At 37.9% G+C, this 141526-nt stretch overlaps 9 protein-coding genes, 3 long non-coding RNA genes and 3 pseudogenes across 15 annotated transcripts; 4 read left to right on the plus strand and 11 right to left on the minus strand.

The window, feature by feature from the left end:
* The first annotated feature begins 3536 nt into the window (after positions 1 to 3536).
* On the plus strand, positions 3537 to 20574 carry LOC149108255 (myb-binding protein 1A-like). Its single transcript, XM_089295722.1, has 14 exons — positions 3537 to 3789; positions 5312 to 5423; positions 8392 to 8508; positions 12723 to 12798; positions 12988 to 13037; positions 13576 to 13659; positions 14186 to 14256; positions 14932 to 14983; positions 15942 to 16010; positions 16103 to 16144; positions 16224 to 16286; positions 17063 to 17170; positions 17715 to 17839; positions 19273 to 20574. Exons 2-14 carry the CDS (start codon positions 5370 to 5372, stop codon positions 19424 to 19426), a joined length of 1065 nt encoding a protein of 354 aa, XP_089151848.1. The 5' UTR covers positions 3537 to 3789; positions 5312 to 5369; the 3' UTR covers positions 19427 to 20574.
* Positions 20575 to 24055: 3481 nt separating this feature from the next.
* On the minus strand, positions 24056 to 57861 carry LOC149108256 (uncharacterized). Of its 4 annotated transcripts, none has more exons than XR_016209047.1 (9): positions 57636 to 57861; positions 57345 to 57399; positions 51637 to 51738; positions 44765 to 44823; positions 44458 to 44510; positions 42545 to 42641; positions 29082 to 29115; positions 28910 to 28956; positions 24056 to 26781 (listed from the first exon to the last, which is right to left on the minus strand). It is a non-coding gene; the product is annotated as an uncharacterized LOC149108256 (long non-coding RNA). The 4 variants fall into 4 exon arrangements; XR_016209045.1 differs by having other exon boundaries at positions 24308 to 26781; positions 42545 to 42725; positions 57636 to 57855; XR_016209044.1 differs by lacking the exons at positions 42545 to 42641; positions 44458 to 44510; positions 44765 to 44823; ... (1 more) ...; positions 57345 to 57399; positions 57636 to 57861 and adding an exon at positions 37286 to 37467 and having other exon boundaries at positions 24308 to 26781.
* Positions 30907 to 34620, minus strand: LOC149108257 (uncharacterized; annotated as a pseudogene).
* Positions 57862 to 58829: 968 nt separating the features above from the next.
* On the plus strand, positions 58830 to 61919 carry LOC149108258 (adenosine receptor A2b-like). The gene has a single exon (XM_089295724.1). It carries the CDS (start codon positions 59301 to 59303, stop codon positions 60198 to 60200), a length of 900 nt encoding a protein of 299 aa, XP_089151850.1. The 5' UTR covers positions 58830 to 59300; the 3' UTR covers positions 60201 to 61919.
* A 1339-nt stretch (positions 61920 to 63258) lies between these two features.
* On the minus strand, positions 63259 to 64613 carry LOC110062298 (beta-2 adrenergic receptor-like). Its single transcript, XM_089295723.1, has one exon. The coding sequence runs from the start codon at positions 64425 to 64427 to the stop codon at positions 63498 to 63500; it is 930 nt and encodes a 309-aa protein (XP_089151849.1). The 5' UTR covers positions 64428 to 64613; the 3' UTR covers positions 63259 to 63497.
* A 4140-nt stretch (positions 64614 to 68753) lies between these two features.
* LOC110062309 (uncharacterized) lies at positions 68754 to 72854 on the plus strand. Its single transcript, XM_020769178.2, has 4 exons — positions 68754 to 68780; positions 70331 to 70434; positions 70924 to 71020; positions 72429 to 72854. The coding sequence occupies exons 1-4, from the start codon at positions 68754 to 68756 to the stop codon at positions 72774 to 72776; spliced, it is 576 nt and encodes a 191-aa protein (XP_020624837.2). The 3' UTR covers positions 72777 to 72854.
* A 4566-nt stretch (positions 72855 to 77420) lies between these two features.
* On the plus strand, positions 77421 to 96377 carry LOC149108259 (uncharacterized). Its single transcript, XR_016209048.1, has 5 exons — positions 77421 to 77927; positions 79430 to 79541; positions 86378 to 86498; positions 86872 to 86933; positions 89728 to 96377. It is a non-coding gene; the product is annotated as an uncharacterized LOC149108259 (long non-coding RNA).
* A 1208-nt stretch (positions 96378 to 97585) lies between these two features.
* Positions 97586 to 104058, minus strand: LOC110062305 (uncharacterized). Its single transcript, XR_002298062.2, has 3 exons — positions 103911 to 104058; positions 103748 to 103828; positions 97586 to 101319 (listed from the first exon to the last, which is right to left on the minus strand). It is a non-coding gene; the product is annotated as an uncharacterized LOC110062305 (long non-coding RNA).
* A 3209-nt stretch (positions 104059 to 107267) lies between these two features.
* Positions 107268 to 109103, minus strand: LOC149108260 (histamine H2 receptor-like). The gene has a single exon (XM_089296369.1). The coding sequence runs from the start codon at positions 108689 to 108691 to the stop codon at positions 107768 to 107770; it is 924 nt and encodes a 307-aa protein (XP_089152495.1). The 5' UTR covers positions 108692 to 109103; the 3' UTR covers positions 107268 to 107767.
* A 4728-nt stretch (positions 109104 to 113831) lies between these two features.
* LOC149108261 (adenosine receptor A2a-like) lies at positions 113832 to 115338 on the minus strand. Its single transcript, XM_089296123.1, has one exon. The coding sequence runs from the start codon at positions 115245 to 115247 to the stop codon at positions 114336 to 114338; it is 912 nt and encodes a 303-aa protein (XP_089152249.1). The 5' UTR covers positions 115248 to 115338; the 3' UTR covers positions 113832 to 114335.
* Positions 115339 to 117769: 2431 nt separating this feature from the next.
* Positions 117770 to 121071, minus strand: LOC149108262 (melanocyte-stimulating hormone receptor-like). The gene has a single exon (XM_089296011.1). It carries the CDS (start codon positions 119630 to 119632, stop codon positions 118682 to 118684), a length of 951 nt encoding a protein of 316 aa, XP_089152137.1. The 5' UTR covers positions 119633 to 121071; the 3' UTR covers positions 117770 to 118681.
* Positions 121072 to 121400: 329 nt separating this feature from the next.
* LOC149108263 (adrenocorticotropic hormone receptor-like) lies at positions 121401 to 125024 on the minus strand (annotated as a pseudogene).
* A 4993-nt stretch (positions 125025 to 130017) lies between these two features.
* LOC149108264 (adenosine receptor A2a-like) lies at positions 130018 to 131376 on the minus strand (annotated as a pseudogene).
* A 2245-nt stretch (positions 131377 to 133621) lies between these two features.
* On the minus strand, positions 133622 to 135721 carry LOC149108265 (melanocyte-stimulating hormone receptor-like). Its single transcript, XM_089296196.1, has one exon. It carries the CDS (start codon positions 135486 to 135488, stop codon positions 134538 to 134540), a length of 951 nt encoding a protein of 316 aa, XP_089152322.1. The 5' UTR covers positions 135489 to 135721; the 3' UTR covers positions 133622 to 134537.
* An 86-nt stretch (positions 135722 to 135807) lies between these two features.
* Positions 135808 to 139195, minus strand: LOC149108266 (high-affinity lysophosphatidic acid receptor-like). Its single transcript, XM_089296197.1, has one exon. The coding sequence runs from the start codon at positions 138920 to 138922 to the stop codon at positions 137999 to 138001; it is 924 nt and encodes a 307-aa protein (XP_089152323.1). The 5' UTR covers positions 138923 to 139195; the 3' UTR covers positions 135808 to 137998.
* Positions 139196 to 141526: the final 2331 nt, after the last annotated feature.

Consider the following 141526-nt stretch of genomic DNA (forward strand, 5'->3'; position numbering starts at 1 on the left):
CTTGGCATAGACGCAGAGCCTGAATTATGAAATTGTGCAAACCAAACCGAATTTCCCTTTAGGCAAACGAGAAGATTTTCATGAACGCAAATCGAATGGGAGCTTTAAAATTTGCTTACGGGCTAGTGTTTAAGCTTGTTCTTTTGTTTACGTTTTGAATTCATGCTGAGTTAACGTCAAAACATTAAATTTTGAAGACCTACTATTTTTGCGAGTCTCTTCACTGGCATGGACTTTGACACTATGATATATCTGTCTGTGTAAAACCTCGGTTGTTCATGAAAAATGTTGATTTTAGCAATAGACAGAGGTTGAAAGTCAGCTAGTTAAATCATTGTGTCGGTGTCGAACGCACTCATGATCTTTGATTACTACTAGTTAGTTATACTTTTATGGGAATATAAGTATATTGTCTGATACTTTGTAATTAATTCACTCAAATGTGACCAATCACTCCACGGCACGATATGATTCTCCTGCAGAAAAACACTCTGTTTCAATGTCCTTTGGTTATTCTTGGAGAGCTTTTTAACGATCGAGGTGAGGAAACAAAATCAGTTCAGCAATCATTTAGTTATTTACACTTAAATGAGATTTTGACTCAAAGTGTTTGTTTTCACTTATAATTATCGTTTATCTAGAAACACAAATCAATCAAGCTGCAAAGGTATAGATTTCCTTATCTTAAACATAGGTATAATTACAAAATCATGAGCGTTTCAGGATAAAACGAATGACGGACTAGCAATTTTAACCTTAACTGCTCTATAACTGATGTTTGGGCGGATTTATGAAAGAACCATTCGCACAAATGTGTCAGTGGGAGTTTCAGAAATTATCGGTATCAATTGCTTATTCAAACGGTTTCTTTTCTATATGATATTCCATTTATAGCAGTCACTTCAGGGGGCCAGAATTCAAACTCTCTCTTTCTGTTGAATTCTAAACTATAGATCTTAACTAAGTAGATTGAAAACCCTGCTTCATTTCTACATCTTTTTTTTTTTACAGCGGAGATATGAAGTTCACTTTCGCTACTATATTTCTGTCCGCCTTCATCTGCAATCCATGCTGAGGGAGGGTTGATCCAAGAAGAGGCGAATAATGATATTTCTCACGTTGAGATTAACAACGCTAGCGTTTGTTAATTAAGCGCAATGCCCCAATTGATTTTAACGTGTGAAACAATGAGTCTGGCAACCTTTGGTTGAGTTTGAAAAGAGATTTTGACGTGCGCAATCAAGACGTTTATCTTCTTCAAGACGATAGCCCGGAGTATTCGCTCTACGACTTGGCACGGCAGGCTCTTCACATGGCGGCCGCCGCTGCTTGCAGAGGAAGTACCCTTACAGGAGGAAGTAGTCCCAATGTGAACACAGTGCTGAGTAGGAACAACCGTGAACCGGAAAGCTGCACACAGCTTTGTGCCAAAACCTACGCTCACAGCTGTGATGCAGAGGTTTCTGTCTACGGAAACCTAGGTAAGGCTACTGAAAATAGGCAGATCGTGGGCTTCTCTTACAACTACATTTGTGACAGTGATGCGCACTGTTGGGGAGAAGGCATGGGATTCACGGAAGGTGCCTTCAGCTTCTGCTGCTGTCGCAGATAAATACTCAGTTCGGTGATAAGTTAATAAAGATGGTGAATTTTAAGCTCGGTAATGAAATGTGAAGGTGAATTAATCAACATGACACGAGCGTGGGACAAAGAAAAATTCTGAGTCCCCGACAGGACTCAGTTCGGTGTTCTCAACGAAAGAGGTTCCTGTAACACATCTTCAGTACAGTGGTATCAGAAAATAAAGATTTTACAACCAAAACATGATTTCTGTGCAATTTTTTGGGCAAAAGTTATGACTACAACCTGAGTTCGGAGTGTTGTCGTTCCAAGGTAGGGTAGTTTACTCATCCCGCAGGTTACCTGAGAGTTTGGTTGTGAGGAAAGTGCTTTTTTATCCAAGAATGCTCTCTGACCCAATCAAAACCCGAAGCTCTTAGATGTCCCATTGGGTTATCACGCTTACAATTCTTTCAATCACACTCACTCAATCGGTTCTTGCCCAGTGGCACACAAGGTCTCATTTCGCTAAAACTGTAATTATTGAATTCATTTGATACCCAAAAATAAAATAAAAGCTTTGAAAATATGACACAAGCGCAAGATAGTATACTATAAATGATTCTGACCTTATGGGTCCACCTTAAGAACAGCCTCCATCTGTATCTGTATCAGTTCATTACCTTTCCAGGATTAAAGCAATCAAAACGTTTTTGAAAACTCAACACCAAACAGAAAATTACCTTGCCAACTGCAGGACCAGGCTGGGAATATTATAAACGAATTGCTCTCACTCTTGAATTTATTGTGAGTGGTTTAATTAAATAATTCATGCAAGATTACATGATGTGTATATCGCATAAAATTCTCACTATGGCACCTCTTATTACTGCCAGACTATCAACGTCATTGAGATACAATTATAAAACTAATTCAAACAATAAGAAGTTTTACAACAAGAAATAACAACCGCTCCCACTTTGGGTTGTGAAAACCTTCGGGGGTTACTCAACCAAACAACTGATTCCACGCCAACTTCTCAAGCGGTTAATCGTGCGTCTCCTCACTCTCCTGTGGTGTAAAACGACACATAGTATCACAATATGCTTCCAGTTTCAGTCGACGCATGAGAGCAGATACACTCTTTCTTTTCTAATAAGAATATCGAGTCTGAAATTTCTAAAATTTTAAGAATATTCTAAGAATAAACCCGAGGCTGAGATTTTGAAAAGAACACAATTTTGTGTGTTAAAAATATGTAGATACAATACAATTATATGTTTTTGACTCTTTCTTTCTCTAAACGGCAAAGCTCTCCGGAAAGCAACAAAAAAGCAGTAGCCATATGTTGGATGCTAATAACATTTCTGCAAGAAGTTATATGCGTGATATCCCGTCAGGCGGCTGTTTTCAAAATCACTTCAACACCGTGATCCAGACACCATATACGTTCGAAAACAGAAATGTCATACGCTATAATCTAAGAATATTGACAAGAATATTTTCGGGTTAGAGAGTTCACGGGCTGAACTAACCTGGTGGTCAAACGACTTGGTTCCTTTTATACGATGGTTTTCAATTTCTTGGTTATTTTTCTTCAGTTATCTTGGGCGTCTGAAGATGCCAACTTACAAAACGGATTTTATTCTAGACTAAAAGGACGAATTTGCCTCAAGCAGGACTCCGTGGATTGTCCTGTCCGAACCCATGCCCTTTTTTTTAGGCTGCGTTACCAGCGTTCCCTAACAAAGAGCTTCATCGAGTTTTTGCTCTCGCTCCAATTTACGCGCGGCCACTAGAATGCGGAAAAGCCCTTCGAACGGGAACGCTTGCTTCGCAAGCGTGCTTCCAATCCGCCTCCGCCCCCACGACTGGGCTAATGCGAGATGCACGAACAACGTGATCCCGTTTGAGTTCCCGCGCAAAGCCGTCTTTTCCGCGAACTTTTCCGTGACGTTCGCTTCAATGGCCAAAAGAAACTGGGTACGAAAGAGAATCCAACATGGCGGTTGAAACGGATTTTGACACCAACAGCAAGGACAAAGACGCCATTTATGATATCGCTTTTCTATTTCTTGAGTTTTGAAACATAATTTACTTCGTCTGGTGGCTCTTGGGTGCAAGGAAAATAGCTTCAGTGGCTGCAAATCACAAATCACCACGTTATCGACTTTTAAAAAACAGTCCGGGAGCCTGCAATTCCCAGCTAATGAAAGACCAACACCAAAGGTAAGGTTAAGCATGAAAGCTGTTGCTTTAGGAAAGGTTTCTTCTTTTATCGGTCTTTCTCACTTGTTATTGCTTAAGTAAGCATTTAACTTGGTTGAAATGATTAAACTCCAAGTGCGTTGCACTAGCTCCGTGCTGGCCCAACCGCGGGAAATTCAAATTGCTTGCCGTTTTGAACAGAAATATTGAAGAGTAATCTTTTTTTAGTTCAAATGCACAAAAGAAAGCTCCAATCCCTTGGAAGATCCTCATAGATAACACTAGGGGTGCTAAAAAATGAAAGAAGGCACAAAAATTTTGATTTATCACAAAGGGACTGCAAGTGATTTGCATATCTTTATTTTTCACGTGCAAGCTTTGAACTTCTGTAGACCTCTTGTTTTTTTCTTTCTGAAATTCAGGGTTCTCATAACATTTTAAGGCAGCTGTTTACCTTAGCTGAGTGGATCCACAGACTACTTTGACACGAAAAAAGTTTACATGAATAGATACAATGGCCACTAAAGTCCTTTGGTTAGCAAACTGAGTGATTTCCCACAGAAAAAACTGCCATTTGAATCCGTAATTGCTCGCTATAAGCTCACATTGCAAATTATTTTACCGTACTGTGGGTCTCCAATTAACCATTGGTTTATAATTATACCTAACTGTGATGAATCTATAGATGTTTTACTTCATGAATAATTCACAATTGTGACATGGGCAAAGTGGCAAGGTTCATGTCAGAGGAGTAGAAGTTTGGGGGCTGAGGTTGGCAATTAAAATGCTGCTGCGAGACTCGTTTATTGGCCCCTTTCCTAAATAATTAGCCCCTAAAAAAGGTCTTCAGGGGCCACTTTGGTCCTTAAGTAAAATTTTCTGGCTGAAACACTGCACCAAGACTTAGGTCATGTGCTATTGGGATCAAACAATTCTGGTTGTTTGGATTTTTCGTGTTCTATTGTGTGATTATTTTGCATGATTGTAGCTCGCTTAAGGACTACATGTATTGCTAGGAATTACTGCATTTCAACTGAGAACAGTTGGAAAAGTGATCTATTGAGAAACATCAACTGTATCAGCCCAAACTGGTTGCAGTTGAAATGGTCAATCCTAATAGAACACAACCTTAAGGTACATTTGGTGTAATGCTGTTGGAGTTACATGTGCAGTTAACATGTATGTTTGGTGGTGTCAAACTTGGCATGACTGCAGCTCAAAGCCTGACCCATTTGGCTGGATAATAATGGTTGTGCACTCAGACTAAAGTTTGATTTGTGTGTGTGTGTGTGTGTGTGTGTGTGTGTGTGTGTGTGTGTGTGTGTGTGTGTGTGTGCGCATTATATTTTTGTCTGCTGTTTTATTGTTTATCCATGGAAAGAACTCTTTCTTTACATGTACTTCAGAGTCCAAAATAGAGTAGAGTTGAATGTGACCAGTCAGTTTTATAGCACTATTTTGTTTCATCAAGCTACATGTACATGTTCCAAACCAGTGAAAAATTTATGCTATAACTGATTTTCAAATGCTTGTTTCATCATAGGTTTTTAAACTGAAGACAGCTGAGAGTATCACAAGACTGGAAGGAAAACACCTCAAGCATGAAAGACCATGATACCTCCTACAGTGGCTGGCTGGAGAGACAAGATGTCAAGGTAATTAATGATATCAGTAAACACCTAAATATACATACATGTAAAGGAAATTGAGTTTGCGCATGACATTTAAAAGTGATTATAATTACAAATGTAACTTACAATAAATAATATTTACATTTATATCATGATTTGGTACACATTGTACACGGCATGCATGTACAATCATGTATCTACTGACAATAATTCTATTATAATAGCAAAAATTTTTTGCAGGGCTTTAATACTGTATTTTGCTCAATACATTTTGTAATATCTTGATTTGCAAATTTCCCACATAAATCTAAATGTAACAAAACAGATTTATTCTCCAAATTAGTACAAAAATTGATCTAAGCCTTTTATTTATTTATTTATTTTTTTGAGCAGATTAAACTAGTTGGGCTTTAATTACACTATACATTGTAGTTCTTATTAACTGAGCTTAGTTGGTCTGTATGAGAGAATCTTGACTGAGATCATAAGTACAGACCGAAAGCAGTGAGATCTGTACACATGACCAAGGTCAGGATTCTCCCATACTGACTAACTAAGCTTGGTTATCTAGATGTTTATTGTATGGCGCAAGCAAGAACAATTTAATTTGTTTAATGTAACTGGTTTGTACTAACTGACATTTTGCTTGCAAACAGTGATAAGCTAAAATTTAATTCTGCCAAAGTTTGCTCATCCTCTTTACTTTTTTTTCTCATCAGGCTTTTGGGCACTTCCATATTGAAATTAAATAAATGTTGTTAGATGAAAATAGTCAATGATTTTGCATTTTAGTTTGCAACTTTTTCAGTGCAAAACATTACCAGTCTAGATGCCAGTCTAGATCAGTGTTGGAAATCAGTGCTCGCCCACTCGCCAATGCGAGTGCAAAAAGGGTTGAGCAAGTACAAATCATTGATCACTTGCCTGTTTGGCGAGTGCAATTTTCATTTTTGGAAAGTTATTTAATAAGCATAAATATTGATAACACTCCTTGTTATTTTCCATTTTGGCAAGATTATCTCTAAACAAGAACTTACCAGTGCTTTTTTAACCTTTTTTTATCTTCCGAGATGCCCAAATAATTTGCCAATAATAGTATTCAAAACTAGACACAAGGAAATACAGCCTTCCTCCAGTGATAATTTACACAACAGTTTCATGTGTATGAAGTGATACTACTGGCGTCTAGTTGAGCTGACAGTAATTAGAGAAGATGGCACACGTTTGCTTACTAAGAAATGAATTCATGTCATGAAAACTTTATTTCCATGCAGATTTTAGTGTAGCATGCAAGTGCTAATATCTCCGAACAAAGAAACTATGAAACAAAAATGCCCTATGCTTTCGAATAAGTCTACGTTACTATGAAATAATCAACAATATTTACAACAAACATTCAGCAAATTTAAAATACGAAGCATTTTGAAATAAAATAAATTGTCTAATTTTTCATGACCTGTAAACATGAGCGTCCGAATCATCTTTTGGACCCCTTTTTAAAGCTACAAGTCAAAGGAAATTTGTTCGTTTGCTCTCAGCTACCTAGCTAGTTTGACATATAAATAACAAAACTGTGTCCGCGAATTTTTTAAGACTTGAAGATAATTTTTTCATTGAAGGAAAAGAAAATTGTCAGTCTTCCACGTGCAAGTTGCTACTCCAAATTGTTTTGATTCTAGGGATATACATGAATTTGGTAGTGTCAGCTATTTGTTTAGCTGTGTTTTAGTGAAAACTACAGAAATCATCAATGCGAAAAATTTCCAAGGCATGTCAAAAGTTGATAATTAATGCCCAAGTCGCTAGTGGAGGGAAGGTGCCTATGCAGCCCAGGGGCTGTAACCACAGTCACATCCCCAAGGCGCTAGAATACTTGAATGGCCAGCCCAACCTGCAACCAAGCCACGAGCCCCCCGCACCAGACCCCCTACAGGCACCCATCACGCTCAAGCCAGATGGCTCAGCGGGGAAAAAAAAATGCTGAAAAGAGGGGGGATATGGAGGGAACACCAAGAACTGCTAAACTACTATAATTCAATCCACAATGCCATACTAGCAGAGCAACGAACACACTGCAAACACATGGGACGACAACGCATATAGTAACCAAGAATACCGCTGGACAATGTCAGCCGCAGGACTCTCACAACCATATGACTGCCGCAAACGTTACAGAACGCAAATGCTTAACAAACGCTAACAGATGGCCAAGACACTATCAAACGCAGACCTACAAAAAACCCTACTGACCAGACTAGCTCCTGGTCATAAACTATGTAATTTCATTGAACTATATCAAACACTACAAAACGCACCAAATGCTAAACAAACGCTAACAGATGGCCAAGACACTAACAACCGCGTACAAAAATGCTACTGACCAGACTAGCTCCTAGTCATTAACTATGTTAAATTTCATTTAACTATATCAAAAACAAGGCTAAAACTGTAAAATCAATCTACGATCCTAAGGAGGTGTCTCATAAATGGACCAGGACAAGAAAGCTCAACACAAAATGGCACTGAAGCTGGACCTTCATGTTTAGAAGATACTGAAAAACGCATGATTTGCGAATCATTGCAAAGATTTTTGGGGAGAGGGTAGGCATTTTTCTGGGCATGTGAAAATTACTCTGGGCTAGTGGATTTTGAGAGAGTGCTGTCAAATTTTAGTTTCCAACACTGTAGATGGGAAAATCTGGACCGTTTTCAATATCAATTTCAGCCAATCAAATTCATGAATTTGGTAGTCCCCGTCCTTGTGAGACAGAGCCATATAATATTTTATCTGTGTTTTTCTTTTCTTTTTTTTTCTTTGTAAAATTATAGTCAATAGAATACATTATTTTCTCCCTCAAAAATTGCTTTATTTTATCCCGAAAGGTTCGTTTTGTAAGAGTTTTACTGTGCAAGAGCTGTTTTAGACGTCCAAGTGTTTAATCTAAGCTGACAAGGCGTAGTTAACGTAATAAATATCTATTTTGTCATGCAGGAACTGATTGATCCATTACTGGATGTGGCGTGGTCTTCTCTAAATTCCAAGGGCTTTCACACGCTGGGTGAACGGGCCCAAGGACTCTTTCAAAGCAAGTTGTGTTCATCGAAAGAGGTGAGTACCTACTTATACATTTTAGGGTAAAAGTAAAGAATCCCAACCCACCAACGCGTCGGCCGACACACTAGCGACACTCAGTCGGGTGACGGTCGGCAGGCTGTCGGCGTCACGACTAAAGCCAAAGTAACCACTCTGACCAATCACAAATTACACAGACAATCAGGCCGTATTTACACCTGCCAACACAGACGACAGTTTGGTTGGCATTGGAACCGTATGATCGTAAGGCATTTTGGAAACGGGGTGGAGGCATGACTTCCGGCAACATTTTGATACAAGTGTCTCCTGGAATGGCTGGAACTGCGTCGAAATGTACTACGCGTTATGAAATGCATCGACGATTCATAAAGATTACGAATGACTCGAACTCTGGGAATCAAAGTTATAGTCCATAAAATATTTTCGTTGGTGCGCGATTGGTCTAAACGCGACACGTGACTGAATATGCCCCAGCTAAAACTGGGGAATATCCGAGTGATATTCCCCGATTTTCAAAAATGTTCGTGTTGCGAAAAACATTTGAAGGATAATAAACACAAGAGCCCCAGATTGACGCGAAAATAATTAATACGCTCGGTTATTTGTCCTTGGACATTATCTGTTCCTCAAAGCTTACAGTTTTCCTCGAGCTACGCTTTCGGAAAACTGTTCGCTCCTCGGAACAGATATTGTCCGCGGACAAATATCCGAGCATATTTTCGCGAAAAATGGATTTCTGTACTAGCTAAACTGTGGTGTGAAACGAATGTTTGCAGGAAGCAGCATGAATGATTTTTTTTTCTTTTTTTCACTTTCAAGTCTACTCCTGTCGCTCCTCCCATGGATTTTCGTAATTTTTACTCCTCCTCAAATTAAAGAAAGGTCAAATCTAAGATTGATTCCAAGAACGATTAAAAAATTACTGTAGAAAACAACAGCTATAGAGCTGCCTGTTTTCTTATGAATTATTTGTTATTACGCAGCTCTAGGCGCGTGGGATCAGGTCCTATTGAATCCTTTGCTACTTACTAATACTTATATTGTGATATTAAACTGATTTTAGAGACCATTGTAGGATTTTGTTTTCCAATCATTTCTTCTGGTAGGAGCTAAGGACTCCTTTCTGGTCTGCTTTTTAATCTGCTGTTTTTTTTAAAAAGCCTTTTTAATAGATGCTTGGGAAGATGAGCACAGATACGTAATTACAGGATTTTCAAATCTACGGGAAAATACCACACACCACGAACCCAACAGACGTGTGATTTTATTATCGACCTGGGAGAATACTACTTACACGTCTCTTTATTTATACTCTCATATGCCTCATTAAGGTCCTCGATGAGGCATTTTCGAGATACCGGATATTTGGGTAGAAAATGAAGGGTATAAAGGATATTTGAGAAAAAAATTAATGGGATATGGGATGCGAAGATCAGATAAAACAGGATGTTGAGTGCAAAAATCGTTAATTTTTGCAACTGGAATTAACGGGATACGGGATGTGTGATACTCAGATCCCCCCCCCCTTCCCCCTCCCCCAATGGGGCCTCCACATTGAAACCAATCAAAACTTATTACAAGAGCTAGCTGTTTATCCATTGCCATTGGCACGTTAAGTTTCAAAGTAATTTAAACTTCAATTCCAAGAGTAGGTAACGTGTTATTTTTCGTTGTAATATCAACATCACTAGAGGCAGATGTATTTCGAGACTTCTAACACATATGCGCAAGAAAGAAGGCAATTTCAGTGCTAATTGATAGGGCATCTCTTTCATTTGATGGTATACGTAAGGAAATTAAAAGCCGCGTTGGTCCATTCCATTTAGGCTTCAATTTCATATTGTCCCTGTTTATTCGAAACATCACATTTTGATTTGTTTATGTGCATCATCAGATCGTCCCATTTAAGGTTAGCTATGATGGACCAGTTAGTTTCAATTAACGCTTACGTTGTAAATACCACTGAGGCCTTTCTGTCGCGACCGACCGGCGTTCCTTGATACCCTACGCATATCAACAATGCTTTCATCGTTCTTTGTGCAATAAATGTGATTACCAGCGTCATCGCCACAGTTACCAACACCGTTGTCATGACGGCCATTTGAAAGACTCCATCACTTCACGAGCCATCTTCAGTGATGTTATTTTTCTTAGCAGTAACAGACTTGTCTGTGGGATTACTTCTCCAACCTTGTTATGTGACTTGCCTTGCTAGTGTACTAGTTAAAGACCTTAACATCTATGACGTGATGTTCCTCGTTAAGAAGCGGTGAAGCTCTTTGCTCTCCGTGATGTCAGTGATGACCGTGGCTGCTGCAAGCATCGAGCGATATCTTGCGTTGGCGCTACACCTTCGATCTGACGCCCTTGTTACTTCTCATCCGTCGCTACATCGTGGCGTGTCTATCGGTGTGGGTGGCTCCCATTACCTTCACCGTTATGTCTTTCTGGAATGCTCAAAAGCCGTGGTTTCGAATCACTGCTAGCTTCGGCGGATTCGTTCTCGCGTTGTCCAGCCTCATTGCTATTCCGACAATCCAGTGCCGAATTTTTGCCGTTCTACGCCGACACCTGCAGCAGATTCAAGACCAGAATAATATAGCGTCACGAATTCACGGACTGCCACGGATTGACATAGTGAAGTGCCGAAAATCTGTGTTTGTCATTCTGTATGTTGTAATCGCTGCCTTCGCGAGTCACGTCCTTTTTGGTGTTTGCTTTGCAATAATATATTTCTACGGTGAGACACAAGAAAATCGTCTTACACTTGAAATCACGTTAACGGTTGTATTTTTGAATTCCTCGCTAAACCCTTTTATTTACTGTTGGAAAATACGAGAAATAAGATGTTACATTCTTTCGACGTTCCGGCAACTCTGCGGTTGGAATGGAACTGCGAATAACACCCCGAGGACGAAGTAAACAGAAGGCGACATGCGTCCGTCTGATCACTTCAACTTTGTCAGCGGTACTGCAAGCGAAGGGAACCTCACCTTTTACAGTTTCCTGGTCAAAGCGCAAACGTGAACTAGCGACGCCATCTTCTAATCTTAAAATTTTTGTCATTTTTTTTCAGTCTATGTCTTAATTGCCAAGATTTCTGATTCATGACATCATCTTAAAGTTAAAGTTGATAACACTCAGAAGAACTCTTTGTTTTTCGTGTCTCCATCCTTGTCAAAATTCTCTGTTATTGTACTGTTGTTGATGGTTACCCCTCATTAATGAACCTTTCAGAACAAGGGGCGATTGAGAACTACTGTTCCGCATGTCCCAGGTTCGAAGGTCAGCAAAAAGGTTCAGTCTTTAGAACATACAACATTTTAATTTCCGAGGAGATAAACGTGTACACTTTTCAACATGGCCGACAACTCGCAACCTGGTGGTCGAACAACAGGTCTTACTGCGCATGTGTGCAAAACTCCTACTAGGAGGGGGACCCCAGGGAATTGCTAATTTACAACAAAGCTTTCTGCGGAACAAATACAATAAGCAATTATTCCTACTGCCGACGTATACATAGCTTGGTTGTAGTTGTTAGAATGCTAAGTACATCTGAACGTTATCCGCTAGTCCTGTAGTGTTCTCTGTTTGTGCCGTCGGTCATCACCGAAGAAGTCCCGTTGGTACTTTTTAACTCGTGAATTGTGATGACAAGTTACGGGTACTAGTGGGTAGTCAGATCATGCAAATGTATCCAATGGAGGGGTCGGTCGATGTTCCGTAAAGTTTTTGTTGAAATCCTGCTGACCAGTACTTAAAGCTCGTGAAATCACTGCATTAGTCAATATTACAGGCGCATATATATCGTTCTACATTTCTAGGTCAACGTTTTACGTGGCTGCAATTGTTGCACTAAAAATGGAAACTTGTGAAATCACTGTATTAGTCAATATATTGCAGCATAGTTAGAAGTCTCCTCTACTAACTATGATTGCAGGCACATAAACAGTTTTACAATCCTGGGACAACCTACTGCGTGATTACGATTTTTGTACTAAAAATGGGAACATGTTTCGTTTGCTCTCTGGTTATAGTTCATTTGCGGACATTTTCGGTGTTAGTGCTAGGAAGGATGGACTCTCGCACTTTCCCTGTTTTGTAAGAAATTCCTTACAATGGTGTTGTTAAGTTTATCCGCAGAGCAATAAACTAATTATTCAACACTTCTTTGAGAATATACTGCGTCCTTTTCAAGTTTATATTCTTCTAATTGATCATTTTTGCAGCTTCCCCCGACCACTCTTATCAAGGCCAAAGACGTTCATGGAAAAATCGATCATTTGATCCGGAAAGCCATGACTGGTAAGATAGCTGCAATCTGCATTGATTTATTATACTCCATAATCATTAACTCGCTTGTGTTTATTTGTTGTTTAATTATTGTTGCTGGTACTGTTGACGGAAGTGTCCCCCAGTTGGCAGACTGTCTATGACGTACTCTTCTTTTTGCTGGTCTCTTGACTTACAAGTTTGTTTGAATGTTTTCCACAGCTCCCTCTATTGTGATTGTGTCGCTAGTCACCCGAGGCTGCCTATATTTGGTAAGATAACCTATAGATTATACAGTCAAGGTCTGGGGTGAGGGGGTGGGGTGGGAGAAAGTAACACCAACGTTGTAATAATGACCACTGAGGCATAATTTAACTGATGCATTTGTTTTTCGTCCGTTTCTTTTTTGACATGATGCAACTTACAACCAACCCTTACGTGAAATGCTACAAATAAGGCCTTTTCTTTCTGAAGGGATGTCTGATGCCAACAAACTCTTAAATAACCTAACTCTCTGTACACATTTTTATTGTCAATTCGTAATGAAGCGCGGCCGTTGGTGTGAAGCATACAAAGATTATGACTTCTGCTTTGTGATTTGTAGTCTATACTTTAGAAGACCTCTACCTTCCTAAGGTCGTGCAATGTATTTGTAGTGCTGTAGGTGGGATTTTTGGTAAAGACATTTTTTTCCTTGTAATTAGTTCGGTAATGCCTTATGGGTCCCAAGGCGCGAGAAGGACTGATAATGACGTTGAAAGTTCCGCCGTTTTTCGATATAATACTGTGAAATGTAAATTGCTTTTTTAGGTACGTGTGCTAAGAGGTTCACAGGCTCAACAATTAACTGGAAAAAGAAAAGGAAAAGTACAGGAAGGCGAGGAAACCCCGAAAGTAAGTGGAGTAAAATGATTACCTAAAAGGACCATTCTACTAGACACTGATCAGTCCCTTATGTAATGTTTCTTGCTTTTGTATACCTTGTTGAGACATATGTTCTTGTTTTAGTTTGAGGAATAATCACTTTTCTTGGTCTGGCACTCCAACACAAGCTTAAAAGGTCACATATGTAAAGCTAAAAAAGTAGAGTGAACACGTAAAATGAATTTCTAGTATCGCCTGTCAATTTTAGTTCCTTCAGTTTGTAATGGGATCTTTTATGCCCCTCACTAGCGTGGCCATTGTAGTGGAAGGTTAGTCTATGATTTACCCATTGAATTGCGATGCTGTTTGTCTTTAGTTTTCTATAGTCTCGGCGATCAAAGACCAACCTAAAGAGTAAAGAGTGCAGGACTTTGAAAAAGAAAAACAATTAATACTTCCCTTTTACTCCAGTGGCGTTTGGTTGTGTTGGGCTTAAATCTCCAATCACTCGTGAGACAACACTTAAGATTTCCTGTATTTTGGTGCATTTTTGTAGGTGTCCCTGCTGAATGCTAAAAGAGTATCAGCGGCGTTCAAGGAGGCGCTTGAGGATTTCATGTTAAAGAGGTGAGAAGTATAAATCCATTACTATCTAAAGAACGAACACTTTTTTCTAGGGAGTTAACTACAGCAGTTATGCTCTGAGATGCTGTTTAGGAACATGACTCTGCCACTGGGGCAGACCTGCCCAAATTTTTGCATGATTTGGATTTGTTGATAGCAATCACGAAGATTTGCTGAAACTGGCCCTTGTTTCCTGATCGTTCAGTAACTATAATGTGGTGTGTTCGTAATTTGCCACATTTCTCGTGGCTTCTCTGCTTGATTCTTCATAACCACCATAACTAGAAGTAGCTCCTAGAAGCGTAACCCTAGTTCTCTTAGATTTTTGAGACACCGTAGCCATTTCGAAACACCTTACGTAAATTTGAAATACCCAATTTTTATCAACAGTGCCGGGCAGTCAAAGAACAGCGCGAGCACTCGAGAGCAGTCCGAAAGCTGCCTCGCTATCATGGCATGATCAGTTGCTTAGCAACTTCGATACGAAAACTGCCAGGGCTCAGTCCTTTCTAGAGGAAGAACTCTCGAGCTGATGAGAACTGATGAAAACTGATGAAAAAAATATCTGCGCGAGCATTGCTAACGTTGTTTCAAAATGGCTTTGGTGTCTCAAACATTTAGGTGAAAAACATATTTCTCGTACCTGATAAACGACTTACTGTCTTGTTGCTATTCCAGGAGCACACATCTTCACCCAGTGCTCTTCACTGAACTAATCGGTCGATTTCCGGTGAGTTGCAAGAGGTGCACGTTGAACTCAAATTGATTTTCAAGGAAATGAATAAATAAGTATGGCAATAATGGATAGACAGATACACTCAAGCGCTATCAAAGTTATTGCCGCAACGACAGTCCATAGGCCTCCCTGCAGGGAAGGCGCAAAATACAAGTAACAACTATTTGAAATTAAGAGACAGTCGCTCTATTTTCGGCTCACCCTTGGTGTAAAGACCTGGGCCCGGTTATTCAAAACTCAATTAAGCTAACCCAGGATTAACAAGAATTTTGATTTCAGTTTTGTAACTTTTCGGCGAGGTTTTCTGTTTATAATGTTTGTCCTTCAGTTTTGAGCTTGACCAAGCTCAAACTACACAAAACGTGAGGAGGAAAAAGCATTTCTATACAAGAAAAATTAATATTTGGGTTAACTTTTAATCCTGGGTTAGCTTTGACCGGCTTTCGAACAACCCGGCCCTGTAACATAATAAACCCTAACCTTAACCAAAGCTATAAAACAAAGAAAAACTTCACAGGTTCTTACACTGAGGTAAACCCCTATTTTCTCATGAAACTTTGTAATGGGCTTTATTACGCTCTCTGAAGACACTCCTTTGCCTCTCACTCGCCACCTCTCCAACTTCTCTGGGAGAACGCAAACAAGGTCACGCAAACATTAATATGTGCTGATTGTTCAATAAGAATCGAAAACTCTTTATGAAATCTCTAAGGATTTACTGAAAACAACGGTCATTTTTCCAAATGTTATTCTTACTATTGCTGGTTTAAAGTTGCTAACAACGCAATTAGTCAAACTGAAGCAATTAGCAATACACATTTCCGAAATGTATTCACTGCTAACTGTTAGAATTTTGCCTATTAGAGTTGCATTGAAGTCAGCCTGTTGTTAGTCTATTGAATGAAAGTCGAATTGTTTTGTCAACTTGTTTCTGTTTGCTTGTTAATTTCAGCATCTTGGCTGGTATTTAGCCCCACACTTGGTGAATTACCTGGAGACTGCAGTAAATAGCTTCAGAAAGGTAAATTGCAGAGAATTCGTGTTAACAATCGTTCCGCTTAGAATTTGTGCACTTCTTTTTTGTATCGCTGTTATCTTCATTTTCCATTTCAGAGCCAGGCATGTTTGATGTTGATGCAGCTGATGTCACAAAAAGTGAGTACAAAGGAAATTCAACAAAGTGGTTCACTCAGGGTACTGGAATAACTTGCTTACTTTCTTCCTTTTTAAATAGACTCCTGATCATTCGACACACATCAAGGTTATTGCGTCTCCTTTACAAGCAACGTTGAACTCGGTAAGAACACTTGGAAATCGAGCCTATAATAACACATGATAAATTAGAATTGATTGTAGCCCTGTTTGAATTAGCTTGGTAGCCTTTGAAACTGTATTATTGTAACCGGCGATAAACTGGCATCCTGTTGAAGGAGTATGGGTAGTCCTAAATATGTAGTCCTGATTTCTTGATGCTGCCAGGGTTAAAAAAATATGCGAACGTTTTCTCCAACCTTCATGAATAAAAGTGGATTTCAAATTGCTAAATGAAAATTTTGTCAGCCAATCATTTACTGTAAATTTTGTTCAGCCAGAATGTTCAAACGCAGAATGTTGAGAACTTAGGATAAACCTACCACCCAGACATTTCTTTCGTGAATCCGCATTGTATCATTGTTATCGTGCGTTGCCAATTGCATCACGGTAGTTCCCGCGTTCTGGGAGTGTAATTTGGCTGTTTATCTTGTGTTTGGAAAAACGAATTAATTGTGTGGAAAAAGTATGGAAAACGTCTTGAATTCTTCACACAAAAATGGGTACGAATCCTGTGGGCGTCAGACATTTGAATAAAATCACTGCCTGTCTGCGCGACTAGGTTTAGTGCCAGACTTCTTTTAGAACATAAAAGATACGGTTATATTCACGTTCAAAGAGTGTTTCAGGGAAGATTCTGTAGAGCAGGGATGTGTGTTAACAGAGGTGGGGTCAATAAACATGGTTTGTTTTTTTGTCTTCAAAAGCTTCGGTATGAATTTACCGTAATCAACGTATTTTTGACGCTATTTTTCTTTGAAGTTGATGACGAAGGGTGCTGAATCTGATTCAGAGATGAAGGTGAAGCATGTTCGAGAAATACTGAAACTCACAACCAAGTTCATCAATGAAGTAAAACATACAGAGGAGGTTAGAATATTTAAAAATAATTTCACGCCCCTTTCTTGGGTTAATTAGTTGCTTAAAGAATAAGATGTGTCACTAACAGAACTAAGTAAGGAAAACAATTTGAATAGCCTTGAATAGCCTCTCTTTTCATCGTTTGGTTTTGCCATGCATGTATTACATGCATCTTTCGTAATGGGTTTTCGTTAAGTCGTTTACTAGGCGCTTTCCATTCAAGCACAAATTTATGAAATTTCAAAACGGGGGCAAAATTGATATGGAACTTTCATGGGAGAGTTTCGGGAAACTCAGAGAATTATCGATTATTAAAAATGCGAACCATTCAACTGAAAATTCCGGAAGTTCCTGGAGCAAAATCAAATGGGAAGGAAATTTCCGAAAAAAAAACCGGAATTTTTAGTCGAATGGAAAAAGCCATGGTTCGGTCTCCTGTGCGCTTTTTGGTTTGTTTGTTTGCTTGTTTGTTAATTGCTAAATTAACGAAGTTTAATTAAATCTGGATTGATTTAGACTAGTGTCTCATTGCCGTCGTTTCATTCTTCTTTAGGTCTCAGCGTTATTACGGACAGATCAACTAAAGGAAGGAGTGACACTAATCCGAGAGAGTGCGTTAGCTAAAAGGTCACCTGACATTAAGAGTGTCTGTAACATAATACTGTCCAATTTGTCAGGGTTAGTAATTATTGCTCTCATGACAAGTGCTTTGAAATGAAAGTTGGTAGACTGTATAATTTGATCTGTCACGATTACATACGTACTTGTACATAATTGTTTATACCATGCCATAGAAAATATAGCCAATCGGAATACAGGAAAGCCGTTGTGTACTCGACGGTACTACATGCAACCTTCCCATCATGCGCTGCGCGTGTATGTCGCATTGACTTGGTTGGCCACTGTAGTTTCTATTGCATGGTATAAAATAAAGGTTTGTGTGTATACCGAGAAAATGCAATTTCTTTTTTTATTTTTAATTAATTTTTACTCGCATCTTTTTACAATTTACAAATACGGTCAACTATCCTACTTAGGACACAATACGGCAACTTACCCCACATATACATATTTATACCTTGTTCACTGAAAAATGACGGCTTTCTACACATATATGTCAGGTTGCAAACATTTTCGGCCAAATAATTGTTTGCGAAAAAGTGTTAAAATGCGAGTACATTGCTTAGTCATTGTTCTTCAAAGAATAATGATGACTTTCGTCTTGTTTTCGTTTAGCAGGATCACACAATAACACAATACGAAACTTAAGTGCAATACAGGCCTATCGATCATCTTTATCCTTAGAACTGCACGTCTAGAACTGAACAAACTTGATGCAACAGCAGTTACTAGTTACAGTAACACTCTATGAGCTCCGAGGCATATCAACTATGAGGCTTTGAAAGCTTTACCTTAATTGGCAATGCATAATAATAATTTTAATAATAATAGCTTTATTGATTTTTGTCTGAGAAGCTCATGGGGAGACACCTACTTAAAATAAGTTACAATTTCAATAATGGAAGCTATGATTAGGTATAACTGATATATTTACAAACTTTCGTTAAAATTCCTAATCCCTAAATAGAAGAATATAACACTAACAGATAACAATATAAAAAAATAATACCTAACTGCAATAAAAATGTTTTCAAGGGAGGGTGTCATTGTTCGGCGCATGTCTGTATTATTTATTCGCCCGTGCACGCTTTTTGACATAGACCCAGTATTTCATTGTTTATGAATCAGTCGTAAGCAAGTTACCTAATTTCGCGAGCAAATAGCCGTAAAATCATCAACCGCAGAATAAATCGTACGGGTCAAAACTAAATTCAACGGTCGGCAGCGTCGGTAAAATCCGTTGAAATCTTCCGAGAATTTTGTCATCCGAAATTCTGCTACGACTTACTATAGCATGCGATTACTAAACTATATCTATTTTGATTTGGAGATATGCGCCGAGCCATGAGACCCTCCCTTTAAAACAGTAAGATCACAAGATTATAAGATCCGGGAGAACAATTACACATATCCAAGAAAATTGTTGTTCATCCTATAACATCCTTACAAAACATGACTACGGGTTTATTTTTTATGTTCATTTCTTTCAGGACTGCTAGCCTAAAGGAACCAAAAAATAAAAACTCTAAAAGAAAACGAGAAACAAATGTACACAAAGAAGACGAAGGAACTCCAACAGAAAATGTCGCAGAATCTAACCAGCCAAATGTTGGAAAAAGCAAGAAACGGAAAAAGAAAAACTGAGAATTGAGAATAACAGATTCTCATTTAAAATTAATTTTTAAAATTATTTCGATATACGATGCACGCACACAACTTCAGGAAATCTCAAATATCACATTTCAAACTAATCAAACCTTTCATCATTTCTGTCAATTACTCACCTTGCTGCATTGTTAGTATCCCTCTTTCTACCACTCCCCTCCCCTCCGTACATCCCGCGGCCAAAATGTCCTTGAGAAAATGTTCTCATTCACCTAGTTTTGGGTTTCTCTGGTTACTAAGCCGCTAATGGGCAGCTTTTTGTTGTCTCGAATCCCCCGACTGAAACTTTAAACAAGAACTGCCCTGTTTAAGGGTTGTTTAAGGGTGCCCAGTAAAAAAAACTGTGTATGAGAAACTTGATTTTACCAAATTACCCTGAAAATATATGATTTCTATATTTATATGGTACCTACTGGAAAATACGTTAGCAATTTCGTTCATAATTTGAAAACGTACTTGCTGTTGGTCTAACAATTAGTGTGTGAGCGTGTGATAACATCTTTGTATAATTATAATGTCTAAATAATAAGACTACGGTTTGAAAGAATGCACACCCTGCTCTCGGTCCTCTAATTTATTTCATGTCCCAATACACAGTAACTGCAACGATTTTCCACATTCAATTTTGTCTTCGTGTTTTCCAAATAAGAACTTGTTTCAATTTTTTGTGCTGAGCAGGTTCTTTTCTGGTTCTCTTCTCTTCATAAAGCAGCTTTTTATTGCATTTCAGTTAACCCTTTGAATACCAACTACGCATATATGCGTAATTAATGGTCGTGCTCTTTGTACCACTTGTGACGTCATCAATTTAAATGTCATCAGATATTCTTGATAAGCAGATAGTAATGCTAGGCTAGCCCTTTCCGCACAATGGTCAGGTTTAGATATCGACGACATTCCGACGTCGCAAATCGAAAAGCAAGGTTATCAGTTTTGCTGCAAAAACGGTGGTAAAATGGTCCACAACGCCTATGATTGATCAAGGTCCATTTCTAGGCTTCGCCCGTAATTAACATCCAACTTTTCACTGCAGCGAGAAAGAACATACAATGCAAAAGGTAGCCAGTGTAAAAGGGCAGAGAAAAACAGAAAGGAAAGGGCCAACAAACGAAATTGAGAACGGTCAATGGCAAAAAAAAAAAAAAAAAAAATTGTACCTAATCCTCGAAAAAGCTCTCCTTTTAGCAAAAGAAAAGCTTTTTTCGCACAACTTAGGCTTATTTAGCGTCATGGCAGCTAAAAAACCTGACTAAACGGTTAAAAACGGTATTTTTTTTGGCAAAAGTTTGGTATTCAAAGGGTTAAGGTTCATTGTGGGCTCAATCGAAATTGTTTACAATAGGGTGGTCGGCGAACGATGACTTGCCATGTGTGCACTTTTATGACTAGAGCTTTTTCAGTTGACCAAGTATCCTTCATTATTTTGATGAATTGCTTTTTCAAAATAGCTACTATTTGACAGACACCCTATAACCTAGTCTGTTGAATACATGTGCATTGTTAGGAAATAAAATCTAAAAATTGCATAATTAACCTATATCTCAATTTTTTCCAAACAGGTTCCTATATGTGATTACGTATTTTTAAGTCTTGTAAAAAAAAAAAAGCCCCAAGGTGAATCTCCTTGACTCCAGCGCTACAAATAGACGATTTCCCGTTGTTAAATAATGCAAAAAATTACATTTTGTGAACCTGAACGTCACAAATCTGACGTCACAACTTGACGTCGCAAATCCATGGGGGCCACCTTTCAAGGAAAACTTTTCACTATAAATTATAAAGAAAATGTTCTCTTCTTAAGAGTCCCTGTCCATAAATATGGAAAATAACTCGGCAAGGGTCGAAAGTTCGATTTCGCTCATATTTTTATGGTAGATAGGCTAGGGCATGACAAAAACTACTGGATAGTTTTCTTGGCAAAATATCCTTTTATTTCAAAGAAATATGCAAATTACCAAATTCCGTTTAAATCGTCACTTGACGCACCATTTTATTAACCAAGTTTGAGAGCCTCACATGCAAAACGACATCATTCTTCCGTCTTTAAAACACTCAAATATTTTTGTGCAATGTTTAAATGTGTACTAGGTTGATTTTGGGGAATGTTGCGTTGTCTTTTTGGGTGCAAAATTTAATTTAAAAATTTCGAAGGCATGTATTTCATTCACTTAAAAGTACTTCGTGAATATAATTAATTTTCACCATGTGCGAAACCTTCAAATGGATTAAGCTTCTGGTGGTTGAATCGCAGAAGGATGGTCTACAGATGCCTGTAAAAATTTCTTTGGGCAAATGATTGTGAGCGACGCGAGAGCTTTTCAAAGTACGTTAAAAATGCAAATATTTGATCATCCGGCGTCAAATTTCAATTTACGGGTTAGACGTATATTTTAGCATGCGCCACATGACTTGACCTATATTAAATTGAAATAGACACAGAGCTGATAATTTCGAAATGTTCTAACCTCATTTGCTGTAAAAGGCAGGTCCAAAGCCGATTTGACGTGATCCTCTCACCATTCGTCGCACATAAAGGAGAAGTTTGCTTTTGTTTACATAACGTCCGATGTACATCGCCAGCTGTCAACATATTTAATGGTCGAATACCATGAATCTGTGACCCTCTTTCGACACATGCATCTAAGTCAAAAACGGCTAGGTCATTTGTAGATAGTTGCTTACTTTGCATTACACCAAAATATTACGTTTGATCACCATGGTTTGATGGCTTAAATCCTTGCTTGCAGCGGTTCCTTGTTTCTTCGTCACGCAATGCTGTCACCCCATTTTAGCGGGTAGGGGTAGGACAATTTCTATCCGTAATACGTAAGGTTCCTAGTCTGAATGTCAGCCGCCTCCGGCTGAAATTCAGACTATAAGGTTCCGAAAGGCTTGGAACCACTGGGAGCACACAATCTTGTTGAGTAGAAAGAGATTAAATTAAGAAATGAAAAGAATGAATAGTTTACCATTGCCCCTGTTGTCATCTTTTACTCGACCACCGCTACCTACATGCCCTGCGTAATACTGTAACGCTAAACTCGTACCTAGGTCTTTTCGCACTGTGCAATTATTTTTGGATTACATATAATAAAGTGGGCTACCCTCAGGGAAATGGGTGGTGACCGCTTAAAAGGGGCTGGCCGCTTAATAGAGGTTGGTGTACCTTGAATAGTTAATTTTTCACTATCGGGTTATAAATTTCTTGGTGAACATAGAGGCTTTCGTTCTCTGATATTTCGGCCGTGAAATTTATTGTTGGGTGGAATGTGTTAGCTTGCTCAATGAAACGATCCACTTCATTTCTTTTACAGTCCCAAAGGGAGAAAACGTCATCAATGTAGCGTTTTCATTCTCTTGGCTTAGTATTGTTTTCTTGAATTAAATTTGTTTCGATCTCCGCCATAAATATATTTGCAAAAGACACTGCTGTCTTTGTGCCCATTGCGACACCATGGGTTTATAGATAATTTTTTCCATTGAACTCAAATGAGCTCTCTGTTAGGATTACACCAAGTATTTCCCTTAGATAGCGTGTGGGGATCGGAGGATCATAGTTGTGGAGCGTCTCGTATTCATGGCGGAGATCGAAACAAATTGAATTTGTTTCAATCTCCACCATGAATATGAGCCGAAATATCAGAGAACGAAATAACTTTTCTTGATACAGTGGTGTTCAAAGGAGAGATTGACAGAAAAGCCATCCTGGACATCAAAACGCACTACAAGCCGACCGAAACCTTTCAATATACCCATTTTACCTCGTGCCACCCTCCGGGGGTAAAAAGAGGTTTTATCAAAGGCAAAGCAATAAGACTGCTTAGAACAAACTCTTCTAAGGGCCTGATTACATGGCGAATTTCAGCCTGGTTAGCCGGGCTGAAATTTCAGCCCGGCTTCTGAAACAAATTCTTATGAAATCAAATTGGCGATTACATGAAGAAGGATTCAGCCCGGGCAAACGGACTGAAAAGTCTGAAAAAATCCCATGTAATCGAAACGGAATTTCAGCCCGGGCTGAAAAGCAGGAAATATGATGGCTGCCGCTACGAAGTAGAAGCGATCTCAGTGGAATAAAGGCAATAAAATAGAGAATCTCTCTAATTTCAGGGAGGCCATGAACTCGGCAAGCTTGAGGACATGTTTTCTTTCTATGCAAGTACGTCTTTCTGGCTAAGAGACAGGTTTTCGTTCAGTTCCATCATCATTGTAGGGTATTACTATCCCAAAAAGTTAAAAATTGAGCGCCAACAAAAGGTCAAACTACGAGAGAAGCAATGCGCCTATTTTCACGATTCGTGTTCTCGGCGCCACACAATTTCATATTTGGCGCCGAGGCTAATATTTCAGCCCGGGCTGAAATTCGTTATGTTATCGCAACAAAATTTCAGCTCCCCTAGCCGGGCTGAAATTCGCCATGTAATCAGGCCCTAAAACAACATTTAAAGAGTGCCTTGCAAACTTCAAACGACGCCTCGAAGCACGCGGGTATCCGAAGAAATATATAGAAAGGTCCCTGTCAGAGGTCATCTTTGACTCAAGACAATCGGCTCTTAAACCGCAAAAACAAATAACAGGCAGTCGAAAACTGCTTGTGGATGCCGGTAGTTTTGTAGGGAGATTGAAGGAATTTATTAAAAAATTGTAAGTGCAAGATTACCTAAAAGAGCAGTACACCTTCGACAGCAGATAGGAGATAATAAATTTATGCAAGAGACAAGTTTTGGCATTATGCCTTTAAGACAAAATGCCCCTGTCCCCCCGCCTCCTCCCCAACAGCATATAGAAGAGATAGGAAAGGTTTTAGAATACAAGTAAATTTTCTGCATGTAGTGGTAAAAGAAGAATAAGGCTACCATGTGCCAAGGAAACAACATTTCTACTGATGAACGTTAACTCAAATAGAGTGGATTGTAATAATTATTGTTCTTAGAATTAACAGGTAAAAAAATCAGTGGGTGAGTTCTTATAAGTTGTTTAAAAGTAACTCAACACTCTACGATATTTAAAATGCACAAAGTGAAACAGTGAGGTAACCTCTGTTAATTTGGAAGGTATCTTGTAACTATGTTGTAACTGACCTGGTATTCAAAACATTAATGTAAGGATGGCATTGGAATTGTATGTTTCTTTAATGTTGCTTTTGGGCGATAATAAAATTACTGTTTCAGTACATTAACACAAGGGGATATCGCCCAAGTACTCATGTTCGCATGAGAGAGAGAAATTAATAGTAAAGGAATACAAATTAACAACAACGGTTAAGTAACAACTGCATACAATATTAATGGAGGGTAGTACTATTAACCCATTTGTGTGGTTTTGTCTGCCATAAATGCTTATCCCTACCCTCCAATATATTTTGTCGAAGTTTCTTAATTGAAGCTGTTTATCGTATTATTAAAGGAACTAAACGTGACAGTGCTTTTGTTTTCTAGGGAATAAATCTTAATATAACTACAAGGAGACTTTCCACGAAATCACTTGAGTTGTTTTGTCTGCTACATTGTATGTTTTCATCCCGTCTGCAACATAACTTTCTTCAAGTGTTCTTATGGCATTTCAGATAACAACTGACAGTGAGTCGGTTGTTTTGAGGAGGCTGCTTATAGTATTATTAAGGGAAGTAAACTTGGGAATGTTTTTATCCTGCATTGATTAATAACAATTTGTACAAATAATATTTTCTTTTTCAAGTACTTAAAAGAGTAGTTATGTTGCAGTTGTTAGAGTTTTCCTTACTGTAAGGGGAGGCAAAGTCTGCATGCGAGCCAAGTGGCCCATCAGGCCGGAGCTTATCCCGGTTTCTGTAGCATGAAGCGACTAGGAGTATTTCTACTCCCCCTGGATGGGATGCTAGTCCATCGCAGGGTTACCCCCAGCATTAAGTTCGCCGGTACCCATTTATACACCTGGGTGGAGAGAGGCACTGTGAGAGTAAAGTGTCTTGCCCAAGAACACAACACAATGTCCCCGGCCAGGGCTCGAACCCAGACCACTCGATCTGGAGACGAGCGCACTAACCATGAGGCTACCGCGCCTCCCTTACTGTAAGGGGAGGAACTGTGAAATTACTTGAGTTGCTTTGTCTGCTATAATTTTCCTATCCCCTGCTTGCAACATGATTTTTCTCAAGTCTTCTAGTGGGATATCAGATAAGGACATCCGACAATCTGTTGTTTTGAAGAAGCTGATAATGGCATCGTTAAAGCTAGTAAACTTGAGCATCTTTTTGTCCTTCATGGATTGAATGACAATTTGAGCAACTAATTTCGTATTACATATGCTTGAAAGAGTAGTTATGTCGCAATTGTTACAAGTTATAGTTTCCTCTTCAAGTTGTGCTTCACTGATGGTCATGTTGCATACTATGCAAGAGGCTGTTGTAAATAAGTTAGGGACTGGAGCTGGTTTGACCTGCGCGGTCTGAGTCGAGTCTCGTAATTGACACTTGAAAAACGTGTGCAAAAAAGGAATCGGAGAGAATGGAAAGGAGTCTAGCGTGGACATTGATCTATCTCTGTATTACGGAAAATATCTATCGGAACACGGAATTAACTCTTAGAACAACATTGTAATATCTCGGAATCTATCAAAGGATCAAAAGAAAGAGTATGGATCGATACAACAGAGGCCGTACGTTTGATGTGCACACCAATGCAGTGGCCTTCAATTGTGTTGTCTTGTATTTCTGGTGTGGTCAGATTGATATTGTGTAAATCTTCAATTTCTTGAGGGTCAGTGAGTTCACTTGTATTTAAGTACTTTATGTCGTCAAAGATACCAACTTTCAAATTCTTGAAAAGATACGTTTTCCCTGCTTGAATTTTGTCAATTACGCTTTCCCAGAGGACTAGTTTAACTGAGTTAGTTTCATCTGCTATTAATAGACAATCAGTTTTGTATTTTGCTTTTTCGCCGTCTTTTACAATAGCTTGCTTATTTTCCTGTTTTTAAGGTCTTTTGCTTTGACTTCTAATGTTTCATATACATCTTTTTCCAGTGCTTCGGTAATGGTGCATAACTGGTTGCTGAAGTGTTCATTAAAGGTATAGGGCAGTGAAGTTGGAGTTACCTTTGCATGTTTTGCAATTGTGAATTCTTGTTCTTGTTTGTGAAATCTTTTTGATGCTGTTTGCTTCACTCCTGTGATTTTTACTGGTGATTTATTAAGGAACGCTTGTTTTAAATTCTGCGCTTTTGAGGTAAATAACAGACAGTACGGACTGCTTCGTCCTGTCCTGTTTGAATGCGACAGTTGAAGTAGTTGGTTGTGGAATTCCTTGCAGTTTGTACTTCTGTTAATAAGTGCACATATCCTTCAATGGATTCGTCTAGGAAAAAATTTAGAAGAACAGTTTAGTAATTTGTATTTATCGTCAGTCAATTTTGTAGAATCGAAGAATGTCTATTTAATGGTGACCCATTAGGCAGCCACTTCATATTAAGCAGCCAAAAGTATTGTCAGGATTTTAATATTATTTTTTTTAATTAATTGCTACTTACACTGCTTACAATACAATATTAATGTAGTTACTTACACTACTTACAAAAAACTTATTAATTACGCCACTTACGATACTAACACTTACTCTATATAATACGCATACTCACACTACTAACAATACTAATACTTACACTGCTTACAATACAACATAATTAGATTACTTGCCCTACTTACAATTCTAGCACGGTAAGATCATACCAGTTTACTCCTGTCACTAATGTACATTCCGAGTTGCAAATTACAGAAAATATGCATGGTATATATGCGCCTTGTTTCTTTTCCTTTCATTTTTATTTTCGTTTTCAGGGGACTAGAGTCAAGTTGTCAAGAGATTACAAAAGAGGCAACAGAGGCTCCCACTTTTTTAAAACGATTGTAGTTGTATTTTTTTCCATTTCATAGATATGTTTTAAATACAGTAAGAAATCATTTAGTTTTGGAGAACATTTTTTCTGTCTACATAGCCAAATGTAATATTTAGCATTTAAGCAGCAGAAGTTAATTTGGAGTTTATGTTTAGAGCTATCCGGCCTTAGGTCCAGTGCTGTATCAGGCTCTAAGGGTGTCTCTTTGGCAATAACTTGGCAAGACTGTAGCCATACTTCAAAATTCGTCCAAAAATATTGAGTTTTTGGGCAAGCCCAAAATAAATGTGCAAGTTTCTCTGTTTCTCTTTCGCAGAAAGTGCATTTCTCGCTATCGACGAGACCAATTTTTTTCAAGAAGTTGTTCGTTGATATTCGTCTATGAAGAAATTTAAAATTGAAAGTTATAAGTTTTGTGCTCTTTGTACATTGAAAAGCCATTTGGTAAACCTCTTTCCAGTTGAGCTCTTGTTTTGTTGTGAGAGTGACGTCTTCCTGCCACTTTTGTTGACTTTGGTTGGGTGGTTCACTTTTTCCTGATACAAGTTTCTTATATACTAGTCTACTAGGTTTTTTGCTTTTTAAAAATTTTGACAAGAAACTTTCGTGTTTAATAGAGGTTCTGATGTTATGGGGTATATATCTTTGAAGAAGTTTTATTGAAGAAATGATTCCAAGAAAGGTTAAAGGTCGGGCTGTCAGGTCATGTATAGTTTGGAAAGCAGTGAGCGAGAGAAACTTTCCGGAGTCATCCATTAAATGTTCTACTTTTGTTATTCCTTTGAGGAACCATTCTTTAAAAAACACTGGTCTATTCCCAACTCTTATTAGTGAATTATACCATAAGGGCGATGACCGAAAGTGATAATCTGATACAATCTTTTCTTCATAATTGGCTTCTGACCAGATTTCAAGAATTTCTTTGAAAAAAGGATCTGATACTTTAATAATGTTACGACTGTCTTTTATGTTTAGATTTCCAGTTAGTGATTTTAATAATAACTGTAAATAGAACTGCTATAAAGCAGCCACTGCCACCATTTGAATGTTCTACTGTTTTTACTCCCATTGAGTAATCAGCATATCAGGGTCACAACCAGACTTTTGACATAGATGCGGCAAGTTCTGTGATTGCCAAAGGCATGAGCTGCTAGGGGGGGTCTGTGGGCATGCCCCCCAGAAATTTTCGAAATCTAGAGTCTCTCAAATTCTATTTTCAGTATTTTTTTAAAGAAATTTCATTTGAAAATGCAATCTCATTCAACTGGGGATTATTTTGCCACCTAACTGTATTTTGTTTTTAATTTTGGGTTAAAATCTAGATGAGGCAAGTACCTTCCATGTCTCTTTGTAGTTACAGCCCTGAGCAAGAGTGTAATATAAGAACAATGAACTTGGATATATAGAGAAGAGGTAGAGTCGAAAGTGACAATTGATAAAATCATTCAAACACAAGTTTGGTGCAGTCTTTATGAGATTTCAAGATGAACTGCTAATGAGTAGCCAATATACCTATTAGGTGGCTAGTTGTCAGTTCTCCAAGGGTTGTTTCTAACAGGGGTTGTATAGTGTATACAAGCTTTTTTTTACCTGACTCTTTACTTTTGGTACTGATCTTTGTTGTTGATGTATTTTTACTGAAAGAAAAGAAAATAGATTATTAGATTTGCATTAAGTTAATGTACATGCAATTGCATTCACTTGCCTATAATGACTATTGGTTAATGTATTTAAAGGGTCTTATTAGGATACAAAAACTTACCTTGAGTTTGATTCCATGTTTGGAATGTCAGTAACTGTGAAATAAAAGTAACAATATTGACTGAGATAATTTCTATATTTGTACTAAAATGAACTACTTTGTAATGTGGTTCCTTTAGTACTTGTATATGTGCAATGTAAATGATCATGTAATGTAAATGACCATGTGACATGCAGTTAAGCGAAGGAAAGCCTGTTTTGTTAACTTAACAGTTAAACACACTTAAAGAGTTTTGGCTGCTGAGGAAAAATTAATTTTTTTTTTTTTTTAATCACCAGTTCAACTTCATTTTGCTTGTGAAAATCGTTGTTTTATTTAAATGCCTTCGAACTTTCAAGTTAACGATGAATCATAGACGTTTGAAACCCTGCCTTACATTATCAAATCTCTTTCCCTATTGTTTTGGAAAAGACTTTGATATTTAAGCTAAATCACTAAAGCAATCAACAAGTGCACAAACTGATTTGTGATCTGTAAAATATGTTTCAAGTATTTGTACTTTAATATTTGATATTGGTATGATCTATACAAGTCTTGTTATCAGTGGTGTAACATGACACAAGCTGTTTATATCCATGATCTCTAACAAATAAGTTATAAAGTGATGTTCTTTCTGTGGTTTTTAGCCAGTCAATATTGAAGTCGCCAATAAAAGCATTGAGTAGCAAGGCCTGTAAAGAAAGGACATTTGAAAGAGCAGAACACATTTGCACTATAGGTACACTTGGTGAGCGATATATGCCAAATATATGTATGTGTGGAGCAGTCATTAGTCTGATAGCAGTTATTTCAATTCCATGAGAATTACGGGAGTATGGATAACCAGGATAGTAATCAATACGACTATAAACTGCTGTACCTCCATATGGTCGGAGATTATTAGTTGTTATTCTACCAACATTTCTGAAGAAGTATAGTTATCAATAACATATAAACTGTTGTCATCAGAATGGCTGAATCTGGTCTCTGAAAAAATATTTACATCAGTACTCGAGTAGTTCAAGTCAGTGCACACATCTTCAATGTGTCTATGTAAAGACCTTGCGTTTAAATAACAAAGTTTTAATGGCACTTCGCTTGCATTGTAAATGGGATTTATACACAAATGTAATTTAGCTTCAGTTCTTAACCTTCGCATTTCTTTCTGCACATCGGTATTTACAGCTATTTCCTCTTCACAAAGGTTTATTATGTTAAGCCTTCCATTGTTGTTACTCTGCTTAAACCTACATAATGAATATGAGGTATTGTTTTTTTAGTATCAAAGTTGACAACTATTTTAGGAACCGTATCACCTAATGGGACCTGTGAATGGTTTTTGCAGCAGCAGGACGCAGTGGGAATTGTTTTCTTATGACCTGTACTGTTCTATTTTTACCTACTGCGAACTGTGATGTAACTGGTTTGATGGGTGTCCATAAAGGTTCAATGCCTTGCACATAGAGATGTCTATTATCATGTCTTGTTTTCTCACCAATATCTACACAATCAAATTGTACCCATATAATACCTGAAGGTTTGCCAGTTTGTTGTAGTTGAATAAGTTTGACTATATTAGCAGCACCATTTGTCAATTAAGCCACCATCAACTCTTATATTAAGAGAGATATCTGTCCTTTCACCTACTGCTAGGTTCAACACTGTATGCAATTGACTTGTTTTATTTGGTTGATCAAGTGGAATTTGTTTTAGTATTTTTTTCCCTGAGTGTCTGAGATTGAGCTCCAATGACAGTGTCATGTGCTTTGATTGGGTACTTAGGACCAGACATAGCATTGTGAGCTCTGTCGTTGAAATTGTTTACTTTAGCATTCTGTATGAATAAGTGAGGTATATCAAGATATTCGTTGCTGTTGGAATCTATTAACCTCTCTTTAAACTTCATAATACCTTGACAGGTATGTTTACCTTCTCTCAATCTGTTATCATCATGTGAATGTGAGGTGAACCTCTTTGTTGGTATTCAACTCTATAAAACCAGTCAGAAATTTTTCCTAATGGTTCAGCATTGCTTAGCAGAAAATGCCTTAGGAAAGTATTCACTTGATAGTCAAAATGTCTAGCACATGTGACAGGATCACTTTGGATCAATCTACACTTTTCCTCCCAGTTTAAATTCACTAGTTCATCGTTAGTAAATTGCTTGTGATCAACCAGTTGACCAAGAATTCTAAGAAGGTGAATCCACTGTGTTTCTGCTGATGAGAAACTAGAAAACAAAGTAGCTGTGCCAAGTTGTCTTATCATAGCAAATAGATCTCTTTTAGCTTGTTCAAAATATGAAGGGGATCCCCTTGAAGCTTTCAGGAATTTGTATCCCTCGTCATGATGTACTAGCTTTTCCAATCCTCCATCTTTCTTTAAATCCCCAGCTTTTAAAGACTTATTATTTCTATGGCATTTTCTTAAAGCAACTTGTGATTTTCCTACTAGAATTTTCATCTGCAATTTTTTTGTTTTATAAAAATGTTTTCCACATTCATTGCAGCTCTAGGGTCTGACCTTCTCAGTTCTGACTTACAGATGTCACTATAAAGAACTTTGACTAACCGATCTTTGTGACCAGGTCTTTTTTGTCCAAGAAATATTCCCAGATATGCTAATTCTTCAGAATATTCATCTCTGAATATACTCAACGGCACATTACCCTCTGCTGGTGCTAAATTAAGAATGCGCTGCTGTTCATTATGATCGACATAATCTGGTGGTGTTAGCAAAGTATCGGTCACACCTGCACAAATTTCGGCTTCATCTTCACTCCATTCGTCTTCGTCATTTTGTGACAATTCTTCATTGTTTTTTTATTTTCAATCAAGACTTCATTCTCATCATCATTGCTTTCAATGTCTCCAGCCAATGCTTCATTGTAGTTGTTTAACCAGTTTTCATTCAGTGCAATACCTTCCTCTTTATACAGAACTGTTGTTCAAAAGCCAAATTAGCCGTGGCAACATACCAACAGTACTGCTCACATCAGCTGGTACATTAACAATTTTAACATGTATTTTCAGTTACTTTCCTCTTGGTGCCTGCATAAGTTTTTGAAAAGCAATTCTGGGTGCAATTAATCTACACTCTAGTTCATTTAGATCAAAGAATGGTGGTTTGTGTGGAAATTGCATTCTGTTTACTAAAGCACATGGTGGAACTTTGTTTTTACTCAAATAGTTAGAACATGTTTTACAAACCCATTCAATATTTTTTGACACTTTTCTTACCACTAAGGTATTTATGAATATCAGGATTCTTTTGTTTTAGATTACTAGTATGAATGACACTATGTTTGTAAAACAGCTGATCGCAACAAGTGCAAATATACAATGGCCCTTGAGAGACCATGTCATGAAACTTTGAAATACAATACTGGATGTTTTGTTTCTGTGCTCTATAATTCTTCATGTATTGATTATTTTTTTCTCTTTCCTCCTTAGAAATGCCCTTTTCTGCTTTTCTTTTTTTTTCTATATTCTTTCATGTAGACGCTATTGTGTGCTTTGCGGTCATGGTTTATTTGAAAGTCACAAGGTGCACGATTTCACAAAACTTTTCAGTCCCAGGTTGAGTTGAATTAATTCTGAATTCAGCTTGTAAAGTTGACACGTAATGCATTTCACCAATGTGACCTAAATATATAGACCTTATATTTCCTGTCTCAGTATTCATAGGTTCAACCAGGGTCAAATCTGAAAAATTTGCATTCTTAAGTTCAGTGAATCTGCAACAGCTTGTATAACAATGTGATCAGCCCATGTTCCCTGCATAGACATACAAGATAAATATCTTAACCACGATCCATCCACATTGCTTTCTATAAATCGCTCAGGATTATTTCTCAAATACTGGACAGCCATTGCTCTAATTTCTAAGTGACAGTTTGAGTCACCACATAACTGGTGTGATACTGATTTAAAAAAGCAGTCATCTCCCCCACCAACATCAAGTGGTCTTAATCCATGTCTTAGTAGCCTTGAGCTCAATAGCAATTCAGGTGTGGTTTTGCATACTAATGTTGATGAACTAATTCTGCCAACTGCAACTGGACCTGGATTTAATTCAACACCTCCGGAGAGTAAAATATTTCTTTTTGAAACATTAAATGCAAACGACCATGTTATACACTTTTTAAATCAAAAAAAATAATTACTGAAGAAACTAGTTTGCCTTTCAATGTGTCTGATTTTCCACCATTTATAATTCGTAGCAATGTTGTGACAAACAGATGAAGCATGAACTGATTTTTTAACCACATGTTTTACTTTCAATCTCAATTTTCGAAATTTCAAAGAATGACTTACTTTTCGCAATGAAATTCCAGATGGTTCTCTATCTCGAGATTTAAGCTTACGTGATTTTACTGCTAACTGCTTGAACGGTGAACGTGATCTAAAATGCACATCGTTTTTCACACTTCTGACAGTTTTAAATACGTTGTTATGTACTTTTGTATCAGAATCAACAGCTGCATTGTACTGTACAGAACCAGGCACAGCTTTCATGAAACCTGCAACACGGGAGAATTTCGCATTCACATTGCTTTGAACAACAGACCTATCCACAGAACGATTTCTGCAAAATATTTTGTTATAAACGAAATTACGTGTTGTTGTCGTTGTCTCCCGAAGGAGGTTCATTGTCTCCCGAAGGAGGTTCGTTGTCTCCCGAAGGAGATTCATTGTCTCCCAAAGGAGGTTGAATCATTGTCTCCCGAAAGAGACTTTGTGTGTCCCAAAAGATAGTGACAATTTTCAAATCGGAATTAGTGCAGAGCACTCCTTCCAAGTGCTTTTCAGTGGCAACACGGTCAGCACTTTGACAGATGTGATAATCGGCACGTCGTGCACAGTCACTTCCAAACAAAGACCATAAATTAAGATCATTTGTGCTTAAGAGTGCCTGCCTGTAAAAATCAGACAAATTCTTAATTTCACAGCAAGGGTCGAAAATTCGATTTTGCTCATATTCTTATGGTAGATAGGCTAGGGCATGACAAAAACTACTGGATAGTTTTTTTGGCAAAATATCCTTTTATTTCAAAGAAATATGCAAATTACCAAATTCCGTTTAAATCGTCATTTGACGCACCATTTTATCAAGCAAGTTTGATAGCCTTGCATGCAAAACCACATCATTCTTCCGTCTTTAAAACACTCAAATATGTTTGTGCAATGTTTAAATGTGTACTGGGTTGATTTTAGGGAATGTTGCGTTGTCCTTTTGGGTGCAAAATAATTAAATTTCGAAGACATGTATTTCATTCACTTAAAAGTACTTCGTGAATATAATTAATTTTCACCATGTGCGAAACCTTCAAATGGATTAAGCTTCTGGTGGTTGAATTGCAGAAGGATGGTCTAGTCAGATTCCTGTAAAAATTTCTTTGGGCAAATGATTGTGAGCGACGCGAGAGCTTTTTAAAGTACGTCAAAAATGCAAATATTTGACCATGCGGCGTCAAATTTCAATTTACGGGTTAGACGTATATTTTAGCATGCCACATGACTTGACCTATAATAAGTTGAAATAGACACAGAGCTGATAATTTCGAAATGTTCTAACCTTATTTGTTGTAAAAGGCAGGTCCAAAGTCGATTTGACGTGTTTCTAGTCGATCTCTCACCATTCGTTGCACATAAAGCAGAAGCTTGCTTTTGTTTACACAAGGTTAACATCCGATGTACATCGCCTACTGTCAACCTATTATTGGTCGAATACCATGAATCTGTGACCATCTTTCTGTGGATATGAACATCACTGCATCTAAGTCAAAGACGGCTGAGTCATTTGTAGATAGTTGCTTGCTTTGCACCATGTCAAAATATTACATTTGATCGATTGCTGACCATTGCTGATAAGCATGTCTGCGCAGCACAATCTTACAGCCGTTATTTGTTCGTCACACAATGCTGTCACGGCATATGCTACTCATTTTGATCTAATTTGTATAGAGCACTCTCAGGATAAGTGGAAAAAATTAATCATTGTTCATCTGTTTGTTCATATATATAATATGCGAATATTTATATAATCGTATTCTGTAGTGTACGTGGCCTCGGTCCAAAAAGCGTTTGTTGTACGTTCTGATATTTCAGACAACAGCTGATAAAGCTAGTGCTTGTATTCACTGGAATTTTAAAAAAAATCGCCATAAACAAATTATAGAACAATGAAGCAAGAACTAGCTGAAATAAAAATAGGAAATCACAACGTGTCTAATTTGTAAGAAAAACAGACTAAATTTAATTAGTACATAATTACATGAGTATACTAAATAGCCCTGGCCATGCCATTTGATTTGGTGTATTTTGTTTGCTTAGTGGCGAGGCATTGGTATGTTTGTAACAGAAAATAGAGGACTGTTGTCAATACAGTCCAAAATTACTGTCAGTAAAATATTGTAAATAAAACAACTATTGACCGGTTAACTCCGCGGCCACCATTTGGTCGTTCTGATAAGGGTTTCGTTATTGTCTTTACCACTATTAAGCGGCCACCCAAGATTTAAAAGCTTTGTTTTGGAAAGGGCAACGGGAGATAAGAGTCTGAAATTGAAGGTGCATGACGAGTGATAATTCAAACACACGTCTGTCTTGATTGTCTTGAATTGACTCCATGTTCACCAAGAAATTTATGACCCGATAGTGAAAAATTAAATATTCAAGGTACACCAACATCTAGCCCCATTAAGAGGTCACCACCCCTTTCCCCGAGGGTAGCCCACTGCATTACATGTAAACCAAAAATAATTGCACAGCGCGAAAAGACCTCCGTGTGAGTTTAGCGTTACAGTATTACGCAGGGCATGTAGGTAGCGGTGGTCGAGTAAAAGATAACAACAGGGGTAATAATAAACTATTCATTCTTTTCATTTCTTAATTTAATCGCTTCCTACTCGACACGATTGTGTGCTCCCAGTGGTTCCAAGCCTTATGGAGCCTTACGTATTAGGATAGAAATTGTCCTACCTCTACCCCCGCCTCTACCCCCTAAAATGGGATGACAGCATTGCGTGACGAACAAGCTGCAAGCAAGCATTCAAGCGATCAAACCATGGTGATCAAACGTAATATTTTGGTGTAGTGCAAAGCAAGCAACTATCTACAAATGACTTAGCCGTTTTTGACTTAGATGCAGTGGTGATCATATGTGTCGAAAGAGGGTCACAGATTCATGGTATTCGACCATTAAGTAAGTTGATAGTTGGCGATGTACATCGGACGTTATGTAGACAAAGTAAACTTCTGCTTCATGTGCGACGAATGGTGAGAGAAACAAGTCAAATCGGCTTTGGACCTGCCTTTCAACAGCAAACGAGGTTAGAACATTTCGAAATTATCAGCTCTGTGTCTATTTCAACTTATTATAGGTCAAGTCATGTGGCGCATGCTAAAATATACGTCTAACCCGTAAATTGAAATTTGACGCCGATGGTCAAATATTTGCATTTTTGACGTACTTTGAAAAGCTCTCGCGTCGCTCACAATCATTTGCTCAAAGAAATTTTTACAGGAATCTGACTAGACCATCCTTCTGCAATTCAACCACCAGAAGCTTAATCCATTTGAAGGTTTCGCACATGGTGAAAATTAATTATATTCACGAAGTACTTTTAAGTGAATGAAATACATGTCTTCGAAATTTAATTATTTTGCACCCAAAAGGACAACGCAACATTCCCTAAAATCAACCCAGTACACATTTAAACATTGTACAAAAATATTTGAGTGTTTTAAAGACGGAAGACTGATGTGGTTTTGCATGCGAGGCTATCAAACTTGCTCGATAAAATGGTGCGTCAAATGACGATTTTAACGGAATTTGGTAATTTGCATATTTCTTTGAAATAAAAGGATATTTTGCCAAAAAAACTATCCAGTAGTTTTTGTCATTTCCTCGCCTATCTATCATGAAAATATGAGCGAAATTGAATTTTCGACCCTTGCCGAGTTATTTTCCATTTTTATGGACAGGGACTCTTAAATGCCAGTTAAAAGCATTGCGGATTGCCGAACTCTTGACAACATTTTTCAAATGCGTCACTCGATAGTTGTCAAACAAAGACCTCCGCTCATCCACCGTCTCTCTTCCAAAATCTCGAACAGTGCGTGAAACATCGAATAGTTCTTTACAAACATACGATTTACAAATTTTTCGAAAGCTGTGCCTGATTACGTGGGTAAAATAGAAAGAAAACATTATAAACTTACCAAAATTCGCCGTCACTCGCTACTTCGCTTCTGACCTGAACCCAGCAAAATACGTGGCTGTTTCACTTGTTTGTCGTCTTTCCATCGGTATGACAGCCAAAGCATTTCCGAGCGTTTGAGGATATTTATCACAGACCATATTTGGAAGATCGGATTTATCCGTATCGTAACCGTTGACGATCGTAGAGACCCGTCCAAAGTCGTAGAATAGGTCGACTACCGAAAACAACTCGTGCTACATCGAAATGTAATTGACGGTAAATCGATTGCGTTTCTCGTGATCTGATTAGCTCCCGAAGCTTCTATTGTTACATTACAACATGACGGCAAAGAGGATGCCGGTATCTAGGATACGGCATCCACAAAAACGGCAGAGAGACTATTACCTTCTGTCACTACATACCACCCTGCAGTAGAGAAACTTAACAAAATCGTGATGGAAAACTGGAGTTTCATAGAAAATCAGCCTCTGTTGAAAACAATTTTTAAAAAGTCTCCGATCATATCTTACAAAAGAGGTAAATCTCTAAAAGACATGCTTGTAAGAGCAAAACTATAATTTGAAGGCTTTTGATAATGCGACGCAACCAGAAAAACCACATTGGAAGTCCATGCATAGCCTGCGAACGCAGACGTATTTCCGGCTGTCACAGCTTGAAATACGTCTGCGTTCGCGGGCTAGTCCGTGCAGGCCTGTCTCTGTTTTTCCTTTCTAGCGACAGCGAATGAAATTTAGCAAATTAATTTCTAGCGACAGCGATTTTTTTGTAGCGAATGCGAGTTATTAAACTTAAGCGACAGTGAATAAAATTTAGCGACAGCGAATTGGGTTTAGCGACAGCGAATGAAATTTAGCGAATGCCAATTAAGTTTAGCGACAGCGAATGACATTTAGCGAATGCGAATTAAGTTTAGTCACAGGGAATAAAATTTAGCGACAGCGAATGAAATTTAGCGAATGCAAATTAATTTTTAGCGGCAGCAAATGGAATTTAGCGACAGCGAATTGAAGTTTAGCGACAGCGAATTACGTTAAGCGACAGCGAATTAAGTTTGGCGACAGCGAATTAGATTTAGCGAATATTGAAACAAATGGCCGACCATAGGCGTTTAACCGTTGTGAACTGTGACGATGTGGCGACTTCCTGTTGGTCATTGTGCTAATTTGGTTTGTTACTATTCTAACCATCGATCTTAAGGTTGGACTTTTGTCGATATGGCAGTGTAAACAAAGCATATCTTGCATAGCAAGAGCATATCTTGGGCCATGCACACCTTGTCGATTCCCGGAGAGTAATCAAATCTTTAATAATAGTTACTGTCTACAGCATTGACTTCAATTAACTTCCAATATTAAAAAGAGTTGGTTGTTCAACAATTGTTCTTAAACTGAACAAAAGAATTTCTTGTTTAACTGACAATCTTGGCTCTCGCACTTGATCACAATATTCGACCCTACCGGAAACGTCTTTATGTAAAAGTACACAAGCAGAATTTCATGGCTTGTTTGCTGTAACTAACTAAGAAGTGATCGAAGTAACTGAAGTACAGAAGCGGAATTTCGTAGTTTGTTTGCTAATAATTAATAAAAATTCACCAAACTAGTCAAACTAACTAAAGTTTCATGGTTCGTTTACAACAGATAACTGCAAAATGATTAAAGCAACCGACTAAAGTACGGAAGCGGAATTTCATATTTGGTTTATCAAAACTAACTTTAAAATGATGGAAGAACTTATCTGGAAAATTTCTTAACGAATACTGCACTAGAAAATTTACTTCTACGGTATCTATTTTAATCTCTTTTCCTAAGCCCCGATTAATACAAGTATAAGTCGTGACAATGACTTCGTGGGCAGGATAGGAGAAATACCTCCATGAAGTTCTTCTATGAACCAGGATGGTCACACCGGTACTCTTGGAGTAAATCTTCCCGCAGTTTCTGGAACTCAAAATCGCTGTCCGGCAGGAACTCCTTCACTGTTTTACCTTCCAAGTAATCGAAATATGGCCACATGAGCTCGTCATCCTGGCCGTACTTGTAGCATTGAATGGTTGCACAGAACAGCTGATCCGACTCATTTGTCAGCTTGTGCGTTTGGAACCAGTTGGGAGAGATCCAGGTTACATCACCTTGGATTGCTGTGAAATTCATTAGCTCTTCTTGGCTTTCCTCGTCATCCCACGTTTTGTTGTAAACTGTAACTTTTACCGCTCCATACAGAACTTTTATCACGGCGAAGGCGTTGCCATGGTTATGGATTGGACTCTCGGATGTCGCCGGCCAAATCTCTAACACGTACGGGATTCCTGGCGAGGAGCCGCGATCGGATCCCACGGTCACTCTCAGATATTGAAAGTCGCCTCTTGCCTCCTTTTCCTTAAGCTTTTTGTTAAGGATTTTGCCCTCCGTGTTGATGCTGTAGTTGATTGCGTCGGAGAGTCTGGGATTGCTGTAGGGCCAATTTAAGGCTACGCCTGGGGAGCTAACATTTTCGTACAATTCTCGGCAAGTGGCTGGCAGGCTCGCTGACATCGTGAAGTGATTGGTAGACAGTATGTCAAGTGTTGCTTTGGAACTGTCGAGAACCAGAGGAGACCAGTTGTACGTCAGAGGGTGAGGATAAAAAGATACCTTCTTTTGCACGTCGACGAGTGATTGTAGCTTTATTTGATCAGCTTGACAAATAGAGCGATATGCTTGGGTAGCCCGATCATGCATGTTAACCTGTGACAAGGATAAGAACGTTCCACACTGTTTTGGATCTTCAAGCATTGCCAGGACTTCAATTCCTTCGACGTCTTTGATGACGATCTCTTTCGTTGTGTCTGGACGAAAGATGAATTCCCAGGGATCCGGATCTTCTTCCGTTTCTGGGAAAGGGAAGCTTTTCGTTAACAGAGTGGTTTGTTCCATGATGTATCCCTTGCCGTACTTCAGGACCCTGTCATTACGATTGAAACTGAACCAGTAGGAAACTTTTTTCCCTTCCTCTAGACCTCCACTTGGTTCAGTACGCGGTCCCAGTTCGATCTCAAAGTATGGTCTTTTAGCTTTCAAGATCGCTTCTCTTGTGCTTATTTCGACCTCGACATATCCCTCCTCGTCTGCCTCCTCATCTGTCTGCATTTTGTTAACACATATCGGTTGCAGTGCCGGCCGGATGCGGATCGCAAACGTTGTGCGCCTCTTGATGTTAGCTGAAACGACTCCTTCTCCGCTCAAAGGAAGGGGCTTACAGAATGTGGTCTTGATAGGTAGCCAGGGTACTACGGCAGACGCTGAGTCAGTTGTCTGCTGTACGGGAGCCAGTCTTCTTCGCTTCGATTCCATTTGTGTTGTTCCTCGGGCTGTGTTCTTCCTCAAACGCTGACAGTTTAACTCTGATCACTCAGACTTTAGGATTGGTTGAGATCAATGTGTTTGTGAAACGGGGCTCTTCGCACTGATATGAAATTCATATCTTTGATTATATTTATACCTGATTGACGTAAACGAAACAGTTCAAAACCCTATTCACCTTGGTCACACCCAGGGTCGCAGACAATTGAAACTGACTAGGATCCAATATTAAAGCACGTACATTGTAAAACAAATGAGAGTAAGTTGTTTCCTGTTAAAGCAAAATTTTAATTTATGCATATGTATACGTCCTAGTGATCACGTAAATTTTCGTGAAAGATATTTAGAAATATTACCTGTTTGGGCAACGAGTTCTTTCACGATGATCAATTAATCATTTGATTCCTTATTTTTGTTCACTATACTCTGCGATTCATCGTTGATTCTTCATCGCTTTTAATGCTGAGTTGAACATAATACTTTTTATTGACCTTAGTCGCATCACTGAACTGGAAATGTGTTTTTTACTCTGCAATCCAATCAGAATCCGGAATGACGGTAGCTACGTGACCCATTGTCAAAACAACGCTAATTTAAAATTCCTGCTATTATTCCTGCTGAAAAGAGAGCAGACTTGTACTTACGTAGTGCACGTTATGATTACGTATTTTGAAAGATCTCTAGAAATATCGTATCATTAACAAAAAAAATGCTCTTCACACCAAGCTCAGTTATCAGGGAGCTCTTCTTCTTATGGCTATATTCTGATTCTGTCTTGAAAACTTTGTTTCTACCATGATGAGAGCACTTAAAAAAACAATTAAACCACTGAAGCCAGTATAAATTTACCTTTGTCTACTTAACTTCTTAAGTGCTGGAATCAGGCCAGAATTCGAAATTAGCTTATTAGTTTTCAAGTCACGAAAGGTGGTTCTCTATCAAAAAAAAAAAAATCTTAAATGCACGTGCGAACCATAGTCACATCCGATTCTTTGCTGAATTAAGACTGGAATCAGACATGAAAATACGACTTATTCTATACCTTCTATGCCTTGTGTCAGTCACTAGGTGCATGAGCAGTGGTAATGGCAAAGATATGTCTTTTGGTTAACAAGTTTCTTCAGACCGTTTACTTCTCTTTGCAGAAGTTCAAATTACGAAATCGATCACGGAACCGTTGACCATGACGAGTTCAGAATATAATAGAGATCCACGCCACCGCAAACGTCTAACTGTGGTTTGAGGTTACACGTTTGACGTCCGCCCTTCAGGCGTTAGTCGATTTACAATGAAGTAAACTGGAGCGCACAGAATGCATTGAAAATTGTCCAAATTACGCCTAAGACAATAGAACAAAAAATAGTAGGTTTTCTGGCTTGCGTAGCTTTCTAAAGAAACATTCAACTTAAGACGTCGCCATATTGGATTTCCAATTAGGATCAGTGCATCTCTACAACCCAGGAGTGCTCAACCGGAAAAATTTTAAAATTGACTTGTTGTTGCTCGAAAGTATTAATTGACATCCAATAAGAGATAAATAGTTAATAATTAACAACCGTGGGAAAATAATATCCGCTCCGCACCGCCAGCTAGTAGAAGATAGCTAAATGAAGTTGCCAGCCAGGAACCGTTTGGGGAATGCTTTTTCCCAGCCAGCACAACTTAAGAAACGCTGGTTTTCCCAGCAATTTTTACATTACTTTTTGCGCCAGCCAGGAAGAGTATAAATAACTTTTTAATTCAATTTTAATTTAATTAATTGAGTTAGTTAAATTAAAATTCCGTTGAATCTAATTAATTAATCAATTACTTAATTTGACTCAGTTATAATTAATCGATTAATTAATTATAATTAATTAATTAATTAATTATAACTAAATTAACTAGTGAACATGAAAAAACAAAATTTTACTTACCTCAAAAAGGAAACACTACAATTATCATTGAATGGCAGTAAGATTAGGACAGTTCTCCATCCATGCAATAATTCAGCTAGCAGTAATTTATAGCCCTCTGCAAAACAATTGTCGCTGAATGTATCATAACTGAACTGTGTCCAAGGCCACTAAGACTACAAGAACTCATTGCTCCATTCAGCTGTTAATGAAAAATGCAAAGTATTTTGCATTTTTTCCTCCAAATGTATACAGGCTTCAATGGAGATGTAGCATGCATAAAAAAAAGTAAAATCCAATAGAATTAGATGTTTGTTGTAAAAAAATCTATAGAAACCATTTATTTTGCCATAAAATGATCAATACCTAGAAAAGTAAAACTTACGATAAATTAATTGCTTAACTACCACTGCTGTTTAGGGTTGTCAGCGTTTTTAGGAAACCAATACCGCAACGAACCCAGGTTCAGACTGCCTTAGTTACCTTTTGAAACTGGTAGATAATTTCAAATGTACTATAGTGGATTTTATGCTCGGATCTGTTCAATACTTAGAGTTAGCTCTACTAATTTGCAAATTGTAATTGAATTTTTCCTCTCAGTCCATAATGGGAGGAACAAGGGCTGGAAATGAACCCCGAGCTCGCACATTCCAGTTTTTAAACTGCTCTGGTGTACCTGCCCGCTTCAAACTTAACGACATAACTTTTTGACAGCCCCGAGTATATCTTTAAGTATTGGTGGCACTTATGAGAAATCGTACCTGTTCCTCAGAATCTATAATCCAGACGGTATTAATTGCCCCTTACTAGCTACAAATAGAAAAACTCGACATTGAGAAAAACTAGCGGACATTTTGAACTAGTTTTCATTCTCGGGCTAGAGCAATATTAATAGTTCATTCGTTTGCAAATTTTGAAAGAATTGTGAGAAAACAAAACTGCTCTGGTGCACCTGCCCCTTCAACCATAGTCCCAACTACAAGTGAATATATGAAAGACCATATATCTTCTTATAATCCCAACTGCAGCTCCGAGTCAAGTGTTGGCGGCACTTGTGAGAAATCGTACCCAGAATCTATAATCCAAAACATCCTAATCCTCGTTAGCAGATGCACTAAAGAAAGTGCATTCTTGCCCAAACAGCGTCCCTCTAGGAAGCTACAACATCATCTAACGATCTATTTTTCTAACTGACCATACGCAAAAATGGCTACCAATGCCCTCTGTTGTCTGGTCACGTTTCTTATAACGTGATCACACTAAAAAAGCAAATGGAACAAAATACTAAAAACGCTTTGGCGTTTTTTGGTTTAAAGGTTACAAAGTAGAGACTTATTTAACGGATTATAAAAGAATAAAACGCTTCTGGCCTACGTAGCCTCGTTTTCACTTTTTTGATAACGTATATGTAATTATGATCTCCAATTAGAGAAGAAGATAGCCTTAAAACTCGACACAGTGATTTATTTTGTCCTAATCTTCAAGGTAAATAGTTTTAATTCCTTTAGGGAAGTGTTTCTTCTGGGCGACATACATTTAGGCTGCCAGTTTTGCATTGGATCTTTTCTACTGGAAGCTTTCGAGTTTCTGACAGAAAACTGAATCTTGCTACTGATTAATTATATCTGATTTAAACGCTACTAATTATTTAATATGCTTTACTAAACAAAACGTTTGCCAGGAAGGCACTATCTTGACCTCGACGCTTGTAAACTGCATAATTCCAGTTTTCATTTGCATAACACTTCTTCTAACTGCTTATGTCAGATGCTCAACAACCATCACCACGTCCGACGCTAGCATTTCTACCAGAAATTAGTAATATGAAGCTGACCATATGTCTACTTATTTTCGTGAAACTGAGCTGTTAAAAAGAGCTTTCCTTAGAATCTTTTTGCAGTCCTTAACGTTATTATATGAGGTGAATTACCTACCTGAATTACAGTGTTGACGCAAAATGGTCTCACAGTCAACTCTCTCTTTCAACCTGTGTAAAAAGGAAAGGAACACATTTAGCATGCGCGCGTTGATCTTTATCTTGAAAAATGGTATTGACTTTTTTGACCTTCAAAAGGAAAAATTGACAGTCTTGTACCTTTATCTTTGAAATTGCCTAATAAAACTAAAAAAACACTCTTCCCTTCATAAAAAAACTCGTGTCTAACTGTTAAAAAAACACCTCTATATGGACGCAAGTCCCTTTTTTTCCCTTTTCAAATTGCAGGAAAGCCTATATCATACCTGAAATGCAATTTGTTCAGCAAAACACCAACAAAGTACTCCACGTTTCACTCTAGAACCTGCGAAGAAACTTACATCATGTGAACACAATAAAATACAATAGCGAAGAACAGTCGTAAATAATAACACTTCACGTAAATGGGTATAATTGTTTAAAATAACCTATATGTAACTGCACTTCTTCTAAGTAAAATCTTTGTAAACCCTTCAATGATTAGGAAACTGTCATAAATTAAAAAACACTCATACAGTTGAATAGTAACAAACTACGATGTTCAAGGAACCTTCAGGAGAACCAAAGAGTGTTTTGAGGTATTTCTCTTAGTATAGGTAGTGAATTTCTTTTTTTTTTCTGCAGTTTTCGAAAACCTTGTTACAGCATTCATCTAGTTAAATAAACTGTAGGAGTTTTGGAATCCCTTGCGAGATCACAAACACTTCTCTAATATAAGTTAAGATGTTCAAAAGAAGTTTTGGAATCACGTAGGGGTTAAACCACCCCTCAAATGTTTCGTCAGTTCTTGGGTATTTCACATTATTTCGTATTACTTAAAAAGTATTGACTCTTTCTACACCAAACTTGGCAGATGAGCAGGAGACCTATTGCCAATTCTATTTACGTGAAAAATGTCAGTAAATGTCAAAGTTGTGACGTCACAGTGATGACGTCATGTTTTTTGCCACTTTTGAAGTTTTTAATATGCATATTTTTACTGTGTTCGAAAGAGCACATCAAGGGGAGTTGAAAACTGAAAAAAATTTTGTCCATATCACAAAAATTAAATGAAATATGGCATTTTTAAATATGAAAAATAATTCTGCAAAATATGGAGTCCCCCTCTTGAGAAAAATCCCCAAATTGGAGCCGTAATTTTGTTCCAGCAAATGTAGCTATGTTGCACATGTGATGTGCCAGATGACTAAAGCAAAAATAACGAAGAAAATCGGAATAAAAAATTATCCCTCTAGTGTTATTGCGTTAAAATTAGTTTTGTTACGTCATAACCTGTGACGTCACCCGTTTTTTACTATTAATACCATCCTAACAAAGCCGAAAATCAAATTTCTTAAACCATACGATTTTTGACAACATCAAGCTTGCTATTTTTCTAGATTATTAGCCTTCCTAGAATAAACCTGAAAAAAATAAACCAGAGAGACTGACTTGAGAAGGATAGTATGGTTAAGCAAATTCCGGGGGGGGGGGGCAACAAAAAAATATTTAACTTACCATATCTCGAAAAATAATCATCATAGCAAAAAACGGTTTCCGGCATTTTACTCCTCAAGTCAAGGCCTTTCCAATGACATAATCTTTTTTATCAGATTTTACAAAAATTGGAGCACGTTTTGGTGACGTCATCAAATATGACGTCATAATCTGACATTTTGTCACAACTTCCAAATTAAAATAAACTGGAGAACAAAGAAAGCTCATCTGCCAAACTTGGTCCAGAAATATATAAACCAAGCAAATATAGCCTTCATGAAACATTAGGAGGGTGGTTTGGCGCTTACGTGAATCCCTTGCGAGATCACAAACACTTTTCTAAAGTAAGTTCAGATGTTACGAAGTTTTGGAATCCCTTGCGAGATCACAAACACTTTTCTAAAGTAAGTTAAGATGTTACGAAGTTTTGGAATCCCTTGCGAGATCACAAACACTTCTCTAGAGTAAGTTAAGATGTTTAGAAGAAGTTTTGGAATCCCTTGCAAGATCACAAACACATCTCTAAAATAAGTTAAGGTGTTCAGAAGAAGTTTTGGAATCCCTTGCGAGATCACAAACACTTTTCTAAACTAAATAAAGATGTTACGAAGTTTTGGAATCCCTTGCGAGATCACAAACACATCTCTAAAATAAGTTAAGGTGTTCAGGAGAAGTTTTGGAATCCCTTGCGAGATCACAAACACATCTCTAAAATAAGTTAAGGTGTTCAGGAGAAGTTTTGGAATCCCTTGCGAGATCACAAACACTTTTCTAAACTAAATAAAGATGTTACGAAGTTTTGGAATCCCTTGCGAGATCACAAACACTTTTCTAAAGTAAGTTAAGATGTTACGAAGTTTTGGAATCCCTTGCGAGATCACAAACACTTCTCTAAAATAAGTTAAGATGTTTAGAAGAAGTTTTGGAATCCCTTGCGAGATCACAAACACTTCTCTAAAATAAGGTAAGGTGTTCAGAAGAAGTTGTGAAATCCCTTGCGAGATCACAAACACTTTTCTAAAGTAAGTAAAGATGTTACGAAGTTTTGGAATCCCTTGCGAGATCACAAACACTTCTCTAAAATAAGTTAAGATGTTTAGAAGAAGTTTTGGAATCCCTTGCGAGATCACAAACACTTCTCTAAAATAAGGTAAGGTGTTCAGAAGAAGTTGTGGAATCCCTTGCGAGATCACAAACACTTTTCTAAAGTAAGTAAAGATGTTACGAAGTTTTGGAATCCCTTGCGAGATCACAAACACTTCTCTAAAATAAGGGACCGTTCATTTTTTATAAGGTAGGGGGGGCTGGTGGGATTTGGGGGCGGGGGCCATGCGAAAAAAATAGCTTTCGAGGGGGGGCCATCCCAAAAAAATAAGGGAAAAAGGGGGGTCACGTGAAATATTTTAGTAAAACTTTAAAATGGCATAATGTTTGAATATCAAAAAAATTGCTATAGAATAAACATAGAAGGCAGGATACAAATTTATTACAAACTTTCCTTCTGCTTTAAAAAAACGTTTGGCCACAACAAGCATTTGTAGCTACTGAAAAGAAGTATTTAACACTGTTATTTTCGAATGCAACTTTCACTGGCACTCATCTTCATCTTCGCTGTCGTCGAGTTCTTCGTCGCCGCTTGTGCTGCTATGGGAGTCTCTTTCACCAATGCTGCAAGAAGCAGCAATGCTTTCCGTCAGAGTGTACTCTTCAGGGTACATGAAGGTGCAAACATAATCTCTAACTTCCTGCTCAAGGTTTGTGGTGAAATAATTCCCTTTCAAGAGCTGTGCGATGTATGGCCCATCTCTTCTAAATAACGACGTGGCAACATCCTCAACTTTAATACACTCTTCCGGGACGGCCGTTCTAGGAGGGTACACCAGGCATTGTGGAAGATCATTTCCTAGCGGGTTTCCAACACAGATTCCATAAACTCGTTGGACGTTGTTTTCAGTCCGCTTCCTCTTTCTTTCATTTGACATTCTGCGGTTTTCTTTTTTCCTTCTCCTTTTGTTGATGTGCTGTTTGAGTGTGCCTTGAATATGCTGTTATAATTGCTCTTCTTATTTTCTAGTGCTTCCATGTCCTGCGTGGCCTTCGTCAACTTAGCTTCTATACATTTGATCTGTTTTACATTAAAACTGTGGGCAAATTCTTCGCCCTGCTTTAAAGCAAGCCCATTGGACTGAAAGAGTGTGGAATCATGTTCCTTTACATCTTTCAATATGACATTCAACTTTTCCACAATTGCTCTGAGCTCTTTGATGGAGAAGTTCAGTTTTCTTCCATCACTGGGCTTCAACTGGTACCCTGGCATGGAAAACTCACCCACCCTTTCTGAACAGCCATCCGCACTTAGAAAGATTGCTCCTTTTGCTTGTAAGATGTCAAACTGCCTGGATCGTTCAGCTGTAAACCTTTTCTTAAACGACTCGTCGCTTTCGTCATTATTGCGCATTTTGGAATTTTGCGCATTTAAAAAGCAGCAAGAGTGAGAAAGTAGAGGCAATTGTAAGACATTCATGCTTGCAGCAGAAGAGTCCTCTCAGAGCTGGCCAACCAACACTGAGAAATGCCAGGACATTGACACAAAATGACAACAGGGCAAGTGCTGACAGCAGTGAAACAGATGAAAGTGACAATGATGAGTATGACAGTGATGCCATTGACTCTGGGGGAGAAGATGACTTAAATGACGTCATTCTTGCATTCATCAATTCAGAGGAGGAAGATGCCAATGAGAGGCCAAATGCCACACGCTCAGGGCGAGCCATAACTAGGAGATCCGAAATTGACTTCTCTTTCTTTTGATTTGTTTTTTAAACAACAGCTCTCTGTCGTATAGGGATTGTAAATATTGTCTTCATAGTGAGCACAATAACGTGAAGTAGGGGGATAATAGAGAAATATTAAAAAAGTTGAAATCTAAATATTGTTTGTTCAATTTTTTTTTTTTGGGGGGGGGGGTCATCCCAAAAAATGACCGCTATAAAGGGGGGGCCATGTGAAAAAATTGGTAAGCTGAGGGGGGGGGTCATGCGATTTTTAAATGGTGCTTCCCAAATCCCACCAGCCCCCCCTCCCTCATAAAAAATGAACGGTCCCTAAGGTAAGGTGTTCAGAAGAAGTTGTGGAATCCCTTGCGAGATCACAAACACTTTTCTAAAGTAAGTAAAGATGTTACGAAGTTTTGGAATCCCTTGTGAGATCACAAACACTTCTCTAAAGTAAGTTAAGATGTTCAGAAGAAGTTCTGGAATCCCTTGCGAGGTCACAAACACTTTTCTGAAGTAGGGGACCGTTCATTTTTTATGAGGGAGGGGGGGCTGGTGGGATTTGGGAAGCACCATTTAAAAATCGCATGACCCCCCCTCAGCTTACCAATTTTTTCACGTGGCCCCCCCATTATAGCGGTCATTTTTTGGGATGACCCCCCCCCCAAAAAAAAAAAATTGAACAAACAATATTTAGATTTCAACTTTTTTAATATTTCTCTATTATCCCCCTACTTCACGTTTTGTGCTCACTGTGAAGATAATATTTACAATCCCTATACTACAGAGAGCTGTTGTTTGAAAAACAAATCAAAAGAAAGAGAAGTCAATTTCGGATCTCCTCGTTATGGCTCGCCCTGAGCGTGTGGCATTTGGCCTCTCATTGGCATCTCCCTCATCTGAATTGATGAATGCCCACAGTTTTAATGTAAAACAGATCAAATGTATAGAAGCTAAGTTGACGAAGGTCACGCAGGACATGGAAGCACTAGAAAATAAGAGCAATTATAACAGCATATTCAAGGGCATACTCAAACAGCACATCAACAAAAGGAGAAGGAAAAAAGAAAACCGCAGAATGTCAAATGAAAGAAAGAGGAAGCGGACTGAAAACAATGTCCAACGAGTTTATGGAATCTGTGTTGGAAACCCGCTAGGAAATGATCTTCCACAATGCCTTGTGTACCCTCTTAGAACGGCCGTCCCGGAAGAGTGTATTAAAGTTGAGGATGTTGCCACGTCGTTATTTAGAAGAGATGGGCCATACATCGCACAGCTCTTGGAAGGGAATTATTTCACCAATGCTGCAAGAAGCAGAATCACCACCAACCTTGAGCAGGAAGTCAGAGATTATGTTTACACGTTCATGTACCCTGAAGAGTACACTCTGACGGAAAGCATTGCTGCTTCTTGCAGCATCGGTGAAAGAGACTCCCATAGCAGCACAAGCGGTGACGAAGAACTCGACGACAGCGAAGATGAAGATGAGTGCCAGTGAAAGTTGCATTCGAAAATAACAGTGTTAAATACTTCTTTTCAGTAGCTACAAATGCTTTTTGTCGCCCAACGTTTTTTTAAAGCAGAAGGAAAGTTTCTGATAGATTTGTATCCTGCCTTCTATGTTTATTCTATAGCAATTTTTTTGATATTCAAACATTATGCCATTTTAAAGTTTTACTAAAATATTTCACGTGACCCCCCCTTTTTCCCTTATTTTTTTGGGATAGCCCCCCCTCGAAAGCCATTTTTTTTCGCATGGCCCCCCCCCAAATCCCACCAGCCCCCCCTACCAGATAAAAAATGAACGGTCCCTAGGTAAAGATGTTACAAAGTTTTGGAATCTCTTGTGAGATCACAAACACTTCTCGTAAGTAAGTTAAGGTGTTCAGAAGAAGTTTTGGAATCCCTTGCGAGATCACAAACACTTTTCTAAAGTAAGTTAAGATGTTACGAAGTTTTGGAATCCCTTGCGAGATCACAAACACTTCTCTAGAGTAAGTTAAGATGTTTAGAAGAAGTTTTGGAATCCCTTGCAAGATCACAAACACATCTCTAAAATAAGTTAAGGTGTTCAGGAGAAGTTTTGGAATCCCTTGCGAGATCACAAACACTTTTCTAAACTAAATAAAGATGTTACGAAGTTTTGGAATCCCTTGCGAGATCACAAACACTTTTCTAAATTAAGTTAAGATGTTACGAAGTTTTGGAATCCCTTGTGAGATCACCATCACTTCTTTAAATTAAATTAAGATGTTCAGAAGAAGTTTGGACTCCCTTGCGAAATCACAAACACTTCTCTAAATATTAAGTTAGGTTTACATGTTTCAAGCAAAATTTATCTCCATTAAGCTTACTTTATTGCATTTTAGACGGACTAGACGTTTCTCCTAATTAGCTGACGTGTTTTCGCCAGTTTAGGAAAGTCTTTTGAGATCAAACACTTGTTCATAACCGTGTTGGGACTAAGTGGAAATGCTCCGAATTTCTCGAAAAGACATTAGGATTCTGGGATAATTTGGGAAAATTACCAGCAGTCGTCTACAGGTAAAATAATCCTTTGGTGTTTCCAAACCTCCCTTCAGAGATAACAAATACTTTCGCGGCACAACCTTCCATGTGTTGAAGCCTCCAACGAGATCACCTAAAATTAGCTTGCGATGAGCCGTTAAAGAGGTAACTTCATTTTTGTTGGGAGGCTCTGTCACGGGACACTTTCGGTTAGTGAGAAAGCGGTTAACTCACTTCCTGTATACCATTCAGCATGTGGTCTTTAAGCATTAAACAACCACTAAATAGTTCACAAACGTTTTTCAGTTCTCTAACGTTTTTTTCTCTGTTAGTTAACAAAGATATGGTTAGAAGTAACTAGCTCATTAATTTTTGCAAACCCTTTTCCTCGTGCTGTGAACTGGAGCTCGGTAGCCAATGGTGTGCCCCTCATGTTTCCTTCAACACCACGATTGTTCGAGGCGGCATCAATTCACGATTCCCTACAGAAACAAAGAATGCTCCAAAGAGGCCAGTTCAAACGGAGTCGCAAAATATGGAAAGCTAGAGTCTCTTTTTCTGTTAAAGCCTTTTTTATAGAACATCACATTGAAATTACGTAAACGCATTGAGACTGATATTACGATCAAAACGTCTTTATTTTAAGGGCAATTAATAGCAAGTTTGATACTGATTGTGCTATCTAACAAGAACAAAATGCTCTGTTATGAGGAGGAATTTTAAGTAGAGTGGAGCCGTCTGACTGTGCTATAGGTATGGGTCGCACTTGGGAAATCTTTGCCAGAATTTGTTCACTTTGCGGTGGAAATCTGTCATCGCGGGCCTTTGCCTAGTGCGACCGCAGGTTTTTCGCTTTGGCAAAAACTTTGCGAATCGGCAAAACATCAAAGACGCCGTAGTGCTTGGGTGGGGCAGGCAGGTTTTCGAAAAGTCGAGCCAAACAATGGGAATCACAGCGGTAACTGTCAACGCTTGTCAGCGTAACATGAAAAACGAGGTTTTCAAGGTTTTTACGGCGATAGCATGGAATACCCGCAGTATGCTCCCGTCTACAATGATATGACTGGAAGGGGAACGAAACCGAGCACTTCACATGCGAGCATTGCGCAGGAAAGCGCTCTACCGACCAGGTCCATGCAAGCAAGTGCTTCACAAACGTCGTCATCTTCGTCTTCCCAATCGTCTCCTGATCCTGAACCCGTAGATACTGGAAAACGATCTTAGGGACCGTTCATTTTTTATGAGGGAGGGGGGGCTGGTGGGATTTGGGAAGCACCATTTAAAAATCGCATGACCCCCCCTCAGCTTACCAATTTTTTCATATGGCCCCCCCTTATAGCGGTAATTTTTTGGGATGACCCCCCCCCCAAAGAAAAATTGAACAAACAATATTTAGATTTCAACTTTTTTAATATTTCTCTATTATGCCCCTACTTCACGTTATTGTGCTCACTATGAAGACAAAATTAGAATCCCTATACTACAGAGAGCTGTTGTTTAAAAAACAAATCAAAAGAAAGAGAAGTCAATGTCGAATCTCCTAGTTATGGCTCGCCCTGAGCGTGTGGCATTTGGCCTCTCATTGGCATCTTCCTCATCTGAATTGATGAATGCAAGAATGACGTCACTTGAGTCATCTTCTCCCCCAGAGTCAATGGCATCACTGTCATACTCATCATTGTCACTTCCATCCGTTTCACTGCTGTCAGCACTTGCCCTGTTGTCATTTTGTGTCAATGTCCTGGCATTTCTCAGTGTTGGTTGGCCAGCTCTGAGAGGACTCTTCTGCTGTAAGCATGAATTTCTTACAATTACCTTTACTTTCTCACTCTTGCTACGTTTCAAATGCTGCTTCAGCCCGTGGTGGTTCAAGTACTTGTTTAGTTCTGGAACACGGAGCTTTTTAAGCTTGGTTAGATCTTCGCACAACTCAGTCCAAGGATAATCCTCCTGTGATTTATCTTTTGCGTCCCTACTTAACTTTGCCTTTTCTCCTGCTCTCTTTTTCCTTTTTAATTCCAGCACTTCAAGATGCTGAAGATAATCCACCACAAACTTTGATTTGACAATAAACTTATCTGCAAACAGAGCAACGCTCTCTGGGTCAGATAAAACCAGCCTGCCACTTCCATGCTCTTTCTTCGCTTGGACCCTTAGCTGCCAGTCATCTGGATCACGCCCTTCTTTTGGGGTCTTCTGGTAGGAGAGGTAGTGGTATTCCGGTAGGCAGGAATGGTCAGGAACTGGTTTAGGGTATCTTTCTATGGGTGGTCCAGTCCATTCACAACAAAGAGAACAAATTTCTCCTTCCTTTTCTTGACAGGACAACTTTAGAAACTCCCTGTAGTTCTCCCCCTCCTCGTAGTGCTCATTCATAAACTTCTCAATCTTACGGAAGTAACAGTGGCCTGGAACAGAGTCTTTCCTTGCTCCTGCATTGTGATACTGAACCAAGTACGAAGTGTTGTGAAAAAACTGGAAATCTGTTGATGTGTTGTGTGAAACGCATTGTCACATTTAATTTACAGATGTCTTTATTTGGAAGGTTTTTCCCTCTACTCTAGTGACAGGTATGTATAAATGTTGCCCTGTGCAGGTAGAACAAAAAGCTATGAGTGTTCTCAAATCTTGCAAATAGTGAATTACTTTTTATAAATTTTAGCATACTTGTTATGGTTTAAATTTATCTATGGTTTAAAATTTCTTAATTTTCAACGTCTCAAGTTCATTGTCATAATTCAGAACAAAGAGAAATGAAAATCCAATTGGTTTGAAAATTTTAGCCAAAACTAAATTTAAACCATAACATACCCATGAAGGGCTTTTCCAATCGGGAAAAGAGTGCATTACTACATGAGCATCATGAAAGAGGCTCATTCCAAAATGCGCAATAATGGCGAAAGCGACGAGTCGTTTAAGAAAAGGTTTACAGCTGAACGATCCAGGGCAGTTTGACATCTTACAAGCAAAAGAAGGAATCTTTCTAAGTGCGGATGGCTGTTCAGAAAGGGCGAGTGAGTTTTCCATGCCAGGGTACCAGTTGAAGCCCAGTGATGGACGAAAACTGAACTTCTCCATCAAAGAGCACAGAGCAATGGTGGAAAAGTTGAATGTCATATTGAAAGATGTAAAGGAACACGATTCCACACTCTTTCAGTCCAATTGGCTTGCTTTGAAGCAGGGCGAAGAATTTGCCCACAGTTTTAATGTAAAACAGATCAAATGTATAGAAGCTAAGCTGACGAAGGTCACGCAGGACATGGAAGCACTAGAAAATAAGAAGAGTAATTATAACAGCATATTCAAGGGCATACTCAAACAGCACATCAGCAAAAGGAGAAGGAAAAAAGAAAACCGCAGAAAGTCAAATGAAAGAAAGAGGAAGGGGACTGAAAACAACGTCCAACGAGTTTATGAAATCTGTGTTGGAAACCTGCTAGGAAATGATCTTCCAAAATGCCTTGTGTACCCTCCTAGAACGGCCGTCCCGGAAGAGTGTATTAAAGTTGTGGATGTTGCCACGTCGTTATTTAGAAGAGATGGGCCATACATCGCACAGCTCTTGGAAGGGAATTATTTCACCAATGCTGCAAGAAGCAGAATCACCACAAACCTTGAGCAGGAAGTCAGAGATTATGTTTACACCTTCATGTACCCTGAAGAGTACACTCTGACGGAAAGCATTGCTGCTTCTTGCAGCATTGGTGAAAGAGACTCCCATAGCAGCACAAGCGGCAACGAAGAACTCGACGACAGCGAAGATGATGAGTGCCAGTGAAAGTTGCATTCGAAAATAAGTGTTAAATACTTCTTTTCAGTAGCTACAAATGCTTTTTGTCGCCAAACATTTTTTTAAAGCAGAAGGAGAGTTTGTAATAAATTTGTATCCTGCCTTCTATGTTTATCCTATAGCAATTTTTTTGATATTCAAACATTATGCCATTTTAAAGTTTTACTAAAATATTTCACATGACCCCCCCTTTTCCCCTTATTTTTTTGGGATGGCCCCCCCTCGAAAGCCTTTTTTTTTCGCATGGCCCCCCCCCCCCCAAATCCCACCAGCCCCCCCTACCTTATAAAAAATGAACGGTCCCTTATGAAAGATGGTCAGATGACGAAGAAAAAATGCTATTCAACCTGTGAGCCGAGAATTTCGATCGCATCAACAGCAGTCAAGCCCGCAAAGGTTGGGATGACATCGCCAAGCAAATAAATTTGAAATTTGGTACTGACAATTATCTCCCACTAGTGCGACCCTCCGTTTCTGTCTAAAAGTTTTCCTTTCCCGTTGCGGTTTCAAATTTTTGTGGTTTTTTAGCCGACAAAGATGAAAACTTTTCCCAAGCGGTCAAGGGCGTGGTTTCCGGACTTTCCGCTGTTATCTACATGTCGCTTAGCAGAGTTCGACACCTCTATCATTTGCTAATAATTTCTTTAGGCTCATTTCGGTATTGCAAAATATGTTTTAAGCTCTCTAAATATTGGCTCTGGAGGGACAAAATTTGAAATATTACGTGAACATGTTACTTACGTCGGGCCTGGCTAAATGATTAGGTCGATTAGATCTGTTTGCCAGTACAGAAAATGTAGCTTCCTGACAGGTCTAATTACCTCATTGATTGATTTGTTGCAGGCTTATCACAAACGGTGGATAGGCACATCAAAAATATAAGTCTACAGGCTACCCTGTCCCGCCCTGATCGATTCACTCTCCGAATTATTCTGTTTCGCGCTCGCCAAATGTTTTTTTCTATCCTCGCCGGGAGCCTTTTCGAAGGCTAAAAGTTTTTTTTTTCTTCATCTTAACTTCATCTTTATCTCAAGTCGACCTATATGTTTCATAAACATTTGCAAGACCACAGCAGCTACCCTAATTCAAAATTTGGGCATTTTTTAGCGCCCTTCGTTCGTACTAGTATGAACGTTAACCCGGTATCATGTTAACCAAACATGCTTCAGTTATTTCGTATTTAGGAAGGAGTGGCCTGAGAGAGTGTTTTTTCGAGGAAAGGTCATCATATCTGGTCATCGGTGGGCAACGATATTTTCGCGCCAACGTTAAATAAATTAAATTTCAACTCGTGCGTGTTGGCGGAACGAGAAGGCTTCTCGCAGTTGCACTTGTTCCGCTTCAAGAAAGAGTCGACTTATGGCAAGCCTAAAAAAATGAACTGTTATTCTGGCGTCACGCGCCGCTCAAGAAACTATGGTACACGCGATAAAATTTCGCTGCTTTGCATCGCGATACAGTTCTTTCGGGATTTGCGTCAAAATTGCACGAAAATACAAACGCCAAAAAATTGTATCGTTTGTAACCCTGGAAATCCAAGTTACCTTTTTCTTAAAACAAGCTTTGTGAATGTAGAAACAACGGAATGTTAAGCTATGTATAAAACCTAGTTTGTCTCCTTGCTTGGGACGCGTTCAAGCCGAACTCATACAAATAAAATATACATACGTATATTCGCGCACGCTATTAAACTAAGAATAACCTGATTGGAAATCATAGAAATGAAGCACGAAAGTCGCTCACAGAATTCTACCCTTGAGACTTCAAGACGTAAATTTCGTTGCAAAACATCAGGGACACCCAAGGGAACGGTGGAATATCTTTTCGGAAGAAGTTTAAAATCAAAGGAAACAACAGCTCATAAGTTCAGATAATAAGATTTCGTTCTCTTAAAGTTTCTGCCACATTACCATTATTCTAAAAATTCCGAGCAGAACGAACTGTTCCATTTTCCATAAATATAGCAGTATCATAAATATAACAGTATCAATAGCCCAAAAACGATATAGCGAAAAACAAAACAACTACAATCCGCGACTTTTGCTCAAAATGTCCTGGTCTGTCTGTCTGTCGATGTATGGTAAGCACACACTCAGATGAAATGTTCGCGATATGATGAGAATACTTGTGCCTAGAATTTGATTTAAATTTGAATACTAAGTGTATATAAGCTTACTAGCTGTACAAGTAAACATGTTACATCTAAAGTAGACGGCGCGCATAAGCATTTGTCAAAGACGATACTATTCCCGGTACTATTGCACGAAAGACATACAACAGCTTACAAGACTGACATACCTCAGTAAATGGTCTTTAGCTGCAATAGCGTTACACGAAACGATTCTGACGATTGCTGAAACAAAATTGTAAACATCTAACTAAGTAAATCAAGAATTTTCGACATGTGTTAAACAACAAGAAGATCTGGTTGTCTAAACGGAAAGCACACCAAGAAGATAATGCTCGGGGATAATGCACATAAAATTAATTGTTATCCAACTTGGTCAGAACAATAACGGCAAATACAGAATAGCAGAGTAGGTCTGAAACTACACAGCTAACAGACAAGAGAAAGCACAGGGAACTTACCTTGTTGAAATAAAATCAACTCTCTTATTAAGAAACCGTTCCCGACTCTGTAGAGCGCTGTAGCCAAAAGCTTTGGCTGGGACGTGACCGTGCCTGCAATAGCAACGTTTTCGCTTTCAAAGTCGACAGCTCAGCTGTCACACAGGGGTCATATAACTGCTGTGTAATATGACGCAGCGCATGCCTGGATAGACGAATCCTAAGTGACCATATCACTAGGCGGCACCCTGAGTCCGTTCTTCGCGCGAATTGCCTTCGGTTGATGAGTGCATGCTAATTTCCCGGGGCTAATTTTCCAGAGTGGCGGCTGGTAATGGAGCTAGTCTACCAGGGAAAACCTCACATTAAAATTTACCAGCTAGATTCATGCCAAAAATGCGCATTTTCCAGCTAGGATAAGCTTCCGAGTTTAAACCAGTAAGCAAGCAGTTGTTTTGAAGCGGGCTTCCCAGCAAGTTCTATGCCAATGCTTAAGAATCCCAGCCAGCGCACTAAGCCCTGCGGAGTGGATATTTTGTATATCGGCTCCCGTGAGCACTCCTGAGTCTCTGCGCACCTCAATGCGTAGGTCACGTTGTAGCCTTTATAATTCGCAATGCACGCTTTATATTTAAATTCATATACAACCCATTGTTGTTTTACTACTCTAGAGAGGAGGAACTCGATCAAAAGCCTCTCCAACCTTCATGAGCAATCTCTTTTTATGAGAAACCAATATTACGTATCAGTTAAATCAAGACAGGAAGTCGAAAAAGGCTGATTACAGCGTAAGCATTCGTCATGATTCGTGAGCTTCATGCTTTGTGCTCTCCTAAAGAGCATTGTTATACCAATAAAATCCCTGCAGCGCATTAGGTAGATACTTTATTAAAACATTTTAAAAGTAAGGCTGCTGGATTGCTGTTGTTGTTTATGTTCTAAAGGAAAACCGCAATTTCTAAATTTACTTCTATTCTTGGTTCTTCTTTTGAACTTGTTCTGATAAAATAAATGCATATCACAATGCATCCCCTGATGAACAGCTTACATTTTGGGGTTTCGACGTTAAAAGCTAGCTAGTTTTGCCTACTCAAAAAAAACATAAATTTGGTTTTCTCTGCCACCTGCCAGTAGAAAAAAAATCTCTCATTGTTCTGTTGATGTAGTTTGATTTTCGTTAATTGCTATTTGTTTTTTCAAGTCGGGAAGACCTTTTTTATTTATTTTATAATTTATCAGTACGACCATTCTGATTACAGTTCACTTAAAAGGGGCCTCGAGCTCGTTACTGTTTTTTTGGATCCTAGAAAATCGCGCATGAGCGTGAATAATTATTTTTATAAAACAAATAAAGCTCTTGCTGAGGTCAACAGAGGAATAAATAGTTATTTCCTTTTTTTTTTTTCACTTTTCATTGAATCTTGAGTGTTAGACACGAAATCCATATGTTGACGTTTTCTTCAGATAAGTTTATTGCAAAAACTACCTTTGTTTATACCAAAACATAATTATTAAAACACTCAATATTTAATGCGTATTATACATCAAATCAAGCTGTTTAAAGTTTTAAAAAGAGTTTGTGACTTTATCAGATGGTAATTGTGTTACTTGTAAAGGTGTATACTCACTGCATGCGTTTCTAGAATTGCGTATTAATCAGAAAAAGGTATAATATTCGAAGACGCCATGAATCACCCGCTCTGTAGTCAGAAACTGGCCGAAAATGCAAAACTTGTCAATCATCAAGGAACTTTAATGTTGAGTTTTTGCGTTTTTAATTTGATATTTTCTCTAGTTGCAACTCTGGGAAATCTTCTTGTTATTCGCGCCCTTTGTAAAGCTTCGTCAATACCTGCTACTCTAAAGAAGTTGTTCCTGAATCTTGCTGTCTCTGATTTTGCTGTGGGATTGTTTGCACAGCTTATGTTTGGAATCATCGTCGCAGTGATGTTGAAAATGGCAGCGAATGGAAACTTTAACTTTGACTTCTTGTGTCCAAGGATTTTAACTGTCTCTTATTTTGCGATATACCTTCTGACTTGCGCATCATTTTTGACTATTGTACTTATTGCTGTAGACAGATTTCTGGCCGTGTTTCTTCACCTCCGATATCAAGAGCTTGTTACCTCAAAACGTGTTGCTATTGCATTAGTGTCTCTGTGGCTAACAAGTGTTGTCGCTGTCTCTTCCTCATTCATTTCGCTTCCTGATCAATATAACATGGTGGTTGTTACTTTTGAACTTTTCGGTCTTCTCGTCACAACTGTGGGATATGTCCGTATTTATAAAGTTGTGAGACATCATCGAAATCAAATAGCGAGCCAGTTTCAACTGCAAAACAATCACACAATGAGGATACTCCGAGAAACGAAGTCGACCATAAATGCTTTGCTTGTCTACATCGTTTTCCTGGCTTGTTTTCTTCCCAATTTGTGCTGCATTTTTCTGCTGAGAGCAGACAGTCTTCGATTGTCTTTTTTGGTAGCTAATCACGTCTCTGGATTCCTCGTTCTCCTGAATTCTTCATTAAACCCCATTATTTACTGCTGGCGATATCGCGAGATAAGAGAAATCGTGAAGACTTAATAAAACATTTATTCCCCACCAAGCAAAGAGTACAACAATCATAAATGGTAGCGTTTAAGAGGCATTGCTTAAAAGGACGAAGAGTGGGAAAAAAAAAAAAGATTAACTGCGACCGATATTAACTTCATTAATCTTAAATCAGCCTTCAAGGTTACTGTTATTTGCAGAAGAGTGGTTGGCTCAAGTTGTGAAACGAGACTAAGGGAAGATGGAATTGGAAGATTCAACATCATTTCGCTAATTTTACTACTATTATTTATTTATTAATTTTTGTTTTCAAAATCTAATGAGAAAAAAAAAACATCTCGTGCTGGTGGAATTCGTTAATTAGCATCTTCTTTGATTTTAAAGAGAATTTTCAACGATGGGTGAATCCAAAAGGGTTAGGCTAAGAAGAAGATTTGAAATCATGAACGCAACCCTAGCTGGTAAAGTGCAAGAAAAAAATTGCACAAAGAGCGGTGTATGGTCGGACTTCGCATCACGCTAATGATCGTGTGTTATTATGATGATTCGTGTAATAAATTGTCCTTTTAATCGGGACACGGAAAACACTAGAAGAAATGATGACCAAATGCAAGGCGATTTCAGGTTTTTTCTCTCTTTAACCTTCACATCGGACGTGATGATACCATTAAAAGCTACTTGACAAGTCTCACGTTTGGTACGCTTTGTACAAATAATTTAAAATCTTTTCTGTTATAGAGTCCTTATCCCCACCGTTCATTTGCATTTTCGCTGATGCTCATTTGCATTTGTTTAAAAGAGCTAAAAGGAAAAAAGAAATGCTTTTGTCCGTTTTGTCATGTGTCAACTAAAAGAGTGGATCAGATGGGATTTTTTACTGACTGTTCAACGATTTGTTGGCTTAGCGAAAATACTGTTTGAACAATAGAGTGACTCCAAGATGAGCAGCTCAACCTTGATAAAAGCCCTCAGCTGAACAGCCAGTGAGTTCATTAGTGAAATCTCAAATGAAAAGAAAAAAAGGCTAAGGTTTTGAATTAATTTTACTGTGAGTTGACACCGAGCATTGATTTATTTCCTTCAGTTATCTAGTGGCACTGATAAAAATTGAAGCAATCCTGCTCTCGAGATCTGAGGTGATCTCGGCTTGCACTCTAAAACCAAATTTTGACATGAATCTACCACCAAGGTTGGTCTCTTTTGACGGAAGTCCACTACAGCTGTACACCGGAGAAATTTGAAAACTCAACAATCACCGGTCATTTTGCATTTAATTTGTGTTCGAGTAAGACTTGAGCAGGGGAATATCATGATAATCGTAACGTCATCGTTTTCGAAAAGCTTCGTTTTCAAAATGTTTTTCGCCCACACACTCGTGTGGACGGAAGGCATAACCGGAGAAATAAAGCCTCGTTTCCAAATTCCTTTGGCGCAGTGTGGACGGGGGCCGAGAAAGAGTCCAAGATAACTTGTATGCGCATGCTCAGAGCGAGTCAATCGGAGTGCAATCTCGTCCCCGGAGCCCTGGTCAAAGTCGAAAACGGGAACCAGAAAATCTTGATTACGGTTTGATGATGTGCATGCGTTCAAGTTCAATAACGATTTATAAACATGCGCAGAGAGAGTAGCCGCTATGACTAATGCTGGCTCACCCTCCGATTTCTCCCAGGGGAAAATAGGAGGTTATAGACGAATGAATTGTCTATAAGTAGTTATAGAATAGAATAGAATACCCCGAGTAAAATGAATAAATGAATGAATGAATGAATGAATGAATGAATGATTGAATGAATGAATGAATATATGAAAACGAAAAAACAATGGTACAAACAAACAAACAACTAGCTGCAAGTAGCAGCAAGTTTCCTCGAAAGTACACGCAAGCGCAAAAAAAAAAAAACATTTCAAGGCTGACAAATCCTGTATTTCATTAGCTGATAGGCTGCTATAACAACGAATGGACGTCACTCAAATTACGTTGACTTAGGGTGAGTGGCCAAACGGGGAAAAAATTGCGTCGACTTGAGTGCAAATTTGATCTCGACCAAACTGAGCGCACGTGATGGCAAATCAACGTAAGTGCGCGCAAGGCCTTGCTAAAGGGAGTCGTCAATTGACCCAAGTTTTCAACTTCCGTCTACTTGCGAGTCCATTTGACCAGGACTTAATAATGGGATTAATTATAAGCTCGTGATTTCTCTAAGGTGATATTTGAGAGCCCGGAGGCTGAGCTTTCGTACCCGTACAGTGACTGGTGTACAATGACTGGAGGTTTTCTTGAAATGGCGACTTTGTCCCTTGTCTCCGACGACTCGGAGAAAATGATTTAAAAACAGTACTGGAAAATTAAATTCAAAGAGGACTAAAAGAAAACCATTTTCGTTTGCTCGACTTTGAAACATTAGTCCGTCCCAGACGTCTATTTTTGCTGTGTTTTTTTCTTCAAACGCACGAGCGATAGAGGCAAGCGAGAGCGGCCGCGAGTGGGCGAAAAAATATTAAATATATTTTGTATGTCCCCGAGGGCACCCCAATGCGTTCGAGTTATTTTCAAATACCCTGCTGTGACCGCTTTAATTTCCTTGCAATCTCGACGAACTGGAGACACAATAGATGCTCTGTGGACAGACTAGTCAAACTGTTGACACAACAGTGACAAAGCTGTAAGTTTGAAATTAAAATTCAGTCCGCCTCTAAACTTATACTGGACCGCTGTATGAATAATCACAAACTTTTTGATTATAACTTATGAATGGGATTAATCAAAAATACCGTTGACTTGGACAAACTCACGGCATGATACGGCAAAATTTAATTGCATCTTTAAATAAATCAAGGAAATGTTAATTGCACTTTTTGATACCAATATTGTTGAGAGTTACAGATCAATAGGTTTTCATATTTATAGTTTCATATTTTATTGTCATTCCTATTGCAGTTGCTACGAATATTAATCTTGATATTGATATTGATAACACTTATTATTGCATAGTTTTGCGATATACTATATTACACTTATTATCCAGAAAACAGTTACAAGATAAAAGAGAGAATTCTGCTTTGTTCCCTGAGCGCTCAGAATTTTGCAATACGGATCGCTATGACGGACAGCTCACGACTTAGTTTTGCGAATTCCTTTTCTAAAACATTGCCCAAGAGAAAACAGGCAGTTGTTCAGTAAAGATATATTTTTTCCCTTCATATTTTGCAATACGGACCTCGCACTAGTTCAGTAACATTTATAAGTTATTTGCCATCTAGGTTATATTAGGTTGGCAGGAAAGCTTTATATTTTTATTGCACGTAAAATATACCACTTATCCGTCTTTTTCATTCGGCGTTGTTGTAAGTGACCATTTTCAACACAGTGTTTTTCACGATATTACGAACCTCACGATAACGCCAGCAGTAAACAAGTGGATTTAATGAAGAATTTAAGAAAAGCAAAACACCGGACAGAAAATATATTGCTAAAATGGGTACTGCCAAATTATAGAATTCAAGCAGAATGCTAGCTAGTAAGTTTGGAACATAACAGAGGAGCGAAATAATGTAGACATAGAAAGCATTCAAAGCTGACTTCCTTACTCTGGCGACTTCTCTCACCTCATCATTTTGAAACTGATTTTGGCACTGTATCTGGTTTCGATGATATCGCGCAACTTTGTAAATACGAAAGTACACTACAGTCAGGATAAGAAGTCCTACAGATACGAATGCCACCGCTACCATGTCATTATTGCTGGGAAGTGCCGTAAAGGCACAGGCAACAACTGCGCTGTTTACCCATGAAATCAGCAAGGCAATATTGACACGCTTCTCTGTGACAAGCTCTTGATATCGAAGATGAATAAACAAAGCAAGATATCTGTCCATTGCGATGGCGGTAATCGTGGAGAACGATGCTCCTACGACGAAACTTGTGCAGACAGTGGCCACAGTTATTACAGAGGGGCAGAAACGATCAAAGTCGTAGTTTCCATCCGCTGCCATATTCAGCATCACTGCAAGAGTAACAGCAGACGTTGGTTGAATGATCAATCCTATCGCTAGGTCGGAGAAGGCGAGACTCAGGAACAACTTCTTTAAATTAGCGGGTATTGATGATGCTTTCCACAGAGCGTGAATTACAATGAGATTTCCGAGAGTGGACGCAATAGAGAAGAGAAAGTTCAGCACACAAATGGCTATCATGAAGGTTTCTTCGTGTTGAATTGCTGCAGAATATTTCTGCAATGCTTTATGACAGAAGGAAGCCATTTGTAATTAGAGGTTGTCCTTTGCAACAGGGTTCACATCTATTGATACCTCGTACTTGTTTGATATATTTTCGGAAATGGTAATTTAAGTGGAACATGCCACTTTGGTTAGTTTAATTCTATGGCTGGAGAAAAACAATATTTTGTATTGTTAAACGTTTGTATTGTTAAACGCTCCCCAAAATCCAATACAATTGGGGAAAACAACGTTCACGGTACCACTGTTTCAAAGACATCAATGAGTTAGAGAGAACTGTAAGAAACTCAGCAAGTTTGCCAATTTTTAAGAAGTGTCTTTTTTCTGCTTTTTATAATTAATTTTTTTTTTTTTTTAATCTCTGTAGTGTATATGTTGTAAATATTTATTTATTTCGGTTTTAGCTCTAATTTATAGATTTTAATTGTATCATTATATAGTATATATCTAGTATTAGGACCTCTATGTAAACCACTTTTAGTGATGGAGTTTCCTAATAAAAGATTGTTACTACTTGTTTTGGTTTAGATGCGCATGCTGAGAAACAGTTTTTACAAAAACGCTTCGGTATTTTTAGAATTAATCTAAAGAGCAAGGCCTGTTTACTGGGGTTTGTAGGCTGCTAATCAAATAAACGCATTGTTTGATAAAGTTTTGAATGCCGTCAGTGGTCCCAAGTAAAAGTTTGAATTTGCACCGAGCTCTTCAAAATCTCGTCAGCCACACAGGAAGATTTTTAATCAATGCATCGTTCTCGCTGAGTTGCAATTAATTTGTCTCTTTTTATTCAGTTTTAATTAATATTATAACAAAAAGAGGAATTATTGCCGGTTTTTGACAATTTTGTACCTAAGAAAGAAAAAATTTTTTTTCTCAACCACAAGAGCCGAAATCCTTCGTTGTTTCATAAACAGATGTCTAACGGCAATAAAAAAGGACTGATGATTTTAATATTAGTCGTGTGCCTTTTAATACACGAGGAGGAACATTTTGACCTTCTTTGAAAGAATCTAGTATAATTTTCGTATCCAGCGACACGTAATTCTTCTTAATAATTTTCTGAATACGAGACAAAATTTCAAACTAAGGATATTTGGTTACCATGAGATAATTAATATGGTACATGCTAATGGTAATGACGATGCCTTATTGCCTCCAGGCCGGGGTTGTTGTTCTATGGATATTCAGTATTCTATAGTTATAGTTGTACAAATAAAAACGAACAATTACAGCACAATAGCTCGATCACGGCGCAAATTTATTTTTTTCCGCTACATACGCGTTTGCCACATTTTAAACTTTTCTTCGAGTAGCTGACAATACTTATGGTCGTTTACTAGGGTAGAGTTCTCTTTTACTATCATCAATACCATTGAGGGACAAAGTTATTGTAGAACGATCCCATTTTGTTGAAGGTATTATATTAACTGAATCGACGTTTTCTTGTAAAGTGTCACTTACCAACCAAAAATCTAACCGTCTCTGAATAATTGGAAAGTTTGGACGCCACTTAAAACGCCTTTCTGTTGGATTGGTAATTCGCCATATATTCACTAAGTATCAGTTCCAAACAATTATCTTACTTCTAAATTCTTAACCGAATCCTTCTCTTTCTGTTAATTCCCCACTTCCAGCTAAGTCTGATATCGATTTCGATTAAAGGATCTTCTCCTACTACAAACGAACAATCAGATAAACGTAACACTTGTCATAATTTCGGCCGAGCTGGATTTAAGAAAAATCGCTTTGTTCGGCGCATTCATTTGGCGCATACTGCGTAGATGTTGATTAGAAGAAATGGAGAGTCCTTTATCATGATTGCTTGTAGTAGAATGTAGCGACCCTGATCATCGACCTTTGACGACAAGAGTTTAAAATGTAGCCGCTCCTTCGCTAATTATAAGTACACCCCTACCACGCGAGCTTCCATGTGAAAAGAACGTATCACCCTTCCTCTGTTTGCGCTAAATATTTTATTTTTCTTTGTAACTATACTTTTCTTGCAGAAACCATGTCTACATCTGATTTAAAAAGCCAGTTAAAAATATCCTTCCTTTTGTCGAAATTAAAGAGCGAATCCCACGAGCATTTAATGATAATACGTAATGTTGTTCAATCCCATTATTCGAAGAAAAAATTAGTACACAAAGGAGAAAAGGGTTTTTTGATATGAAAGAGGTGGCAGAGGAAAAAATGAATTCATATGAGCTGCAACAACAGTATTATAAAAAAGAGAAACAATTACACCAAACAATAAATAATGCAAGCAGCATTGCTGAAGGGCCAAAGTGCAATATATGGCAATTTTTGAAATGACAATACAAATTTGAGGTCATCTCATGACTACTACCACAGAAAAAACAAATACAAGTTTTAAAGTTTTAAATTTCTAACTTCGCATTTGGTCAACGCTCTTCCTAAGCTCAGTTGTTTTGCTTTCAACAGCCGTCACTGAATTTTGTACTTGGTCCACCGTTCTAGTTCTTGAGACCTTCTACCATAGACGTTCAATTATTAACCGTTGCAAGAAGAGATTCAAATCTAGTTTCCAAAGCTGCGATTAAGAGCCAACTCTTTGCGTTATATCTAAAGCTTATGGAATCTTATCTATCCTCTTTGCCCAGGCCAGGCTATCAGTAATGTCATCGTCCAAGTAAAAGTTCAAGCCCAAGTCCATATCTTTAGTTTTAATTTCTCTTGCACGATAATTACCATTAAGTACATTGCCGCGCACAAACTACTCTAAAAATAGCTTTAGCTATTGTGGTGCATTCTTTGGAACAGCCTTCCTTGCGACTTAACGGCGAAAGCAGAGTCCCTGAGGATGCATAAGGCACGGCATTCGTGGAAAAGCAGCTTTTTTATGTAATTATTTTTATTATATTAGACATTAGACGGTAAATGTATCAGGTAGTTTTAAGCTGGCGAATTCTTTACCTTGCTTAAGTAAAGATTATGTGTATGTATGTACACGTCTAAGTGCAAAACGCTCCTTTATGTATAGGTAATCATACGGTTTCGAGTTCAGTTTGAAATTAATTTGCACGAGTGAGTTTTTCAAAAAGCTGAAATTGCACGAGCCGAAGCGGCTCGTGCAATTTCAGCTTTTTGAAAAACTCACTCGTGCAAATTAATTCAAATTGAGCGAGAAAAACCGTATGATTACTTATTAATAATATTAACATGAAAAATATTCGCGTGGAGGAAATACCGAAAGATCTTTATTGAAGCCATTTTTTCTCATTCAAGAATACTTTTTTTCAAAGTTTCTGCACTAAATTTTCGCCATCATTTTGCGTGATATCATTGGCTTAGAAAATTTCCTATTTTCTTTCAGCCAATCATAATCTAGGATTACGTTGTGTAATTTGCACTGGTGTTACACGTTTTGCACTGGTGTTACACTTTTTGCACTGGTGTTACACTTGAACTGCACTGCTCTCAGCTAATCAGAATCGAGTAATTTTTTCATGTATATTATTAGTGGAGAAATAGAGCTTCTTGTAAATATTCCTTTTAATTCACTTAGAAGACATTTCCGTGCCAAGATGTATATATTTGCTTACTTTCCAGATGGTAAGTAAGTCATTCCTTATTATTTGTCGCTTTGCTGTGATCATTTAACTAATTAACGTTTCCAAATATTTCTCTTTGGAATTGTTAAACTGGTTGATTTGTCTTCCTTTTATTAATCTCCCGCGTTTTCTCCTGCAAATATTGGTTTTAATTTTTCTTAAAATATTCCAGTGTTAACATGTACATTTTTGTGTAGAAAGCAGCTGGTCAGCTTTTAATGACACGTTCCTCATTATTTGTCTGCTTCTTAGACTATTGTTTATTTCAACGGAGGGTTAAAAAAAATAAAAAGTGTACCATCCCAATACAACGTCAGATTATCTGTCCTAACATGACTTTGATGACGTAAGTTTGGAGCCAGACTGCCGGCAATAAAGCCTGATGTGATACATAACTTCTTGCAGAAATATTATTAGGATCCAACGAATGGCTGGTGATGTTTCTGTTGTTTTTCTATCTTGTTTTACCGTTTTCAGAAAGAAAAAATTATAACTGTATTGTATTTACAAACTTTCAATGCACAAAATTACATTCCCTCCAGAATCTTAGCAACGGGTTTACATTTTAGTTAAGCAATTTATAACTAATTTTCAACTGACATTAGTTTCTCAGTCTCCGGCTGTAAAGTGCTTTTCATTTTTTTTTTTTTTTTTTGGCTTTTAATTTCACCTCTACGAAAATTAACATTAAGTACGCCTCCAAGTACAAAACGCTCCTTTTTGTGGAGAAATACAGCTACTACTGAATTTTCTTAGAAGACGTTCCCGTGCTAACATGTTATTTTTGTCTAGTTACCAGCTGGTAAGCTCTTTAAATTTTTCATTATTTGCCTCTTTTCGTAATTATTTATCTAATGTTTCCAAATATTTCTCTTTGGAATAGTCGGCTGTCTGTTGTTTTGTAACTAGAATTATTTTAAAGAAAGAACCTTTTTTATAAGAATATTGTGTTTTTCAGGCCAAGGCTAAATATTCGACTCATTTTTCTGCCAATTTAAGGCTCAAAGTATTCTTGTGAATATTCTTAGATTATTGTTTATTTCAACCGAGAGTTAAGAGAATAAAAAGTGAGCTATCCCAATGCAACGTCAGATTATCTGTCCTATCATGACAGTTGTCAATAAAGCCTGATGTGACGCATAACTTCTTGCAGAAATTTTATTAGGATTCAACAAACTGCTAGTGATGTTTTTGTTCTTTTTCTGTCTTGTTTTACCGTTTTGAGAAAGGAAAAAATTGTATTGTATTTACAAACTTTCAAAGCACAAAATTACACTCTTTACAGAATCTCAGCCTCGGGTTTAGATTTTAGTTAAACAATTTATAACTAATTTTCAGCTGGCATTAGCTTGTCAGTCTCCGATTATAAAGCGCTTTTTATTACCCTTCTTTAAATAAAGTGATTTAAATTATTATAATTACACGTAAAAAGTACCTTCAGTGTTTACGACCTAATTATATTAGCGTTTTTTACGCAAGCCTGTATGTGCAATTTTTTTTTTCCTTTTAATTTTACCTCTACGAAAATAAACATTAAGTACACCTCCAAGTACAAAACGCTTCTTTTTGTGGAGAAATACAGCTACTTGTAAATACTCCTTTGAATTTTCTTAGAAAACATTTCCGTGCTAACATGTTTATTTTCGCCTAGTTACCAGCTGGTCAGCTCTTTAAATTTTTCATTACTTATTTGTCTCTTTTCTTTAACTATTTATCTAACGTTTCCAAATATTTATCTCTGGAATTGTCAGCCGTCCATTCTTTAGTAACACAATTATTTTAAAGAAAGAACACCAATTAACTTGATTCGTTTGGGTCCACTCTTTTTTATAAGAATATTGTGTTTTTCCGGTCAAGGCTAAATATTCGACTCATTTTTCTGCCGATGTAAGGCTCAAAGTATTCTTGCCAATATTCTTGTGTTTACGAACTAATTATATTGTCGCTCAAAATGCCATAGAAGCGCCCGCACCATTACTGCTAATTTTAAAACTAAGAAAGGTTTGCCAATGTTTTATGTTTTTAATTCGGTTTCTTTCACGCAACCGTAATATCGTTTGGCTTTCAGTTTTACCTCTACGAAAGCTAACATAAAGTGTACATCCAAGTGCAAAACTCTCCGTTATGTACGGACTTACAGCTGCTTATAAACATTCCTTATAATTTTCTTAGAAGACATTTCCGTGCAAACATATTCATTTTTGCTTGGCTACTAGTTTGTCACCCTCTAATAACTGTTTAGTCATTATTTGTCTGTTTGTTGTAATAATTTATTTGAGTGGCGTTTGCAAATAATACGTCACTTAGAAGCTCTCAACTGCCCAATCGTTTGTAGTAAGAACCATTTAAAAGAGAGAACCCCAAACATCTGGTCCAGTTCTTAAAAGAAACCGCTTGCAACAAGAGCCTAAATTGTCGCAGAAGAGTTACAACAAAGACCAGAAACGTTCGCTGAAGTAAGCCTAGTATTGTAGTAGATAATTGGCGTATCAGACGGATTGTGTTAGATAGATGTGGTGTAGTCGCTGCGGATACTCGTGATCATGAAATAAGTATCACGGGTTTCTTTTCCATCATTTACCTCACCGGTACTTATTCAGATATTTCCTGTCCCAATATTAAGATCTGCACATTTTGGAGAAAGATATTAAAACCAAAAAGTAGGTAGGTAGGTAAAGTTTGCGTTCGAACCTGGTGTCCCATCATGCAGGCTGGCTTTTGTAGCATTAAGCTAGTAGGAATCTTTCCACACGCCCCTCGATGGGATGCTGCTGTGCATATTTATACTCCCCCCCGCCCCCATGTTTTGTTGACAGACGATCAGAACGAAAAAGGAAAACCACTCCAACCTCAGTAGGTCAGGAATGCTATATGCCCAGCATAAAGTTGCTACATTCCAGTGCTACTAGTTGTGGTTGTTTATGTTCAGTATTCTCTCTCGTCAGTTGCGGAGATATGAAGTTCACTTTCGCTACTATATTTCTGTCCGCCCTCATCTTCAATCCAGGAATGAACGCTGAGGGAAGGGTGACCCAAAAAGAGGTGAATAATGACCCATTTTCTTTTATATAATTTCATCTGAAGATGACTTTCTTCGATTGAGGTTAATAAAACAATTGTTGATTGAACGAAATGTTCCAAATTGACTGCCATAACAGTACACCCCGTCTAGGGTAATGTTGCCCCTCCACCAAGGGGGTCCAAGAATTTAGGCATTCCTTATACAAACAGGGAAAGGTAATGTTAAGCTTAGAAACATCAAAGTTGCATTCCAAGAGAAAACGCCCTCTGACATTCTTCAGACAGAACTGAGTCTTGAATAGTCCTCCAAGAACAGTCGTCATCAGCATATCTCTTTAAAAACAAAATTAAGTCCACTTGAATCTTTTTTTTTTTATCCCCTCCTTCTCAATATCGTTTATTATTGCCGAAAGTGTTACTTTATTTTCTCCTTTCCATATACAGTTGAACATAATTTTGCCGATTTCTCCAGTCACAGCATGTTTCGAATAAGAATAATTAGTAGAGTCAAGGAAAGATAATCTCTTAAGTTTATAAATACTATCAGTAATGGAGCTTTTTAATTGTACATTGTTGTTTTAGTTATGATGGTTGCCTAAGTTCATATAATGATGTATTTAGGTTTCGTAACATACTTTTATTCATATATAATATTGTCACAAGCATCTAATGTGCGTAGGTTTCATCCTCATTATACAATCAGTCACAAATGAAGATAACACAATTTTTGTTTCCCTACATCTATATTTCGGTCGTATAGACCGGCCCTCTTCAGGGTTAATCGTTCACCTTGAGTAACACTGGTCTATCCGGCCGAAATAGAGGTATAAGAAAAAAATATTTGTTATCTTCATTTGTGGCTGATTTTATACATATATAGATATATTATATTTTTCATTTCGTTATTTTCGTTTTTATCCGCGCTTAATTAAGTATTTTGAACGAGCGTTTAGCTCACTAGACGATACGTAGGTAAATAAATGATTTATTGATTAATTAATTGATTTTGGAATAATGAGAGACTTGATGATCTGACTCACATCGTCGGTAGAGTGAAACTCTTTTTCACAGAAGACATTCAGAAAACGCGCAGGCATTTTCGATGTGATTTTCATGATCAGCTCGTATTTCATACACCGTTTCTGATCCGCTACTAAGTTCCTGCATTTCATTTAAGTTAAAGATGAGGGATACAAAGAGTGTACACATAAACCTAGCAAACGAACACGTAAATATCATAAAATAGTATATTCAACTGAAGTTTCTGGAGTGAGAATCATTGAGGCAGGTATCACTTGTAGTCCGTGAATTGAGCATAAAAAGGAACACACAAAATGTTATCTTTCTGAGTTGAAAAGCGGTTCTTGGATTGAGCTTAAATTGTAACCTTTTCCTCAAGTTTGTATTTAATGTTCTGATTTGTTTGTAGGATGCCAACCTCGGAGCTCAGATGTCAATAGCTGACCAGCCCAATCAAGACGTTCATCTGTCTCAAGAAGATCCCGCAGCGGATTCGACAGATGAGGAGGCACTTCGCTCGGCTATGCCCGTTGCCTGCAGGGCAAGTTATGGCGTAGAAATTAGCCTGATAACCGTGGAGGAGAAGAAAAAAGGTCAAAAGAAGAGCTGCGAAGACATTTGTCACGACAAACAATTGACTTGTTTGGGAGAGTTGGATACGCCTAGAAAGAAGGGTAAGCCTGGCTGGAGTTCCGAATGCAACGAGAGCGGCGGTGCCACAAGGAATGTTATGAAGTTTTGCTGCTGTCAATCGTAAATTGTGAGTTCGGTCTTACCAACGAAAGAGGTTCCTGAAACTCTCTAGTAAGAGCAAATAAAGATGTAATAACCAGAACCTAGTTTCTGTGTAATTGTTCGGGAAAAATAAAATACTAAAGTCTCTCGGAGTTTTGGTGTTTTAGAAATGGAAACTTTACTCGTCCCTGTCCAACGCTACTTTGTCGCAGGTTATCTGAGAGTTTGGTTGAGAGTGAATTGTTTTTTGACCCAAGAGCACTCTCTGTCACGATCAAGACCCAACGCCCTTAAATGTCCCATTTTGGTGATCACGCGTACAATAGCTGATTGCACGTTGTCGTTATTTCACTACAAGTACCAGAATTCCTATCCGTTTATTCTTTACCATTCAAATTTTGAATTTCCAGTCAGGTTTAAATAACAATTGCCCTAGTTAGCATGAGAAACAGTAAAAGTGAGATACAGACCAAGGCCAGTAGACAAACACAAACATGACCATCGATTGGGCATTTTTTGGAGCTTAAGTACTCTTGATAAACTAAGATAAACAACTTGAAGTCATAAGACTCTTCACATGGGCAGTCGGGTCCTAGAATCACAAGACTAAATATAGACAGTTGGTGATCACGAACCAAAATTCTAAATTCGAAAAATTCTATAAGGATTATTAAGCTTCATAGAACTGTTTCAATCACAATTTTCGTCTCATTTTGCCCTCTGGCGAGAGACGTACATAATAACCCGGCGTAGTCAATCGAATGTTCGGTAATCGAACTCAATCGAACTCAATCGAACTCAATAGCTCGATTGAGTTTGATTGGTTTCGGTGATCGAACTTAATCGAACTCACCCAAAAATTTACCAATCGAACGCAATCGAACACTTCAACAATCAAACGTAATCGAAGTCAATCGAACATAATCGAACACTTCAACAATCGAACATAAAACCAGTTGTATCTGGTTTGAAACGAAGCGTTGCGGTCTAATAAGTTATTTATTGGCTTCTATTTTAAACACGGGTAGAACAGGAAAGATGTCGGACAGAGCAGAAGAGGTGAAACTAACCATTTTACTGTAACACTCGCCCGCAAAGGGGTCACCTGAGAAACCGTCACAGCACTTGTACATGAATTATACAATTAATGAAATACAATGCTATGATATCGTCGTCAGCTCTAATGTTTGGCAATTTATTTAGCGACATATGGTCAGCTGTCACATTTGACCATTATTCTTTATAATCAAGACCACGGCATTTGTTGTGAAAAGCAAAGTAGTACCTGGAAAGTGTATTCCGTGAATTTAATGTATCTATCTATCCATCCATCCATCCATCCATCCACTCACCCATTGAAAGTAAATTAAAAATAACAAACAAAACTTGGCATAGACGCAGAGCCTGAATTATGAAATTGTGCAAACCAAACCGAATTTCCCTTTAGGCAAACGAGAAGATTTTCATGAACGCAAATCGAATGGGAGCTTTAAAATTTGCTTACAGGCTAGTGTTTAAGCTTGTTCTTTTGTTTACGTTTTGAATTCATGCTGAGTTAACGTCAAAACATTAAATTTTGAAGACCTACTATTTTTGCGAGTCTCTTCACTGGCATGGACTTTGACACTATGATATATCTGTCTGTGTAAAACCTCGGTTGTTCATGAAAAATGTTGATTTTAGCAATAGACAGAGGTTGAAAGTCAGCTAGTTAAATCATTGTGTCGGTGTCGAACGCACTCATGATCTTTGATTACTACTAGTTAGTTATACTTTTATGGGAATATAAGTATATTGTCTGATACTTTGTAATTAATTCACTCAAATGTGACCAATCACTCCACGGCACGATATGATTCTCCTGCAGAAAAACACTCTGTTTCAATGTCCTTTGGTTATTCTTGGAGAGCTTTTTAACGATCGAGGTGAGGAAACAAAATCAGTTCAGCAATCATTTAGTTATTTACACTTAAATGAGATTTTGACTCAAAGTGTTTGTTTTCACTTATAATTATCGTTTATCTAGAAACACAAATCAATCAAGCTGCAAAGGTATAGATTTCCTTATCTTAAACATAGGTATAATTACAAAATCATGAGCGTTTCAGGATAAAACGAATGACGGACTAGCAATTTTAACCTTAACTGCTCTATAACTGATGTTTGGGCGGATTTATGAAAGAACCATTCGCACAAATGTGTCAGTGGGAGTTTCAGAAATTATCGGTATCAATTGCTTATTCAAACGGTTTCTTTTCTATATGATATTCCATTTATAGCAGTCACTTCAGGGGGCCAGAATTCAAACTCTCTCTTTCTGTTGAATTCTAAACTATAGATCTTAACTAAGTAGATTGAAAACCCTGCTTCATTTCTACATCTTTTTTTTTTACAGCGGAGATATGAAGTTCACTTTCGCTACTATATTTCTGTCCGCCTTCATCTGCAATCCATGCTGAGGGAGGGTTGATCCAAGAAGAGGCGAATAATGATATTTCTCACGTTGAGATTAACAACGCTAGCGTTTGTTAATTAAGCGCAATGCCCCAGTTGATTTTAACGTGTGAAACAATGAGTCTGGCAACCTTTGGTTGAGTTTGAAAAGAGATTTTGACGTGCGCAATCAAGACGTTTATCTTCTTCAAGACGATAGCCCGGAGTATTCGCTCTACGACTTGGCACGGCAGGCTCTTCACATGGCGGCCGCCGCTGCTTGCAGAGGAAGTACCCTTACAGGAGGAAGTAGTCCCAATGTGAACACAGTGCTGAGTAGGAACAACCGTGAACCGGAAAGCTGCACACAGCTTTGTGCCAAAACCTACGCTCACAACTGTGATGCAGAGGTTTCTGTCTACGGAAACCTAGGTAAGGCTACTGAAAATAGGCAGATCGTGGGCTTCTCTTACAACTACATTTGTGACAGTGATGCGCACTGTTGGGGAGAAGGCATGGGATTCACGGAAGGTGCCTTCAGCTTCTGCTGCTGTCGCAGATAAATACTCAGTTCGGTGATAAGTTAATAAAGATGGTGAATTTTAAGCTCGGTAATGAAATGTGAAGGTGAATTAATCAACATGACACGAGCGTGGGACAAAGAAAAATTCTGAGTCCCCGACAGGACTCAGTTCGGTGTTCTCAACGAAAGAGGTTCCTGTAACACATCTTCAGTACAGTGGTATCAGAAAATAAAGATTTTACAACCAAAACATGATTTCTGTGCAATTTTTTGGGCAAAAGTTATGACTACAACCTGAGTTCGGAGTGTTGTCGTTCCAAGGTAGGGTAGTTTACTCATCCCGCAGGTTACCTGAGAGTTTGGTTGTGAGGAAAGTGCTTTTTTATCCAAGAATGCTCTCTGACCCAATCAAAACCCGAAGCTCTTAGATGTCCCATTGGGTTATCACGCTTACAATTCTTTCAATCACACTCACTCAATCGGTTCTTGCCCAGTGGCACACAAGGTCTCATTTCGCTAAAACTGTAATTATTGAATTCATTTAATACTCAAAAATAAAATAAAAGCTTTGAAAATATGACACAAGCGCAAGATAGTATACTATAAATGATTCTGACCTTATGGGTCCACCTTAAGAACAGCCTCCATCTGTATCTGTATCAGTTCATTACCTTTCCAGGATTAAAGCAATCAAAACGTTTTTGAAAACTCAACACCAAACAGAAAATTACCTTGCCAACTGCAGGACCAGGCTGGGAATATTATAAACGAATTGCTCTCACTCTTGAATTTATTGTGAGTGGTTTAATTAAATAATTCATGCAAGATTACATGATGTGTATATCGCATAAAATTCTCACTATGGCACCTCTTATTACTGCCAGACTATCAACGTCATTGAGACACAATTATAAAACTAATTCAAACAATAAGAAGTTTTACAACAAGAAATAACAACCGCTCCCACTTTGGGTTGTGAAAACCTTCGGGGGTTACTCAACCAAACAACTGATTCCACGCCAACTTCTCAAGCGGTTAATCGTGCGTCTCCTCACTCTCCTGTGGTGTAAAACGACACATAGTATCACAATATGCTTTCAGTTTCAGTCGACGCATGAGAGCAGATACACTCTTTCTTTTCTAATAAGAATATCGAGTCTGAAATTTCTAAAATTTTAAGAATATTCTAAGAATAAACCCGAGGCTGAGATTTTGAAAAGAACACAATTTTGTGTGTTAAAAATATGTAGATACAATACAATTATATGTTTTTGACTCTTTCTTTCTCTAAACGGCAAAGCTCTCCGGAAAGCAACAAAAAAGCAGTAGCCATATGTTGGATGCTAATAACATTTCTGCAAGAAGTTATATGCGTGATATCCCGTCAGGCGGCTGTTTTCAAAATCACTTCAACACCGTGATCCAGACACCATATACGTTCGAAAACAGAAATGTCATACGCTATAATCTAAGAATATTGACAAGAATATTTTCGGGTTAGAGAGTTCACGGGCTGAACTAACCTGGTGGTCAAACGACTTGGTTCCTTTTATACGATGGTTTTCAATTTCTTGGTTATTTTTCTTCAGTTATCTTGGGCGTCTGAAGATGCCAACTTACAAAACGGATTTTATTCTAGACTAAAAGGACGAATTTGCCTCAAGCAGGACTCCGTGGATTGTCCTGTCCGAACCCATGTCCTTTTTTTTAGGCTGCGTTACCAGCGTTCCCTAACAAAGAGCTTCATCGAGTTTTTGCTCTCGCTCCAATTTACGCGCGGCCACTAGAATGCGGAAAAGCCCTTCGAACGGGAACGCTTGCTTCGCAAGCGTGCTTCCAATCCGCCTCCGCCCCCACGACTGGGCTAATGCGAGATGCACGAACAACGTGATCCCGTTTGAGTTCCCGCGCAAAGCCGTCTTTTCCGCGAACTTTTCCGTGACGTTCGCTTCAATGGCCAAAAGAAACTGGGTACGAAAGAGAATCCAACATGGCGGTTGAAACGGATTTTGACACCAACAGCAAGGACAAAGACGCCATTTATGATATCGCTTTTCTATTTCTTGAGTTTTGAAACATAATTTACTTCGTCTGGTGGCTCTTGGGTGCAAGGAAAATAGCTTCAGTGGCTGCAAATCACAAATCACCACGTTATCGACTTTTAAAAAACAGTCCGGGAGCCTGCAATTCCCAGCTAATGAAAGACCAACACCAAAGGTAAGGTTAAGCATGAAAGCTGTTGCTTTAGGAAAGGTTTCTTCTTTTATCGGTCTTTCTCACTTGTTATTGCTTAAGTAAGCATTTAACTTGGTTGAAATGATTAAACTCCAAGTGCGTTGCACTAGCTCCGTGCTGGCCCAACCGCGGGAAATTCAAATTGCTTGCCGTTTTGAACAGAAATATTGAAGAGTAATCTTTTTTTAGTTCAAATGCACAAAAGAAAGCTCCAATCCCTTGGAAGATCCTCATAGATAACACTAGGGGTGCTAAAAAATGAAAGAAGGCACAAAAATTTTGATTTATCACAAAGGGACTGCAAGTGATTTGCATATCTTTATTTTTCACGTGCAAGCTTTGAACTTCTGTAGACCTCTTGTTTTTTTCTTTCTGAAATTCAGGGTTCTCATAACATTTTAAGGCAGCTGTTTACCTTAGCTGAGTGGATCCACAGACTACTTTGACACGAAAAAAGTTTACATGAATAGATACAATGGCCACTAAAGTCCTTTGGTTAGCAAACTGAGTGATTTCCCACAGAAAAAACTGCCATTTGAATCCGTAATTGCTCGCTGTAAGCTCACATTGCAAATTATTTTACCGTACTGTGGGTCTCCAATTAACCAGTGGTTTATAATTATACCTAACTGTGATGAATCTATAGATGTTTTACTTCATGAATAATTCACAATTGTGACATGGGCAAAGTGGCAAGGTTCATGTCAGAGGAGTAGAAGTTTGGGGGCTGAGGTTGGCAATTAAAATGCTGCTGCGAGACTCGTTTATTGGCCCCTTTCCTAAATAATTAGCCCCTAAAAAAGGTCTTCAGGGGCCACTTTGGTCCTTAAGTAAAATTTTCTGGCTGAAACACTGCACCGAGACTTAGGTCATGTGCTATTGGGATCAAACAATTCTGGTTGTTTGGATTTTTCGTGTTCTATTGTGTGATTATTTTGCATGATTGTAGCTCGCTTAAGGACTACATGTATTGCTAGGAATTACTGCATTTCAACTGAGAACAGTTGGAAAAGTGATCTATTGAGAAACATCAACTGTATCAGCCCAAACTGGTTGCAGTTGAAATGGTCAATCCTAATAGAACACAACCTTAAGGTACATTTGGTGTAATGCTGTTGGAGTTACATGTGCAGTTAACATGTATGTTTGGTGGTGTCAAACTTGGCATGACTGCAGCTCAAAGCCTGACCCATTTGGCTGGATAATAATGGTTGTGCACTCAGACTAAAGTTTGATTTGTGTGTGTGTGTGTGTGTGTGTGTGTGTGTGTGTGTGTGCGCATTATATTTTTGTCTGCTGTTTTATTGTTTATCCATGGAAAGAACTCTTTCTTTACATGTACTTCAGAGTCCAAAATAGAGTAGAGTTGAATGTGACCAGTCAGTTTTATAGCACTATTTTGTTTCATCAAGCTACATGTACATGTTCCAAACCAGTGAAAAATTTATGCTATAACTGATTTTCAAATGCTTGTTTCATCATAGGTTTTTAAACTGAAGACAGCTGAGAGTATCACAAGACTGGAAGGAAAACACCTCAAGCATGAAAGACCATGATACCTCCTACAGTGGCTGGCTGGAGAGACAAGATGTCAAGGTAATTAATGATATCAGTAAACACCTAAATATACATACATGTAAAGGAAATTGAGTTTGTGCATGACATTTAAAAGTGATTATAATTACAAATGTAACTTACAATAAATAATATTTACATTTATATCATGATTTGGTACACATTGTACACGGCATGCATGTACAATCATGTATCTACTGACAATAATTCTATTATAATAGCAAAAATTTTTTGCAAGGCTTTAATACTGTATTTTGCTCAATACATTTTGTAATATCTTGATTTGCAAATTTCCCACATAAATCTAAATGTAACAAAACAGATTTATTCTCCAAATTAGTACAAAAATTGATCTACCGTAGTTTCTCGGTTATAAGGCGCACGGTTTTTTCGAGGAAAATCTGTTTTTTCTTGGGAAGTTTTTGCCAGAATTGGGGTGCGCCTTATAGCCGAATATTTTCGCGCAAAAAAATCTAACGACAGCAATTTTACCGGAACTTACAGTTAAAACTAGACAAATAAAAGACACTAAACATTGGTCATTGACTTTTTTAAGATTTGGTAGTTCTGAAAAGAACCGGGTGGCTCTGAAAAGAGCCGTTGTTGTTGTTTTGAAATTTATTGATGTCTAGTCTTCCTCCTCGCTATCCGTGTCAAACTCGTTCTCCAGTTCATCATCTGCTTCCTCGTCTCCAGCTTCTTCTTCGTCCCACACAGCTTCGTCCTCGGTGCCGTCCAGAGCATTTGATATTCCACAGCACTTGAATGAGTTCGCGATCAAATCAGCGGGTATCTCTTGCCATGCCTTTTGGATCCACTGCAAAACCAGTTCTTTGCTCGGCGCACGCTTCTTCCCCGACGGAGTGTAAGTGAACGGACCGTTCACCATCCAAGTCTGGTATTGGGATCGCACCTTGGTCTTAAAAGGTTTGTTGATACACTTGTCCAGGGGCTGCAACACGGGCGTAAGTCCACCCGGAATAACTGCGACTACTACGTTTCGCCTCGCCAGAAGATCTCTCACGGCGTTTGTCAAATGCCCACGGAATGAATCCCACACGAGGAGAGTTCTTTGGTCTGGGGTGTACCGAAGATTGCGTCGAATCCACTCCATTACTCCTAGAAATTAATAAGAAATACAGTCTTAGAATGCTAGAAAGCTTTATTATCAAGGCCGCATTGTGTTAAACAACTGCACGAGAAAAGCTAACAAACTGAAATTTGCATACGCGCGTACGTGCTAAACAGCACGTGCTAGGTAACACGATACGTCAACAATGAAATTCGAATCTCGTTTCTGAGAAACAAGAAGTGTACTCGTCTCGCTCGCTTGTTGAAACGATGCTGCTCAGAATAAACAGTGTTTTAGCTTACCTTCTTCGTCCATCCAGCCCTTCTTGTGAACGGAGACCTGCATCCTTGGTGGCACGTTGATTTTCAGCTGTCGAACTCCTTTGAATATGACCTTCGGGGGAAGTTTCTCGCCGTTCGCTTTCACCGTTAGTGCAACTGTGAAACTCTGCTTGTCGGCACCGCATGACAACACTGGAACTGTTCTATTCCCGGTGAACTCCAAGGTTCTGGATCTCTGGTTCTCGGATCGTTGAATATTTATTAGAATCTTTATAAAAAACGAAATATGTCTCCTGAGCAGGAAAGCTGAAATTAACGTGTATGCGTTGTTTGTTTACACTCAAGTTTATCATTAGAGGTGCGAACTTTTAGCTTTTGTTTTCGTGTATATCATTAAATGTGTGACTTTTTCACTTTTGTTGAAATTTGTTCACGTTTACAGAGAGTTCGCGTGCTAATTGTGCCAAGAGAATAAAATTTTATCTTTATGAACTCTTCATTTCTTGGTGCGTCTTATAACCGAGTATTTTCACATAATTTTCAGTTTGGGAACTTTGCATGATTAAGTTGCCAAGTTTGGGGTGCGTCTTATAGCCGAGTGCGCCTTATAACCGAGAAACTACGGTAAGCCTTTTATTTATTTATTTATTTTTTTGAGCAGATTAAACTAGTTGGGCTTTAATTACACTGTACATTGTAGTTCTTATTAACTGAGCTTAGTTGGTCTGTATGAGAGAATCTTGACTGAGATCATAAGTACAGACCGAAAGCAGTGAGATCTGTACACATGACCAAGGTCAGGATTCTCCCATACTGATTAACTAAGCTTGGTTATCTAGATGTTTATTGTATGGCGCAAGCAAGAACAATTTAATTTGTTTAATGTAACTGGTTTGTACTAACTGACATTTTGCTTGCAAACAGTGATAAGCTAAAATTTAATTCTGCCAAAGTTTGCTCGTCCTCTTTACTTTTTTTTCTCATCAGGCTTTTGGGCACTTCCATATTGAAATTAAATAAATGTTGTTAGATGAAAATAGTCAATGATTTTGCATTTTAGTTTGCAACTTTTTCAGTGCAAAACATTACCAGTCTAGATGCCAGTCTAGATCAGTGTTGGAAATCAGTGCTCGCCCACTCGCCAGTGCGAGTGCAAAAAGGGTTGAGCAAGTACAAATCATTGATCACTTGCCTGTTTGGCGAGTGCAATTTTCATTTTTGGAAAGTTATTTAATAAGCATAAATATTGATAACACTCCTTGTTATTTTCCATTTTGGCAAGATTATCTCTAAACAAGAACTTACCAGTGCTTTTTTAACCTTTTTTTATCTTCCGAGATGCCCAAATAATTTGCCAATAATAGTATTCAAAACTAGACACAAGGAAATACAGCCTTCCTCCAGTGATAATTTACACAACAGTTTCATGTGTATGAAGTGATACTACTGGTGTCTAGTTGAGCTGACAGTAATTAGAGAAGATGGCACACGTTTGCTTACTAAGAAATGAATTCATGTCATGAAAACTTTATTTCCATGCAGATTTTAGTGTAGCATGCAAGTGCTAATATCTCCGAACAAAGAAACTATGAAACAAAAATGCCCTATGCTTTCGAATAAGTCTACGTTACTATGAAATAATCAACAATATTTACAACAAACATTCAGCAAATTTAAAATACGAAGCATTTTGAAATAAAATAAATTGTCTAATTTTTCATGACCTGTAAACATGAGCGTCCGAATCATCTTTTGGACCCCTTTTTAAAGCTACAAGTCAAAGGAAATTTGTTCATTTGCTCTCAGCTACCTAGCTAGTTTGACATATAAATAACAAAACTGTGTCCGCGAATTTTTTAAGACTTGAAGATAATTTTTTCATTGAAGGAAAAGAAAATTGTCAGTCTTCCACGTGCAAGTTGCTACTCCAAATTGTTTTGATTCTAGGGATATACATGAATTTGGTAGTGTCAGCTATTTGTTTAGCTGTGTTTTAGTGAAAACTACAGAAATCATCAATGCGAAAAATTTCCAAGGCATGTCAAAAGTTGATAATTAATGCCCAAGTCGCTAGTGGAGGGAAGGTGCCTATGCAGCCCAGGGGCTGTAACCGCAGTCAAATCCCCAAGGCGCTAGAATACTTGAATGGCCAGCCCAACCTGCAACCAAGCCACGAGCCCCCCGCACCAGACCCCCTACAGGCACCCATCACGCTCAAGCCAGATGGCTCAGCGGGGAAAAAAAAAATGCTGAAAAGAGGGGGGATATGGAGGGAACACCAAGAACTGCTAAACTACTATAATTCAATCCACAATGCCATACTAGCAGAGCAACGAACACACTGCAAACACATGGGATGACAACGCATATAGTAACCAAGAATACCGCTGGACAATGTCAGCCGCAGGGTTCTCACAACCATATGACTGCCGCAAACGTTACAGAACGCAAATGCTTAACAAACGCTAACAGATGGCCAAGACACTATCAAACGCAGACCTACAAAAAACCCTACTGACCAGACTAGCTCCTGGTCATAAACTATGTAATTTCATTGAACTATATCAAACACTACAAAACGCACCAAATGCTAAACAAACGCTAACAGATGGCCAAGACACTAACAACCGCGTACAAAAATGCTACTGACCAGACTAGCTCCTAGTCATTAACTATGTTAAATTTCATTTAACTATATCAAAAACAAGGCTAAAACTGTAAAATCAATCTACGATCCTAAGGAGGTGTCTCATAAATGGACCAGGACAAGAAAACTCAACACAAAATGGCACTGAAGCTGGACCTTCATGTTTAGAAGATACTGAAAAACGCATGATTTGCGAATCATTGCAAAGATTTTTGGGGAGAGGGTAGGCATTTTTCTGGGCATGTGAAAATTACTCTGGGCTAGTGGATTTTGAGAGAGTGCTGTCAAATTTTAATTTCCAACACTGTAGATGGGAAAATCTGGACCGTTTTCAATATCAATTTCAGCCAATCAAATTCATGAATTTGGTAGTCCCCGTCCTTGTGAGACAGAGCCATATAATATTTTATCTGTGTTTTTCTTTTCTTTTTTTTTCTTTGTAAAATTATAGTCAATAGAATACATTATTTTCTCCCTCAAAAATTGCTTGGGCTTTTCAAATTTCCAAACCGTTCTTTAATTCTCAAATCTACAAAGTGCGAAATAATTGTCCTTGCATATACAGTATTCATGCTGTGTGTGCTGTGTATACACAAAGTACATTGTAATCTTGTATCAAGATTATATACCGAGTTCACTTTTATGCTCCTGAAATACAGTATGCCTCCGGTCAGATTTTGCTTTGTGCCCAAATTTTTAAACAAGAGTTTTGGCATCTGAACAAGTCTTGGATTTTATCTTGTACATTTGCATTATTTTGTGCTCAGAAATTAGTACTCTTTAGTCAGAAGTGTTATAGCATACAGTAGCGGTATTAGACACTGTACATGTATATGATGGCATTTCTGCAGGGTACATGCAGGAAGCGACAAAAAGGCTGTCCGATAGCCCGGGACTAGTGAAACGATTGGTCGGGCTAGTGCCTTCTTATCACAGGTTGCGCGACAGGCAAGCATGAGGTGGATATGAGTGAAACAATGTTGGGTTTTTTAATTTTTGTTTTTTCTAATGGCAAACTTCAGATGTTGTGTTTAGCAGACAGTTCATGAGAGAACGTGAAGCAATACAAATCTTTTTTAAAGTAAAATGAAAATTCAAGCGGCCAAAATCAATTAAAATAGTAATTTTTTTCTCCACCGCATGTCCCAACAATGCAGTGGCGGTGCAAGACAAAAACTTGCGTTAACAAGGTTATCACATATTTTCATCGTTATCCAATAATGTAGTTAATACATTGTAGTTTGCTTAAGTTAGCAAAGTCAATTCAATGCCATTTGTCTAATTGTCTTGAAGCATATGTGACCGTGGATAGCAAGGAGCACTGGAGCTGTATTCAAGATATCCCCATAAATAATGTACAATAAAATAGCGTACGTCATGTGACCAAATCAAGGTTTTGAATTGTTTGTGAAAATATGCCATCCTGTACGGCGTCTCCGTCTACAATATATGAATTTTTTTTCTTGTACATTTGCATTATTTTGTGCTCAGAAATTAGTACTCTTTAGTCAGAAGTGTTATAGCATACAGTAGCGGTATTAGACACTGTACATGTATATGATGGCATTTCTGCAGGGTACATGCAGGAAGCGACAAAAAGGCTGTCCGATAGCCCGGGACTAGTGAAACGATTGGTCGGGCTAGTGCCTTCTTATCACAGGTTGCGCGACAGGCAAGCATGAGGTGGATATGAGTGAAACAATGTTGGGTTTTTTAATTTTTGTTTTTTCTAATGGCAAACTTCAGATGTTGTGTTTAGCAGACAGTTCATGAGAGAACGTGAAGCAATACAAATCTTTTTTAAAGTAAAATGAAAATTCAAGCGGCCAAAATCAATTAAAATAGTAATTTTTTTCTCCACCGCATGTCCCAACAATGCAGTGGCGGTGCAAGACAAAAACTTGCGTTAACAAGGTTATCACATATTTTCATCGTTATCCAATAATGTAGTTAATACATTGTAGTTTGCTTAAGTTAGCAAAGTCAATTCAATGCCATTTGTCTAATTGTCTTGAAGCATATGTGACCGTGGATAGCAAGGAGCACTGGAGCTGTATTCAAGATATCCCCATAAATAATGTACAATAAAATAGCGTACGTCATGTGACCAAATCAAGGTTTTGAATTGTTTGTGAAAATATGCCATCCTGTACGGCGTCTCCGTCTACAATATATGAATTTTATTATAACAGTACCTACGGGATTAAAATAAATTACTCAGTCTTGTTATTTGTGGATATGGAATTTACAGGGGATAGGGGGACCCAAGAAGAAAAATCATGGAAATTCCAGGGCATGGGGGAGTACCATGAGCCCCGTGGAACAGAAAATCCAGCAAAGTGGAGGATCAAACTAGAACCGGAAATATCTATACCCCTGTGCGGGGTATGGATATTTTTCTGGAACCACACATTGAGTGTTTCTAAATGTTTTATTGTGTAAGGTTTAACTCAGAATAAAATCAAAGAGATTTAGTTAATCTAAGCTCTGTATCATTAATTAATTAATTATCATTATTTTTGCATATTAAATTGTTTAATTATCCTTATGAAATAAAATAATTTCGGGCTAGCTCCTCAGAGATTTGGGCTAGTAAGATGAAATTACAGCTTGCCCGAAGAGCAAACTTGTGGAGTTTTTGAATTTCATCTCACCCTAGGTACATGTATTTATTTCACCAGGGCTTGCACATGTTTGTCTTTGCAAGTTAACAGCCCACATGTGGGTATTTCCCTATAGCATTGCATTGACACAAGCAAGATTAGTGGTTTCTAGGAGATAATAGTTTGTAAGGAGGAGTATTTGTAGTAATTGTGGTTAATTTGCTTGTGAACTAAAAGTTGTCTTTTATATTAAGGATCAGTATGCCTGCAACATGATGACTTGAACATCCTTACAAGAAAGAGAACAGACCAACATTATTTTAAAAGGCAGACAGAACCAAATGGAGGATTAAGTTCACACTCTTGATGCACATGGTTAGTACATGTATTTACATGTACCTTTCTGGACAGGCCTCCCTTCTGTGTGGAATGTCAATTGCACATAATTGTATGAAATCCATTCAAAGTTACTCCCTAGATTTCCTGGGTAGTCTAACCACTATGTTTAACCTGTTAATAAACCTGAGTGGAAAGAGTTACCTGTGAGTCAAAGTAAACTTTCCTGCCCAGGATCATGTCATTACAGCAATGAAATTGAGGAGTAAAATCCCCAACATTGAGATCCAGAGTCTAATGCACATACCACTGGGCCAGTTCTACATGTTATGTGCATTTATTAGTGCATTGTTATAACTGTTGTCTATTTAACTAGTCAACTAAAACTTCATAATGTCTTGTTATCTTTTAGTATAAGTATCCTAACAAGATGACGACACATGGAGGATGAAGTTTGCACTTTATGTCAGCATAGTTAGTATATATTTTTCTTTTTGTCAGAATGACATGTGCATTTAAGACTAATAATTGACTAATAATGTTTTGCTATTTCAAATGCCATTCCCAGAAAAAGGTTTTCTTGAATTTTAAATATGAGGTGTCATCCATTATTTGAAAAATAATATGCAATGCTGAAATGGTTTTGAGAAGCATTCCTTTTGTTGAAATAATTGTCAAAGGTACAGTGTATATACAAACTTTAAATATTTACATGGTACTATAACCAGCATAATGTTTCAGAAAATCAGTCAATTCTACAGGAAAATTCATTACCTCACGAGGGAATTCCATGTTAAATTTCACACAAAAAACCGATATCGGTTTTTAAGTAAAATTTAATGTGGAATTCATGATTCAGGTTATTGATTTTTCTTGAATCACATACTAGCCTTCTTTTAAATGAAAGAAAACCCTGTTTTATTTACATTTGTGTGAATGTTGTCGCTCCAGTGCAATATTATGCAAAGCCTTACTTCAAGAGTCGCAATTCCATGCTGAATACCCTGCCAAGGTAACCAATCAGGGTGCCAGAATTCTCTCTGTGATTCTCCTCAAGATGGAGACAAGGAGCAGAGCGTAGTCTTCATATCATTGAGATGCCCCCCAGTTCAGAGTATTTTAAGTTTCTCATTTCAAGCTTATTTATTCCTGGGTCAATATTACTGTACATGACTTGAATGTACTCCTTGAAATGATTCAGAACTTTTTTACCTTGGCTTCCAGGGTTCAAAATTTACTTGTATGTCCAGTTGCCTCTGGGGCAACTACAATACTTAGTTTGGTTGCCTGTAGAGTGTTTTGGTTGTCCAAGCTCTTGCCCCAGTTCAAGCCAACAAACTAATACATGTAGCCACATAGTGAGTTTTATTCATTTAACAAGAACATTTAAACTGCATTCAAAAGAGTCCAAATAAAGTGTTTTGACGCCTGTGTCCTCTTATAATTGTTTTTAGTCCATTAGTTATGCAAAGCTTAATAACATTATAAAAATTAACACACAACAGTGATTGTAACAGGAAAAAACTTGGAAGTTGAAGCCTGACATAAATGAACAGTTTTATAAAAGCTTGCCAAGATTAGAAACTTATTCTTGCTTAAGTAGAGAGTCTTGCAGTTTGCTGATCTTCTTCAGAGCTGTCTTCAGCATCCAGATCATGTTCACATCCTTTTCCATCAGATGTCAACCAGGCATGCTACCAGTGGTGCCATTCCAGGTTGACAATTGCTAGCATCATGAGCCAATTTTTTCCAAAGTTTTTTTATCCCATCAAGGCTAAAACTGTTGTTACCTTTTTGGCTTCCAAATGCAGATTTATCTTTTGAAAACCTTCTGCAATAACTACAAAGTATAGCATTTTCTTTCGAGTGAAATTCCAGCCAGGGTCTTCCAATCTTCCACAACTCTTGAAACATACACCGTACAAAATCTTTTTTGGAGCTTTCTTGCACCTCAGCTAATTCTGCTTTAGATTCTGAAACACCTATAACAACACTTTGATCTTCGTCTTCCTTTGAGGTTTCCGAACTGTTGTTATCACCACCATCTTTTAATTTCTCACAACTGAAGTAGTTGAAGAGGCTCATGTTAACTAAGATTATTAAACACAGAATCACATGAAATGGTTTTAAAGTGAAACGGGCAAACAACGTGGTGCAAAAGATCTGTATTAGAATTGCTATTGTCAGAACAAACATGGCGGCATCACACTAGGGCATCATGGACTATGTTTATAGATACCAACCACTGATTAAAGCAGCAGGCGAGTTCATTGAAGAGTTTGTGAGATTGAGAGAAAAGCCATGCAACATGTGAACGGTGTATGTTACTCAAAGGTTTTTTTTTCTTTTCTTTTTTACTTTTGACTTAATTATAACTTTTAGGTATCGTCACCTCTTCAGAGACAACAAGCTCCCATATTTTTCAACTTTATTAATAGGGACTAAAGCCATGGCAGATTGGGTTGCCCAAGGGACAACCCTTCAGCACAATTTGGTTGCCCCATTGTAATTTTGGTTGTCTGGAACAACCGGACAACCATTAATTTTGAACCCTGACTTCAGAGTTAATGTCTGGTTCAGAATTATTTATCCTGACAAGGACAACATTGGCTTTTCTCAAGTCTAAAATTCTGCTGCAAAAATGTGTGATTGATCGCTTCATAATTTTTTTTGGGAGGGATGCAAGAATAGAAATGTTTGGGTGATCCTTTAAGGTGGCTCAATCAGATTTTTGAGTAATGATACCATTCAACTTTGAGCAACTAGAGCACCACCATTATCAATCAATCCGACCAGAATACCATTGAGTCAAGTCCTGTGAACATAGTTTGCAATAACATTTAAAACAGCTTTGTTTTTGTTGTATTTTGAAACCTTGAAACTTCACTAGCAATTTTCTCGAAAACGCTCTTATAGAGCCACTGTTAAGACAACTATGTGTCAAGTCCAAGATCCCGACGTTGCATTTCCAAAATTATCCCTGATGGCAAGTTATTTGGTCTTATGTAAGACGGGATATGGTGTCATTTTGTTGCTATGGTTACTCAAATCCTTGTGAAATGTACCCCCATTTGAAACTTTCATCTTTCTCTAGCACACCAGTAACATTTGATTTTCCGTTGGATCGATGATGGTGGTGCTCTAGTTGCTCAAAGTTAAGCGGTATAATTACTCAAAAATCTGATCAAGCCACCTTGGTTCAAAATACTATCAAATCGTTTTTATGCAAGTGTACAAAATACTTACTAGTTACATATTGGATTTGCAGGCATGCTGCTACAGACACACATAGAGCACGGGATAAAGGACCATTGAGCCAGGATGGAGGACCTAGGACCCAGGACCAAGGATCAAAGAGCAAGTAATAGTATAGGACTGAGGACTGTGGATCAAGGAAAGTGGATAAAAGCAAGCCTTGGATGACCAAGAACGTTCACGGCGATGAATTGTAGATATTTAAAGCTAATGTATATGAGATATTACCACTAGCAGAGATGTCACAGTGGGAGAGGGCTCACCTCTCACTAATGTGCCATATGTGAGTCTGTTGTTGGTTCTCACCTTGTCCTGAGGGTTTTTCTCCAGGTACTCCGGTTTCCCTCACTCCCAAAAAACCAACATTTCCAAATTCCAATTCCAAACATTTGGTGACAAATTACTTCATGCTGATTGAGGCAAAAATTCTCTGATTACTTGAGCTAAACGTTTGTTTGCAATTTATATAAATACTTGCTGTTTATTTCCTAGTTACATGTGCATTACTGTAGGTGCTACAGGTATCGTATCCTTTTGCAGCTGTTACAGAATATTGGTCAACAACGAAATTGGGAAGAAGCTTTTTAATTTTGTTTGTATTTAAAGATCTTTGTTTTAATCATTGGTAAAAGGGAAATTTCCAGGTCCAATCAATCAATTATTCAGTCTATCAATTTTTTTATTTTATCACTGAATCAACCCATTCAATCAATTAATCAGTCAATCAATCAATTATCAATCAGTCAATCATTCAGTTATCCATCCAATCATTCAATAAATCAATCAATTAGTTAATTATTCAATCAATCAAATAAACAAACAATCAATTATTTATTCAATCACTTAATCAACCCATTCAATCGTTCAATCAGTCTATTATTCAATCAATCAATCAATTATTCCATCAATCAGTAAATCAAACAATTATTTATTCAATCACTCAATCAACCAATTCAATCAATCAATTAATTATTTATTCAATCATTTAATCAACCAATTCAATCAATTATTTATTTAGTCACTTAATGAACCCATTCGATCAATCAATCAATTACTTATTCAATCAATCAATCAATCAATTATTTATTCAATCATTTAATCAACCAATTCAATCAATCAATTGATCAATCAGTTATTTATTTAGTCACTTAATCAACCCATTCGATCAATAAACCAATTAATTACTCAATCAATGAATCCACCAATTCAATCAATCAGTCAATCAATTATTCAATCAATCATTTACTCAATCACTTAATCAACCCATTCAAGCAATTATTCAATCAATCAATCAACTATTTATTCAATCAGTCATTTAGTTAGTCATTCAATCAATCCATTCAAGCAATCAATCAATCAATCAAACAATCACTCAATAAATAAAAAGCCTAGGGTTATGCAGTTAACTAAAATAGCAGTCACTGACCTTTAAATTTATCTAGTTGCAATTTGAAGATCTTTGACAGAGTTAATTTCATTAATTGCAAAGCACTTTTCATATCGATCTGATGCACATGTAACTAGTACTGGACGGAGTATTGAACTGACCAATGTGTTGTGTGTGCTGTTCATTTGCAAATAAGTGGCTTGCTTGCAAATTCTCTCTATGGGTATTTGAAGACTTTCACATTTTCCATGAGTTATATATTTTGGAACCAAAATTGTCTTTTTCACGATATCAGAGTGAGAAAATTTTGCCAATAGCAATCATTACTACTGCAAATGAAATGAGACTCAATTACGATAAAATCTGTTTCTGATCAATTAAAAATATTAACTTTGATTTTATTTTTATTTTCATGCATACAGACATAAAACAAAAAAGAAATGACATTTTGTTCAAACTGGGCTGAAAATGTAAAATTTGCACAATTATTATTGTTTGATTCAGAAACATCATTCTACAATTTAATTGCAAAAATGCAAGCAGGAAAAAAACACTAAAATGTAAATTTCAATTAGAAAAACAGTTCAAAACTTATATTTTTACATTTTATATATTTTTTCCCACTGTAGAGGCATTTTGGGGTGCTCATTAAAAATTCCCATTTTTAAATTCTAGGCTACTGGATGCTCTTAAATGCAAAACTAAGATTATTCCTATAGAGTTCTAACGACATTTTAATTTCAGTTACAAAAGAAAATTTGACTTTAAATTAATTTTTTGGTTAATATTCAGGCATTTTGGTGTACTACTAAGGCAGTTGCATCATACAGTAGCATGTAATCATTACAGTAAATTTGATTTACAGAAGCCACTTATTTGCTCATGAAAACTCTAGTTCCTCCTCCTCTTCACAAGATTCCTATTGAGCAGCTTTATGGTGAACTTCAACTTTTTTTCCATTATTTTTCACCTCCTTTAATTGGTTATCCTTGGGTCTCTCAAAGTAAGCTTAGACTTATGAAATGTTTACGTTTGCTGATTTTGTGAAAAAAAAAACCCAACAACATTGACATTGATGCTGATTTTGAAAAAAAAAAACATATATTTTACTTACTATTAATTTTTGAAAATACTATCGTCTGATTTGGAAAAATAGATGTTGGACTTGAAATACCATTGCCAGAATACTAAGTTATTTGATTTGCTTGATAAGAATTTTTTCTGGTGTCATTTTCCAAAAAAACGTTTGGTAATCCAAATCAACTTGTTTTAGGAAAGAAGCTGCTCGATAGGAAACTTGTATTCAAGAAAATATTTTGTTAAATAATTTTGTAGTTTCAATGTTCATCATGCTCTAAATGTGTATTTCTTATTTTTGTACTTTAAAGCTGACATTGCTGGCCAATTCAGTCCTCACTGATCACAACTTCGTCAGACAGGCAACATTTTAATTTTTTTTTTGTTAAATTTTTTTTTTTTTAAATTGAAACGTTCAAAGGGTTAGTTTTCTAGGTGAGATCAATAGCATGATGGTGCTTGAAACTACAGAATTGTTTTAAACACCTTTAAACAGAGAAGGCTGCCAAAAACTGTACACTTTTGTAGAAATTTTATATAACTATTCCTATTAAATTCTATTAACTGATCACGAAATTGCTAAATTAAATGCAATGCCATTAATCTGCAGGATTTCACAAAATAATTTATTCTATTTTCTTATCGCCATACAAAATTCTTATATCTTACATGATCAGTTTTAAATAACAAATTCTGAGCTAAGTTTTCCAAATTATGTATTCAAATTAAATTCAATTGTCAGATTAAGACATTATTAATGCAATACAATCTAGGATTTCACAAATTTATTCAGTTCACTTATTGTCATACAAAATTATTATTTCTTACTTGATCAGTTTTAAATGACAAATTGTGAGTTTAGTTTTTCAAAAATAATTTCTTCGCCTCCTTTGTTTAAAGGTACCACGGCAAGCTCATTAGCACAAAAGTAAATAATTCCTAACTCAGCAAAGAAAACACAAATTGTGGTGTTGTAATTTTTTCTCATTAGTATTGACACTGAGGTGTTAAAGGTGGTGTAGTCAGAAGAACAGGGGTATAGAATAGTCCGTTCAGATCTAGTGGGCTTTCCTAGTCAACCAGTACATGTATCTTAGAAAGGAAATTAACCCGTATGTTAGGGTTTCAATGCAGTTAATTTCAGCAGTTCAAAACCACTTAGGGAATCATGCTTTTTAATCCTACTTTTTCCAAAAAAAGTCTTATGGCACAATTAAGTATATCGAAGTATTGTAGCTGTTTAAGTATCATTTCAATAGCAGAATTAGTTTGGGCATAAGTTTGTTTTACTCTTGAAAGTGGACAGGTTTTTTCTGTGCTAATGAGCTTGTTAATTTTATTTCTTTGTTGTTTTTATACGCTCCACTGAGCTTAATAGTATATTTTAGATTATTTTCAGGAACCAAGATGGCCCATACACCCGCACACAACACATATGGTCAGATTTAAATCTAGCCGATCGGTGTCCCTGCAGGGTTGTGGAAACTCTTGCTCTGAGGACGGTGTTTCTGACGTTCCTCTGCAATATTCCAACTGAAATCCTGGTGAGTTTATCTGATCCGCTCTTTTTTGATGGAGGCACTTGGACACTGATGATGTGGCCGTTTGCTCTCAAGTGGAGAAGGCATCATGGGGGAAGGTGAGAGTTTGCTTTTCATGTCTTTTCGGCTTCACTTGACTACGTCAGAATACCACACCTTCATTCCAATTGGCTTCAAAGATGTTTGTTTTCAATCGGTGTTTCTGGGAATTTTCTGTTGTTGAGGACGTAAAACAGTAGTGCTTTAGTGCAGGTCATGGGTAGTACATTTCCAGGATGTTGGGGTTAGTTTAGAACAATGAAGGTCACTGATCTGGCTTGACTGGAATTTCACAAGCGACACAAGATTGGGCTGATAGTCATCTGGGATTCCTCTGAAAGAGCTGATTCTCGTTTAGGGCTTTTCTTAATTAAAAAAATAATTTTCTCTTCGCTCTTTTCTAAAAATAAAAACAAATTAGGTCAGTTATCTTTAGAACAGAATTTATTATCACCATTAGTCCACAGTTCAAAGAAAAATTAGTAATAGCAATTGGACCGAGTGGAGTACAATTCAGGGAGTAATCGCGCGAGTAATTTCAAAATCGGACGAGCGCGTAGCGCGAGGCTGATTTGAAATTACAAGCACGATTACTCCCTGAATTGTACTCCACTCGGTCCAATTACTATTTAATCGTATCTATGACAAATTTCGGAATTAAAAATGGCTTTTGAGAACTTCTATTGAGCGAAAACGTATGTTGCGCGTTTCATGAGTTTTGAAAACTGTAGGAAACATTGCAAAGATAACCATTAAAGCGCCCGCAATTGACGTGCGAATCACGTGGGTATCCGATTACAGGTATCCAATTACAACAAGTTCAAATTGGATACTGTAATTGGACACCCACGTGATCGCGCGCCGATTACGTGGCAAATAGGCGCGCGGAAAACCAATCACGATCGAGAATTTCGTTATAGATACGATTGAGAGCATTAACGGCTTAATATAAAAATTACAGTAAATATATAAATAATGTCTTTGAAGGAGGCTTCATTTCAGGAAATTTTAATCTTAGCTACTTAAGCTATATTTAGGTTTTCCGTGATCAAAGTTCAAAACGTAGGCCAATTGTTCATTTTGACTTCCAAAACGTTTAACTAACCTTGTAAACTTTCTTTTGTAATCAAACGTATCCATAGTTAGATAGATAAATTTTGTAAGCCGATTGTTTATCTTGTCTTCTTTAACTTAACTTGAATCGCGAAAACATTAGTCTTGAAGTAGATATTTAATTTGTTTTTTTCGCTTAGGCCAATTGTTCATTTTGATTTCCAAAACTTGAGACTATTTTTTGACCAAGAACAAAATTGTAAGCTAATTGTCAATTTTGAATTCCAAAAGTTTAAATTCAAAAACCAAAAAAACAAAACAAAACCAAATATATATTTCTTTTTTTTTCTTGAATTTCGTGGGCCAATTGTTCATCTTTACGTCGTAAACAAACGTAAACCTAGGGAACGTTTCTCATTTTTTTTTCTAATACTCGCTCAACGTCGTTGTTATCCTCGGGGATGCAGCGGTAGTTAATCGTGACGAGACGAAGTAAACCGAGCGGTAAAACCTTTCGTCGGGTCGATTTTGCCGCTCGGTTTACTTCGACTCTTCCGACTAACTGCCCTACGTTTCCTAAGATGCTTCGTTGTTTATTAATGCTATTCAAAGCCAAGATTAACAATAACAAAAGCGCAAATAAATTTCAAAATTCCATCGTGTTTGCATTTTTAAGACTATTTAAATTGTGAATATTTAATAAGATTTACTATGAAGGCTGCGCGCAAAACATTTCGATTTTTGAGCAGAGCTAACACTACATCGATTTTAAATAACTAAGATTAAATGTAAATACAAACTTGACGCAATTCTAGGTGATGCGAACGGACAACAATCGCCCGTTTGCTTTCACATTAGTATTTATTTACTTAGGCAAAACCTGAAAACAAATAACTAATATTTCATCGCTTTAACTTTGATCTTTATTAAAACATAAGCGAAAATTCCTAAACTTGTATCAGCTTGGATGGTAGAGTTTCAAGTGACTTGTGTTCTTTTGGTGAAGTTTGTGGAAAGACAGTCGGCAGGAGGTTTGGTCGGCAAGTCAGATCAATGATTTTTTGCGTTTGATTCTTTTCTTGGCATCCATGGAAATTGCTAAACATGACTTGTACTTTAGCGCTTCCGTTTTTCTTGTCCTTTCAAAGGAAATTTCTAGAAACAGAGCTTGGAACACGCATCTTAAATTTTACTATCTTGGCATGAATCTTTTCGCGCATCACTTACGGCTCTAAAAGCTAATAGAAATTCCAATTCAAATGGTGTGGTATTATGACGTAGTTGAGTGAAACCGAGGAGGCATGGGGAGCAAACTCTCACCTCCCTTATTATGCCATCTTCACTTGAGAGCAAACGGCCATATCATTAAACTGGTCAAGTGTCGTCATCAAAGATGGCGGAGCAGATAAACACCAGGATTTTAAAGTTGGAATATTAATGAGGAACAAAAGGAACACTTCAACTCAGAGCAGAGTGAAAACAACCCAACAAGCAGGGACAAGATTGACTAGACTTTTTTTTATTTTTTTAACTCAATAAAAACGCAAATAAAGAGACAGAGACAGTTTTGTGTGTTGTCGTCTTTACCAGCAATCCATCATAACTAACCAGGTAAACACTTGTGTCCATAACTAAGTCCCGATATACAGTGTAATCTGTCACGCAACTTGTCCCGCAATCTTCTCGAAAACGGCGTGACAAGTTAATGAAACATTGAGCCATGTAACACAACGCGCAACGGAAAAAACGTTTGCAAAACAAGTAGCTTCAACGGCTACAGAAAGTAGAACTAAGATCCAACTTTCTCTAACCGCTGTAGTAACTGTTTGGCATATGTTCTGTCCGTTACGCGGTATGCTAAACGACGCAATGTTTCATACAACGCACTAGTCACGCCGCCCTCGAAAACATTTTAAGACTAGTTGCGTGAAAGATTACACTGAATAACAGGACCACAAACCAAGTTCTGCTTTTAAGATAACCACCATAAAAAAAAGAACAGTCTGCCACTAAACTCTCTTTGTACCTCTACCGCGTTCCCACTGTAGTATTTGCGAGTTGCAAACTGTACTTAGTTGCTCAAGAAGTCGACTTAAAAATGAGTTGGCCCTTCCCTATTCAAATTTTGCGTGACTGTCACGGAACGCTTTTACGTAAGCGTGACGCAAGTCTTTGCATGTCACGCTAACGTTTGGTAACAGAAATCTAGCTATAGCAAATTCACAGGGGTAAAAATGCGTAACATCGTAAACTCCAATCGGACTGTCCTAAAATAGAAGCACGGGCGCTTGAAAATCCCCTATAATTTGCCAGATAAGATTCTGTAACTCACTGTAACTCCTTAAAAATGAACAACAAACCCCGAAATAAAATTTCGGCCTGTAAAAAAGGCTAATTCATTAAAAACGCGCACTACCCGACAATAACGTTTTTTGTTGGATGTTGACATCAAAAAAGTCAGCCCTGAAAAAATACCCGAGCAAGCCATTTTCCGAACTGAGCAACTAAGCACATTTAGTGCCTTACAAATACAACAATGAAATGAGGTATTAAACACAAAGATGCACTACAAACGGGATTACAAAAAACACCGACTGGATAATTAACTGCAATTTTAAATTGCCACAGTACATTTCCAAATAATTGTAAGAATTTTACAATATTTCAAGACAAGTTGCAAGTATGAATTAGAGACGGCTTTAGCGAGAGCTATATCATCAAGGAAAGTAAAATGCATTTTTTTATTTTCTTTGTAATTGTAAATTTTCAAATAATTTTAAGAGTTTTGCAGCATTTCGCGATAATTGGTAAACATGAATTTCATACATGTATTAAATTGTATCCAAGTTTGGAGACGGTTACATCCTCAAGAATATTAAGCACATTTTTAAAATTTTCTTTGTAAGTGTAAATTTCCAAATAATTTATAATAAAGAATTTTCCAATATTTCAAAGCAATCTGTAAATATGACTTAGAGATTATAGTGCATCGAAGGTTAGAGACAGCCATATTCTCAAGTAGTGCATCTTTGTGGTTCTGAGAGCTTTACAACATACATTGAATTTTCTTGAACCCACATATCACTAACTTTACAGTGACCCATATTTTTCAAAAGAGACTTCACCTAAAACACACCGAAATGGGGTGTAATTATTTTCATAGATTTTTGACAAGTTCAGGACTGTAAAACAACTAAGACTTCATAGCCTAATTTAAAAGGGATTAATAAATAGAACTGGTAATTGAGATTTATTTTGTACTTATCCCTTCAGCGAAAGTTCATCATAACAAGAAATGCAATCTATTTCCTGCAGCTACTTCACACATTTGAGATTTTGTTCCTTTCCCTACAAAATTTCTCTTATAGTACTACATGTATTGAATAGTGGAATCACTGACTTAATTCATTTCTACATTCAAAACATTACTTATTTCAAAAACTCTAGATTTTCAAAGTAATAAGAATTTAGACAATGTGTAAACTTTTTTTGGAAATGGAGCTCTTGGACACTTGACTTTTTCATACATGTACATGTAATGATAAAACTTGGGAAAAATTTCTAAGTAACCACCGAATTATACAATGAAATCTTTATTTTGATTTCTAAATTCATCAATAGTTCATTATAATAATTCTGCATAGTCAAAGTAACAAGAGTTTGGCAGAAATGAAAATTAATTTTTTTTTTGAAAGTGCAGTTACTATTAATTATTTCATCATTAACAATTCATTTTAACACTTGTACATTGCACTTAAACTGGTGATTAACAGATTGATCAAAACAAAATGTCTCAAACTTTTTCAATGCCGGTCGTCATATTTTCCAAGTATTTTACAGATTAATTTTGGGTAACTTGCAAAATGTATTGTTTTCAAACTCATGCTGAAAGGATAAGTGTTAAGAGATAAAATTGAATGGTGAAGTCACATTTGTACCAATGGGCCACTATACAGTAACTGCCAATACCACAGACATGCTTAGCCAAACAGAAATCAAACGTAGACTCCCAGACATTGCAAAAAATAACAGGCATTTAAATGAATTTTTTGAAAGTGGAAAACACCTCAAGGAAGACTGTAAATAATGTGAATAAATATAAACAAAGAATTCTTCAAAAAAAATTGCACGCAGAACATAGAATAAAATTTGTAAAACAGCTTTTTAGAGATTACATGTAATAACATTAACTCAGACATTTTTTTCTAGTTGTCAGCTTATAACAACCACTGCTAAAATCAGTAAGCCCTTAAAATGTTTTGACAAGGAGTCTTCAATTTGACAATTACTCAATTATCAACTTGCCTTCAAATATACATGCACATGTATGCAGAACAAGAATGAATGGAATGAGAAGTCATCTTCTTTCAGAGGTGTTCTCACACTCATGAAAAATTACTGTATTTCCTCAGTTGGCCCCCTCCAAGTGTCCAACCTGCCCATTTGTTTTTACTTGTTATTCAAAACCCCTGTCAAGGATAAAAGCAGAATTATAACCTCCACCCCTTCTGACCACCCCACTGCAACAAATATTTCCTCCATCTCTGTGTCAAAGGTTTATTGACCCATGGGAATTCCTTCCTGACAAACTGCCTGTAAAGTTTATCTGCAACCCTCATCTATAGAAATTGTAATTTTGCAAAATTGCTCTAAGGCAAGAACATACATACCCCCAGATGAGCTTTGTACCTCTGAAAAGGCGAGATGGTGTTGTAGTAACCCTCACCCCTCCCTCAAAGCACTCCCATGCATATTTATTTTTGATTCTAATGACCTCAATGGCAGGATGCTATCTAGAATGTGAAAACTAATCATCCCAGAACAATCTCTTTCACTCATCCTCAGGCCCATGTACAAGGACACCAATCAAGGTGTTACACAGTGAATATCAGTCAGAATTTCCTTTCAACTCCTTCTATCCAGTATCTCTGAGCCCCAATTTCTTTCTTTTTCCTGTTTTGATCCATATGGTGGGTGATCATATGAGCAGTGAACCAGTAGCTCAGCACTCTTTCAGCCATAAATTTCTAAGCCCTCCCAGCTGTTGTCAAAAAGGGTAGTATTTCCTGGTGGTGTCAATGATCAATACAGATCATCTGATTGTTTTGTACAATCCCAGAACTTTGAATTGGAAGCACTGATTAAAGTGAGTCTCCATTCTAATAAGGAGGTCTTTCAAAAATTCCTTTTTAACCTAAAAATTGCAGTTTTGACATGTTATGGTCTGAGATGGTGTTAAAAAATTGAAGAGCCCCTTAAACGCAATACCATTAAGCCCTTCTTCCAAAAAGCTCCCCCCTCCCCATCTCCCCCCATGCACATGTGGACAAAAATCAGGAACTCCTGTAGGGGTTTCAGGAGGAAATACAGTAACAACATAGAATACAACCAAAAGAAATGTTATCCACTTCAAAAACTAATTTACTTACTGAGCCAATGCATTTTCATTTTTTTTCCGAGCAAGCATGTCTGTGATATTTCAAAATTGAAAGCAGAACTTGGTTTACATTACGGTATGCAATGATCAACTCAAAACTAATCCTTAACATGTGGAAACCTCGGAAATAATAAAGAATCATGACAGGGTGAGAGACTGGGATGGGGGAACGGTGGGAAGGGGATTGAGGAATTGACTATGTCGCATTCTGAGGTGCCCTCCAGTTAACAACCACAAAGAAGAAAGTGGTATCATTCAGTAGTTTGTCTAGAGTGAAAGGACTGGTGCTTTGAAAACCTGAGTAAAATTCATCTTGGTCAAGTGAAACATTGGTTGTCAGTTGATCAGGAAATGTCATTAAAATGCTGGATCAGTTTGCTGTAATGTTGTTGGTTGTGTCAAGCCATTAATATGTAAAGGCAGGTAACAATCAGTTACTGATCAGTTATGGCCTGATTCAGTTGGTTTATTTTTGGTCAAGTTTGTGTTGAACATCATGTGAGTTCTGTTGAGGTCAAGAAATCTGTTAAAGACTACTATAAGGTGTTAGTGGTTGTTGGTACAACTAGTTAAACAGTGCCTGTGCTTAGTTAGTTTGGTGGCCAGTTGTTGAGGGTGTGTTGTACTATAAGTATTAATTTGAATGGAGATAGTTAGCAGTTTGGTCTAGTTGTTTTTGTTCAAAGTATACTAAAGGAAACCTTCCCATTTTCCCCAATTATTCCCTGAATTCTCCTGATTTTGAAAAATGAAAATTTCACTGACTATTTTGGATCCTGACATGTGGCAGTCTATAACAATGGTACATCACTTGGAAAAGAAAAAATAGTGGTGCATTTTAATTTTTTCCTTCCCTAGAATTTCATGACCCTATTTTTGATGACTTGGGGGTACCCTGTAGGGATGCCCTAAGGGGATTCCCCTGAGAGAGCCAGGTTAAGTTTTGATTTGATCATTGCATAAGAACACAAGTGTTTACCTGGTCCTGGATTGCAATAAAATTATCAATCTAGAATAAGCCTATGCATATCTTCCTCTTGTCTTGTCCAGTATGAGGTATTTTGTCTTCAGCTGTTCAAAAGAAGAAATAAAAAAATTTAGATACTGTATTTAATTATTTATGGTGTAGTGGCATAACACTAAGTGAAATGGTCACCAGATTAAGAAGCCTTTCCAATCTCCTTGAGTTATGTTCTTGAATACAGCATGTTACTCAAACAGTCACTTGTAAACTTCACCCAGGAATATAAATGGATACCAGCAACCTACTAGACTAACACGACAAAATGAGGATAGCCTGTGTTGGAGTGGCATCCCATACAAAGGGATTAGGGTAACTGTATATGTTCAGAGCTGTCTCACGTCCAAGGGATGTACACGCAGCATGTCTGGTTTAAACTGTAGACACCTAAACCCCTATATCAAATTAAAGCTTATAGAGCTGGCTATCAAACTGTATCATGAATTTGAAAGAAAATGAATTGTTGAATTTTTCATGACCACTAAATGCAAACGTCCGAGGCACATTTTAAAAGCTACAAGTCCAAGTGAAATTTGTTTTTGGTAATTTAATTTGTTTCTCATTTTCTGGACCCAAAGCACTAAAAAAGAGTGTCTGCATTTTGCCATATTCAATTTCAGCAAAAAGTTACAGAACATTATTTTTCAAAATAGGATTGGAAAATGTGGAGTAATTGTACAAAAATCGTTCTTGGAGAAATACATTTTGACATAAACAATTCACAGGCTTGCTTTTGTTTTTATATGTTAAACTAGATATTGTCCAAATTTGAGGGCAATCGAAAAAAAAGTTCCCTTTGGGTCATAGCTCTCTAAAGTGTCTTCTTCAAGCGAAAACATTTATTTGAGAAAACAGGACTCAAAATTAAAAAAATCCTTGAGTCACCATTTGGCAACTAAGTGGTAAAAAATAGTCAACAAATGCAAATTTTTAGTCACCAGAGCATAAAATCTAATAGAAGAGAGACACTCCGTACGCATACATGATGTACTCAATGCTCAAGGGTTTGCAATGCATTATAGTGCAATTTTGAACATGGGCAGCCCTTACAACTTTTCCAATGTGAGAGGATCGTTTACAGTCTTTACAGCAAAGCAAAGGATGAATTGACTCTGTGCACATATTATTTAGTGTGCCCTAAAATAAAGAAGTTGCTGAATCAGACATAGTGATCCAGTTGGTGATCAGAGTCCCTCGTTTGTTTTGTTATATCTGTTCGAATAAATCATATCTTTCATCTGACTACAAGTAAGGTCATTTCCTTTGAGGTAACAGTGAGTCACCGACTGGCAACAAGTTCTCAATATTTGGTGACGAACACTCGATTTTTGGTCGTATTGGCGACCACTGAGTCGTAATTTCAGGCCCTCTGAAACAGTGCTTAAAGTCTCTTGCCTCACAAACAATCTCTGCCCACAATCACCTTCAACTGGGTTCTCAGATAACTGAGACAATCAGTGCTGGGAAAGTTTACCACCATTAATTTCCTAGTGAAAGTTATGCGAATCTCCAAAAAACCTTCCTGTCTCACATTGAGCTCACAGCTTGGTCTTTCTTGTAGATGATCTAACAAAGTGGAGAAGACGAAAAAGGATACGAACACTAGAGCACCTGGGCAAAGGAAACAAAATAAAGAGGTGCAACTGTGCATGGATAATATTCAATTAGTCTGACAATTTGTCGGTATCAGACTCATCAAAAAGGTCTCTGTCAATGTTGCTGTTATCACTGTCAAGTTCCCAAATGTTTACGGAACCTTTCTTTTCTTGAGTCACTTTTTTTTTGCCTTCTTGGTACGACAGTTACAGCTTCATTCACAAGGCCAACTTTCACTTCTCTGCTCATTGATGTATTTTTATTTGTTCTTCGCTTTTTTCGCTTTTCTGAACTGCTCCACAGACATTTCTGTGGTCCATGTTTACTTATACCAGTAACTTAACAGAATTACACCTAATATGAGAAATGCTTGGCTGTCAGAACAACAATACGCTGGTCAACTGAGGAGCTAATTTGTGACCATATAGGTAATTCCCGCAAAAGCAAGGCACCCTATCCCTGATAATTAAGTGCCCTCCCTCCCAAATGTAAATTTACTTAGCAATCACATCATACATGTAAAGGAAGTCACAGCGGACAAATATTTCTTGTGACATCTATCTCAACAATAATTCATATGATATAAATTATTGGTCTTCCAAGATAAGTACCACTATTATGATTTACATGAGCATGTCCCCCTGCCTTTAATACAACCCCCTCCCCCCTCCCCCACTCAAAAAAAAAAAAAACTGCATCCAGATGTTTACAGCACATGTGGATCACTTCTGATACTTTTATACAGAACAAAGTAAGATAACTTCACTTCTGATAATTTTATACAGAACAGAGTAGGATTAACATTTTACCGTACTAAGAACCACTGACAGTGAGGGTAAAGCATATTTTTCATTTCATCTCTCCAAATAATCAAGTGCTCACCTCTCTCGATATCGAGTTGACTCACGTGCTTCAAAACAGAACTCTCTAGCTCTTTATGAAACGACTGACAGCATGCTTCACCTGAGTATTGTAAATACACACAATGATGACTACAAAAACATCTCTACAAATTAAGAGGGAGAGTAGAACAAGGAAATCTTACGTGAGCTACTTTGCGGTTCTTCGCAACATGGCGGAGCTTTCCTTACAAGGCACGCTGGGAAGTTTTATACAACTCGCGAGCTGCCCACGCGAGGGCATTTTTACTGTCTCGGGATAAGAGAGCGCAAATGTTTTACTCGCAGGTTAAGCATAAAAGTCGTAAAATGATACCTGTCAAAGAAAATAAAGAAAATAAGCGCCCCCTCCAAAGAGTACCTTTCGCAGGTTTCAGATATATAAAAACAGAAAGATTTTCACAAATTTAGGTACACGAAGGGGTAGGGAAATGGTGTATGTTTACTCCAACCAGTGTCTCTCTCGCTCCAGGGGGTGGGAAGATGAGAGACCATGGCAACGAGGTTGTCCGTACTCCCACCAAAACGTGAACTGGACAAATACTACTCGTTTCTTTCGGTTAACATCTCGTGTGGTAATGCTTGATGCTCTCTTGTAATAGCGTTCATTAACTTCATTCCAAAGGTCTAGAAAAACGACTGCACTATTGCACTGTTCTTAAATACAGTCAAAGCTCTCCTTGCGACCACTCTCGTAAGCGACCAGCTCTAGTTACGACCACTTTTATGAAACCCCGTTTGAAGCTGTCGCGACCGTTCCCATAAGCGACCGCGACCACTTTTGGGATTACCTAACTGGAGTTTTCCTTTTTTTTTAAGCTCTTGTGAGCGACCACTCAGAGTCTTTTACATATAATTCAACGCTTAAATGAAACTGCACACTGCGCTCATAGTAATTTTGGTCTAAAAAATTGAATATATAAGTTAGGCCTTTGCTATCAGTCAGATTTAAAGACACTCATTAGCAGTAATTTCTATTGTTTTTTTCTTTACGAATTATTAATGAGTTTCTGAAGCTCTCATAAGCGACCACCCTCTACTGTTTTATCATGCAGTCACTTACAAGAGCTCATTCTTGTAAGCGATCAGCTCTAGTCACGACCACTTTTTTGAATTTCCGAGGTGGTCGCTTACGAGAGCTTCGACTTTAAAAGCTAATAGATATGTGAAAGGATTGGTTTGTTTTCAATAAACGGTTAATTAAGGGCTGTCGCTTTTCTGTCGAAATGGTAAACGAAAGGATAAGCAGTTGTACCTTCGGGGGTAAGCTGTGCAAACAATCCCACAGCAAAATCAGAGACAGAAAGACTCAGAAACAGCTTCTTAAGAGTAGTGGGTATTGACGAAGCTTTACAAAGGGCGCGAATAACAACAAGATTTCCCAGTGTTGCAACGAGAGAAAATATCAAATTTAAAACGCAAAATATCAACATTAAAGTTCCTTGATGATTGACTCCAAGTTTTGCATTTTCGGCCAATTTCTGACTACAGAGCGGGTGAGCCATGAAGCTTAATTTTAGAGTTCCGTCTTCTAATATATCGCCGTTTGTTGTTGTTTCTTTTCAGCCACTCGCTATAACTGGGATTTTTTTTATTAAAATACTCTTTTCACAGGAACACAATTAGCCACCTGCTCATGATTTAGTCATGAGCCCTTCTTCAACTTTGATCAGCCTGAGCTTGTTTGACGCGTTACACCAGTTAAACATTGGAAAGTAATAATAAAAACGTCATGTTTCCGTGACTGAGGGTTCGCATCCTGTTTTGATAACTGACACATCTCTAAAACTCACATCAGTATATATATCTTGCGCACTGTGTAGCATGAATTTTTTTTTTTGCGGGAGTTTAATCTTAAGGATTGGCGATATTTTGCAATTTGCGGAACTAATTTTTGAGGTTGTGAAAGACTGGTTGTTCGATCTGGGTATCACTGAATTTTGGGGAGTTTCAGAAAGTCACGTTCTCAACATTTTCGGCTTTTTTATTACAATGCACGGTAATCAGTCACTCTATTACAATAACGTCTTGCCCCAGTGTGGCTGATAGAACCTTCAGAAGGTCCTAGCTTTTCTGTAAACTTTTTAGCAGCCACACCTGTAGTATATCAAGGGCAATTTCATGATCGTCTCATTTAAAGCGGCGTTTTAAGTACATGGCATCAACAAGATTGTACATTGTGCATGTAGGGTTTGTAGGTATAATTTCGCCAGCAGGGTTTTTGCGGATCGTGGAAAAAAACTCGCAAAAGTTAGAACCTGCAACAATTTCGTGCCAGACGGTAATAAGAACATCGCTTCATGAAAAATGATACATAGCTTCAATCATTTATTCCATGACACTTTTCTGTCAGTTGTTTTTTGGTTTGTAATTATTCAGGTTCGACTGAGAATTTCACGAATCCTGGGTCAAGTCTTAGCTCGAACCCTGGCACGAATCCTGAAAGTTTCTCAGTTAAATCTCTCTTTGAGAGATGAGGTACATTGTTGATAAAGATAAATTAAGAAAGGCCATCGTAAGTTTGCGAAAATTTATCAAATGGACAGAAGCAGCATTAACCATCTGAGCCACGAGTGGTTGTTTCATTGGCCGGTGGCTGAAAAAACTAATTACTTTTTTTTTCTTGCGAGTCGTATTCTGTCGCTCCAGCTGACTACATGTAGAGGAAACCGTGGTGTTATTGTGAAGTTTTTGCATATTTCTGCCGAGTGACAGGAAAATTTACGCGCGTTTAAGGAAGCTGTGTATTCATTAACTTAAGTTATTGCCTCAATCGAGTCTCAAATGAGACCTATTTCTTTATCAATTCAGTCAGTATCTAACTCAATTAATATGAAACATCGATCTATGCCAGGGTTTTCATTTGAGAGGGCGGACATTTCGTCCGACTGCTACCAATTTCAGTTTCGGTACTTTGGTGCCAAATATTTCAGGGATTTTTCTATTACTTTTTCCATTTTTTTTTTTTTTTTTTCAGTTAAGCATCCCGTAAACTTATTGACTGGAGAATAACAAAGCGGGCACATTGCTTTGTTTTGCTCATCAAGTGGAATATGATTGGTTGCCTTTTGAAATTGAAGTTACCTGGTAAAATGATTCCTCGATCACAGAAACGCTGGAAACAGCGTTTATGAGTGTTCTACTCGCGCCTTCACCGCTCGCAAGGCTCCTTTCAGCGCCAGCAGATTCCTTAGAATAGTAAATCTTAGTTACATGATTATCAAATATCACATAATACAAACTACAACCCTAAAACAGATATTCGCAGAGTTCTAACACAGAGTTCCTAACTAGCAGATGTATCAATGGCGAGAACTAAATCCCTGTCTCTATGAACCAGATTAAGAAATGCAAAATAAAGTTTTTGCCGTGCTTTTCGCGATTTTATGAATATCGTGCACGATATCGACAGAAGTAAACAATGGAATTAATAAGGAATTGAAGAGAGTGCAATGACGTGTTTAGCCTATAAAAGAGACGATTTCTATTCTAATTACAGAGCAGGCATTTGGAAGGTGTCAAGAGAGGAAAATTCTGCTATTGGCCAACAACACATTTCGAGCCAAGGCTGACTTCGTTTTTTAGAGTTGCCTCTTCTTCTTCAGTGATCGATCACGTAAGGGACTATGGTGGATTTCTATTTTATTCTAATGTCGCACAATTTTATAAATAAAAATCCAAATATAACAGAGTCTCGCTTTTTACGAGAATACCAGAAAAACCTATGTGACAAAAACCGGTAAAGAAAGACACCGTGTGGTTAGATACAAAATTGATACAGCACTAGCTTGTCACCATGGACACGCGTCACAAGCTCTAAATGTCGGAGATGAAAATATATTGCGAGCCTCGCAGATATCTCACAGTGGGCGATACCGAAAAAATTTCACTATCAAGGCACAAACTAAGACGAAATAAAGAAAAATAATACGCGGTAAAATTTGTGCGACAGAGAAAGCCAAATTTAGGGTTAACAGTCGTTGTCGCTACCTCAATTCTCGTGTTACGTAATACAAAGTTTTCCCTTAAAAGTGGTCTTTACCATTTCGCGGATCTCGCGATATCGCCAACAGTAAACTACCGGGTTTAATGACGCGTTGAGGAGAACTAAGAATACGGACACCTGATAAGCTGCTAAAAACGATAGTCTAAGTCTGTCCACTATTAACAAAATTGTGCAGCATAAATGTGGACCATAACAAGCGAGAAAAACAATGTAAACAAACAAGGCGTTGATGGTTGACTTCTTCTGACGAAGTAACTCTACCGCTTGATCATTTTGCCTTTGAAAATGGCTTTGTATTTGATTCTGATGATATCTCACAGTTTTGTAAATGTAAATATACGCCACAGTTGTGATGAAGAGGCCGACATATTCAAGCACTTCCGATACTCTGTCGTTGTTATTGGGAAGTAGTATGTATATGGAGGCTGCAGCACCACTTGTCAACCATAGAAATCCCAAGGCTATATTAACACGGTTTGGAGTCACTATTACTTGATAACGGAGGTGAAGAGAAATTGCCAGGAGTCTGTCGAAAGCGACGATGGTTACGTTCAATAGTGATGCACAAGCCAGCAGAAATAACGAAAAATGGCATAACGTGAACGCTAATGGACAAAACCTGTCAAACTTTTGGTTTCCACTGGCTTTCGTATACAGCATCATTGCGAAGGTTATACCAAACGTTGGCTGCGCAAATAATCCCATTGCTAGATCAGAAACGGCAAGACTCAGGAACATTTTCTTTAAAGTAATGGGTATTGACGAGGCTTTCCGCAAGGCCCGAATGACAAGGAGATTTCCAAGGATTGCCACAACAGAAAAGGCCAAGACCAGCACACAAAGAGTTGACATTAAGGTTCCATGATGATGAAGAACTATTGTAAATTCCTCCAACTCCTGAGCGCAAAACTTGGCACTCATGGCGAATCCAAATGTGTATCATTCGTTCTTTTTGTTCTAATCTTGGTCGAAATGTTTTCGTGAAATCAGTAGTGACAGCAGAAAATTCTTATGCATATTGCTTTTCGAAAGACAATTCTCACAGCAAAGTTGCGTAGTTTGCTTCTATGGTGCGTTTTCATGTCCGTTTGCAGATTGGACGAGTGAATGTTTAGTAAAGCTTCTTCAATAATTAACTAAAGCCGTTTTTTTGCAATCGCTCTGCCGGAAGCAAAAATTAACATATTTCAAATCAAGAGGATTCAGGAGTTCTTTCTATTTGTTTTACATGTGAGTCAATTATTACGGACTATGCAATTACAGCTGTTTACAACCCCTCGTGTTTACTCGACCTCTGTCATAAAAAAAAAAAAAATTCGCAGTCTTGGGTAAATTGTATTTGGCAAAGTATTTTGAAAGAAACACAAGCAATAAAAAGGCATAGGCAGTTTCATGTCACCGTCATTCAATGCAAATTAAATGTGAGGAGTTCGAAGATAGCAGAAAAGCGAAAACGTATAATTATACACAGGACAATGTTACCAATTAAGCAAACGTTTTTCGCGAGTAAAGTAAACTAATGGGTGTTATGAAAGTATCTCATCTGCACAGGAGATGGTAAACGATATGGGGACAAACATGAAGATTCTCAAGTCTGAAACTAAACAAATCCGAAATTAAAATAAAATTGGTAAGCTCATTCCGCGATAGGGAATCGAACATAAACTTTCAAGGCAAAACGGGCCAGCGAACGGGCTTTTGCAATCTTGAGATTTTTATTGATATTCTTATAATGACAAAGAAAGTGAGAAAAACAAATTCTTATAACAAATACTAAAAGTGTAGTAATATCATTCTTGGCATTTAAAGTTGGTAATACACCTGAGTTATTTAGAAGGTGTCTCACTACAAAACGTTCAGGTCTATTTTAATAACATTTTCAGGAGTTGTACAGAAGGAAAGTAAGAAGTTTGAAGCACAAGAAATCAACTCGAAGGTTCACATATTCAGCCCGGTTGAGCGCTGCACAACCAATCACAAACTTTGGCAGGAGTGCTAGAAAACATCACTGTTTTCGTGTCTCTTGACAGAGCTTCGGCTGATTAACAAGACAAAATATAACACCCCTATTCATTTACCCAGGTTTTAGTCTTCAAAACAATTAACTGCCTCCATATTATTTAAACATAAGCTCTTCATTAACTGTGTCGGTATTAGATTTAGCTTAACATTTCGCCCTTAAGTGTTCAAAGTTTAATTATTTTTACGTACAAGTAAAGGTCGTTTCAATAACATCTAAAACCTATCTCCGGCTTAACTGAAAAAAAAAAAAAAACGGTAATCTGTTATTTCTAATAAACGCCGTTCTGCTTGACGTTGGCAACAGTTGAACACCATCATATTCGTTTTAGGCCCTGTTCAGTACGATTTCGAAACAATTTATTCGCTTAGCTCGCTGAGTCACGATTGTCGGCTTTGGAACGTGTTGAAAACGGCTTTGGGATGGTTTTGTAATGGATTTGGATGGATTTCATTCAGAAGCCGAGTTTTTTATGTGCCGAGCCTAATGCATAGATTATTACAACAAACGTTTTATTTTAAAAAAATGTAAGCTGTATAAAGTCCAGTTAATTGATTTCGGCGTCGTGGTCGGCAAAAATTGGAATTACATTCGGCGTCTGAAGTGGGAATTAGGTTTCATGTACAATCCTGGCGGCAGTTTTAGCATTTTTCGTTCAATGATCATTTTGACCGGTGAAACAAACGTTTCCGTTCCGTTAATTTGTTTGAAAATTTCAGTACACGTACCAAAGAATAGCGAGAATATACTCGATCGCCCGCAGTAAACAATGGTGTCAAATGGTCATTTTTTTTAATCATTATGATGTCATAACAGGATTGTCAAGAATTTGGGAAAGACAGCAATTTAAGAAACTTAATGTCCTCTTAGTCCGAGGTGAATACCTTGTGTTGTATTTTCTAACTTGCAGAGGGACCAGAAAACAGAAAGCATCACAAGCAAAAAAATAGGTGCACAATGCGTATGCGTGCAGGCCTATATTTGGGTTTACTGCGATAGAGTTGAGAGTTATTCCATTTATGACCAAAGCTCTCCCTTTTAAAATAACTATTTGCGAGTTCAAGTGCTGCATTTAAATAAGTTGAAGTGTATTGCAAAGTTTCAGATTGCCGGTGTCCAGATATATGTATATAGTTTTGCGATTACAGATGCCAATCGTAAACTGACCTTGCATGTTCACGTCGTGTTTAACTCTGGCACCGAGTGAAAGAATTTTGAGCGTGATCACCAAATGGGACATCTCAGGGCTTGGGGTTTTGATCAGGAGAGAGAGCACTATTAGGTAAAAAAAACATTGAATATACTTTTCTATGATGTCTAAACGCTAGGTTTAGCTATATGCTCTTTGTAGCTCTCGAATTCCCCGCCATTTTGACCGCATCTTTTACTAAAATGAAATGAAGGGACAGTACTGCGGATCAGTAAAGGTACATGAAACACGAACTGATTGTGAAAATCACATCAAAAATGCCTGTCAGTTTTCTGAATGTCTTCTGTGAAAGAGAGCTTCTCTTCTACAGACGATGTGAATTCAAGTCATCAAGTCCCTCAATCATTATCTCAAATCAAAAAAAAAATGCCGTATAAACGATTGGTTTGTACTTCTGCATAGTCAACTAACATCAGCAAACAAATCACGCTGCGAGTGTTTCAAGAGTGTTTCATAATGCAAAAAAATCAAATAAACTTCACATCTACCGAGCGCGAGGGCCGTACTTAGCTCTTATTAACCGAGCAGGAGTTCTGTATGGGAGAATCTTGACCGAAGTCGTGAGTACAGACCGAACGCAGTGAGGTCTGTACACACGACCGAAGTCAAGATTGTCCCATGCAGACTGACTAAGCTCGGTTAATAAGATGTTTATTATATGGCAAACAAGAAAAATTTAATTCGTTTAAATGTAACTGGTTTGTACTAGCTGACATTTTGCTTGCAAACGGCGATGAGCCGAACTCAGTTCCACCAAAGTTTGCTCGTCCTCTATCCTATTTTCTCATCAGGCTTTTTGGCAATTCCATAAATAAATAAATAATGTTCGAAGGAATATTTTGCATTTTAGTTTGCAACTTTTTCACCGCAAAATGTAACCGGTCTAGATGCCGGTCTAGATGGGAAAATCTAGACCGCTTTCAATATCGATTTCAGCCAATCAAAGTCGTGAATTCGGTAGTTCCCAGTCCTTGTGAGACACAACCATATAATAATGGGGAATATTGGCCCAAGGTCGTGGCAATACATACTAAGCATTTGAAACGTACATACGATGTTATTTAATAGCAATGAAATCACGGCTACGACGTATATGGCAAAGATTAATTATACGTGCATATGGCAGTCTACAAGTTACATATATTCCTTCTCGCAAATGCTTAGACAGCTGTGCTTCTTTGCTTTCCTCCCGTGTCAGTTTTGCGCCTAAATTTACATTTATTACAGTGCGACTACTCGCGTTAACCAACCAGAACGTTACTTGAGAACAAAGGATAGCGATAGATCGTAACAAAATTGAAAACCCAACAAAGTGCAAGGTGTTACGAACCTCCCAGGGAACTTTCCACTTAATGATTCTTTAGTTTCGATCCTAAATTTTGTACGCTTTTCAACGGTTTCGGTTTGATTGTCGCATAATGAGTTTCCAAGCTATTTTTCTAGCGAGATTTATAGTTATGATAATTAACAATTAGACCGTAGCCCGTAAGGGCTACGGGTCAATAGCCCATGAGACGAAGCCGAATGGGCTGTTGACCCGTGGCTCTTGAGGGCGAAGGGTCTAATTGTTTTAGTATCACCCAACTAGTCGGTCAGAAAAGGCAATAATAAAGTTAGCAAATACAAGTTGAAGAAATATTTATTTGGGAATAAAACGAAAGAAAGTGTCACGCTCGATTGCGCCAATTTCGCTACTCGATGACTATTACTAATAGTCCTCTAGTAGCGTAGCCAATCAAAATGCAGGATTTGCATTAGTCCACTAGTTGGGTGATACTAATGGCTGATAGTGTACAAGTAGCTCAGCCAATCAGATTGTATCATTTGCATAAGTATACTAGTAGAATTCTAATAAACATTAGTATCACCCAACTAGTGGACTAATGCAAATCTTGCATTTTAATTGGCTACGCTACTAGAGGGACTATTAGTAATAGTCCTCGAGTAGCGAAATTGGCGCAAACGAGCGTGACGCTTTCTTTCGTTTTATTCCCAAATAAATATATCTTCAACTTGCATTTCCTAACGTTATTATTGCCTTTTCTGTCCGACTGCAGTGGCACGCCGCTATAACGAACCCCGCTATAGCGAAGACCCCGTTATAACGAACAACAGTTGAAAGGCCGGCAGAATTACAGTAGAATATGTGGAAACAAACCCCGCTATAACGAAATCCCCGCTATAACGAATAGATTTTGACGGTCCTAATGCACAATTTACCCCGCTATAACGAATATTTTGTACTCAGGATCTAGCTTTTAACCTCGCATTCTAAAACCTCACCAATAGATGCATCCCAGATGTCTTTGCACGCATGGAAGCCTCGAATACACGATCCTAACGTAGCGTTTGTGCTTGCGCTCATCACTAAACACGACCTAAAAAGCGGATACGTTTGTAATAAGAGAAAACTGTTCGAACGTGTCGCTGTTATCTTTCAATCTCTTCAAGAACTCGTTACCTGAAACGTGACCAAATTTGCCCGTGAGAAAATAAACAGAACATACGGGGAAGTCTAGCAATTGACACGAGAAGAATCAGCCAACATGGAGAGTCCTGAAAAAACGGGCCTTTCCGATGAAATAAGCGAGATTAGTTCGAACGAAAAAATCGGGAATGTGGCTACACTGATTGTCAGCGCGTTACACTTACAGTTTGCAGTATCAAATGAATAAAATTAATGATTTCTAAGTGTAGTATCGAATTTTTGGTAACTTTAAATTACCCCGCTATAACGAATATTTTTGCTGTTAACCAGATAATTCGTTATAACGGGGTCTTCGTTGTAACGAAGACCCCGCTATAACGAACAATTTTTTCGGTACCGTGGCACTTCGTTATAGCGGGGTTCCACTGTAGTTGGGTGATACAAAAAAAAATTAGACCCTTCGTCCTCAAGGGGCACGGGTCATTCGCCTCATGGGCTATTGACCCGTAGCCCTTGCGGGCTACGGGTCTAATTGTTTATTAGTAGAATTCTTCTAGTATACTAATGTAAATGCTGTAATCTGATTGGCTGAGCCATTGCACACTTTCAGCCATTAGTGTGCAGTGGCTTGGTAAGGTCGACAAAATTGCAACGTTTCCTCGTTTCTCCGAAGTTTTGAAAGAACATTTAGAAACAAATGAATAGACTAAATGGAGGGCATTTATGATTTCTTGATTTAAAAAAGCACGAAATTTTAGGAAGAAACTGAAAGCAATTTGAAAACGAAGCATACAATTTTGCACAACACCAAAATCCATAATGTCACTATCATTGTCATGAATACGTTTTTTGAAGTTTCATCAGAAGACGGTGAAAAAACGAACTTTTCTTTATCTAGCGTTCATGTTTAGGTGAACGGAACTGCTTTCTTTACTGTCCTTTTGACGATTTCGCGAATCTCACGATATCGCCAGTAGTAAATTAGCGGGTTTGACGAAGAGTTGAGGAGAACTAAGAATACTGTGACATGTTTAGCTACTAAAAAAGACATTCGAAATCTATCGGCTTCCCCAAAAAAACCAGAAAATAAATTAGGCATGTTGCAAACGAGGAAAACAACATAGATAAACAAAACATTAAAAGACGATTTCTGCTCCCGTTGTACCTCCATCGATTGATCTGGCAGCGCCTCAGTTTGATTTTGAATCTGATTCCGATGATATCTCACAACTTTGTAGACAAAAATATAGGCCACGGTTGTTACGAGAATCCCTGAAAGTTCAGTCACTACAGATATGTAGTTATTGTGGCTTGGAAGCAAAATAGACACGGATGCAAAGACACCACTTGTTAGCCATAACGAGATCAAGCCAAGAACAACACGATTCTGAGTCACGAGTTCTTGATATCTCAGATGGAGAAAGATAACCAGAAGTCGATCGACAGCGATGGCTGTTACATTTAAGAAGGATGCACAAGCCAAAATAAATACACAGAAATAATAAACAGTTAAAAATGTTGGACAGAAAAAGCTTTCACTCGCTGACACCTTCAACATCAGTGCGCTGACGACAGCAGACGCGAGCTGTGCAAACACTCCGACGGCAAGATCAGACACAGCAAGACTCAGAAACATTTTCTTTAACGTAGCAGGTATTAACGAGGCTTTCCATAGGGCGTGAATAGAAAGGAGATTTCCGAAGATTGCCAGGAAAGAAAACAACAAGTTCATAACACAAAATACTATTACGAAAGGTTCGTTAAATTGAACAAGTTTTGCGTGTACTTCCAGCTTCTGAGTACAAAACGAGGCAACCATGGCAAACGTTGATATTCCGATGGCCGTCAAATCAAGAGTATTTTTAGGTCGGGCAGCAAAACTTTTAACCAAAAAGAAAAGCTGTTCATCAAAAGACAATTGTAATCAAGACAACTAATATAATCGCTTGCTAGGGCAAAAACGTTTTTTTTATTTGTTTTTCAAAGCTTTTGTTTAAAGCTCAATATATTTTTTACACCAAAACTTCTGTTCTTTTATAGATCTTGACAACAAAGCGTTCAATGTGGTGTCTCCGATCTGTTTGTTTGCACTTTTCACATTAGTGTTTTGAGACTTTTATCACAAAGCACAACAACTACGTCAAAAGACGGAAATGACAACCAGCCAAATTCAAATAAATTCGCACGAAAACGCGAGAAAATGAGCATTATAGGTTTAAGCAAGTTAAAAAGCTATCGTCGAAAGATTTGGTTCTTAACGTAACTAGCATCGAAAAAGACGTAGCTAAAATAAATCGGAATCAACGGCCGGGGATATCTAAAAACTGTCATCCGAGAAATAAATAATTATTATCGCTAGGTTTGAACAAAATATACATAAGCTGTAAACTCATCAGTGATCAGTGATATTTAGGATCATAATACTCAATCATTCAATGACTGAAGGCCAAAGAGAACAGACATTTGTTTGCATTTAGAGATGTAGTATATTTAGTAGATGCAATGTCTACATGCTTCAACGTAACGCTATTGGTCCATTTAGCAAAAAGGTCGCTATGCTTTGTTCCACGCTAAAATTCTCATTGGTTAGTTTTCTTTTCATGACGATTAAACACAGAAATTCAATGCTACTTCCGATTTTCGAGGTCTTGAAGTTTGTAAAACGAACAGAGGCAAATCAAATTACAAGCTGATGAATTGCAATCCAGCTTGCCAAAACTCTTGACCCCCTTTTTACCAATAAATGAACTTTGTCCTCACTTACCCCTCCCCACCCACAACACACTGACGATGTTTTTCCATCAAACGCGGGCCCAAGATTCCTATATTGTGTTAGTAGCGAGGGAGACGTGGGGAGGGCGGAAAATTTTTAGGCTGTTTGGATTTATATTTTCTTGTCGAGATGGCCTTACGTATTTTGCCCCTAAAAGAGCAAAACTCGACCCTAAAATTACGCGTTTTTCGAGTAACCCTAGCAAGCCAAATTAATTTCGCGCCGCGATCTTTATCTCGAACATTGATCTGGAAAAGTTTGCGTGTGTGATTGTCTCCAGTAAAATAGTCTTTCGGTCTCTAAGATTAGTTATTGTAATTGAAAATAGGATGCAGCCTGCAAACGAGCATTTTAAAGCAGATGTCTATTCTGAATAATAAATCATAGATACATCTTGGCGGTTAGCGAGCACAGACAATGCACGCAACAAAATATGAGATAATAAATCGACATCGAGGAAAATCTTTGGGAAAACTGGTAGAATACATATTGATGTAATGCTTGGAGTAATTTCTTACCTTAAATTAGCCTGTCTGGATATGAAATGGGCTAATTTGTTAACCTCACTTGCAGACTTTACGTAGCGTGTACAAAACATTCCCAAATGTCGCCACTTAGGTTCAATTGTTTCTGAATACTACATGTATTTAATGAATTCACATGAGCACAATACGACTACCAGCACCTTAATTACCATAAACATGTTGTACATATAAAACACAGAAGGTGTGTTTTTCGTCGCAATAAAGCCTGTTTGATCATTCCCTCGAGGCGTGAAACTCCGTGTTACAGCCACCTTATGTACAGTGGAACCAAGTGTTGCGATCACCCCGCTTATAGGTCCCTACAATGGGATTCCTCTTCATCCAATATGGCAAAATATAAAGCTTTAGAAAGTCGTAGTTTTTCCGTTTTGTTATCCTTCTCTAATGCGATCCCTTTACTCCATTTCAAAAAGGTGAATGCAATCTTCATTCAATACCTCGCTAAAGATAAAAACATAGGCAAACTTAATTTATTTTATCATTCTCTGTCACTCTTTCCACCGTAGTTCACATATGTCATTTATTTTCCACTGCTAGGATATAATGAGGAAAGGGGTGTACAAGAAGATCTTATAGCTGCAAGGAGTAAAGAAATCAAATTTTCAACGAACAACTGAAAAAAAATGAAGAAGGCGTAGCACGTAAAGACCCTCTTACAACTTCTGACTATAAACTAGGATCACCATAGCAACCAGGAGTGGATTTTGAAGAGACTAGATAAGTACCGGACGTGACTCCCAGAACAATTAGCCAAATGGTCACTATTAGCTACTTTTTAAAATTTTCTTTCCATTTAACATAACGCTAATGAATTATGTGGCTCTTGAGCTGTCTTCAGAACTGAGGGGTTTTTTCAAGTTTTTTACAGCTCACTTTGCTTCACTTAATTTATGTTTTAGGTTTCGCCAATCACGTGATGTTTTGGGTTCCTTTGTTAAAATGTTTAAATAATATGTTCCCTACGTCAATAAATCGTTTAAAAAGTAATAAAAATGTACGCATGGCTGACATATGACAAAGGGGACAGTTTCTTTTTACTTTATTTCCAAGTTAAATCTTGAAAACAAATGCAAATTATTATTAGAGACTATCCAAATACAATTTTAAGATATTTTTGCAAAGCTTGCTAAACGTGAAACTTATCAGTACCATGATCTACACTGATCAGATTTAATATAACTAGCAGAAGAAAATTAAGTCCGATGTGGTTTAAGACAAAAACCCTGACATTGTCTGGCGTCAGTCATTTATAGACCACTTTCGTAGATGGCGGCCAATTATAGATTCTTTTGCAAGTATTAAAATCAGCCAAACTCATTTTGAAGCTGGTAATTCAAAAGAATTTTTACTCTGAAACGAGGTTAGTAAGGCTAATTTAAATGCATACAAAATAATTTGAAATTGGCAGCAATTTACGAAAAGGGTCTATACTACAAGAAGTGTTCTCTGATTCCCGGCAAATAGAAGGAAAATATAAGAAGCACTAACTCAGTAGTGAAAATAAAACGCAGTTTTTTTTTTGTCAGTTTTTTTCCCCCATCGTTGTGCATTCTCTGTGTGTACTGACTTTTCCAAACCGGGCTGTGTTCATTATTTCACAAGTATTTTTCTCTCTAATTCTCCTCATTTCAACTATCTTCGCGTCATTCACGTTAAAAAAACTAAGGAGATGATGCATGTGGTTAATACTGCAAACGGCGGGAAATATTTTTTTACCGATTAAATGTTATAATGAATACCAAACTAATGTTTTGTGATCCTTCATCTGATTGTCAGCCTCATTTCACAAGCTGCCAAATCAAAAGGGAACCTCTTTTGGATGGCCTGTGGCTAATTTAAAATTGAGCGATTCGATCTTAGTTTGCCTTCGATTGCCTTCCCTTATGTTTAACAACATTCCCCTTTTCGAAAATATCTCTTGCAAGTTGCCATCTTTCATTGTGAACCATCAGTCATAAGATTCTCGGTGACGAATAAACGCTTTATTAAGTCTTTCACGATTTTGCGAATCTCGCGATATCGCCAGCAGTAAATGATGGGGTTTAATGAAGAATTCAGGAGAACGAGGAATCCAGACACGTGATTAGCTACCAACAAAGACAATCCAAGACTATCTGCTCTCAGCAGAAAAATGCAGCACAAATTGGGAAGAAAACAAGCAAGGAAAACGATGTAGACAAGCAAAGCATTTATGGTCGACTTCGTTTCTCGGAGTATCCTCATTGTGTGATTGTTTTGTAGTTGAGACTGACTCGCTATTTGATTTCGATGATATCTCACAACTTTATAAATACGGACATATCCCACAGTTGTGACGAGAAGACCGAAAAGTTCAAAAGTAACAACCACCATGTTATTTTGATCAGGAAGCAAAATGAATGAGGAAGAGACAGCCACAACACTTGTTAGCCACAGAGACAACAATGCAATAGCAACACGTTTCGAGGTAACAAGCTCTTGATATCGGAGGTGAAGAAACACGGCCAGAACTCTGTCTACAGCAATAAGGACAATAGTCAAAAATGATGCGCAAGTCAGAAGGTATATCGCAAAATAACACACAGTTAAAATCCTTGGACACAAGAAGTCAAAGTTAAAGTTTCCATTCGCTGCCATTTTCAACATCACTGCGACGATGATTCCAAACATAAGCTGTGCAAACAATCCCACAGCAAAATCAGAGACAGCAAGACTCAGAAACAGCTTCTTAAGAGTAGCGGGTATTGACGAAGCTTTACAAAGGGCGCGAATAACAACAAGATTTCCCAGGGTTGCAACGAGAGAAAATATCAAATTTAAAACGCAAAATATCAACATGAAAGTTCCTTGATGATTGACAAGTTTTGCATTTTCGGCCAATTTCTGACTACAGAGCCGGTGAGCCATGAAGCTTAATTTTAGAGTCCCGTCTTCTAATATATCGCCGTTTTGTTGTTGTTTCTTTTCAGCCACTCGCTATAACCGGGATTTTTTTTTTGTTGATATACTCTTTTTACAGGAACACAATTAGCCACCTGCTCATGATTTAGTCATGAGCGCTTCTTCAACTTTGATCAGCTTGTTTGACGCGTTACACCAGTTAAACATTGGAAAGTAATAATAAAAACGTCATGTTTCCGTGACTGAGGGTTCGCATCCTGTTTTGATAACTGACACATCTCTAAAACACACATCCGTCTATATATCTTGCGTACTGTGGAGCATGATTTTTTTTTTTTTTTGGCGGGAGTTTAATTTTAAGGACTGGCGATATTTTGCAATTTGCGGAACTAATTTATGAGGTTGTGAAAGACTGGTTGTTCGATCTGGGTATCACTGAATTTTGGGGAGTTTCAGAAAGTCACGTTCTCAACATTTTCGGCTTTTTAGTGCAGAGTGCACTATTGGGATGGTTATGGGGGTTGCCTGCCGCTAAGGAACTATGGCGCTAAGGTGTAAACTTTAATGTTTGTTTAATTAATTAATTTCAATTAATTAATTAGTCTAAAGGCAAGGAAGTAGTGGGAGTAGGGTGCGAAAAGTACATGTGTACTCTACGTAAAACACATTCCATCACCATCGCTTAACTTTGAACATCGCAAAGCTATATATTTGTTTCAGGTAACCCCTTGCTCTCCTTGTGGTACCATTCTCCTTAGAACAAAACTAATTTGCCCTAAACGCATGCGTAGATTAGTTAGGGTTCGTGGCTTCTATATTAGGTGAAGGATACATTGCATACGGAATCACGCACAAATGTTGAGTGGTTTTCCTTATGGTAGAGCTCAACATGTAAGACGCAAGCGTTCTAGCATTGTTAGTGTTATACACTATCTTTACACGCAGTATTTTATACATCGTGTCATGTGACCAAGGACGGCAGTTATTTTTCAGGTAGCGCCAATTGTCCCTTTTTATTGCAAAAGTGAAACGTTACTGTGGCTGCGTAGCTTTTAAAATTACAAACAGGTCGGTTCAACAAATATTATCTGCTGTTTTCAATCTACAATAGTGTGCTTGTCAGGGTTCAAATATATTGCTTCTCCTTAGCGACTTGTTTATTTCTTGCCTTAATTGTGTCTGTAAGAGAGACCAAAAAGTTCTCAAGTTAGTGGCTTTAATACTCCGCAAATTGTAAATTTGTAACAAAAGAAACCAGGAAAATGCTCAAATATTGCTGCAGACGCCGTGGCACCTAATGAAAGTTCAAATTAATTTAATCAGTCTTTGAGGAGACTCATTCATATCGGCCAAGTAGCGCTGTTTATCTTCAATACTTTTCGTTGAAAAGCTTCTCAGCCATCAATATCGTTGTGTGTTAATTTTGAATTGTTTTATTGTTAACAACAAAGGTGGCAACAGAAAAAAGTGGTATTTCGTGACTATCTGATAATTAAATTAGTTCTTGTTCATCGGTAAAAATTTGCATTTTTAGTAAAACATCGTCTCTGTTCCGTTACTTCATCACTACATCAGATATTTAACTTTCTTTCATTTATCTCCAAAAAACAAGGACGTCTTCCGTATGTTTTGGAGAAAACAGGGGTGTCATATTACATGGCTTTGCGAGGAAAACAAAAGTATCAAGTTACAAAGTTGGCGTGAAGAGCTAACTTGTCACGTTTGCTGCTTCAGCGTATTGTTGAATTTAAAATGAACGAAAATCAACTTAAAGCACCAGTAGTAATTAATTTGTGCGTAATGTTAGGACCTTGAATGAAAATACAACCTTGAAACATACACACTGCAAAGGGGAAAAGCCGTAGCAGACTACCAAGGTAGACACAAACCGGAAGTGAACCGAGCAGGGGTGAGTACTTATGGGACTACTGTATCAGAGCTATCAATTGCGCTCTGCACTATCTGAGATTGTCTCACTAGTTTATTACAATGCACGGTAATCAGTCACTCTATTACAATAACGTCTTGCCCCAGTGTGGTTGATAGAACCTTCAGACGGTCCTAGCTTTTCTGTAAACTTTTTGGCAGCTATACCTGTAGTGTATCAAGGGCAATTTCATGATCGTCTCATTTAAAGAGACGTTTTAAGTACATGGCATCAACAAGATTGTACATCGTGCATGTGGGGTTTGTAGGTATAATTTCGCCAGCAGGGTTTTTGCGGATCGTGGAAAAAAACTCGCAAAAATTAGAACCCGCAACAATTTTGTGCCACACGGTAATAAGAGCATCGCTTCATGAAAAGTACATAGCTTCAATCATTTATTCCATGACACTTTTCTGTCAGTTGTGTTTTGGTTTGTAATTATTCAGGTTCGACTGAGAATTTCACGAATCCTGGGTCAAGTCTTAGCTCGAACCCTGGCACGAATCCTGAAAGTTTTTCAGTTAAATCTCTCTTTGAGAGATGAGGTACATTGTTGATAAAGATAAATTAAGAAAGGCCATCGTAAGTTTGCCAAAATTTGTCAAATGGACAGAAGCAGCATTAACCATCTGAGCCACGAGTGGTTGTTTCATTGGCCGGTGGCTGAAAAAAACTAATTATTATTTTTTTCTTGCGAGTTGTATTCTGTCGCTTTAGCTGACTACATGTAGAGGAAACCGTGGTGTTATTGTGAAGTTTTTGCATATTTCTGCCGAGTGACAGGAAAATTTACGTGCGTTTAAGGAAGCTGTGTATTCATTAACTTAAGTTATTGCCTCAATCCAGTATCAAATGAGAGCTAATTCTTTATCAATTCAGTCAGTATCTAACTCAATTAATATGAGACGTCGATCTGTGCCAGGGTTTTCATTTGAGAGGGCGGACATTTCGTCCGACTGTTACCAATTTCAGGTTCGGTACTTTGATGCCAAATATTTCAGGGATTTTTCTATTACTGTTTCCATTTTTTTTTTTTTTTCAGTTAAGCATCCCGTAAACTTATTGACTGGAGAATAACAAAGCGGCCTCATTGCTTTATTTTGCTCATCAAGTGGAATATGATTGGTTGCCTTTTGAAATTGAAGTTACCTGGTAAAATGATTCTTCGATCACAGAAACGCTGGAAACAGCGTTTATGAGTGTTTTGTTTATGAGTGTTCTACTCGCGCCTTCACCGCTCGCAAGGCCCCTTTCAGCGCCAGAAGATTCCTTAGAATAGTAAATCTTAGTTACATGATTATCAAATATCACATAATACAAACTACAACCATAAAACAGATATTCACAGAGTTCTAACACAGAGTTCCTAACTAGCAGATGTGTCAATGGCGAGAACTAAATCCCTGTCTCTATGAACCAGATTAAGAAATGCAAAATAAAGTTTTTGCCGTGCTTTTCGCGATTTATGAATATCGTGCAAAACAGTGGGATTAATAACGAATTGAAGAGAGTGCAATGACGTGTTTAGCCTATAAAAGAGACGATTTCTATTCTAATTACAGAGCAGGCATTTGGAAGGTGTCAAGAGAGGAAAATTCTGCTATTGGCCAACAGCACATTTCGAGCCAAGGCTGACTTCGTTTTTTAGAGTTGCCTCTTCTTCTTCAGTGATCGATCACGTTAGGGGTTATGGTGGGTTTCTATTTTACTCTAATGTCGCACAAGTTTATAAATAAAAATACAAATATAACTGAGTCTCGCTTTTTACGAGAATACCAGAAAAACGTAGGTGACAAAAACCGGTAATGAAAGACACCGTGTGGTTTGATACAAAATTGATACAGCACTTGCTTATCACCATGGACACGGGTCACAAGCTCCAAATGTCGGAGATGAAAATATATTGCGAGCCTCGCAGATATCTCACAGTGGGCGATACCGAAAAAATTTCACTATCAATGCACAAACTAAGACGAAATAAAGAAAAATAATACGCGGTAAAATTTGTGCGACAGAGAAAGCCAAATTTAGGGTTAACAGTCGTTGTCGCTACCTCAATTCTCGTGTTACGTAATACAAAGTTTTCCCTTAAAAAGTGGTCTTTACCATTTCGCGGATCTCGCGATATCGCCAACAGTAAACTACCGGGTTTAATGACGCGTTGAGGAGAACTAAGAATACGGACACCTGATAAGCTGCTAAAAACGATAGTCTAAGTCTGTTCACTATTAACAAAATTGTGCAGCATAAATGTGGACCATAACAAGCGAGAAAAACAATATAAACAAACAAGGCGTTGATGGTTGACTTCTTCTGACGAAGTAACTCTACCGCTTGATCATTTTGCCTTTGAAAGTGGCTTTGTATTTGATTCTGATGATATCTCAGAGTTTTGTAAATGTAAATATACGCCACAGTTGTGATGAAGAGGCCGACATATTCAAGCACTTCCGATACTCTGTCGTTGTTATTGGGAAGTAGTATGTATATGGAGGCTGCAGCACCACTTGTCAACCATAGAAATCCCAAGGCTATATTAACACGGTTTGGAGTCACTATTGCTTGATAACGGAGGTGAAGAGAAATTGCCAGGAGTCTGTCGAAAGCGATGATGGTTACGTTCAATAGTGATGCACAAGCCAGCAGAAATAACGAAAAATGGCATAACGTGAACGTTAATGGACAAAACCTGTCAAAGTTTTGGTTTCCACTGGCTTTCGTATGCAGCATCATTGCGAAGGTTATACCAAACGTTGGCTGCGCAAATAATCCCATTGCTAGATCAGAAACGGCAAGACTCAGGAACATTTTCTTTAAAGTAATGGGTATTGACGAGGCTTTCCGCAAGGCCCGAATGACAAGGAGATTTCCAAGGATTGCCACAACAGAAAAGGCCAAGATCAGCACACAAAGAGTTGACATTAAGGTTCCATGATGATGAAGAACTATTGTAAATTCCTCCAACTCCTGAGCGCAAAACGTGGCACCCATGGCGAATCCCAATGTGTGTTATTCGTTCTTTTGGTTCTAATCTTGGTCGAGATGTTTTCGTGAAATCAGTAGTGACAGCAGAAAATTCTTATGCATATTGCTTTTCGAAAGACAATTCTCACAGCAAAGTTGCGTAGTTTGCTTCTATGGTGCGTTTTCATGTCCGTTTGCAGATTGGACGAGGGAATGCTTAGTAAAGCTCCTTTAATAATTAACTATAGCCGTTTTTTTGCAATCGCTCTGCCGGAAGCAAAAATTAACATATTTCAAATTAAGAGGATTCAGGAGTTACCGACTATGCAATTACAGCTGTTTACAACCCCTCGTGTTTACTCGACCTCTGTCATAAAAAAAAACAATTCGGAGTCTTGGGTAAATTGTATTTGGCAAAGTATTTTGAAAGAAACACAAGCAATAAAAAGGCATAGACGGTTTCATGTCACCGTCATTCAATGCAAATTAAATGTGAGGAGTTCGAAGATAACAGAAAAGCGAAAGTGTCGTGAAAATACAAATGCTACAATTAAGAAAATGAATCAAAGCGAAAACGTATAATTGTACACAGGACAATGTTACCAATTAAGCAAACGTTTTGCGCGAGTAAAGTAAACTAATGGGTGTTATGAAAGTGTCTCATCTCTACAGGAGATGGTAAACGATATCGGGAGAAACAGGAAGATTCTCAAGTCTGAAACTAAACAAATCCGAAATTAAAATAAAATTGGTAAGCTCATTAGGCGATAGGGAATCAAACATAAACTTTCAAGGCAAAACGGGCCAGCGAACGGGCTTTTGCAATCTTGAGATTTTTATTGATATTCTTATAATGACAAAGAAAGTGAGAAAAACAAATTCTTATAACAAATACTAAAAGTGTAGTAATATCATTCTTGGCATTTAAAGTTGGTAATACACCTGAGTTATTTGGAAGGTGTCTCACTACAAAAAGTTCAGGTCTATTTTAATAACATTTTCAGGAGTTGTACAGAAGGAAAGCAGGAAGTTTGAAGCACAAGAAATCAACTCGAAGGTTCACATATTCAGCCCGGTTGAGCGCTGCACAACCAATCACAAACTTTGGCAGGAGTGCTAGAAAACATCACTGTTTTCGTGTCTCTTAACATAGCTTCAGCTGATTAACAGAACAAACTATAACACCCCTATTCATTTACCCAGGTTTTAGTCTTCAAAACAATTAACTGCCTCCATATTATTTAAACAAAAACTCTTCATTAACTGTGTCGGTGTTATTAGATTTAGCTTAACATTTCGCCCTTAAGTGTTCAAAGTTTAATTATTTTTACGTACAAGAAAAGGTCGTTTCAATAAAACGGTAATCTGTTATTTCTAATAAACGCCGTTGTGCTTGACGTTGGCAACAGTTGAACACCATCATATTCGTTTTAGGCCCTGTTCAGTACAATTTCGAAACAATTTATTCGCTTAGCTCACTGAGTCAAGATTGTCGGCTTTGGAACGTATTGAAAACGGCTTTGGGATGGCTTTGTAATGGATTTGGATGGATTTCATTCAGAAGCCGAGTTTTTCATGTGCCGAGCCTAATGCATAGATTATTACAACAAATTTGACAATTGTTTAAACGTTTTATTTAAAAACAAATGTAAGTTGTATAAAGCTCAGTTAATTGATTTCGGCGTCGTGGTCGGCAAAAATTGGAATTATATTCGGCGTCTGAAGTGGGAATTAGATTTCATGTACAATCCTGGCGGCAGTTTTAGCATTTTTCATTTAATGATCATTTTGACCGGTGAAACAAACGTTTCCGTTTCGTTAATTTGTTTGAAAATTTCAGTACACGTACCAAAGAATAGCGGGAATGAACTCGATCGCCCGCAGTAAACAATGGTGTCAAATGGTATTTTTTTGTTTTATCATTATGATGCATAACAGGATTGTCAAGAATTTGGGAAAGACAGCAATTTAAGAAACTTAATGTCCTCTTAGTCCGAGGTGAATACCTTGTGTTGTATTTTCTAACTTGCAGAGGGACCAGAAAACAGAAAACATCACAAGCAAAAAAATAGGTGCACAATGCGTATGCGTGCAGGGTTATATTTGGATTTACTGCGCTAGAGTTGAGAGATATTCCATTTATGACCAAAGCACTCTCTTTTAAAATAACTATTTGTGAGTCCAAGTGCTACATTTAAATAAGTTGAAGTGTATTGCAGAGTTTTAGATTGCCGGTGTCCAGATATATGCATATAGTTTTGCGATTACAGATGCCAATCGTAAACTGACCTTGCATGTTCACGTCGTGTTTAACTCTGGCACCGAATGAAAGAATTTTGAGCGTGATCACCAAATGGGACATCTCAGGGCTTGGGGTTTTGATCAGGAGAGAGAGCACTATTAGGTAAAAAAAAAAATTGAATATACTTTTCTATGATGTTTAAACGCCAGGTTTAGCTATATGCTCTCTGTAGCCCTCGAATTCCCCGCCATTTTGACCGCATCTTTTACTAAAATGAAATGAAGGGACAGTACTGCGGATCAGAAAAGGTACATGAAATACGAACTGATTGTGAAAATCACATCAAAAATGCCTGTCAGTTTTCTGAATGTCTTCTGTGAAAGAGAACTTCTCTTCTACAGACGATGTGAATTCAAGTTATCAAGTCCCTCAATCATTATCTCAAATCTAAAAAAAAATGCCGTATGAACGATTGGCTTGTACTTCTGCATAGTCAACTAACATCAGCAAACAAATCACGCTGCGAGTGTTTCAAGAGTGTTTCATAATGCAAAAAAATCAAATAAACTTCACATCTACCGAGCGCGAGGGCCGTACTTAGCTCTTGTTAACCGAGCAGGAGTTCTGTATGGGAGAATCTTGACCGAGGTCGTGAGTACAGACCGAACGCAGTGAGGTCTGTGCACACGACCGAAGTCAAGATTGTCCCATGCAGACTGACTAAGCTCGGTTAATAAGATGTTTATTATATGGCAAACAAGAAAAATTTAATTCGTTTAAATGTCACTGGTTTGTACTAGCTGACATTTTGCTTGCAAACGGCGATGAGCCGAACTCAATTCTGCCAAACTTTGCTCGTCCTCTATCCTTTTCTCTCATCAGGCTTTTTGGCAATTCCATAAATAAATAAATAATCTTCGAAGGAAAATTTTTGCATTTTAGTTTGCAACTTTTTCACCGCAAAATGTAACCGGTCTAGATGCCGGTCTAGATGGGAAAATCTAGACCGCTTTCAATATCGATTTCAGCCAATCTAAGTCGTGAATTCGGTAGTTCCCAGTCCTTGTGAGACACAGCCATATAATAATGGGAAATATTGGCCCAAGGTCGTGGCAATACATACTAAGCATTTGAAACGTACATACGATGTTATTTAATAGCAATGAAATCACGACTACGACGTATATAGCAAAGATTAATCATACGTGCATATGGCAGTCTACAAGTTACATATATTCCTTCTCGCAAATGTTTAGACAGCTGTGCTTCTTTGCTTTCCTCCCGTGTCAGTTTTGCGCCTAAATTTACATTTATTACAGTGCGACTACTCGCGCTAACCAACCAGAACGTTACTTGAGAACAAAGGATAGCGATAGATCGTAACAAAATTGAAAACCCAACAAAGTGCAAGGTGTTACGAACCTCCCAGGGAACTTTCCACTTAATGATTCTTTAGTTTCGATCCTAAATTTTGTACGCTTTTCAACGGTTTCGGTTTGATTGTCGCATAATGAGTTTCCAAGCTATTTTTCTAGCGAGATTTATAGTTATGATAATTAACAATTAGACCGTAGCCCGTAAGGGCTACGGGTCAATAGCCCATGAGACGAAGCCGAATGGGCTGTTGACCCGTGGCCCTTAACGGCGAAGGGTCTAATTGTTTTAGTATCACCCAACTAGTCGGTCAGAAAAGGTAATAATAAAGTTAGCAAATACAAGTTGAAGAAATATTTATTTGGGAATAAAACGAAAGAAAGCGTCACGCTCGATTGCGCCAATTTCGCTACTCGATGACTATTACTAATAGTCCTCTAGTAGCGTAGCCAATCAAAATGCAGGATTTGCATTAGTCCACTAGGTGGGTGATACTAATGGCTGATAGTGTACAAGTAGCTCAGCCAATCAGATTGTATCATTTGCATAAGTATACTAGTAGAATTCTAATAAACATTAGTATCACCCAACTAGTGGACTAATGCAAATCTTGCATTTTAATTGGCTACGCTACTAGAGGGACTATTAGTAATAGTCCTCGAGTAGCGAAATTGGTGCAAACGAGCGTGACGCTTTCTTTCGTTTTATTCCCAAATAAATATATCTTCAACTTGCATTTGCTAACTTTATTATTGCCTTTTCTGTCCGACTGCAGTGGCACGCCGCTATAACGAACCCCGCTATAACGAAGACCCCGTTATAACGAACAACAGTTGAAAGGCCGGCAGAATTACAGTAGAATATGTGGAAACAAACCCCGCTATAACGAAATCCCCGCTATAACGAATAGATTTTGACGGTCCTAATGCACAATTTACCCCGCTATAACGAATATTTTGTACTCAGGATCTAGCTTTTAACCTCGCATTCTAAAACCTCACCAATAGATGCATCCCAGATGTCTTTGTACGCATGGAAGCCTCGAATACACGATCCAAACGTAGCGTTTGTGCTTGCGCTCATCACTAAACACTTGACCTAAAAAGCGGATGCGTTTGTAATAAGAAAAAACTGTTCGAACGTGTCGCTGTTATCTTTCAATCTCTTCAAGAACTCGTTACCTAGCACGTGACCAAATTTGCCCGTGAGAAAATAAACAGAACATACGGGGAAGTCTAGCAATTGACACGAGAAGAATCAGCCAACATGGAGAGTCCTGAAAAAACGGGCCTTTCCGATGAAATAAGCGAGATTAGTTCGAACGAAAAAATCGGGAATGTGGCTACACTGATTGTCAGCGCGTTACACTTACAGTTTACAGTATCAAATGAATAAAAGTAATGATTTCTACGTGTAGTATCGAATTTTTGGTAATTTTAAATTACCCCGCTATAACGAATATTTTTCCAGTTAACCAGATAATTCGTTATAACGGGGTCTTCGTTGTAACGAAGACCCCGCTATAACGAACAATTTTTTCGGTACCGTGGCACTTCGTTATAGCGGGGTTCCACTGTAGTTGGGTGATACAAAAAAAATTAGACCCTTCGTCCTCAAGGGGCACGGGTCATTCGCCTCATGGGCTATTGACCCGTAGCCCTTGCGGGCTACGGGTCTAATTGTTTATTAGTAGAATTCTTCTAGTATACTAATGTAAATGCTGTAATCTGATTGGCTGAGCCATTGCACACTTTCAGCCATTAGTGTGCAGTGGCTTGGTAAGGTCGACAAAATTGCAACGTTTCCTCGTTTCTCCGAAGTTTAGAAAGAACATTTAGAAACAAATGAATAGACTAAATGGAGGGCATTTATGATTTTTTGATTTAAAAAAGCACGAAATTTTAGGAAGAAACTGAAAGCAATTTGAAAACGAAGCATACAATTTTGCACAACACCAAAATCCATAATGTCACTATCATTGTCATGAATACGTTTTTTGAAGTTTCATCAGAAGACGGTGAAAAAACGAACTTTTCTTTATCTAGCGTTCATGTTTAGGTGAACGGAACTGCTTTCTTTACTGTCCTTTTGACGATTTCGCGAATCTCACGATATCGCCAGTAGTAAATTAGCGGGTTTAACGAAGAGTTGAGGAGAACTAAGAATACTGTGACATGTTTAGCTACTAAAAAAGACATTCGAAATCTATCGGCTTCCCCCAAAAAACCAGAAAATAAATTAGGCATGTTGCAAACGAGGAAAACAACATAGATAAACAAAACATTAAAAGACGATTTCTGCTCCCGTTGTACCTCCATCGCTTGATCTGGCAGCGCCTCAGTTTGATTTTGAATCTGATTCCGATGATATCTCACAACTTTGTAGACAAAAATATAGGCCACGGTTGTCACGAGAATCCCTGAAAGTTCAGTCACTACAGATACGTAGTTATTGTGGCTTGGAAGCAAAATAGACACGGATGCAAAGACACCACTTGTTAGCCATAACGAGATCAAGCCAAGAACAACACGATTCTGAGTCACGAGTTCTTGATATCTCAGATGGAGACAGATAACCAGAAGTCAATCGACAGCGATGGCTGTTACATTTAAGAAGGATGCACAAGCCAAAAGAAATACACAGAAATAATAAGCAGTTAAAAATGTTGGACAGAAAAAGCTTTCACTCGCTGACACCTTCAACATCAGTGCGCTGACGACAGCAGACGCGAGCTGTGCAAACACTCCGACGGCAAGATCAGACACAGCAAGACTCAGAAACATCTTCTTTAACGTAGCAGGTATCAACGAGGCTTTCCATAGGGCGTGAATAGAAAGGACATTTCCGAAGATTGCCAGGAAAGAAAACAATAAGTTCACAACACAAAATACTATTACGAAAGGTTCGTTAAATTGAACAAGTTTTGCGTGTACTTCCAGCTTCTGAGTACAAAACGAGGCAACCATGGCAAACGTTGATATTCCGATGGCCGTCAAATCAAGAGTATTTTTAGGTCGGGCAGCAAAACTTTAAACCAAAAAGACAAGCTGTTCATCAAAAGACAATTGTAATCAAGACAACTAATATAATCGCTTGCTAGGGCAAAAACTTTTTTTTTATTTGTTTTTCAAAGCTTTTGTTTAAAGCTCAATATATTTTTTACACCAAAACTTCTGTTCTTTTATAGATCTTGACAACAAAGCATTCAATGTGGTGTCTCCGATCTGTTTGTTTGCACTTTTCACATTAATGTTTTGAGACTTTTATCACAAAGCACAACAACTACGTCAAAAGACGGAAATGACAACCAGCCAAATTCAAATAAATTCGCACGAAAACGCGAGAAAATGAGCATTATAGGTTTAAGCAAGTTAAAAAGCTATCGTCGAAAGATTTGGTTCTTAACGTAACTAGCATCGAAAAAGACGTAGCTAAAATAAATCCGAATCAACGGCCGGGGATATCTAAAAAGTGTCATCCGAGAAATAAATAATTATTATCGCTAGGTTTGAACAAAATATACATAAGCTGTAAACTCATCAGTGATCAGTGATATTTAGGATCATAATACTCAATCATTCAATAACTGAAGGCCAAAGAGAACAGACATTTGTTTGCATTTAGAGATGTAGTATATTTAGTAGATGCAATGTCTACATGCTTCAACGTAACGCTATTGGTCCATTTAGCAAAAAGGTCGCTATGCTTTGTTCCACGCTAAAATTCTCATTGGTTAGTTTTCTTTTCATGACGATTAAACACAGAAATTCAATGCTACTTCCGATTTTCGAAGTCTTGAAGTTTGTAAAACGAACAGAGGCAAATCAAATTACAAGCTGATGAATTGCAATCCAGCTTGCCAAAACTCTTGACCCCCTTTTTACCAATAAATGAACTTTGTCCTCACTTACCCCTCCCCACCCACAACACACTGACGATGTTTTTCCATCAAACGCGGGCCCAAGATTCCTATATTGTGTTAGTAGCGAGGGAGACGTGGGGAGGGCAGAAAATTTTTAGGCTGTTTGGATTTATATTTTCTTGTCGAGATGGCCTTACGTATTTTGCCCCTAAAAGAGCAAAACTCGACCCTAAAATTACGCGTTTTTCGAGTAACCCTAGCAAGCCAAATTAATTTCGCGCCGCGATCTTTATCTCGAACATTGATCTGGAAAAGTTTGCGTGTGTGATTGTCTCCAGTAAAATAGTCTTTCGGTCTCTAAGATTAGTTATTGTAATTGAAAATAGGATGCAGCCTGCAAACGAGCATTTTAAAGCAGATGTCTATTCTGAATAATAAATCATAGATACATCTTGGCGGTTAGCGAGCACAGACAACGCACGCAACAAAATATCAGATAATAAATCGACATCGAGGAAAATCTTTGGGAAAACTGGTAGAATACATATTGATGTAATACTTGGAGTAATTTCTTACCTTAAATTAGCCTGTCTGGATATGAAATGGGCTAATTTGTTAACCTCACTTGCAGACTTAACGTAGCGTGTACAAAACACTCCCAAATGTCGCCACTTAGGTTCAATTGTTTCTGAATACTACATGTATTTAATGAATTCACATGAGCACAATACGACTACCAGCACCTTAATTACCATAAACATGTTGTACATATAAAACACAGAATGTGTGTTTTTCATCGCAATAAAGCCTGTTTGATCATTCCCTCGAGGCGTGAAACTCCGAGTTACAGCCACCTTATGTACAGTGGAACCAAGTGTTGCGATCACCCCGCTTATAGGTCCCTACAATGGGATTCCTCTTCATCCAATATGGCAAAATATAAAGCTTTAGAAAGTCGTAGTTTTTCCGTTTTGTTATCCTTCTCTAATGCGATCCCTTTACTCCATTTCAAAAAGGTGAATGCAATCTTCATTCAATACCTCGCTAAAGATAAAAACATAGGCAAATTTAATTTATTTTATCATTCTCTGTCACTCTTTTCACCGTAGTTCACATATGTCATTTATTTTCCACTGCTAGGATATAATGAGGAAAGGGGTGTACAAGAAGATCTTATAGCTGCAAGGAGTAAAGAAATCAAATTTTCAACGAACAACTGAAAAAAAATGAAGAAGGCGTAGCACGTAAAGACCCTCTTACAACTTCTGACTATAAACTAGGATCACCATAGCAACCAGGAGTGGATTTTGAAGAGACTAGATAAGTACCGGACGTGACTCCCAGAACAATTAGCCAAATGGTCACTATTAGCTACTTTTTAAAATTTTCTTTCCATTTAACATAACGCTAATGAATTATGTGGCTCTTGAGCTGTCTTCAGAACTGAGGGGTTTTTTCAAGTTTTTTACAGCTCACATTTCTTCACTTAATTTATGTTTTAGGTTTCGCCAATCACGTGATGTTTTGGGTTCCTTTGTTAAAATGTTTAAATAATATGTTCCTTACGTCAATAAATCGTTTAAAAAGTAATAAGAATGTACGCATGGCTGACATATGACAAAGGGGACAGTTTCTTTTTACTTTATTTCCAAGTTAAATCTTGAAAACAAATGCAAATTATTATTAGAGACTATCCAAATACAATTTTAAGATATTTTTGCAAAGCTTGCTAAACGTGAAACTTATCAGTACCATGATCTACACTGATCAGATTTAATATAACTAGCAGAAGAAAATTAAGTCCGATGTGGTTTAAGGCAAAAACCCTGAAATTGTCTGGCGTCAGTCATTTATAGACCACTTTCGTAGATGGCGGCCAATTATAAATTCTTTTGCAAGTATTAAAATCAGCCTTACTAAACTCATTTTGAAGTTGGTAATTCAAAAGAATTTTTACTCTGAAACGAGGTTAGTAAGGCTAATTTAAATGCATACAAAATAATTTGAAATTGGCAGCAATTTACGAAAAGGGTCTATACTACAAGAAGTGTTCTCTGATTCCCGGCAAATAGAAGGAAAATATAAGAAGCACTAACTCAGTAGTGAAAATAAAAGGTAGTTTTTTTTTCTCAGTTTTTTTCCCCCATCGTTGTGCATTCTCTGTGTGTACTGACTTTTCCAAACCGGGCTGTGTTCATTATTTTACAAGTATTTTTCTCTCTAATTCTCCTCATTTCAACTATCTTCGCGTCATTCACGTTAAAAAAACTAAGGAGATGATGCATGTGGTTAATACTGCAAACGGCGGGAAATATTTTTTTACCGATTAAATGTTATAATGAATACCAAACTAATGTTTTGTGATCCTTCACCTGATTGTCAGCCTCATTTCACAAGCTGCCAAATCAAAAGGGAACCTCTTTTGGATGGCCTGTGGCTAATTTAAAATTGAGCGATTCGATCTTAGTTTGCCTTCGATTGCCTTCCCTTATGTTTAACAACATTCCCCTTTTCGAAAATATCTCTTGCAAGTTGCTATCTTTCATTGTGAACCATCAGTCATAAGATTCTCGGTGACGAATAAACGCTTTATTAAGTCTTTCACGATTTTGCGAATCTTGCGATATCGCCAGCAGTAAATGATGGGGTTTAATGAAGAATTCAGGAGAACGAGGAATCCAGACACGTGATTAGCTACCAACAAAGACAATCCAAGACTATCTGCTCTCAGCAGAAAAATGCAGCACAAATTGGGAAGAAAACAAGCAAGGAAAACGATGTAGACAAGCAAAGCATTTATGGTCGACTTCGTTTCTCGGAGTATCCTCATTGTGTGATTGTTTTGTAGTTGAGACTGGCTCGCTATTTGATTTCGATGATATCTCACAACTTTATAAATACGGACATATCCCACAGTTGTGACGAGAAGACCGAAAAGTTCAAAAGTAACAACCACCATGTTATTTTGATCAGGAAGCAAAATGAATGAGGAAGAGACAGCCACAACACTTGTTAGCCACAGAGACAACAATGCAATAGCAACACGTTTCGAGGTAACAAGCTCTTGATATCGGAGGTGAAGAAACACGGCCAGAACTCTGTCTACAGCAATAAGGACAATAGTCAAAAATGATGCGCAAGTCAGAAGGTATATCGCAAAATAACACACAGTTAAAATCCTTGGACACAAGAAGTCAAAGTTAAAGTTTCCATTCGCTGCCATTTTCAACATCACTGCGACGATGATTCCAAACATAAGCTGTGCAAACAATCCCACAGCAAAATCAGAGACAGCAAGACTCAGGAACAGCTTCTTAAGAGTAGCGGGTATTGACGAAGCTTTACAAAGGGCGCGAATAACAACAAGATTTCCCAGGGTTGCAACGAGAGAAAATATCAAATTTAAAACGCAAAATATCAACATGAAAGTTCCTTGATGATTGACAAGTTTTGCATTTTCGGCCAATTTCTGACTACAGAGCCGGTGAGCCATGAAGCTTAATTTTAGAGTCCCGTCTTCTAATATATCGCCGTTTTGTTGTTGTTTCTTTTCAGCCACTCGCTATAACCGGGATTTTTTTTTGTTGATATACTCTTTTTACAGGAACACAATTAGCCACCTGCTCATGATTTAGTCATGAGCGCTTCTTCAACTTTGATCAGCTTGTTTGACGCGTTACACCAGTTAAACATTGGAAAGTAATAATAAAAACGTCATGTTTCCGTGACTGAGGGTTCGCATCCTGTTTTGATAACTGACACATCTCTAAAACACACATCCGTCTATATATCTTGCGTACTGTGGAGCATGATTTTTTTTTTTTTTTTTTTTGCGGGAGTTTAATTTTAAGGACTGGCGATATTTTGCAATTTGCGGAACTAATTTATGAGGTTGTGAAAGACTGATTGTTCGATCTGGGTATCACTGAATTTTGGGGAGTTTCAGAAAGTCACGTTCTCAACATTTTCGGCTTTTTTATTACAATGCACGGTAATCAGTCACTCTATTACAATAACGTCTTGCCCCAGTGTGGTTGATAGAACCTTCAGACGGTCCTAGCTTTTCTGTAAACTTTTTGGCAGCTATACCTGTAGTGTATCAAGGGCAATTTCATGATCGTCTCATTTAAAGAGACGTTTTAAGTACATGGCATCAACAAGATTGTACATCGTACATGTGGGGTTTGTAGGTATAATTTCGCCAGCAGGGTTTTTGCGGATCGTGGAAAAAAACTCGCAAAAATTAGAACCCGCAACAATTTTGTGCCACACGGTAATAAGAGCATCGCTTCATGAAAAGTACATAGCTTCAATCATTTATTCCATGACACTTTTCTGTCAGTTGTTTTTTGGTTTGTAATTATTCAGGTTCGACTGAGAATTTCACGAATCCTGGGTCAAGTCTTAGCTCGAACCCTGGCACGAATCCTGAAAGTTTTTCAGTTAAATCTCTCTTTGAGAGATGAGGTACATTGTTGATAAAGATAAATTAAGAAAGGCCATCGTAAGTTTGCCAAAATTTGTCAAATGGACAGAAGCAGCATTAACCATCTGAGCCACGAGTGGTTGTTTCATTGGCCGGTGGCTGAAAAAAACTAATTACTTTTTTTTTCTTGCGAGTCGTATTCTGTCGCTCTAGCTGACTACATGTAGAGGAAACCGTGGTGTTATTGTGAAGTTTTTGCATATTTCTGCCGAGTGACAGGAAAATTTACGCGCGTTTAAGGAAGCTGTGTATTCATTAACTTAAGTTATTGCCTCAATCGAGTGTCAAATGAGAGCTATTTCTTTATCAATTCAGTCAGTATCTAACTCAATTAATATGAAACATCGATCTATGCCAGGGTTTTCATTTGAGAGGGCGGACATTTCGTCCGACTGCTACCAATTTCAGGTTCGGTACTTTGGTGCCAAATATTTCAGGGATTTTTCTATTACTGTTTCCATTTTTTTTTTTTTCAGTTAAGCATCCCGTAAACTTATTGACTGGAGAATAACAAAGCGGCCACATTGCTTTGTTTTGCTCATCAAGTGGAATATGATTGGTTGCCTTTTGAAATTGAAGTTACCTGGTAAAATGATTCTTCGATCACAGAAACGCTGGAAACAGTGTTTATGAGTGTTTTGTTTATGAGTGTTCTACTCGCGCCTTCACCGCTCGCAAGGCCCCTTTCAGCGCCAGAAGATTCCTTAGAATAGTAAATCTTAGTTACATGATTATCAAATATCACATAATACAAAATACAACCCTAAAACAGATATTCGCAGAGTTCTAACACAGAGTTCCTAACTAGCAGATGTATCGATGGCGAGAACTAAATCCCTGTCTCTATGAACCAGATTAAGAAATGCAAAATAAAGTTTTTGCCGTGCTTTTCGCGATTTTATGAATATCGTGCACGATATCAGCAGAAGTAAACAATGGAATTAATAAGGAATTGAAGAGAGTGCAATGACGTGTTTAGCCTATAAAAGAGACGATTCCTATTCTAATTACAGAGCAGGCATTTGGAAGGTGTCAAGAGAGGAAAATTCTGCTATTGGCCAACAACACATTTCGAGCCAAGGCTGACTTCGTTTTTTAGAGTTGCCTCTTCTTCTTCAGTGATCGATCACGTTAGGGACTATGGTGGATTTCTATTTTATTCTAATGTCGCACAATTTTATCAATAAAAATCCAAATATAACAGAGTCTCGCTTTTTACGAGAATACCAGAAAAACCTAGGTGACAAAAACCGGTAAAGAAAGACACCGTGTGGTTAGATACAAAATTGATACAGCACTTGCTTGTCACCATGGACACGGGTCACAAACTCTAAATGTCGGAGATGAAAATATATTGCGAGCCTCGCAGATATCTCACAGTGGGCGATACCGAAAAAATTTCACTATCAAGGCACAAACTAGGACGAAATAAAGAAAAATAATACGCGGTAAAATTTGTGCGACAGAGAAAGCCAAATTTAGGGTTGACAGTCGTTGTCGCTACCTTAATTCTCGTGTTACGTAATACAAAGTTCTCCCTTAAAAGTGGTCTTTACCATTTCGCGGATCTCGCGATATCGCCAACAGTAAACTACCGGGTTTAATGACGCGTTGAGGAGAACTAAGAATACGGACACCTGATAAGCTGCTAAAAACGATAGTCTAAGTCTGTCCACTATTAACAAAATTGTGCAGCATAAATGTGGACCATAACAAGCGAGAAAAACAATATAAACAAACAAGGCGTTGATGGTTGACTTCTTCTGACGAAGTAACTCTACCGCTTGATCATTTTGCCTTTGAAAATGGCTTTGTACTTGATTCTGATGATATCTCACAGTTTTGTAAATGTAAATATACGCCACAGTTGTGATGAAGAGGCCGACATATTCAAGCACTTCCGATACTCTGTCGTTGTTATTGGGAAGTAGTATGTATATGGAAGCTGCAGCACCACTTGTCAACCATAGAAATCCCAAGGCTATATTAACACGGTTTGGAGTCACTATTACTTGATAACGGAGGTGAAGAGAAATTGCCAGGAGTCTGTCGAAAGCGACGATGGTTACGCTCAATAGTGATGCACAAGCCAGCAGAAATAACGAAAAATGGCATAACGTGAACGCTAATGGACAAAACCTGTCAAAGTTTTGGTTTCCACTGGCTTTCGTATGCAGCATCATTGCGAAGGTTATACCAAACGTTGGCTGCGCAAATAATCCCATTGCTAGATCAGAAAAGGCAAGACTCAGGAACATTTTCTTTAAAGTAATGGGTATTGACGAGGCTTTCCGCAAGGCCCGAATGACAAGGAGATTTCCAAGGATTGCCACAACAGAAAAGGCCAAGATCAGCACACAAAGAGTTGACATTAAGGTGCCATGATGATGAAGAACTATTGTAAATTCCTCCAACTCCTGAGCGCAAAACTTGGCACTCATGGCGAATCCAGATGTGTATTATTCGTTCTTTTTGTTCTAATCTTGGTCGAAATGTTTTCGTGAAATCAGTAGTGACAGCAGAAAATTCTTATGCATATTGCTTTTCGAAAGACAATTCTCACAGCAAAGTTGCGTAGTTTGCTTCTATGGTGCGTTTTCATGTCCGTTTGCAGATTGGACGAGTGAATGTTAAGTAAAGCTTCTTCAATAATTAACTAAAGCCGTTTTTTTGCAATCGCTCTGCCGGAAGCAAAAATTAACATATTTCAAATCAAGAGGATTCAGGAGTTCTTTTTATTTGTTTTACATGTGAGTCAATTATTACCGACTATGCAATTACAGCTGTTTACAACCCCTCGCGTTTACTCGACCTCTGTCATAAAAAAAGAAAAAAAAAATCGCAGTCTTGGGTAAATTGTATTTGGTAAAGTATTTTGAAAGAAACACAAGCAATAAAAAGGCATAGACAGTTTCATGTCACCGTCATTCAATGCAAATTAAATGTGAGGAGTTCGAAGATAGCAGAAAAGCGAAAACGTATAATTATACACAGGACAATGTTACTAATTAAGCAAACGTTTTGCGCGAGTAAAGTAAACTAATGGGTGTTATGAAAGTGTCTCATCTCTACAGGAGATGGTGAAACGATATGGGGACAAACATGAAGATTCTCAAGTCTGAAACTAAACAAATCCGAAATTAAAATAAAATTGGTAAGCTCATTAGGCGATAGGGAATCAAACATAAACTTTCAAGGTAAAACGGGCCAGCGAACGGGCTTTTGCAATCTTGAGATTTTTATTGATATTCTTATAATGACAAAGAAAGTGAGAAAAACAAATTCTTATAACAAATACTAAAAGTGTAGTAATATCATTCTTGGCATTTAAAGTTGGTAATACATCTGAGTTATTTGGAAGGTGTCTCACTACAAAAAGTTCAGGTCTATTTTAATAACATTTTCAGGAGTTGTACAGAAGGAAAGTAAGAAGTTTGAAGCACAAGAAATCAACTCGAAGGTTCACATATTCAGCCCGGTTGAGCGCTGCACAACCAATCACAAACTTTGGCAGGAGTGCTAGAAAACATCACTGTTTTCGTGTCTCTTGACAGAGCTTCGGCTGATTAACAAGACAAAATATAACACCCCTATTCATTTACCCAGGTTTTAGTCTTCAAAACAATTAACTGCCTCCATATTATTTAAACATAAGCTCTTCATTAACTGTGTCGGCGTTATTAGATTTAGCTTAACATTTCGCCCTTAAGTGTTCAAAGTTTAATTATTTTTACGTACAAGTAAAGGTCGTTTCAATAACATCTAAAACCTATCTCCGGCTTAACTGAAAAAAAAAAAAACGGTAATCTGTTATTTCTAATAAACGCCGTTGTGCTTGACGTTGGCAACAGTTGAACACCATCATATTCGTTTTAGGCCCTGTTCAGTACGATTTCGAAACAATTTATTCGCTTAGCTCACTGAGTCACGATTGTCGGCTTTGGAACGTGTTGAAAACGGCTTTGGGATGGCTTTGTAATGGATTTGGATTGATTTCATTCAGAACCCGAGTTTTTTATGTGCCGAGCCTAATGCATAGATTATTACAACAAATTTGACAATTATTTAAACGTTTTATTTTAAAAAAATGTAAGCTGTATAAAGTCCAGTTAATTGATTTCGGCGTCGTGGTCGGCAAAAATTGGAATTACATTCGGCGTCTGAAGTGGGAATTAGGTTTCATGTACAATCCTGGCGGCAGTTTTAGCATTTTTCGTTCAATGATCATTGTGACCGGTGAAACAAACGTTTCCGTTCAGTTATTTTGTTTGAAAATTTCAGTACACGTACCAAAGAATAGCGAGAATGGACTCGATCGCCCGCAGTAAACAATGGTGTCAAATGGTCATTTTTTTTAATCATTATGATGTCATAACAGGATTGTCAAGAATTTGGGAAAGACAGCAATTTAAGAAACTTGATGTCCTCTTAGCCCGAGGTAAATACCTTGTGTTGTATTTTCTAACTTGCAGAGGGACCAGAAAACAGAAAACATCACAAGCAAAAAAATAGGTGCACAATGCGTATGCGTGCAGGCTTATATTTGGGTTTACTGCGCTAGAGTTGAGAGTTATTCCATTTATGACCAAAGCACTCTCTTTTAAAATAACTATTTGTGAGTTCAAGTGCTACATTTAAATAAGTTGAAGTGTATTGCAGAGTTTTAGATTGCCGGTGTCCAGATATATGCATATAGTTTTGCGATTACAGATGCCAATCCTAAACTGACCTTGCATGTTCATGTAGTGCTTAACTCTGGCACCGAATGAAAGAATTTTGAGCGTGATCACCAAATGGGACATCTCAGGGCTTGGGGTTTTGATCAGGAGAGAGAGCACTATTAGGTAAAAAAAAACATTGAATATACTTTTCTATGATGTTTAAACGCCAGGTTTAGCTATATGCTCTTTGTAGCCCGCGAATCCCCCGCCATTTTGACCGCATCTTTTACTAAAAAGAAATGAAGGGACAGTACTGCGGATCAGAAAAGGAACATGAAATACGAACTGATTATGAAAATCACATTAAAAATGTCTGTCAGTTTT

This window comes from Orbicella faveolata, unplaced genomic scaffold (assembly GCF_042242905.1).
Source record: "Orbicella faveolata isolate gen_17 unplaced genomic scaffold, um_ofav_v1 contig_26, whole genome shotgun sequence".
Classification (NCBI taxonomy): domain Eukaryota; kingdom Metazoa; phylum Cnidaria; class Anthozoa; order Scleractinia; family Merulinidae; genus Orbicella; species Orbicella faveolata.

Excerpts from the sequence above, each read along its gene's own strand:
- LOC149108255 (XM_089295722.1), top strand. The coding sequence starts at position 5,370 with ATGAAAGACCATGATACCTCCTACAGTGGCTGGCTGGAGAGACAAGAT. Across the intron at positions 14,984-15,941 it reads AACTAATCGGTCGATTTCCG|CATCTTGGCTGGTATTTAGC; the intron begins GTGAGTTGCAAG and ends TGTTAATTTCAG. Across the intron at positions 17,840-19,272 it reads ATACTGTCCAATTTGTCAGG|GACTGCTAGCCTAAAGGAAC; the intron begins GTTAGTAATTAT and ends CATTTCTTTCAG.
- LOC149108258 (XM_089295724.1), top strand. The coding sequence starts at position 59,301 with ATGAATCACCCGCTCTGTAGTCAGAAACTGGCCGAAAATGCAAAACTT.
- LOC110062298 (XM_089295723.1), bottom strand. The coding sequence starts at position 64,427 with ATGGCTTCCTTCTGTCATAAAGCATTGCAGAAATATTCTGCAGCAATT.
- LOC110062309 (XM_020769178.2), top strand. The coding sequence starts at position 68,754 with ATGTTATTTTTGTCTAGTTACCAGCTG. Across the intron at positions 70,435-70,923 it reads GACCAGAAACGTTCGCTGAA|TTGCGGAGATATGAAGTTCA; the intron begins GTAAGCCTAGTA and ends CTCTCTCGTCAG. Across the intron at positions 71,021-72,428 it reads GAAGGGTGACCCAAAAAGAG|GATGCCAACCTCGGAGCTCA; the intron begins GTGAATAATGAC and ends ATTTGTTTGTAG.
- LOC149108260 (XM_089296369.1), bottom strand. The coding sequence starts at position 108,691 with ATGAGTGCCAAGTTTTGCGCTCAGGAGTTGGAGGAATTTACAATAGTT.
- LOC149108261 (XM_089296123.1), bottom strand. The coding sequence starts at position 115,247 with ATGGTTGCCTCGTTTTGTACTCAGAAGCTGGAAGTACACGCAAAACTT.
- LOC149108262 (XM_089296011.1), bottom strand. The coding sequence starts at position 119,632 with ATGGCTCACCGGCTCTGTAGTCAGAAATTGGCCGAAAATGCAAAACTT.
- LOC149108265 (XM_089296196.1), bottom strand. The coding sequence starts at position 135,488 with ATGGCTCACCGGCTCTGTAGTCAGAAATTGGCCGAAAATGCAAAACTT.
- LOC149108266 (XM_089296197.1), bottom strand. The coding sequence starts at position 138,922 with ATGAGTGCCAAGTTTTGCGCTCAGGAGTTGGAGGAATTTACAATAGTT.